Source organism: Eretmochelys imbricata, chromosome 6, assembly GCF_965152235.1.
Source record: "Eretmochelys imbricata isolate rEreImb1 chromosome 6, rEreImb1.hap1, whole genome shotgun sequence".
NCBI classification, from domain to species: Eukaryota; Metazoa; Chordata; order Testudines; family Cheloniidae; genus Eretmochelys; species Eretmochelys imbricata.
The window spans coordinates 104,288,117-104,432,295 of NC_135577.1; the positions used below are offsets into that span (position 1 = coordinate 104,288,117).

General features: G+C 42.9%; 1 protein-coding gene across 1 annotated transcript; it reads right to left on the minus strand.

Moving 5' to 3' along the window:
• Positions 1 to 3,281: 3,281 nt before the first annotated feature.
• PRIMA1 (proline rich membrane anchor 1) lies at positions 3,282 to 81,628 on the minus strand. Its single transcript, XM_077820413.1, has 4 exons — positions 81,536 to 81,628; positions 69,858 to 70,008; positions 28,891 to 29,020; positions 3,282 to 3,378 (listed from the first exon to the last, which is right to left on the minus strand). Exons 1-4 carry the CDS (start codon positions 81,626 to 81,628, stop codon positions 3,282 to 3,284), a joined length of 471 nt encoding a protein of 156 aa, XP_077676539.1.
• Between the last annotated feature and the right edge of the window lie 62,551 nt (positions 81,629 to 144,179).

Here is a 144,179-nt window from a genome sequence, read left to right on the forward strand (position 1 = left end):
AAACCCTGAACTCATCAGAAAGCTTCAGAAGTTGTCCCCCAAGGCATCACCTCACTGGCCTCTCTTTTCTGAAGATTGGAATCCACTTCCAGTATATTTCTCCCAGTGCCCCTCTCAAGATCCCCTTACATTTTGTGGCAATGTATTCGACTGCAGGTGGGAAAGTCAGGACTCTAAAAGCAGAATTATCCCTGCAGAATTTTCTACCTATTCCAAAAGCAAGATCCGTGAATGTTCAGAGTAAAGTCTCTTTGGTAAAGCAGAGAGGAGAAATTGTTTATTTTAACTGTTGCTGTCCTAATTTGGCCAGCAACCAATGAAAGAATTTTAGATGTGTTTGCTTTTTAAATGCATTGAGGTGCACATTCAGCAATAACGGATCAATATTATGGTGAACAACAATTTACAATTCATGGGCCTTAGTATGCTCATTGAAACTGTCCACAAATCTGGCTACTACTTAGCTCCTATACAGTGCTTGTCATTATATATCTCAAGACACTGTCGTAAGGAAAGCAAGTACCATTATTCCCCCGGGGGAAACTGAGGCACAGAGAGGCAAAGTGACTTGCCAAAAATTACACTGCAGGTCCGCAGCACAACTGACAATAAAACCCAGGTCTCCAGAGTCCCTGTCCAGTGCTCTTTCCATTGAAACATGCTGCCTCTCCATTTTGTGTTCACTGTTCAGGTCACACATTCCACTATAAATAATTTAGGGAGCATGGGTTAAATTTTGATTGTATTTTAGGTCATGGGTCAGATTCTCTTTCCATTGAAATCAATGAGATTAGGATTAAGCCCATATGGCCTGTGCTTAGATTTTTTGCAAAAACATACATTTTAATAGACGTAGTGATCTGCAAACCCCTTTTTTAATCTTGGCCTTACAGAGCATGTCTTTAAAGCTTTACTAGGAAATAAAGAAAATCAGCGAGCATTAAGATAAGGTGCTAATGGGGAGTCTGGACCATGATCATACTATATACTGTCAGCTATGCATGCAACCAGTCTCAAACTATGGCACAGTTATATGAAATTTTTTTAAAAAAATTAAAAAGACAAAACATAATTAACTACACCAAATATTCTTATGCATTGAGAAACCCTGGAAAGACAGTAACATGTTTTTATTATAGTACTTCGGGGGTGATTGCCTTAGGCAATGAATATTTGGGACCATAGATTCAAATTGTAAATTCTGTTATTGTTGTTTCCACCTAAAAATATATCAGTGTATTTTATGCAAGCATACAATATAAATACAGCAGGGAAATATATGATCATATTCTTGGGGTGAAGGATTACTTATTTCTTTTCACTTTTGCATTTGCATTCACTCCACCTCAAGAAAGACTTGACATTTAAAAAATAATATTCATGTACCTAAATTGCTATATAGGGATGACAGGCTGAAAAAATAATCACATAACTCCATAGATTCCTCAGCAACGGTATATAGCAGCGTTTTGTTTCGTCAGTGAAAGGATACATATATTTACATATACCCTATCCATTCAGTAGGTAATAGAAAACTAGAGATGGGTCTGAAACAAAATTCTTGACCTGAGTACCCTGGAACTTTACTGGGGAAGGGCTTCAGAATCCAAATTTCACAGCGTCCCCGAAACCATGAGACATGGAAAAGCCTCAAACAATGGGGTGTTCGAAATCCAGATCCAAGTTTTGCAGCTCAGGCCCATCCTTATGTAAAACTAAAAATATCAACATGTTTCAGTACTGACATATTTTAATGCCAACGTGCAGTTACTTTATTCAATGAGACTGCAATGGCTTGTTTTGAGTTTTTCAAAGACACAGAGACAAAGTATTATTGAAGCTTTGACAGCAAGACGAGAAGCCGGAGTGTGGTATAACTTTCTTTTCACTGCATTGATACTTTCAGCACAGTGATAAATGGAGACATACCAATTGAATGACAAAAATAATATTTCCAAACATCCTATGTCAGAAGGTCGGGGTGGGCAATACTGTAGACAAAACACTGGCCTTTACCCTAGGTGATTACTGATTAAGTCTAACCTGAGATCCTAAGTGAAATGAGTCTGATGGATTCAGCTTCACTTTTAATAATCTGCAATCCATGTCACAAAAAGGTACAACACAAAGCTATCACATAGAATTTGGCACAATTGGCAGTCTCTACTCAGGAAATGCAGAGGACTGAGCTAACAGGGGCACACCGATTTACTAGTCACTAGTAAATAGTCCTCTAAGTCAGGCCTACAAAGTCCTTGGTGGGCCAGCTCAGGAAATGCGAAACCTTCAGGAAATGACACTTGTTTTCTGCCCCAGCAGTTGATCAGCGGATAGATAAGGAGGACTTCAGTTTCCAGTGCTGCTAGTCCTTTCAACATGATCAAGCCCAAATATTCACTCCAAACTGTAAACAAAATCCTTTCTAGAGGGATTCTCTGATGGTTCTGTGTGATGCAAATATAGTAAATGTGCAGAACTTCACAGAGGAGGAGAAATTTAGAACTTGTTTAAAGCTAGGAGATAAAGGATATGTTGGGGAAAATAGAGGCTGATTATGAAGTAACTGTGTTCAAAGCACCTTTTAATATTATCTTATCTTTAATAAGCTATGCTAACTGCCAATTATCATACTTTGACTTCTTTTGTTTGAAAAGTCTTCAGCCATGGAAATTGCATAGTCACCAGACTGCAGCTGTATTTCCTGGGTTAACTCACAAGTTCATGCAATTTTTGGTTGCTCGGTGGATTAACGGAAAACCCTTTCCTTCTAATAACAAAATAATAGTTAATTGAGACTATGAAGCTTCTAGCTTGTAAAAGAAAACACTGCACAAGCTGGAGAAGCACGCAGGTGAAGACTTCCACCCTCTGAATCTCAGACCCATTTATAATAAATTGCTGCCACTCTGACATATCACCTTCACATCAAAGGACCCAATTTAAGCAGCTCTTTGTGGATAATCAAAAATAAAAGGGGGGGGGAACAGAAGCTGGAGGCATCATGATGTTGCTTTCAACAGATGTGGCATGCAGTGATTATGCCTTTGTGAGGTCTTTTTTTCTGGGTAGCCCTGATTGGCAAGTTTATCTTCCCTTTGACAATCAGCAAGGCTGAAGAGCAGTCTGCTTTTCTTCTCTGAATAACTGATACGTGCACTGTTCCTGAAATGAAGTCCATGGCCACAGAGCTTCTTTCATTTCCTTATTTCACCCACCTTGCATACTTTGTGTGTGTGCTTTTAAAGTTTAACACCTCCCATGTCTTGTGGGGGTCCTGGAGATTATACCACTGCATTATCAACTGTTTTGTTGTTCTGGGAGGACGTCATTGCATATTCAGCTCGACTGGTTCCATTCTCTTCTTTTCTCAGTGGTTTCCTTGCGTGATCACAAGTTCAAGGATAAATGGGGAAGGGGAGAAGAAAGGACAGAGAAACATCTTCATTATGAATATAGACTGAAAACAAGGACATTTCAGAAATGTCCTAGGCTAATAATTAGAATGTTTTCTAGACAACAAAATGTTTCATTTTACCCCTTTCTGAATATAGGTCAAATCAGAAATTGTTTTCCTCCAATCTTCTGCTCACCCTAGAACGTGTTGATTCAGTTACTTATGTTATATCATAGGCTCTTTGGCTTTTCAGTCCCAATCAGTATTTAACTATGTGAGCGAATTTGCTTGCTGGAAAGACAGCCTTTGGGAAAAGAATTCATGATTTAGCTAGCAAGCAGATACATCCTGGGCAGGGGCATTGCAAGTTTTCTCAAACCCCCGCCACCACAGTGCTTCAAATTTGTCCTGGAGAGAGTGCATCTTGGGTTGAGAAAGTAGCTCTGTCTCCATGCTTGTTCAATCCTTGGCCTCTCTCTTGAAAGCACCAAGTAATGCAAACTGTGATGATGGAGAAACAGGTCCATGAGGAACTGAGTTTCAACTCATTTAACATAACCCACTGAACAGTCATAATGTGGCAGTTTTCAGTTGGTAACTAAATGGGTTAGATTTGAACCAGCGACTTGAAGGTGAAAAGTTGTGCATACTGTGAGCCGTTCCGTCTGGTCAGGCTCACAGTTGAACCTGCCATTCTTTTTACCACTGTCATTAGCTGGTAACAGTCTACAACCTTCAGCTCTGGTAGTGGCGCACTTCCAGAAATGTGCTGCAGGGGTAGAAATCTCTACCAATAAGTAACTGAAACAACCACAAAGGAAACGCATCACTGTTCTGTCTTTCAGAGGGTCCCTGCAGAGATAGACTTGAGCACAAGTTTCATATCTGAACATTTTCCATCATGTAGGATAACCATCTGTGAGGCATCCTACCTCCCCCACGAATCCTCTCCTCCCAAGTGGTATACCCTTCATGTAAATATGAATGTTAAAGGTACATCATACAGCAAGGGCAAAAGCACTAGTGGTTTTCATAAAGATGTTGGCTTTTAGCTTAAGGCACTTCTACTTGTGTTGTATGGCCAAGAAGACTAGAGGAGCAAACATAATATACCATTAAAGTATCTGGTATTGTTTTGAGATGGTTTTGCACCATCACCTCCCTATTTCTCTCTTCCTCCCTTTTTGCTTTCTGATCTCCTTCACTACCATCTCATGTTCACTATCCCCGCTCTTCCTTATTTTTTTAAGTGTGAAGCCTATATAGAGCTGGCCTATCTATCTTAAAACTTTCAATGGGAAATTCAGAAAGACCTACCTTCCAGTGGGTGAGACCTCTCCAACATCAGTTGAACAGAGAGGTCCACAGAGACACTTGATGACTAGCCCTAATACACACTTAAACGTGTTTCTAAGAGCTTGAAAATAATGGAATGGGATGGCATCAAAGTCATGATGGCTTTCTCCTGTGATGGCATCCTATTTTCCCTCATGACTGCTTTAGGGTTAACATTAGTTAACATTCAATAATTAGCTATATTATTGAATATCAATGATATAGCAATTTGAGGCTTGTATACAATTGTAGTTGATAAAATAATACTTGGTCAGTCATTTTGTTGTGAGAATAATATTTAAAAATAGTAACTGAAACCGTGAATTCACACTACTGTGGGTCTTTTGGGTAATGTTGATTGCTAATTTAGCTCTTGAATCACAGAGGTCTGAGTATCCCTGTGCTATAGCACTATTATTTACACACTGCCACCTCAGTACTACTTTTCACGGGGTAGGTGCTCCAGAATTAGTGAGGGTGTAAGTGGGGAACTTTTCACACCCATGATACTCACTCACTGGCAGGAGAAACAGAAGGTTCTCTAACAAGTGGTTTGCATCTCTTTTAAAGTGCAATTTACTACACACACAACGTTGATGTGTAGCAAATCGATCAGTGTACTCATCATAGGGAACAGTGTCAAATAAAATGTACATGCAGCTCCGCATAGCTTAAAGCAGGTGACTATGGCTCCCAGTACATGCGTGCAATGATGCTTCAAAGTCAGAGTCCATAATAACCTCTCCACCACGTCTGCTTTAATGTGCATATATCCTAAAATTAAGAGAGCATCAGAACAGCCATTTAATGGATACACTTCACATGTTTATAGAATCTAATGTTAAATAAAAGCTTAACATTGAATGGTAAATCATGTTTGTCAGATAAATATACATCCTCTTCTGTGCTAGCTCTCTGCAACACTGAAATGCAGCCACAACAATGCAATGCAAGTGGTATTTTTATGTTCTTTCTTCAGCAAATTTCTTAAAGGAAAAGCATTTGGGACACTTGATCTTAGCTAACCAGTGAAAATAGTTTGCCTGGTTTACAAAACCCCTTAGGCCAGATCCTCAGCTGGTGTGCATTTGGCATAGCTCCACTCACTGTCTTCAGCAGAGCTATCTTGATTTTATACAGTGGATAGTCTGGCCCTATTTATCTCGTTGTGACATGGTTTTGAATGGGTGTGTAAGACCTCCTGGACAAAAAGAATAAAGGATCAGTGGATTATTAATTTAAACAAGAGATTATCATGCCTTGCAATATTTGCCACAAGTAGGTTTATTAAAACTTCAAGAGGATGGGACCACCTAGAAATGGGAATAAAAGTTTAGTTCAGAATAGCAACATGTAATTAATTTACAAATTTAGGGCCCAAACTTGTGAGATGCTCAGCTGCCTGAATTCTCTGTACATTGAAGCACCTTCAGGCCCAGTGCTGAAGAGGCTCTATGTCTGGAATTCATAGCAGCTACAAGGGTCAGGCTCTAAAATTCAATATTTCCCTAATACTTCAAAAAAATTTTTTTACTGTAGAACCACAAAAATGGAGTTTTCAGGGCCTCTGTGATGTGAAAGCAGGTTTTATTTCTATTGAGTTCAGCATACAGGAGTAAAAAAAAAATGCAGTAGTATTTCAGTGTGTCACAATTCCAAAATATGGTTGCTTAAAAAACTATTTAATATGAATAGAAATATTCTCTCTCTCTTTTTTTTTCCCCTTTTTTTGAGAGATGTGGATAAAAGTAAGAGCCAGCATAAGTGGCTTTCTGCTACCTTGCTTCCACCCCTCCACTCAGCCCTGGAGGCAGCTGGGGGGTGACTTCAGGCCATATAACAAATTCAAGCAACCTCAATAATGACCCATTTAGGGTCTGTTCTGTTAGCCCAGGATAGCTGAAGAAAAGCATATTTGAACCCCCATGTGGGCTTTGGGCCAGGAACTGGTGGAGTAAACCTGGCAAGGCTTTCCCTTGCCAGTGGAATCCCAAACTGTCAGCACCATGCCCTTTGTGCTGTTGGTGCTGTACAAAGGGGGCAGAGCGAAGTCGAGGATCAGGACCTTAATGAAAACTGCTGCCATGAGGAGAGAAGGGCAAGGGATTGAACATTCCTCTGCAGTGTTAGAAAACCAAGTATAGATGAGCACTGTGCTAACACATAGCAAGTAAACAGTGAAGTCTATAGACTCCCAAACCAGTCTGCTATCAATGGCCAAAGTGAAGTGAATGGAATGGAAAAAGTAAGCAAACAGCCCCACTAGTGAAAAGTACATATGATTTTTCATTTTCTTTCAATACTAACAATAAAGGTGTTGTAAATAACACAAAAAGAAAAGGAGTACTTGTGGCACCTTAGAGACTAACCAATTTATTTGCGCATGAGCTTTCGTGAGCTACAGCTCACTTCATCGGATGCATACCGTGGAAACTGCAGCAGACTTTATATATACACAGAGAATATGAAACAATACCTCCTCCCACCCCACTGTCCTGCTGGTAATAGCTTATCTAAAGTGATCATCAGGTTAGGCCATTTCCAGCACAAATCCAGGTTTTCTCACCCTCCACCCCCCCACACAAATTCACTCTCCTGCTGGTGATAGCCCATCCAAAGTGACAAAAGAGTTGTCACTTTGGATGGGCTATCACCAGCAGGAGAGTGAATTTGTGTGTGGGGGGGTGGAGGGTGAGAAAACCTGGATTTGTGCTGGAAATGGCCTAACCTGATGATCACTTTAGATAAGCTATTACCAGCAGGACAGTGGGGTGGGAGGAGGTATTGTTTCATATTCTCTGTGTATATATAAAGTCTGCTGCAGTTTCCACGGTATGCATCCGATGAAGTGAGCTGTAGCTCACGAAAGCTCATGCTCAAATAAATTGGTTAGACTCTAAGGTGCCACAAGTACTCCTTTTCTTTTTGCGAATACAGACTAACACGGCTGTTACTCTGAAACCTGTAAATAACACTGTAATGTGCATTGGACTTAATTCTCCTCACAGCAATTTTAGGGTGGAGCTGCTAACTTCAATGAAGATACTAGCGACAGACATTGATATAAAGGAAAGAATCAAGTCTATAATTTGTAATTTTTGCCAGGCCTCTTTAAATAAAATGATATGCCATAGGGGGAAGAAAATGGAGTAGATAAATACAAGCATGAAGAGAACGGTTCTACAGGTAGCCCATATAAACTAGAATTGGAAATCGTAATTCTGGGTTGTCTGTTTCTCCTTTGTTCCTAGTTATACATTTCTTTCTTTCTTTAAGGAATGTGTCTCCACCTTCTCATCAGAATCTCTGTGTTACCTGTCAGGCATCAAATGGAAAAGTAAGGAAAGAGACAGTATCAGGAAATTAAATGATCATTTATATACAAGCACTTCAAAGAATTAAAACTTCCTGCCTGGATCTAGAGAGAGAGAAAAAAAATGACTTTCATAGGAATTATGCAAAATAAAAGCATTCACTACTTTGACTGCTATGCTGCAAGTCTAGAGAAGCTGACAGTTTTGTTATGGGCCTGCTTTAAAAAATCCTGATTTAGCAGAAGCAGGACAGGAACGGAGGAATAAGTATTATACTATTAGTTAATTATGTTACTTTTATTGGACAATCTCTCTCATTTCATATCAGTGACCTGTACATTTATAATAAGTTTAAAGAAAACAAAAGAGAAGCCATCTAAATTTCAACAAAGACAAACAGTTTGAGTGCTGGATGTGAAAGCAATCATCCAATGTGCATGAACTGATAATGACTGATGGTGAGAAGTGAATTTTCATAAAATCATAAAAATGCCCTGTGAATTACAGGACCAGCTGATGAAAGAACTTTACTGACCAAAGACAGTTATTTTCTGTGACAACAGTAAAACCTAGAACCTTTAGCTGCAAAAATCTCAGATCTCTTCCATTACAGCTAAAGGAATTTGTGCCAGCTGTAGTAATATTAGGATGTACATGTAGGGCAACCATATTTCAATTTTTTTTTTAAAAAAAGACACTTTTCTGGCAACATTTTTCAAAATTATTAAATACTCAAGTGATCAGCATTCTGGCTTCTTCTTTTGATCAGTTTCATGGGAGTCAGAAAGCTCCATCTGGAGCAAAAGAGCAGATCCAAAAAAGACTGACCTCAGCTTCTGCATCCACACTGCACTTTCTCTCTATGCTTCTGATGACAGAGAACTGGCAAGTACCTGCTCTCTATCTCCCCCACACCCCCAGGGGCTAGAGCAGGAGGTTTGCACTGACTTGGCTGGCTCACTAACTCACCACACTCATATTGCAATGTGTGAGCTTAGGCCTTGAATAATGGTTAGTGTGAAACACACACTTGCTATGTGATGAGCGTAAAAGAGGCTGCACAAAACATTTTATATCAGTACTATCATTCATTTGTAGATTATAAAAAAATCTGAACATTCTGATTGAAGAAATTAAAAAAAACCCAGGATATTTTAGAAATTCTTGGGCCATGATATGGAAACCTGGGACTGTGGAGTAACACTGGAAGGTATGGTCTTTTTACTTACTTGCTTTTTAGGCCTCCAGCCACTAGAGGAAAACCGCCACATATATTAGAGCTGGTTTGAACTTCCTTCCAGTGGAGGGCAGTGTTGATACACAAAAGCCCATACCTTACTTTTATTGAGAACTTCATAGATTCCAAGGCCAGAAGGGACCAGTGTGATAATCTAGTCTGACCTCCAATATAACACAGGCCAGGGACCCTCCCACAACTAACTCCTTTTGTAATAGAGCATATCTTTTTCTAAAAAGACAAATCCAATACCCATTTAAATATTGCCAGAGATGGAGAATCCACCATGATTCTCGGTAAATTATCTCATTCACTTCAGGATTTGGCTCTCTTATTTGTATGTTTGGTAGCTTAGAAAGCTTTGGGAAGTCAGATTTCATCTGTGCTGCTGGAATTTCTTTTACAATATATGTCTTGATCTTGGGGCTTCAGGCATTCACTGGCATTACAGGGAGTTTCTCTTCGGAGCAGCTGATGCCAAGGAATGAGAAGGGCAGATGTACTATAATTTTACCACCTCTCTGGTGACTCTAAGACATCTTCAATGCTTCAGGCTCTGTAGAACAATCCTGGAGGTGTTATACTAGGTCTTATGCCAAAAACTTGTGATTAGGTAGATGTGGCAAGGGGATAGGGTGTTTCATGCAGAGAATTATACGTTAGTGAGACAGATGCACACACACAAGTCTTCCACTAATGCAGCATTTGTAAAATGCTGGAACATGAACAGTTCCACCATGTAAAAATACTGCACTGTATATACACAGGGTTGTGTTACATGAAACTGCAGACTTTGTGAAGGTCTTTGGAGAGAAATCGAGCCAAGTGTGAAGGAGATTTTATGAAACACTAACGTCTTTTTATTAAATGTTATAGTTAATGACCACTTAGGTGTCAGCAATATGCACCCACAGATCAACAACTGAGGTCTTAAGGTGTAACAGTCATACTATTAATTACGCTTAGGAAGTGGTTACCGGCTTTATCACCTCCCACTTTCAAAGAAAATGCTCTACAATTGCCATAAAAAGTACCTGCAGCTGTGCAAGTTTCAGAAGCACGCTCAGTACTGTTCAATTTTTTGTCAATGCCCAATCTTCTGAATTTCCCAAGGCTTTTGTACATATTCCAAGCAGTTCACTTGCCCAATTAGGCAAGCCAAGATGTTCTAGAGATTTAGGATTCTGTACCTAAAAAATAATGTTGTTGTCCCAGTATTTATCATTGCAATATATCACCCTGTTAGTTTACTCTCAAATTAGAATGAAAATAGAAAAAAAAATGGATGATCTATGAGGAAAGATTGAAAAAAATGGCTTTGTTTAGTCTGGAGAAGAGAAGACTGAGGGGGACATGAGAACAGTTTTCAAGTACATACAAGGTTGTTACAAGGAGGAGTTAGAAAAGTTGTTCTTGTTAACCTCTGAGGATAGGACAAGAAGCAATGGGCGTCAATTGCAGCAAGGGAGGTTTAGGTTGGACATTAAGAAAAACTTCCTAACTCGCCGGGTAGTTAAGAACTGGAACAAATTGCCTAGGGAGCTTGTGGAAACTCCATAACTGGAGATTTTAAACAGCTGGTTAGACTCACACCTGTCAAGAATGGTCTAGTTATTACATAGTCCTGCCTAGAGTGTAGGGGACTGGACTAGATGACCTACTGAGCTCCTTTCCAGTCCTACAACTTCTATGATTCTATGACATTACCTGTATGATTTAGATGGGTGTACATTTCAGCTACATTCTGTTTTGGACCATGTGGCTTGAGTTCTGAGTTACTTACATTAAGGCCCCTTTACACACTCTGGCAGTGTAAAAGGGGCTTTCAAATGGGCATAAAAGTAATATACACCCACTTTAAAGCACCTTTAAACTGCCAGAATAGGGAAAAGGGGTCTTTGTGTGTAAGAGAATTTGTTTATAATTTTATAAATTTTATCTTGTTTAAATCTGATTTCAGACGTCACCACACTTGAGTCATTAATGACGATACATTTGGCCTGATCCTCTGGTGTAATATCAGTGGAAATCAGGAGTGACTTTACTAAAGTCAGTAGAGTTACACTGGTGTAAGAGGAGAATCAGTTCCATCAATGCAATCTTAAGGAAGATGATCACATTCTCACCCTAACTAGTAAAAATCTATTACCAAAATTTGTATATGCGGTATATTCCAGCAGATAGTTTGTAGGTAATATTTACACTGATTCTCATCTCAATTTTACAGTGTACAGTAACACCCCCATTTTACAAACTAATTGGGGATGAAGGAATTCATAAAACTGAATATCTCATAATGATGATAGGTAGGATGCATAAATTACAGTATGGTACACTGCATCACTTAATTTTTGCTCAAACCATGGCAAATCAATTTCTAATGCATCAAAGACATCAGAATGTGAAAGGATGTTGACTTGTTCTTCGCCATCACTTTTCCTATGTGACATTTTGTTCCCTCCTAAAATGTTTCATATAACTGATTGTTCGTAAGATTGATGTTTGTAAAATTGAGGTTCTGAGGACCTTCAGAATTGCATGCCCCTATTCTATTAGGCTGTGAGGAAACACATTTTCATACCATTGCAAGTCACGTTGGTATCAATGGGTTTTGGATTAGGCCCCACCTGTCTTATTTCTCTTATTCTGTTCTACTCTGTTTGAACCCTAGAGCCTTCACACATTTTCAAATCGCCAGCATTTCACACTGACCTCTGCCCTCTCTGAAGGATGTTCTTAGATGGCCAATTTCTTGGGTAAATTTTAGCAGGCCCTGAAGGCTTCTGGGCTATTTCCACTTTTGGAGGCATCACACTCTTCAGAAGTGGCCAAATCTCCCCTTCCTGTGCAAAGACTGAATATGCACCCAGAGGCTCTCTCAGGGAACAAAATACTCTTAGCTGAGCTGAGCTGCTCTTCAGCTGTTCATCAGCATTTACAAGTTCCCTGACCTTGTGTTCAAAGGTGTCAGAGAGTATAAAATGTGATTGTCTAAGCTCTTCCTTTACAGATCTACCTAGTCCAGTCCACTGAAATCAATGGGTGTGCCTGAAGGGAAGTTCTGGCCTGTTTAAATTACAAATAACATTCTGAAACCTAAAATAAATTAAAGGGATGGGGATCTTATTCTCACTCCATTGTAAATCCAGAGTAACTCCACAGACTTCAATGGAGTTGATCAGAATGTAGTGTGGTGTGACAGCACAATCTCGACCAGCCAGCCAGAGATAATTCAATCATATTCCCTACTACCACTAAGTATTCTCCCTTTAAAACTAGTGATTTAACTTCTGTTCCTTGCTTACTGTCCACAGGATACCAGCCTTTAGAAAGAAAGGAGGCATTATCATAATACTGGATTACTTAATAAAGCCAATTTCATTACAAAAATACTCATAGCAACCCAACCTAATCCGATCCCACTCCTTTCACCTCCTAATTAAAAAAAAGCCCCTCTAAAGAGAACTCAGAAAGGAATTTCTGACTAGAGAGATTTGATATACAGCATTATACCTCAGTTGTTTTCGGTGAAGAACACATCTTTGATAGATTTTTATGACAGTAGAGACTAACTGAATGGGCCTAAGCTAAAAAATGAACTCTGTTTGTTGACCATTCCACATGGTAAAAAGTCACTAAATAAAAAAATCAGAAGTCTCTACTAAGGGAATCTGAATGAAATAAGCTTGAGCAGTGAATTATGCTACATTATGTGCCTAAGGAAGGGCAGCCTCTCTGGAACAGAAATGAAACATAAGCTTCACAAACAACACTGAAATCTAAAGGGATCCCACATTGCAATTTTATTTATCTTTTTGGAAAAGGCTGGGCAAAACCACCACTCATCACTGGGAAGAAAGATGATCTTGTGACTAGGGCACAGGATACTTGGATTCTATTCCCAGCTCTGCTAGAGACTTCTGATGTGACCATGGGCAAGTCATTATTATCACTGTATGGTAGCACCTGAACAATCTATCAATTCAAATAGACAATTCAAATAGACAAGACAGACCAAGAATGCGGGAAAGTGTCCCAAATTTAACAAAGAAGGGACCGAGAGATTAAGGTACTTGCCCCAGGGTAGATAGGATACGTGTGGTAAAGCAAAGAATTCAACCCAAATCTCCTGTGTCTCAGTGCAGTGCCTTAACCACAAGCTCATCCTTCTTTCTCAAATCCTTTACTCTGTCAGTTTCTTCAACTATTAATTAGTGATGATGGTTTTCATTCATGCTGGTGCAACATAGCTTGTGGCAAGTCTGACTGGAGCAGGAATGTAGTGAAGAAAACTCCCTGTAGCATCTTAACCTCAGTCTTACTGAAGCTGAGTATCAGCTACCTAGGTCTCATCCGACCCCTAATCTCAGCCAGACATTGGATGAATCACTCAACTGCACCATCTGGATCTTACGAAATAGAGATGACTGACGTCTGCATACTGAAGGCACCATCTCCCCAATGGTCTTGCATACATGTTGAACAGGTAGCAGAAAAGAGTTTTTGGTGTTCCCCATGTGCGAGATCCCATGGGGTCGACAAGCACAAATTTGGTGTTTCATCTGCAATACTGGAGGCAGCATTGACAGCTGGGCTCACTAAAGTCGGAGCCATGGTGTGCATGTAGTGGTGGAAGAGGCTTTATGAGAAAACAAGCCCAACCCCAGATTCTGATTGTGTGTACTCACTGTTTTGGACCAGGCAAGACTAGTGGCCAGTATCCCCGAGCCCAGGAAGGTCTCACTGCCATGCCCAAGCCTGTTGCTGGACACGGTTTGATTCTTCAAATATAAAACTTAGGCGAAACATCAAAATAAAAGCAGTTCCTCTGCCAATCTTGTTCTACAACTCCCAGAGGCTTTTCCCCTTGCTTATCTCAGTGCTGGAATGAGGACACACCAGCCTTGCTCCAGGGTATCCTGCTGGAACCTATCTCTCTCCTGCAGCTCTGCTCACTGGGCTCTTGTACCCCTTAATAGGGATCACCTTACCCCTTCTTAGCTGGGGCTGATAACTGAACAGGGATGGCTGGCCCCAGACTTCCTGCCCCTTGAAGGGCAGACCACCCTGTTACACATACTCACACAACCATAGCAGGTTCCTGACTCCCTGATCTCTGCAGGCAAATGTCGGTTTTGTGGGTGCAATCAGTTGTATGCACAACAATAGGTGCACATACACACACAAGCCAACTTGAAGGTACTGACAGTTTTGCCCTACGTGTCAGTAATATGGAAACTCCATTACATTATGCGTTACAGTGCAAGTGCAAAAATGTGGCTAGAAGTCAAAAATGAGAACCCTTCTCATTCTGTTCCTGTAACATTTTCAGCCCCTTCCCTCCCGTGGTATAGATTGAACAATGGCTACTGTTATTTATTATTTAGTAATTATACAGTGCTTTTCATCTTCAAAGAGCTTTACAAACATTTACTAATTACATCTGAAAAATAAGCTTTACACAGACCATTACAACTTACCAGTATTAATTGGTGCTTTGCTCATTTCTTGGATTTATGTGGGTGGGGCACATGAAAATGTGGGTTGTACAAGCTCGGAGAACGGGCTTTTTCTGCTCAGTGAAAGTAAGCACAGTAAAGGCTATTTATAAGCACTTTGTTGTTCTTTTCTTTTTCAAAAAGGTGATTTATTTTTATTTTTGCAAGGGTGGAAACTACAGGGAATTGTGGTCACTCTGTACAGAAAATAGTCATTAGTATTTAAGTTCCGGAGCTTTGCTCCTCTTTATGGACCAAACACATCAATTAGCTTATTGCCTATGTTTCCCAGGCCCTGGTCCCTTCTCAGTGGGCAATGGAATGCCATGGGAGTTACATATGTGCATCCAGAGGCCTAGATCTCTCAGAAATACAGAACTAACTGATACCTCAAGGATCACAGTTGTGCTGGGAATGGGAACAAAGTACAGTGACCAAATGGCATTGTCTGGAAGCACTATGCCTGCCTATGCTGGAAGCACTATGCCTGTGCTGCATTCCACAATCTCAGTTAGGATTGAGCTAAGGATCAGACCTTACTGTATCTTAAAAAGTATAGCACTCTGCCTTCCCCAGTTGCTGCCATCCCAGTGCTGTCTACAGGGGCAGACTCCTTCTATATCCCCATGGCCATTCAGGACTGATGGCAATGCTATGACAACGGCCGAAATCCTGAAGCCCTTATTCAGGGTTTACTCAGTCCTTCTTCAAGCAAAAATTCCCTCTGAAGTCAATAGTTTTCTTCAGGAAGGATTTAGTACAAACCAGTGCCAATCTGCAAGGAAACTAAAAACAAAAACATGGAAGGAGAAAATTTAAGCTTGTTAAATAACTCAGCCTTTCTGACCAGGAGGAATACTTGGCATTTTGGGAGCAAACTCACTCTTACACCAGCTTTACAACAGTGGAACTCCATTGACTTCCATGGAGTTAGAATCATAGAACCATAGGGTTAGAAGGGACCCGTAAGGGTCATCTAGTCTAACCCCTTGCCAAGATGCAGAATTTGTTGTATCTAAACCATCCAAGACAACTGGCTATCCAGCCTCCTTTTGAAAACCTCCAGTGAAGGAGCTTCCACAACCTCCCTAGGCAGTCTGATATAAATGAGTTACTTCTCATTTACATCAGTATAGGAAGAGAACTGGGCCCATGAATCTAGAGCCTGCTCTCACCTAGTCTGGTGTAAATCTGAAGTAACTCCTTTGGAGCCAGTGGTGTAACTGAGGATTTACATCACTGTGACTGGGTGCAAAATGTAGCCTGTAGTGTAGAAAGGTTATGGGGAGTTCAAAGGATTAACAGCTAGACAATCTGTGAACTTCTAGGTTACTGGTCTGAATCCAGCCCAGGTGGGTATCAAGAGTTTGGGGCTGGCAGTCTGGCAGTTGTTTGGGGGTCTGTATAAATGAGTTGCCTTTTCAGTGCTTATACATCTACCTCAAATCTTTTCTCTCTACTTAGAGACCCAGCTGAGCAGAGAGGCAGAGGACTGAATAAACACGGAGGTTTTGCTTCCATCTCACATACAGAGTTGGTTCTTTCAGATCAGGAGTAAAACACTTTGGCCGGGGGTAATGTGGTGAACCCTGCAGTTCCAATGCCCATTATTATTATTATTATTATTAATTATTTGTATAGTGTAGCATGTAGGAGCTCCAGTGTGCTAAGCACTGTACTAACACATAACAAAAACAGTCGTGGCCCCAAAGAATTTATAATCTGCCATGTTGTTTCTCTGGTTGGAGAGAGCTTCAGTCTTTAAGGGATTTCAGACCAGCATTTTTCAACAGCACAAAACCCACTTAAAATGTTTATAGACAAGCATAGTAGACAATGTGTGTGGAAGAATTTGGTTGCACTCAATCATGATGCTGTTAGAATAGATACAACTGGGGAGGGGCACAGGGTTCTTCATGTCACAGCAAATGAACAGCAAACTGGGCTTAGCTTTTTGTTATTGTTCCCTAAGAAAATGGCCATCCTTCATACCGCTGCCTCAAAAAGCAGACATCAAAGAGGGGAACTCCATTATTTCACTATCAGAGCCACTTCACATGATTAGTTTATTGCAAAGGCCCAGAATGGGAAATGACCTTTTCCCCATTCTTGCCTTTTTCTGGCTAACACACAGTTGGTTCCAGAGTCTTTACTCCTTTTGTTAGCACTTTACCACATCACAGGGATTTAGCGTGAAGTGTGGCTGTTGTGTGATATAAGGACAGTGAAGCTCCACAAATGCTTTTTGACATGGCCATTTAATACTCTTCAGAGCCATTCAAAATGGAGCTGATTCTCCAGTTGAATATACCAATGTAAATCGGGAATAAATATATGTAACTCAGTGGAGTGATACTAGTCTAAAACTGATATAAGTGTATGGAGAATCACAGCAAATGTTAGCATACTTAAGCTCCCTCCATCGCAACTCTGCCAATACAGCATGTCTACTCGTCTTCTCCAGGATCGCTATCAGCTGTTAGCAATACACTGTAACACTGTAAAACAGTTAGCAGTACATACTGTAGAGGGGAAGGAAGATGGGGTAACAAAAATAAGATCATGTGGCTACGTAGGTACCTACTGTACAATTTGATGGTTGTTGTGGGTTCCAAATCATCGTAATTCCACAACCCATATAATGGCCAGGCAGAACTGCAGCCTTTGTGCTTGGGGAATCACATGGGCTCCTTTTCTCTTGGTGCTCTCAAAGGAACAGTGGGCGTGAGGTGACACTCTGGCTTCACACACCTTATGCACTGGCCAGTATAACCAGTCAGCAGCGTAGGGGGGGAGTAAAGTAAGTTGATCCTATAAAGGGATGTAATAGCAGACCTGCAGAGGCTGTGTTCCCCGTGGGGCAGTATGGCTCCATACCACCCATTACTAGGGACTATCTCTAAACAATGCCATTGGGGTCTTTATCAGCACATTTTGGTTTAAACTGGGATATGTGTAAATTAAGAGGATCCTAGTGTCCTTGCAAATATGACTCTATTCCTGCCCTTGTAAAAAGCACAGGACCTGACTGTAGTTAATAGACCTGCGCAGATGTAAAAGCAGCATCACTGAGAGGAAATTCAGGCCCATGGTATTCCACAGCGTGGTCCTGATTTTCAGACCTTCTAAGCATCCACATCTTCAGTTGAAATCAGTGGGAGCTGCAGTTGCTCAGGCCCTTGAGAAATCAGGCCCCAGTGGCTTCATTCCAGATGTTCTGTACCTCTTCAGTGGCAAAAAAACCCAGCTATTAAACCAGCTTAAGTGGCTCTCTCAAGATTCCTCTGTGTAAGGGGAATCCCTGGGTGGTGGAAAACCAAAGTGGTCATTCTGTGTCATGCTCTTCCCATCTCAAGGAGTATTCCTGGGAGAAAGAAAGTATGTCTAGAATATCCCAGCACCTCAATGATCATTGACTGCTGGAGCAGGATCCTGCCTGTAATGAAGAGTAGCTCTGAATCTGCTGTAATTATACCAGGGACTGGACTGAATCCAGGATCAGGGAAAGATCAGGCTAAACACCATCTTGGCTCTTCCTACAAACAGTGCTGAGTGCTCAACTGTGCCAGTACTCTCAACCCCAAGTGTTCAAAAATCATTGGGGCCTCAAAACGCCTGAGATTGGCTTAAAAACGAGATTATTACAAAAATAAGATACTGGGGTCTTATTTGCCTTCTGATTTTGGAGTCTTTAGGGTACACTCATGTCATGATATCAAGGTTTCTCCACAATCATGAGGGCTACAAACTTACTTTAAAAAAAAAAAAAAAGAAAGACCCTATTCTCATATATTAACATGACTCCTGGAGAAACACCATTTGTGGTCCCTAGGTAAAATTATGAGAGTTGGCAACACTCCCTATTATCCTCAAAACATTACTATGATCCCGAGTCTCCACTTAACTACAGTGGTGCAAACTGGGAATACAGTGGATACCACTTAATAGCAACCCTGATATTAACAGCTTCCAATTAATAGCAACGTTTTGCATGGACCCAATCCCATCCCATTGTCCTGAATGTTCATGGGATTTTGATATTGGCATCGGCATGTGGCTTATTGAAAACTTTTGTTTAGAAAAAAGGCCGCGGCTGCAGGCAAGTTTGCAGGGCTTCAGCCAGAGAAGGACGCGCTGGAATGTAAGTGCTTGGCAGCGCTTCCTGCTATTGATGCAGCTCTGCAAATTTTCTGCACCTGGGGACCACACAGGAGGTAAGGGTCTGGTGGCTCATATCACCGCCTCACTGGGGAGCCCCAGCTGGCATCCCAACTCCGCCGGCTGGGAAGGGAGGCTGCGGTCAGGGCTGCAGGTGGGATGCCAGGGCTTTCCATGGCAAGCAAGGGTGCTCCCGGAGCCGCACGGTACCTCTTCTCACTGCTGCCCCACCCACAGTCTCCCCTCCCAGCTTGTAGGGAGCAGTACCAGGCAGCTTCGCAGGCTCCCAGTCCCTACTGCCCCCCTTCCCACAGCCTCCCCTCCCTGTGAAAAGCCCTGGCATCTGGGCTGCGGCCCCACTCCCCACTGCTGCCCTGACTGCAGGCAGGTTTGTGAGGTGCAGAGAAGCCATGTCCCAGCACTTCCTTCCCTGGCTGCAGCCCCACAAACCTGCCTTCTGCTTATCGGCAGCTGCTGGATAATAGCAACTTTTTGCTGGCAACTGCGGCATTCATAATAAGTGGAATCTACTGTGATTCCAGTGAAGCCAACATAATTACACCAGCATAGAACTAGCATAAATTGAGCATCACATCCTCATCTTGCAGTATTGGTCCTTCTGCATTTGGTCCAAGTACCATCGAGTCCTGCAGCATTTTTTATAAGGATGCTGGGTGGACACAGCGTTCTGCACATGCCTGTATTCTCATCTAATGTACAACTGCACAGTACAGTGAAAAATGTCATATTCTTTAGTGCTAATGGCACAAAGTTAATGAGCCACAGAACTGACCATAATGGTCTATAGATTTCTATTGGCTTCTCAGTCAATACGCTGTAAATTAGAAGTCAACAACTGAACAACATTTTAATGGAAAATCAATTGTGCGATATGTGGGGCATTCCTCTGATGTTACAAAAAACGGGAAAGGCTTTCTGTAATTTGCTGTCATTCTGGGTTATGGGGAAACAAAGTGACATTTTCCTTTTTATGGCAGCACTCTTTCTCCTCAACCGGATGTTTGTGTAAATTTGTGTAATCTTAAAGGAGACAAATAGAAGATGGAACCTACTCCCCCCGCCCCCTTTACAGCTGTGCAGAAATGCAGTGTTTATACAAGTTCCAGACTGACAGTCCTGGAGGACAGAGTCCAGTGCTGATCCACAGAACAAATACTGTGTGGGCAGCAGCAGAGCCAACTTTCCCACACAGGACTGCTGATGTGCTTCAAACTCTACCATCTGTAGGGGTGAAAGGATTTTTCATTTCCTATGCCTATTCAATCCTTAATCTGTCCAATGAAACTGCTAACAAGTGGTAGCAGTGATTTTTGATGAGACAGTCACTTATCCACTGGGACTCAAACTCATGTCACATAGACCATTAAACAGCCATCAGATGGTACCAACTCTCAGTACGTGCAGACTAACACCCCGTTGTGCCACTGAAGTCAATAGAATGGGTCTCATGGAGTCCAGTAGGATTTGGATTAAGCCTTTAGTGCTCAGTTATGCAACACTTACTCTCGCAAGTAATCCCATGGAAGTCATTGCACAGTAGAGCCCACAGGCTGGACCTGAACTTAAAAGTTAAGAGCTAAGAAGTATTTATACCATTACCCAATGCCCTGAGATATCCAGACCCCCTCACACACAGCTTTTATGTAAATTAAGGGTTGGATTCTGCCACTCTTATTCACAGTGGAATTAATGTGTCTACATGTGAAATATGATAAACGTAGGTTAGCTTAGCAAAGATGTGGGTCCGACGTGTTTTAATAGCCAAATTTCATGGATTGCTGGAAGTAAGGATAATTTTCTTTTTAGACAATACTCAATTTTAATTCAATTTGGTTAAATTCAGGTTCAGTAAATTTTGGTCAAAATGAAATAACACAACAAGAAGTGACCCGGGGAAGAGCTCTGAGTAGCTTGAAAGCTTGTCCCTTCTGCCAGTAGAAGTTGGTCCAATAAAAGATATTACCAAAATTACCTTGTCTTTCTCACATTTCTTCACAGGTAAAAATGACACTGCATGAGGTTTCAAGCCGAGAGTAAGACTGTTGTCCAGTTGTTCAGAATATTTAGTATGTGATCAGTGGGTCCGCCACAAACCTCACTCCCAGGCGCAAGAGGAGACTAAATCCATAGTGAAGTGCTTAGAAATACAAGCCAAGCAACACATGCCTTGTCCTTTTTGCTGTGAATAAAGATGGCAGAGCACTCAGCCAATCCATTTATGATGCCCATAAAATTATAGATGAACTTTGTGTGGAAAACCCTGAGGTACTCAGGCTATAATATGTTTTCTAGCACTTACTGGTTTTTTAATTTTCTGGCCACTTCCAAATCCTTCCAAATTCCTTTTCCACTCCCTTTTCCTTCCAAATCCATCTCTGAGTCAAAGCATTACTCCCTGACGAACTGTATTTTCTATGGGCTGACTCCCTTCCATGTTGGAGGGACCTAGTTTTGGGTCCTGGAAATGGGGTTCTGGGTGGCAGAGTACATTGAAACTGCTTTCATAAAGGGTTTGTCTTCTGTTTGTACAATCTCCATCATCACAGTCCTATGTCCCAGTCTTCTAGCTAGATGAGTTAGCTTGAGCTTTTTCCACAGCTTGACTAATGATATTCCTGCATTGGCCACATTGTTGATTAATTGTAACCCTCTCATCAACCTACTAAAAGCTATTCTAATAGATGATACATATTTTTCCATTGCACTTTAGAATACATTCTGCCTCCAGTCTATGTCATTTACTCAGTCCAACCCATAATAAGCCGTGCTTTTCCTTTGAGTACCACTGGTTCATTTAGCTAAATGTAGAAAGGCAATTCAAGGTTCCCTTGATTATTTAGTACATCCTGAAGCCACCCTGTTAGGCCTGGGTACTGCAGCATGTAAGGTATTAAATGTCATATGTTGGATATTAGACCCTCTGGAATACCTAATTTATGAATTTTCTTGTTTGTCAGTTTAAATCTGACCAGTCACTTTATTTCAACATAGTGTTTTCCTATATTAGAATATGATTTGAAGGTGAATGTGCCAGTTATTTAAGGAAATGCATATGTAAGTATTTACAGTATCTTTCCCCGTGCTATGGAGAGTATATGTAACTGTTGTAGCTTAGCAAAGTTACAAGAATGAGCACAACAGCTGTTATGTGAATTTGTTAACCAACATGGGCCTGCTTTTTCCTGCTGACTTAGCAAGAGTATTTTTTGTCCGCAAACCCTTTGATATACAATTGAGATCAGAGTTATTCATCCTACCACAAATCCAGCAGACCCGAGAAGTCACTTCCCTGGGCAAAATGGGCTGCTGAAAGGTCATCTCAGAGAGTGAGGTTGTGCTGTAGATTTTTAATACAGACTTTTCACATGCAGAAAAATAATCTGAAACATCTTCTAGAAAGTCCAATACCGGGAGCATCCAATGGCACAGAGACTTGGGATGTTCAGGTTGGCTATTCCCTTCATGTCTCAGGAGACAGCTGCTGTCTCTTAACTTTACATAAGAAGTCAACAGTACTTTTAAAAAAATTTATATAAATATCTTAGTCCTCTTATAGTGAGACAATGCCATACTAGTGAGTTACAGAATAGGATTATGTAATGCATCACCCTCCCTCCCTCATCTCATCTATTTACTTACCAAACAATATTTAATCCTCCTTACTTGTCTATTTCCCCTTTCCCCCCGCAATCTTTCTGTTGTACTATGGGCTAGGTGCTTACATTGCAAGGGAACGTAGAAATGATCTTAAGACTCAACAAGATCCTCAGATGATTTAAATGGGCATAGTTCCACTGGGTTCATTGAAGTTACATTGATTTACACCAACTGAGGATGTGGGCCACATAGTACTGCTTAGACAACAAGCTCACATTGAATATCTTGAGTTCAACCAGCAATTAGAGTAATACCAGGAGGGTCAAATGTCCATTGTCCCTCTCCCTGCATGCTAAGCTATTCACTGATTTTTCTTGGCTCATCTGCATTTACTAAACAGGATGCACCCATTCAAGGAAAAGGGAAAGAGTTACAGGACTTCCCAGAGACATACTAGAAAAATAACTACAAATGTTTTTGAATTTGAACTGTTCATTTTCTCAGATATGCTGGTACAGCTATTATAATACATTACTAATAATAACTGGCTGTGTGACTAGCTAGTCTCTTAAACGCTCTGTGCCTCAGTTTCCCCATCAGCAAAACGCATAGAATAACATCTATTACATGTATTGTTCTGAGTTCTAACTAGTGTTCTGTACATTTTTTAGAAATTCCTGGATGAAAGATGTTACAGGTTATGGCTGCTCTTGGTATGTGAGGGCCAGTCCTTAAATTTGGCCAGTTCTTAAATAATTTTCATGTGCCATTGAATAATTTCAGATGATAAATATCCTTCATTAAACAAAATATCTACCGCTCTATCACCAAGAATATAAAAAGAAACTAATAGCAACATAACATTCCTGAGGTGTCCTTTCTGTCCAAAATATGACGGTGCTGCCACAAAATATATAACCGCATTACAAGCACGACACATCAGTGGTGCTCAGTGCATGCCAACAATACGTGCATATACAGATAGCGTACTGACAGCCAGTCATTAGGTGTTGAACATCATAATTTGCATGCACAGATATTATTTGCATGCACAAATATAAATTTTTCAGGTGCACAACTAGGTTGTGAAAAACTCTGTGCAAGAAATCCAATCTGCACTCACAATTTTTGAGGCTGTTTTGAGGCCCCTTTGGAAATCTGTCGCATATATGTCCTTCTAAGCATATAATTTATCTGGCACATCTCGGTGGTGTTCTAAGCATTAAAGCTGATTGATAGATTTTGCCATTAGATCACATATGGAAATGAAAACAGAGGAACTGATTACAATCTCTGTTACGTCAAGTTTACACCGGTGTAACTCCACTGATTTTAACGGAAGCCAAGAGAGTGAGACAGCAACGTGCAGATTTGGCTCTGGCAATAAGTTTTCACATGAAAAGCACTAATACACTGTATTGTATGTTGTGAATTAAAAAGTTAAAACTGATGCTCTCATGAACTTCCAGCATTAAAAATAAACAAAACCAAAAGATGCAGTTTTGATCCATATTCAGTAAAAATGTTGTTGAGTTACTGCTGCACGGAGAATGGTCACTCCCCCACTTCTCCTCTCAAACACATGCAGACACCAGGCTGAGTTTGATTGAATCTGGCCCTTTGAAACTACCAAATGAGATTTAAGTCGCAATACAACAGGATTTTTCTTCTTTTTTCTGCTTTAAATATGATTCTTATGAAAGTGAGGGACTAATACAGTAGAACCAAGCGCTGTGCAAATAAATCTCTGTCCAAGCTTTCCTGCATATAACTTTTAACTCTTACTGCACCTGAGACCCATCTGACTCCTGTTATTTCATTGCTCAGCTTCCTCTTAGCACCAATACTGCTAACCATGTCAAACTGCATGGTACAGACAAACACGACATAGCAACCATTGATGGTGAAGGCTGTACAACTCACTTCACTTGTGGGCCCAACCAAATGTAAACCCAAGATTCCAGAAGGTTCTTGCAGTAAGATTACTTGGAACAATGTCCACTGGCACTGCGACACTTGTGGGTCTGCCACTGACTTTTCCCTTTTTCACACTTTGAGAGAAATATAAATCTGTATTTTTAATTCATATTGGGCAGCACTGTGGCGACTGATCTCATGCCAGATAGGCTTTTTTATTAAGGAATCAGAGGTTAAATTGCTGTGGATGTTTTTTATGTGGACTTTTCTTTTTTTAACCTGTAACTGATGGGCTAGCTAGAATTTTTTAATTTTGTGTTAATTGCACAAAACAAGGAACATATGGTGATGTTGTAACCCACACACCTCCTGGGTGTGGTGTTCTGTCCCATCTAGTGGCACTGAGACCACTTAGAAAGAGAGAGAGTTAAATGAGTCTGCTGTACAGCCTTAGCTAACAGGAAGCTGGCTTTTAGCTCATGCTGTAGAGGCTTATGCACTAAGCTCCAGAGGTCCCCGGTTCAGTCCTCCCTGCTGACGACAGGCGTCTGTTGCCCTTACAATGGTAAGACTTATTAGTGTTTAATAGTAGTAGTAGTCCATATTTATATTGCCGTAATACCTAGATGCCCCAATCAGGACCAAGATTCTACTCTTCCTGGTGTTGTACAAACATGAAGACATGACCCGTCTCCCAAAGAGCTAACAATCTAGGAATGCTAGAGTGCCATAAGCATGTGCAAGATTTTAAAGAACATATGAAATGATAATAATACTTGACACTTGTACCCTTCAAATACTTTAATAAGCATCAGGTAATGCATCCCCATGACACCCCTGGGAAGTAGGTAAATTTTCTTATGCCTGTTCTACAGATGAGGAAATTGAGATGTTAAAGGCCAGATTGTTCCTAGTCCCAGTCCGAGTGCACAAGGAGAAGCAGTACAAGGAGCCTCTGCTCTTCCCAACTTAACTGTAGAGGGATCAGCTGTGACAGGGAACAAAGGCCATGCTCTCTCTTAGTGCTAGTACAGGCTCTAGTTGCCTGAACTGGCATGAGGAGGGAAGCCCATAACGAGGGTCACACCGACATGCGCTGCTTAGGGTAACTTCTCCCCGTGTGCCTGGCTGCAGTGCATCCACTGCACAGCTACTCCCGTTCAACTCAGAGAGCCGACGGCTCACCCAAGCCTACAGAGAAAGTCAGTGTCAGAGCAAGGATTGGAACTTGAGTGGTTCTGACTTCTGTGCCTCTATCTGAAGAGAGCAGGTTCATACCCCAATGAATTCACAATCTAATTTAGCCACAGAAATATAGGATACATTGGTCAAATGAGAAAGGAAGCCATGCTGCACTACTGTTGGAAGGCTTCCTGAAGACAGGTGTGTATGGGAATGAGACTGGTTGGTGCACAAGAAGTGGGCTTCAGTTCCAGGTGTAGGCTGTGATGTTGAAGAAGGTGCCAAGTGAAGAGTAATGGAAGATGAATAATGATATATAGTGAGGAGGAAGGCTTGGAGGGACTAGCAGGTTTTGAAAGGCAAGTAGCATGTTTTTCATAACACAAAGACCAAGACAAAGCACATTTACAAAGTGTTACTAAGGGCTGAAAAGACACTGCTAGGAACAGAGAACATATTAGAATGGAACCTGCCTCAGAGGGCCACCTAGGTTCATTCCCTTAAATTCCTTTTGCGTACCCAAAAATATTGTGTTTCTCCTATCTTTCTCTGGACAGATGAGAGTAACTGAAACAGGAACAGGAAATACAGTTGGGGATTTCTCAGACTTTCCAAAAAACAAGCTGTTCAATCATAACAGATGAGTCTGCATGTTGAAAGTAATATCTTTTATTGGACCAACTTCTGTTGGTGGAAGGGACAAGCTTTCGAGCGCCACAGAGCTCTTCTTCAGCTCATATTTTCTCTCATTTCCTAGGGCTTACCAATAAATATTCCTGAAAAAGGATCAAGGCAACAACTATTGGGGAATATTGCCAACAGTTCTAGGTCATCCATTCAACATAATTTTTACTGAAAGGATTCATTACAGATGACAAATGCTCTAGTTACTCTGAAAAATACCCAATTTCGGTTAATGAGCTTCCCTTTTATAGACCTTCATCTCCCCTTTGAGCAGTTCTCAGCTTAGTGTTTGTCAATAATGTGATCATTAACATAAGACTCAGCAGCTAAACTAGCATTTGGCTCAGAGAAATGAAAACACCTGTCAGATCTTCCTGCAACAAGATGCACCATAGGCTTTCCACTGACTTCTGGAGGCATGCAGCAGCTCTGAACTCAGGCTTGGTCTACACTACCAACTTATGTCAGTATAACTATGTCGCTCAGGGGTGTGGGTATGTCATCCCTGAGTGATGCAGTTATACTGACCTAACTCCCGGTGTAGATAGTGTTATGTTGATGGGAGGGCTTCTCCCGTTGACATAGCTATTGCCTCTCGGGGAGGTGGAGTACCTACGCTGATGGAGAAGCTCTACAGTTGACGTAGGTAGCATCTTCACTAAGCACTACAGAGGTGTGGCTGCACCAGAACAGCACTGTAAGTGTAGCTAAGCCTTCAGTTCCGTGAACATCTTTTCTATACCCTCCCATCCACCAAGAGATAACTGCTCTGAAGAGAGATCCCTTGCTTGGTGAATGTAGAATTGGGGAGTTGCTTCTGCCTTGAGTGTATTTTACAACCGCAGCGTTTCTGCCAGTAATCATTCACAGAATATTTAGCATTATCTAGCCCAATTAAATGGGTGTTTGTGTGACACGGACACCTTATCCACTAAAATTGGACTGAGACCACCAATGCTTTTCAAATGAAGCCACTGAGCAGTCATGAGAGACCTAATAACTTTTAATCTATTGAGGTTGGGTTAGAACGATGCAAAACTTTTTACCAATTATCAATTCCATTAGCCATCCAGTCCTCTGCAAATTCTCATTTTAAAACAGTTCAGCTATTTAAACTGGAAGTTTTAAAAGTCCTTGAAATTGATAAATATACAGGTTTTGGCTAAACTATAAAAAGAAAAGTTGATTTCTGTATACTCACTAATAAAGTAAGTTAGCTACAGAACAATCCATTCTGCCCCCTGAATCCTCCCTTTGGCTGCAAGTTGTTACGTTATTCTTCATTTCCTATCCTGATCTGCTGGATAGGTTTTTGTGGATGCTCTTAAAACTTGTACAACGTTCCAACACTGAGATGTCTGTACTTGGGCTGATTTTCCATCTGTTTTTGATGGAAGATTGGGTTTCTGACTAAATGAAATATCTCACAAAAGTATCTTCTTTCTGCAGAAAACTTCTGTTTTTCTCAAAAAAACCCACCACCCACACACCTGAAAACTGATTTTTTTTTCAGTTTCCATCCAAAAAAACAAAAAATTCCCATTCAGAAATGCTGCTGTAATGCTTCATGCTCCCATTATTCTCTACGGGCTGGGTCTCCCAGCCAGATCATATGTCTATGGCCAGTGACTCCACTGAGGCACTGTGATAGCTCAGTAAGAGGGAAGACTGTGGTTTTCCATGGGAGACATAATCCAGCCTGGGAGTCTAGCCCATAGAGGAAAGCAGGAGCAGGAAGAGGAAGCACCATGAAGGCATTTCTGAATCTAAATTTTTGGTTTTAAACTGGAAGGTTTTGGCCAAAAATGTTCAACTTTTGATTTTTCACCAAAAACTCCACATTTTCCTTGGAAAATGAGACAAAAGTGATTTTTTGGGGGGTGGGTGAGGAGTGTTTTTTTTGTTTTCTAACTAGATCTAGTCTGTACCAGTGGCAGCTGGCATGGTAGAGACAGGTTGTACCAGTAGCAACTGAAATGATTGCTGCATACAGTGTGTACATGGAATTAAATTAGGATACCCAGTTCTGCATTTGGGTCCCAAAGTGACAATTTGGAACCTAGAATTAGGGATAGTTTAAGAGCCCCAAATGAAGTATCTTAGGGTTTGAGTTGAAGGGTACTGTATCTGTCTAAGGGATTATTATTATTAGTGTTGGACAGTAACCTCAAATCTGAACACCTTTGAATTCTGGGGAAAATCTGAACAGGACTTGGATCCAGATTTGAACATGACAGCTGGCTCCTACCTCTGTGCTGGGCCAGACCAAAACCTAGATACATATCCCAGCACTCAAACTATGGACAAAGTTCCCATTCAAATCTGAACTTCACAGATTTTAATCATCCTCAGGACTGAATAGTTGTGCTTTGAACTTCATCGGTTACATAGGAAAAGAGTCAGGTTATAAAAACTTTATAATGAAAACACAGGCTATTAACGGCAGTGATGTTACAGGATGAATTAGGGAAAGAAAACCAGGACGCAAGATGGCAGCCAAATATCTAAAAGCACTTTGAGGAATAGGCTCAATCAGGGTGCTCACAGTCTTACCTTTTTATGGCTTTGTAGCAAATGATGACAACTACAAAGAGGAACACTAGTGTGGTGCAGCATACTGCAATGATTATAACCAGGCCTGGCCACCAGGTTTCTTCAGTGGGGCAAAAGGTAGACTTGGGAGCTGTAAAAGATAATGTGAAAAACATACATGAGTTCCCCCGATAAGTAGTTTGTAATCAGATAGGCTTCATTCACCCTGAATATATAACTGCACCAGGACCTGAGACATGTACATAGAGGTTATTTCACATCTGGGACCAGTTTTCTGAGCAGTAAACTCTACTTGCTGTGTACTGGATGAATATTGCTTGAGAACCACATGGTGCAGCAAGTCATCAAGTGCTGGCCACAGTTCTTTGTGTTGCTCCATCATCCACCACATAGCATTCAGATACAAGGGGAAAGGCACAGCTCTGCTGCCAGAGAGCAATGTCTTTTCTCTTGGTGATTGCCCATCTATGGCAGGATCAGTTTTAGTTTTATAGGGAAACATCATGCTGATAAGTTCAGGCTTTTAAACAAAATTAGAAAAGGTTTATCTGGGAGAAGTAGCAATACCTACAATCAGGGATGGAGCTGCTATCATATTAACCTTGGATAGAGGATGGTGAATTCGTTTAAAAGAACGCAGGAATTGTATTACAGTTACTAATAACTTTTGGAGGACTTTACTCAATTTTTTTTCTACTGTACTGTCACTTTTTTAACACATTTAATTAATATCCATTAATTGATGTAGTGCTTATGAAAATGTAAATTAAAAGAAGAAAAGTGTATTGATTTCCAAGGGCTAGATTGTGCCCGTAGGCACTGCCCACAGCAAGGAGTAAACTGCACCAGGAGTAATCATGGGAGACATTTAACTCAGAGATAAAGCTCTGCGGTACATTCATTTCCCTTGTGGCTGGAGAGGATAGCAACATGCTGAAGGTCTATAGATGGGCTTGGCAGAATTTGATTTTTTTTTAAAAATAATTTTGTCAGACATCAGTGTTTATTTTTAAGCATTTTTTTTCAATTTTTATCAATGTAAATTTTCACAATGGCACAAAATTGTGGGTTTTAATCATTGTTTCTGATTTTTATCAATTTAAATTGTTCACAGTTATGGGAAATTATGGGCATGTTAGACAATAACTGTTTAATTATAGTAGATGTTGAGATTCAAAAAATCAAAACATTGTGGTCATTAAAACACAAATTGTCAACATCACATGTCAAAATATCCAAGTAAATATCCTTAAAACAAACTCTAAATTCCCAAATAGCCTTTTTCTTATTTTTCCAATCTGAAAATTTCAACCATTATCAATGGAAATATTTTTCCGACGGTTGGTGATATGGTGAAATCTGTTTTTACTGACATCTACTGATAAAAGTGTAATCCTTCAAACTATCTATAGGGCAGCAAATTATGAAATTAGGATTGGATATTTTTCTAAACGATCTGCTCTAGAAATTATTTTGGGGAAGTTTTATGGCTTGTGCTAGACAGGAGGTCAGACAAGATGTTCACAGTTGTCCTTTCTGGCTTTGGAAGCTATGTATCTATGACATCACCTGTGCCAACACAGCTGGGACTAGGAAGAGACCAGTGAACTCCTTGCACTTGTGACCTGACCAAGATTATAATTCATTTGTCCATAAATAAATATTAGCAGTGCATCAGTCAATGGGAACATCTAGGTTTCCGTTGTTCAGTTAAATAACAAAACGTAGCACCAGACACTTCTTAATGTCTTTTGAACATGCTGATTTGATCTGGTGCATTTCACTCTCTGAGCCTAATATTATATCAGCCACTGACATTTTACAAATGTGACTCAAACTCTTCCCTCAAAACTTTTGTGATCAGATTCTTTTGTAATGACATGATCTGTAGGACAGCTGGGCACATTCATCCTAAGAGGGCTGCAGAGAGATTCGTAAGAAAGCCACTATGTGTAACAGAGAAATCAAAATGATAAAGTCAGCCTGGAAATCAAAGAAATGGTAAATCAAAGAAATCAAAATAATAAAGTCAGGCTGGTAACTCTACTGGTCAGTTCATCAACTGGTGCCACTGAGGAAGTGCTACCCTTACCACAGACAACAGATCTCCATTAATATTAATGCATAAAATTAATGGAGATCTGTTGTCTGTGGTAAGGGTAGCACTTCCTCAGTGGCATCAGTTGATGAAATACTTCACAAACATTAACTGTGAGATAAGTGAATATCATCTCTGTTTAACAGAAGAGAAAACTCAGATTTTTCTCCTCAGTTTAAGAAACTTGAAGAGCCCAGGGTTCCCAGCTCCCAGCCCAGCACTGAGTCTACTATATCATGCATCTTTCAATTTATGTCCTCAGCAGTTGAATTTCTATTTTATTACCATAAATTCTATGGAACTAGTTCTCACTAAGCAGTGAACATGGGAGTTGTTTGTGTCATGAGATGGGGTGGAAGTAAGCTTAAAATATTTTAAAACTATTTTTAATATTATTTATTATTTTATTGCACCCCAAAGTGGACTGGGCATTTCAAAGGAGACATTGCAAGGTCTCAGCCTGAAGGAGCTTACAATCTAAGGGCCCCATTCTGCCACCACTGTGCAGTGCTTGCTGACGTGAGTAGCCCCACAAAACTCAGTAAATGCTACACAACATGAAAAAGGGGGGCAGGATTTGGTTTTTAGACGTGACATGATGAGTGAGAGTAACAAATAATATGGAGAGGGGATCCAGCAATATGAAAATGTGGTAACAAGGCTTAGCCAAGTGCCCATCCAACACACACATCTTGGTGGTTCCACTCTAGTATTATTAATATAGAAAAATACAGAAGATGAAATGAGATAGTGAATATTACTGCCAACACTGTGAATCATCATCTTCATATATTTATCAATGATAAGAACCATAGGAATTGCCATAATGGAGAAGACCGCTGGTTCATCTAGTCAGATTCCCTTTCTATGACAGTGGCCAGCCCCAGATGATTCAGAGCAACATGCAAGAAACCCTGCAGGACATCCACAAAAGAAAGCTTCTTCCTAGTCTCTATTAGTTAGAGGTCAATTTATGCCCTGAGGCATGAGAGTTTATATCCCTTCCAAAATTCTTTGGATTTTATTTTTTTAATCCTTACTATTACAATTCTGTTTCTCTTTAGAAATGACCAATCTTTTTCTGCTAAGCTCTTGGCCACAATGGTATTGTCTGTCTAGATTAGGTATTTATATGACTCCTGTTACTGTAGCATCTAAGCACCTCACAATCTTTAATGTATTTATCCTCACTACAACCTTGTAAGGTAGAGCAGTACTCTGATCCCCAAGTAACTTGCCCAAGATCACACAAAGTCTCTGGTGGAGCAGGGAATTGAATCCAGGTCTCCAGGGTCCAAGACTAGTGTCCTACTCATCATTCCTCAGGCTGTCACAGGCTAACTGCATGTTGTTGTGTGAAAAAGTATTTAATCAGTTTTGAATTTGCCACCTTTCAATTTCATTGAATGTCTCATTCCCTTCTCTTATTATGAGGAATGCTGAATAGAAATTCCTGATCTACCTTCTCACCTAAGTTTCCTCCAGGCGATCAAAGGCTGTGCAGATGAGGAGAGGCGCCTCTCCCTCAGCCCCAGTTCTAGCTCTGGAGCTGCGGCGGCCTGAGAGAGGCATCTCTCCCCCGGCCCTGGGCTGCTGCTGTGAGACACGGCTGGCAGGAGTCTTCTCTCCCTGCTGCAGCCCTGGGGCAGCCTGCACCCCAAACCTCTCATCCCCAGCCCCACCCCAGAGCCCACACCTCCTCCCGCACCCCAACCCCTCATTCCTGGCCCCACCCCAGAACCTGCACCCCCAGCCAGAGCCCTCACCCCCCTCACCTCAACCCACTGCCTAGCCCTGAGCCCCATCCCACACTCCCAACCCCTTGGCCCCACCCCCACCCCAAATCACCTGCATATTGGTGCACATAACAAAATTCATTCTGCACATGGATGTAAAAAATGAGAGAGAACATTCATTATTTTGTATCTCTTTATCATGGCGCCCTCTTATTTGTCTCCTTCCTAAGGTAAGCAGTCCCAATCTTTACAGTGTCTCTTCATGACAGAGTTATTTTCCATGTCTCTAATCATTCTCATTGTTCATTTCTGAATGGCCTTTGCTGTTTGTGCTATATCCTTTTTGAGATGGGGTGAACAGAACTGAACGCAGCATTCCAGATGAGAACATGCTTATTGATTCATGTAATTACACTGTACTGTTTTCACTATTATTCTGCATCTCATTCCTTATGTGTTTGAGGTTTTTGTTTGAGGAAAGGTCTTCATTGAGCAAAGGTCTTTTTTCTGAGCTGTTACAGTTAGTTTAGAACCCAGTAAGGTATATGATTACTTCAAATTATTGCTACCTAATTCCTACCAGCACTTTCAAATTAATCATAAAAATAAGCAATGGCTATTATTTGAACTCACATATGTTTTATTTTGTCATTAAAAGAATCAGTGAGCCAGATGCTGTTCTCACACTGGTGCATGTGTGAAAAGACTCCGTGGGACTCAGTACAGTCTCTTCACATTTACACCGCTCTAACTGGGAGCTGAATCTGGCCAAATATTAGAGGTAGTCTGAACAAAAACTTGGAGCCGAATACCCTAAAACTGCGAGAAAGGTGCCTGAGTAGGATCCCATAGGGCACGTCTACACAGTGAGCTGCAGCCCGCAGCAGTGAGTCTTGGAGCCCGGGTCAACAGACTTGGGCTTCTGCTACCACGCTAACAATAGCTGCAAAGATGTTGAGGCTCTGGCTGGAGCTCAGGCAGTGAAACCGAGGGAGAGGGGTGAACTCCAGCCTGAGTTGCAGCACCTACACAGCTATCTTTAGTGCAGCAGCTTGAGCCCCCATGAGCCCAAGTTGGGCCGCCTGGACTCTGTGACTTGCTGCCATGGCTTGACACTCGTTGTGTAGACGTACCCATATTGGTCTCACGCTGATGGAACCCCATTAACTACAGGAGAATTTATGGGCCTGATTCTCCTCTCATATCATTTTACATTAAATCAGAATCAGGATCCTAACTTTGTTGGTCCCAAAAGCTCAGGTCCAAAGACCTGAAAGTTTGGAACTGAATCTGCATCTGGACTTTGTGGCTCAGGCTCATCTCTAATTAATATTACACTCAAAATCTCCGCAGTATCCTTGACTCTTAAGTGGACAGAGAATCACTTTCAATTATATAAAGTGGCTCAGTCCTATTATCCAGAATTAGCTAAAACACACATTGCTGTAGGTCTTGCCATTCACCAATGCAAAATAAGTCAAGAAACTTGTGATACTCTCCCAAGTTGTATTCTATCATTCTGCACATTGGACCTGATTCTCCTCATAGTCCCAACAGTGTGAATTAGTCATTGGAGTCATACCGGTGTGAAAGAGGAACCAGACCCATCATCTGTGGGTTGGATCATCAGCTGTGAATGACAACTGCCTTAGTCATTCAAACCACAAATCATCAGTTGGAAAGTGCCCACCCAGCACTCTGGGGTGGGGTGGGGTGCTGCATGCTGTGCACCTGGCACTATGGGGTTGCGGGGGGTGGGGGAGGGGTGTGCACTGCCCGCTCAGGGCTGTGAGGCTGGAGGTGCTCAGGCAGCCCAGGTTTGGGGGGAGGGGGACCTCTGGGCTTCGGCGGGGGAGGGAAGAGGGAGGGGAGGGGCCTCAGGTGGAAGTGGCGGGCTGGGCCGGGGGCTAGCCTCCCCGTGCCCGTGGTTCACCCAGGGGTACAGGCAAACAAGTTGTGTTTCAATATAGTCAATTGTAAAGTCACACATCTAGGAACAAAGAATATAAGTCATACCTACAGGATGGCGGGCTCTACCTTGGGAAGCAGTGACTACAAGAAGGATGTGGAGAAATTGGAAAGAGTCCAGCGGAGGGCAACAAAAATGATTAGGGGACTGGAACACATGACTTATGAGGAGAGGCTGAGGGAGCTGGGATTGTTTAGTCTGCAGAAGAGAAGAATGAGGGGGGATTTGATAGCTGCTTTCAACTACCTGAAAGGGGGTTCCAAAGAGGATGGCTCTAGACTGTTCTCAGTGGTAGCAGATGACAGAACAAGGAGTAATGGTCTCAAGTTGCAGTGGGGGAGGTTTAGGTTGGATATTAGGAAAACCTTTTTCACTAGGAGGGTGGTGAAACACTGGAATGAGTTACCTAGGGAGGTGGTGGAATCTCCTTCCCTAGAAGTTTTTAAGGTCAGGCTTGCCAAAGCCCTGGCTGGGATGATTTAGTGGGGATTGGTCCTGCTTGGAGCAGGGGGCTGGACTAAATGAGCTCCTGAGGTCCCTTCCAACCCTGATATTCTATGATTCTACGATTCTATGACTCTTGACTTGGGGGTCATGATGGATAATCATCTGAACATGAGATCCCAGTGCAAAGCTGTGGCTAAAAGGGTTAACATGATCCCTAGATGGATAAACAGGAATATCGAGTAGGAGTAGGGAGGTTATATTACCTCTGTATCTGGCACGGATGTAATGGCTACTGGAATACTATGTCCAGTTGCGTGACCACAATTCAAGAAAGATATTGAAAACTTAGAGAGGGTTCAGAGAAGAGTCTTGAGAATTATTAAAGGAATAGAAAACATGCCTTATAGGGAGAGATTCAAGGAATTCCATCTGTTTAGCTTAGCAAAGAGAAGATTAAGGAGTAATTTGATCACAGTCTATAAGTACCTACATTGGAACAAGACATTTTTAAGAGGACGTGTCCAATTTATCAGATGAAGGTATAATAAAATCCAGTGGGTGGAAGGTGAAGCTAGATGAACTCAGACTAGAAATAAGACAGAAATGTTTAACAGTGAGGGTAGTTAACCTTTGGAACAACTTGCCATGGCTTCTCCATCACTGGAAATTTTTAAACCAAGATTGGGTGTTTTTCTAAAATATATGCTTTAGTTCAACCATAGCTATAGGACTTGAAGCAGGAATTAATTCAATGAAGTCCTGTGGCCTGTGGTCACACTAGCTCAAGGGTGGGCAAACTTTTTGGCCCGAGAGCCACATCTGGGTATGGAAATTGTATGGTGGGCCATGAATGCTCATGAAATTGGGGTTTGGGGGGGGGCGGGAGGGCTCCAGCTGGGGGGGCAGCCTCTGGGGTGGGCCTGGGGATGAGGGTTTGGGAGTGCAGGAGGGTGCTCCGGGCTGGGACCAAAGGGTTCGGAGGGGAGGGGGGGATCAGGGCTGGGGCAGGGAGTTGGGGCATGGGAGGGGGTCAGGCTCCAGGTGGCACTTATCTTAAGCAGCTCCCAGAAACAGTGGCATGTGCCCCAACTCCAGCTCCTACATGGAGGTGCGGCCAGGCGGGTCTGCGCACTGCCCTGTCCGTAGGCACCACCCCTGCGGTTCCCAGCCAATGGGAGCTGTGGAGGGCGGCGCTTGGGGTGGGGGCAGCATGTAGAGCCCCCTGGCCGCCCCTATGCATAGGAGCCGGAGGAGGCGATGTGCTGCTGCTTCCAGGAGCCATGCGGAGTGGGGCAAGACCCCGACCCAACTCCCCGGCTGGAGCGGGGCCAACCCCAGACCCTGCTTCCTGGTGGGAGCTTGAGAGCCAGATTAAAATGTCTGGAGGGCCGGATGTGGCCCTTGGGCCATAGTTTGCCAACCTCTTCACTAGATGATAACAAAGGTCCCTTATGGCTTTAAAATCTATGAATCTATGAAATACAAAGTATTATTAGGTTTATTCTTCATGGCCAAATTCTGTTCTCAGTTACAGCAGCATAAATCCAAAGTAAACACACTGACTCAGTGGTATTACCTCAGATTTACATTGGTGTAACTGGATCGGGCCTTATGAAAACAAGCTTATAAAAATAAGTACAATTAGATCAAAGGAACTGTGCAAAATAGTTCACTGTCAGAAAAAGCACACACAAGTTCTTTGCTTGATCAAATTATCCTTGCAACTCCTTTTGTAGATCACTGCAAGGAAACGTTCCAAGCCTCAGCTCCAGTTCTAATTTTATACTCCCAGCCAGTGAGTATTTGTATTCATTTGGCTGCCACCAAAAATTAACACACCATGGAAGAATAACCCAGCTACAAAATGTTAGTATGAATGGTCAGTCTCAAACTCTTCTATGATTATTAGAAGTTGCAGGTTGTCTTTGGAAAGGAAATTTCCACAGAATCACCATGAAGTTTCAATTTTTACTTAACAAACCTCAGAGTTGATTTATGACCTCAAATCCTTCCTAAACAGCTAGGACCAGAAAGTCCCACCACAGCATTGGAACAGTTTGTAGACGTGTCTTCTGGGTCAGAGTTAAAGTCATAGTGTATGAGGTAAATTGTTACATGCCAATACTGTCCCTAATGGAATGTAGGTAGTTGTGAGGCTAACGGAATATTTATAAAAATTACCCTGACTGGTCATTACTATGCTTTATAATGCTTAGATTTTGTAACTCTAATGCTCCTGTTATTTGTTTTGCATGAGGGTTACTATAAGCTAATTATGTTTGAGTGTGGGAATGTACACTAAATGTGAATGTAATGTAATCAAACTTTATGGAGAGAAGGAATACTATGTTCCCTGCGATGCAGAGGAGTACATGACTTTGAAGCTGTGCTCCATTCCAGGACTGCACAACTGTCATCAGTCTACTCATATACTAGACTAATGGAGGCAGTCACAGAATCAGAACACTGCTTATTCTCTGCCTGTCCGTTCTATTGCTCATGTTCTGAGGACACACCTATCCCAATAAAACAAAAGATGGGTCTGATCCTGAAAACAGATCCACATACCCAAACATCATGCCCACACAGAGTCCCATGAGATGCTCTCAGGACTACAGGTGTGAGCATATGGATCTTTTTACAGGATCAGACCCAAACAACTGGCAGGTGTGCACTGACATGATGTATAAAGGATGAATGTAGCCTCTTTTACCTCTTTACAACAAAAATGACTCCATGCCTTAAAGAGGAAGAATGCTTTCAGTGTAAATCAGAACTGATTGTTGTTTTAGTCTTGCTTTTATTTTGCTCTCACAGAAAAGTCAAGAGTGCTAGAATAGTCATCTCCAAGGAATATTTGCATATTTTTAGCAGTGTACATTCACTATGGGCTGAATCATACAGTCTTTATGCCTGCAGAACTCCTATTGCCTGAGTAAGGATGGCCAGGTTTGGTCATATGCTTTCAATTAATATGCTTTGAATTATACTATGTATATTTTGTTTAAAAGGCACTTTCATTTGCCTCTAAGGAACTGGAACATTTTCTTAGGCAAGTTGGAACTGAAAGGACCTGGTGTGGGATGATTTAGTTGGGGATTGGTCCTGCTTTGAGCAGGGGGTTGGACTAGATGACCTCCTGAGGTCCCTTCCAACCCTGATATTCTATGATATTCTATGATTCTATGATTTCCCCATTGCCAATACAGAGCAGGGGTTTGAAATCCCTTGTTGGTTTTTCTGCCGTATTGCCAAATAGCCTTGGTCAATTCACATAATCTGTCTGTTCCTTGGTATCCCTGTCTGTGAAGTGGGGATAAACAGTACCTTACAACAGGGATTGTCTGAATGTGATGGACTGAAGGTCAGATAACTGATGAATGCGATAATTGAGGGAGTTTTAAATATGATTGACAGATCCTGACGTGTCAGAATCTATGAGCCTGAGTCAAATCACAGGGATGTTAGGAGAAGTGATGTACAGAAAGGTGGATTTTGAACACTGAAATTCGGGACTGTTCTGAGTGGGGGGGGAAGGGAGTTGGTTCATCTCATGATAGTGAAATGGAACAACTGTGAAAGTGGAATCCTGGTTTGAATTCAGAACGCCCTTTCCCAACCTAAAATTTGGGGAGGGGAAGGGAGTTTGTGTCCTTAGATTTAGCTCTGGCTCGTCATACCCCCATCTTGTATTCCACAGGGGTGTTCGAACTAAAGATATGACAGAGCCACAACATTCAGATCTGATGTTTGGGGAAGTTTAAGAGGTCAGGGACAAAGGGTCCAGGGTTCTAGTTTAGACTTCTCTCTAATTGTGAGGGTTATTTATAAAGCACAACTTCGATTCTGACAAAATGAGCCATATGAGTGCAAAATAACGTGTATAAATACATAGACACCAACAACAATACCCGTCCCTTGAAATACAATGATGAGTTTAGCCCATACTGTACATGGTCAAAGCCTTAAACTCTGTATCATCTTGACCTCAGATTTACTAATGGATATGCATTGTGGTTCCATCACTAATGCAGCTCTCTACATAATTTACAAAATATTGGCAGGCTGACACTGCTGCTCAGTAAGAACAATTTAGAATCCTAGTGAGTGTCCATATCTTCTCAAGTCTGAATTACTGTCATTTTTTTACTTTGTGTATCTTCTGATCATATTAGCTCAAGGATTCTGTTTATCTAGAATGTCACAATTCATATCTTTACAGGTGTGCCAGGCTGGCTCAGTGAATCAGTCTCTCTCTAAACTCCTTACACTGGCTTCCTATAAAGTTTAGTCTTGAACAGGTTGGAAGAACTTCCACTGACTTTCAGATCCTTGAATAGACATAGGCCAGCATATATAAATGATGCCTTCTCATCATACACTCTTATGTACTCAGTAAAACTATGGTCAATTGGTTATTTAATCTGACCAGATTATAATCTCATGACAGTGGATGCCATACTTCTCTGTTAAATTGCTCTTTGTTGCACTTTTCTGTTAATTTGCACTTCCTATTACCTTTCAAAATGTTCAAGCCATGCTGGCATTTAAAACTAGTTTAAAGGAACAACATTTGCTAATGTTTATACCTGTTTAATTGCTGATCATTTTATAGGGTTGCACTCTTAACCAGCTGCATGGTGATTGGGTGGTCCCATTTGTATATGTGCAGCAGACTGCACCAACCAGATGTGTGCACACCATTTTGCATGTGTGCAAATCCCACATATCTGCATACAAATTGTTCATTTGTCTACCCAGCTGTCCTGTTGGCAGAGGTATGAAAGTTGCATACACAAAACTGGTCTCATGAAATCAGAAACCAGAGCAGCAAATGTCAGCCTTAGTGTTTATCCTATGGTTTCCTGACACACTTTCCAAATTTCTGCTCCCAGTTTGTTTGTTTTTCGCTACATTGCACATCTGCTGTAATTCCGTATATGTGAATGGGATTACTCTGATGTATGCTGATGTGAATGAATACCGAACTTGCCCTGGTGGTGTTATATTTAATAAAACTGGGGTGAGATCAGGATTAAATTGTAAGAGCCTGAACCATGGAGTGCAATGGAAAGACTCCCATTGATTTAAGTGGGCTTTGGGATCTAGGTCCTATAAATGTAATTTGTTGATGTAAGAAAGCACAAAAGAGAAGGAGAACTGCCCTGGGTAAGTGTTTACAATTCAAATTCTGCTGTTAAAAAAGCTGAATTCAGGACCAAGTCCGATTCTCATTTATACTTATGGTATAAAGTGATACAGAGGCACTGTTTCCAGGGGCAACACATGGGGCGGGCATGCAGGGTCACGTGGCTCCCCAGATTTCTGCCAGGGTTTGCCGGCTGGGCTCCCTCCCTATGTGGTAGCTCCTGGAGCTGGCAAGCTGCATGCTGTGGTGGTGGGGAGAGGCAGCAGCAAACAGCTGGGAGCTGCAGGGAGGGGCTACTGAGGGTAAGGGGAAGGGCATTCCTGGGGTGTGTGATTCAAGCTGTTGGGGGGCAAACCTTTAAATCGTGCCCCACCACTATCAGCAGGTACCAGTCATCTCTGGCTGCTGCTCCAGTGCAGCTGTGCTGCAGTAGCGTTTCCCTGTAGACACTCCCTATGCCAAAAGGAGGGGTTCTCCTGTTGGTGTTGATAATCTACCTCCCTGAGAGGTGGTAGCTAGCACTGTCTACATTGTGGTTAGATTGGTATAGCTATGTCTCTCGCTCCCCTGAGAGAAGTAGTTATACTGATGTAAATTCCTAGTGTCGACGAGGCCTTAGACTGCTGCATACCACTCGAGCAGTATAAAATAGCCTTAAGTAGGCCTCGGTAAATTAGCCTAGGTATAAATGAGAGTTAGGCCCCGAGTGTCTAAGAATAAAAGGCCTGATCCTCAGCTGGTGTAAACTGGCATAGCTCCATTAAGCCATACTGACTTATATCAGCTGAGGATCAGACCCAGAATATTTCATATTTCCATCTGTGGTGTATAAACATTTGCAGAACTGGTTCCAAGGTGCAAAGTTCAGCTCTGGATCTAAACCTGAACTTCCTCGAAGTTCTGGGCTGTTCAGATTCAGGTTTTTTATTTGGATTTATTTAACCTCTTGTAATAATGGCAATGTTATAATATATTCTGTGACTCAATGTTAGCTCAAGAGTCCTTGAGTTGTTTATTGTATTTTGTTATATGGAAACATTTAGAAATGTGGTTGGAAAGTTAATGTAATAAGAATATGTAGTATGTATCCAGATTTGCTGTTACAGAGAAAGTCAGCCAACACGGGGGAAAAAAAAGTTTCACAAAGTGCACTGGAATGAAATTTGTTGCAATTATAGATCTTCAAGTGTTACTTTTTAAAATAATGTGTGACAGCAGGAATATTACCCATGTTTTGCTTTAGAACCCATGAGCCTAAACTGTTTAGTTCATAAAATCTCACATTCCTTTCAAAGAAGGATTATACTGGGCTAAATCAAAGCTCAAGTAAACATTCACTTCCAAACCGAAAGCAGGCCATGGAAAACAATGCTAAAACTTTTCAAAATATACATATATATCTATATGTTTTAAGGCTAACCTCCTCCAAACACACACAAACAGAGTGGACTCCATTGTTCCTTCAACAAACAAATAAAAAGCCTATTAAACTTAGAGTTAAGTGTGCTCATTGAGGGGAACACCCCCCCCCCCCATTGTGTGTGTGTGTATCCAACTACTGTCAATAGTTTTGTAGCTTCTGTGTCATTCTGAATGACTCCAGAGTATTTAGTAAGGTTTTGTCCTACCTACAGTACATTTGAGAGGTACTTTCTCTTTCTCCTTTTTTTAATTTTTCTTTTCTTGCCAAAAGTGTTTTTATGTGGGCTGAAAAGTTGAAGAAAAATATTTCAAATATAAGCATTTAAATATACGTTTAAGATTATCCATTTTTAAGATACGAGTAATAAAATATTAATGGTTGTGCTTCAGGGTCTCTCTGGCAGGTCCAGGATGTCACCTCATCAACTTCGCTTCACAGTTCTTTCCCCCTTAGAATTCATCAGGCGACACTTGATCTGCTGAGAGAGACATGCAGAATCACCTCAGACTGAATACTAAAGGTGATGCTGATAATGGCACAAAGTTCTCAGCCAGGTTTGTTAGATTCCAATCCTCTTCACAGCCTGGCAGGTGACTGCCCTTGGATACAATTTGCAAATGGCAATAATAACCCATAGTATTTCTCTTCAAACCATTTTGAAAACACTGGCTAATTAATCCTAATGATATTAGTATGAGGCAGATAGTATCAATCCCCATTTTACATATGGGGAAACTGAGGGAAGAGATATTTAAATGACAAGTCTGAGTTCAAAAGGGGAGTGAGTGGAAGTCAGGACTATGGGGTGTCAAGAGTCAGGATTAGATCTCTTCTGTTCCTAGTGTTCAGCTTACCGTTCTCACTCTAAGAAACAGAATCATAGCAAAAGACAGCTCTGAATACTACAATAATATTAAAGGATGCCTCAAGGGCAATGGGCTCAATAAAATATGAAATTTTTGAAAGACCTTTGACTGCAAGAGAATCTGCTCCCCTGAATCAAATGATAAAATATCCCCAATACAGAGAGATTGGCAAGTTGTGCAGACAAAAGACAGAATTCAAACAAAAAGCCATTCTTGAGTGTCTGTCATTATTAACATGAAGGACTGATTTGATGCGCCTGGCACAGGAATATAAAGTAGGTTTGGATGTAAGGGTGAATAAAAGACAATAAAATAAAAGTCCACACCAGACAGGTTCATATACACTGAACCATGTCCAAACATCATGGCAAGGATTTCGGCAATTGTGAATCCTCAACATCATAGTGTCATAACTCTTCTCCACTTGAGCCCACTCCCCAAGATTATATGATCAAGAACGTAGCAGTTGGGGAAGCAGCCAGCCCAGAGGAATCCTGCAAACCAGAAATATCACCATGCCATCAACATCCTGCCAGCTGTGCTCATCTCTGGGGTATGGATGCTACTGGGTGAGCTTAGCAAGAAACAGGTTCAGATAAAATAAGAAGCAAACTACACTTGTCCCAAAATTAGAACCCAACCAAAACCAAACTGTTGTGAGATTCAAAAAAGTTCATTTTTCTTTCTTTACTTTATCACACACCTCTGAACTTTCTGTAGATTTGGACTGAAGCCAAATCAGAAATCCCATGAGATAGACTATTCATACTATATATCCAACCCAACCATAGCCAGGAAGTAGCGGCAAGTTCACCAGAAAGTCTGCCCTGGTGAGATTTACAGCCTGATTTCTTGACCAGGAAATGTCCTGGTAATGCTTGTTTAAATACAACTGGTGGAAATTTGCAGGAGATACTTCTGTTTGTTACACTGTGCTTAGAGTTGCCACTTTTCTAATTGCTGGTAACTGGACGCCCAATGCCCTGCCCTTTCCCCGCCTCTTCCCCCAAGGGCCTTGCCCCTGTCCCATCTCTTTCCATAAGGCCCCCGCTCCACCTTTTCCCTTGAGGCTCTCCCACTCCTCTGCCTCTTCCCCCAGTCCCTGCCCCATTCCCCGCCTCTTCCCCCAAGGGCCTTGCCCCTGTCCCATCTCTTTCCATAAGGCCCCCGCTCCACCTTTTCCCTTGAGGCTCTCCCACTCCTCTGCCTCTTCCCCCAGTCCCTGCCCCATTCCCCGCCTCTTCCCCCAAGGGCCTTGCCCCTGTCCCATCTCTTTCCGTAAGGCCCCCGCTCCACCTTTTCCCTTGAGGCTCTCCCACTCCTCTGCCTCTTCCCCCAGTCCCTGCCCCATTCTCCACCTCTTCCCCCAAGATCCCACCCAAGTCGCTTGCTCCTCTCCCCCCTTCCCTGTTGCTTGCTGGACTGCCTTAAGGAGCCTGCCTGCAGGTAGGAGGCATCCCTGGATGAGCAGGGGCCAGCGTGGGTTAGTGACCCGGTGCCTCCACCCACCCAGCGGTAACCAGACTTTTGGTTTGGGTGCCATTTAGGGTTGCCAGGTTCCCTTTTAGACTGGACTTTCTGGTAAAAAACAGGCACTTGGCAACCCTAAATGGCACCCAGACACAGAAGCCAAAAACGAGACTGTCTGGGTAAAACCCTGATGGGTGGCAACCCTAACTGTGCTGTAGAGACCTCTATACCCTGCAAGTGCTGCTACTGTTTTAAAGAGATACTGCAATCACTAAGCAGTGGGATCTTCTGCTGTAATGAAAACATGTATGGGATGATGCTTGAGAAAGTCCTGTCCCCAGACTTTGAACTGTAGATGTTTTTCTACATGGTCCATTTTCCCTTTTTTCTTTTTCTTTTATTTTTCCTTTCTAAAAGTATGTTCAGGTGAGGAACATGCTTGGAGCTTGCAAGCGGGGTCTGAAAGGAGTGGTTCTGCAGGAGTATTGCAAACAGCAAGGAAGGGGGTGAATGGTTCAGCATAAGATTGGAAGAAGTGGGACTGTAAGTGTTGGGTGAAGAGTGGCAGATGCATGTAGTAGCTGGAATGTGGGGAGTGCAGACATGGAAACTAGTAAAAACTGTATTCTAGAGGTTGACGAATCCCAAAGATGTTTGGGTTCAGGTTTAACCACAAATTTCAGTAAACCCTCATTATGCTGTGATATATGGTTAGCTCTTGTATAGCGCTTTTCATCTGTAGATCTGAAAGCCCTCTACAAACGAAGGTTAAGGATTATTAGCCCCATTTTACAGAGGAGATAACTGAGGCACAGAGAGGTGAAGTGACTTGCCCAAAGTCATACAGCAGGTTAGAAGCAAAACAAGGAAACAGATCCAATGTCTTCTGACTCACAGCCAGTGTCCTATATTCTGAACCTCGCTGCATCCCCTTGTCATTGAGATGCAAACATTGTATTTATCCATAATTACATTACAGGAGTGGAGGCAGAAAACTTCTACTGACCTGGGGCTTAGATGCCAGGTTTCTGATCCAAATAGGGACTCTGATACCATGACAGTGATCACAATATAAATGCCTAGACCAGACAGAAAGAAATAATGTGTTGTCTTGCCTCGTGCAGGGTGGGTCTCGTGCTAGGCAATTATGGTGACTATTTAATCTGGTTTAGAATTACTGGAGAGTTTTATTTCAGTTCAGATTATTTTTTGTCCTTAACTTTAGCCCCCAAGTTTGAAAATGCAAATTTTAATCTCTCTTTACTTAGGCAGCATGGCCTAGTGGATAGAGTACTGGACTCAAGTTACCTGAGTTCTATTTCCAGTGCTGCCTCTCTGTGTCTCAGTTTCCCCATCTGTAAAATGGAGATAATGATACTTATCTCTGCTGTAGACTGCTTTGAGAGCTACTGATCAAAGGTACGATAGACAAGGTAGGTATTGTTATTATTTTCCTCATTTGTAAAATGAGGATAAATGATGTTCACCCCATTGTGTAAGTGTTTTCTATTGATCTATGTACCTGCCTCGGTTAAGTATTATTACTCTTAATAAACTCTTTTTTCCTTATTTTTCTGACTTTTCTGGCACTTAACTATTAGGTAAACACAACAGTTGGGTAACAGTATTAATGCAGAAGAACAGTTACACACTGCTGACCCAGGGACAGTAATTCTCAGTGCTTTAGAACAGTAAAGCAGCTGAGATGTAGTTCATGAGGTAGCACATACAGTGCCATCCACTTCATTGCACGCATACACATTCTCACATTTAAATGGCAAGTCACATACCAGGAAAATGCATATACCCCTCTTCACAACTGAGAATCAATGGATGGTATTATCCTGTGATCCCATCAAACTATGGGCATTGTTCATGCCACAGAAGTGAGAAGAGCATACTGAAAAAGAGCCATTAAGACACAAGACCTTCTAACTAAGCATGCTATTGTAATTTTGTCTCTTTGCTTCCTAAAAATGTATTAAACATGTTACCAGAAGTCACTGTTCAGCAAACAGTTGCATTTCTATATTTTCCCAGTTCTATTTTTGTCAGCACAAGTCCCCTAGGCAGGATCTAAAAATAAACACAACGATACACGGAGGTGCACTCACAATTTTTTAAAGGATGAATTTAATGCATGTGAAAGGTGCCAGACTGAGAGCCTGGGAGGCTGATCCTCACTGTTCACAGAACCAGTACTGCATGGGTAGCTGTAGTTCAAGTTTCCTACGTTGTCCTGACAGTGCACTCCAGCTCTGCCTGGGGATCACCTCTGTGAGAGGATAGTTCAATCTCCCTGCTATTTCAGTCCTTGGCTTCTCTGGTGAGACTAACAAGGGTAAAAATTAGTGCCAGCTGTTTTGGTCGTTTCCACGGCATGCCGCCTGCTCACTGTGAATTGAACTGAGACCTCACACAACTCATTATAGACAGGAACAATTTTAAGACAGGAAGTGGCTTTTTAGAAGTAGGCTTACGGAAACAAATCAATTGTGTGGAGACATATTTTTAGACTGCAGGTAAGCTCCTTGGGGAAGGGTCTCTGTCTTCTGCACAGCACTAGACACAGTGGCACTTAACAAATATGAAAGAATAAGAACAAGGATGGAAGAGACAGAGCTCTATCTCCAAATTAGAGATCACTGCTGCTCTGAAAGCTGACACGAAAGGTGCTTTCCTAGAGATCTTTCCCACTTCAGCACGTATCCGTATTACCCCCCACATATCCATTTACATCTATACATAGACTAGAGATTAGACCTCTGGAAGTTTTTAAAGACCTGCATCACTTGCTGTAATTCAATGATGTCTTTGTTTTTCTTACACTGTATAGCGGTACCAGAAATCAGCACTCTACACTACAGACCCAATTCAGTGCCCAATTATGATGCAAAAGCAATTGCATAACCAGGACGCTGGGGCTTTGTGTACAATTTACTGTAGCAAAACAGCAGGAAGGTCTGAAGTGGAGCTCTGCATTCCCTCTTCAGGGGCAACTGAGCTTTGCTGTGCAGATAGCAAAAGGCCTGGGTGAAGATAGTAGGCCTCTTGCTCCCGGTATCATGCAATCAGGTGTTCACAATGGCTACTCTAGCCCAGAACACTTACTTCAGACTCTGCATTGCAGTAACAGGCATTGCTCAGTAATGAACAACCTCCAAAACACATTGCTGTATTCAAGTGGTTTACACGCTAGCCTGGGACTTCGAAAACCCAGGTCTCTGTGTTGCCACAGACCTCCTGTATGACCTTGGACAAATCTTGTAGGGCCAGCTTTTAAGTTTATTAGTTGCCTAAAGATTCACTTAGGCACTTAGTGTGATTTTCAGAAGCATCTGAGGTCCTCACTCCCATTGGTTTCAAAATCCCTTTGAAAAGCCCACTATCTGCATTGTTAGGTGTCTAAATACCTTTAAAAGTTGGCCTTAGTCTCTCTATGCCTCAATTCCCTATCTATAAAATGGGGAGAATAGCACTTTCCTACCTCACAGGCTTGTTGTAAGGATAAATACCAGATGCCCCCCGATGTACATTAAAGATTATGAGGTGCTCAAATACTATGGTAATTGGGGCTATATAAGTATCTTAGATAAATACAGTGACATCCCTTCCAGTCTTCTAATCCCCATGCCCTCTGATGCACGCTCCTCTCCCTGCCAGGTGCTATGGGAAGATGTGACCTCCGGTTGCCTTGACACTACACATCATTATTGCAATTGTCTGTACAAAGTGTTCCTGTACAAACTACCAGCAGGTGATTGGCTGTCTCTGCATCGTATGTAGAAGGAACTGACCATAACCACAAGCTGAAGGTCTCCTTCCCCAGGAAGTCCAAATGCCACATCCTCTTTCTTGCTACATGTCTATGTGACCTGCATTTTGATACTAAATATTAGTCTGAATAGTCAGTGCATTGTGTGCCAGCTACTCCTTGTTTTTGGCAAAAGCGCCGGATTGAGCCCTATAATACCAATCTTTAGTCCTTGTCATCCATATGTCTCAGAACAAAAGTGGATAAATATCCCTGTTTTACAGATGGGAAAGCAGTCACAGAGAGGTTAAATAACTTGCCCAGGATCACACAGCAAGGCAGTGGCAGAACCAAATACAGGACCCAAGTCTCCTGACTCCTAGTGTACTACACTGCCTCTCCTTTATATGAGTCATCATAAATCACAGTGAATTATTTAGAAAGCCTATCAGTCTTTGGGCTCTGGCTCAGAACTGTAGAGAAGTCAATAGCCTTTCAAAAGAGGGATGACATAAGCTGAAAGGGAAACAACTAAAAATGACATTGTGAGCCCCTATACCCATCCTCTGATGTTCAGAACTTTTCGCACTGAATGATTAATTAACCCCTCCTAAGGGGAGTTTAGCCTTGTTGAATCAGACATCTCTGTATTTTGTTGGGATAGTTTTCAATATAAAGAACACTGAGGGCCCAATTCAGCAACCCATACTCAGGTTGAGTAACATTCACATGTATTGTTTCATCAAAGTCACTGGGACTACTGAATGTAAGGATTTCAGGGATTTCAATGATACTAACCTGATTAAGATGTTACCTCTGAAATATTAAACAACTTCTTTTGGGAACATACAGAATCCCCAGCTACTACCAAAGATGAGCCAAGCTTCAAAGTTTGAAATAAAATTTTTCTCAAAAGTCAGGTGCTCAGCGGTGTTCAGATCTGGGACTTGGTTCAGCCAATTTTAAACTAAGAACTAAGAAGCTCATAACTTTCTAACATTTGGGAATACTTGGATCTGGGATTTTGGTTTGGGTGCATCTCTAGCAAAGGAATTGTTTATATTATGGGGCATTTAGAGACTATGGGTGATGATGGGCTTAGTATAAAATAGCAGATGGATTAGATTGATAATCACAGGCAATTTTAAAGTGTTAATTTTAGAAAGAAAAACCTGGAAATCTATTTACTTAAAATTGCTTAGCAAAAATTGACACACAATATATCAGGAAATATGTCTGTAATTCACAATATTGCCAGTTAACGGTGTAGCATCTATCTCTGTTAGTTTACAGCAACTACATAAAATAATCCTTTTTAATAGTATTTATCATTATCCTCTAAAAATATAATAGGTCAATATTTGCTGAAAGTAAGACCTCCATTTGTCATCTTAAAAGTATCTCTAAAACTGGCCAATTCACAACGCCAATGCATAGCACATTCAAGATACTTTTTTAAAGTGCATTCAGGTACCAACTAAAGTAATTTTTCTATACCTTAGCTACAGAAGAGAAGTACAGCTAAATGAGAAACCAGCTGCAGTGAAATGTAGGTGAAACCTGAAATGTTCAGTGAACCAGAGATGTAATTAAGCCTAATAGTATTACATTGTATTTCCATGGCACTGTCTACTAAAGGTTTCATATGCAAAGTCCATAAAACCCAGTATAGTTAAAACAGCAATTGAATCATATTAAAATATCAAGCTGTTGCACCAGGCCAAAAGCCCCGATATAAAGTCTTTATTCTCCATTTAAAAGTAGCTACCTTCATGAACATTTTAAGGTTGAGAAACTGAATACTGCATAGCCCCAGGGTTGCCGAAGAAAGAATATAGGCAGTGACTGCTCTATCTCTGCATACCCCCAGGACTCCCACCAACCATTCTTATCTAAAAACCAGAGCATCTTCAAGCATCTGAGAGCTTTCTTAGAGGTGCTGGTCACCCTTACCTCCCACTGAAATCAATAGGAATTGAAGAGAATCAGCACATTGCAGGATCAAGCCCTAAAAGGCTGAGCTATTGTACAGTGTCCAAAGCCTGCCAAGATAAACTAAGAGTCTGACCTTTGCTTTGCTCCACTGATAAAGTCATTTCCTTAAATATGGGCTATAAAATAAGATTAAATATTGCTTCTGGACTGAAAGGAAGGTGTCCAATGTAACCCCAGTGGCAGTACAATAGAATTTACTCCACTGACTCCCTGGTAAATGCCCTGCTTAATAGCGGTGTTTTCTAAGGAATAGATTCAGTGTAAAGCATTTCTAACCCATGGATTGATGAAACACTAGTTCATTTTAAAGCTGCACTTCAGAGATGGTAAAATACTGCACTGTTTAATGGCTCATTATTACTTGCCAGGATTTATATTTAATTATAACGTGATATTTACTAGTATAAATACTAAGTTAATAGTGACAGCAATAATTGTAACTGTCATAAATTATTGTTATTGGATATATTGTTATTGGAGATATTAAGTTGATATTATTATTAGAGCTTCCCTGCTCTACGATAGCTGCTTAAAAATTACCCTTATCTAGTTATTTTAAATACATGCTCTTTAGCATTTTTTAAAAAAATAATGCTTTCCTGAGGGCGGTGGTCCTGTGAACAGAACAGTTGCTTCTTTTCTTTTTCCACAGGGGTTGGTGCCAATTAAGAAGTGTCTCATGAATTGTCGAAATGAGGCACTCCATTGCTGGCCTTGTTAGATAACCTAGGGATTACTCATCAATAACTTCACTGAAGAGTTTTAATTTCTTAATCAGTAGAGTGAAATATGTGCACAAATGGACTGTCATTCATACAGGGGAACAAACAGCTTCCGCTTAGCTAGCTTTAATAAAAAGAGAGGCATTCGATCCAAGCCACTGAAATATATACCTCAAAGCAGAAAGAGGAGTGTTCCAGTATAGAATCAGTTTAATACGTGAGATGCCCTCTGTCAGAGTTATTCAATCTCAAAATGGTGTAAGACTGCACCTTCTGCCATTGATAAGAGAACTCCCATTGACCTTAGTGGTGCACAATCAGGCCCTATGTTCTTACCTCCAAAATAAAGTAAAATTTATAAAAAGCTGCATTTTCAAGATAAAAGAAATTTTAAGAATGTGGATTTAGCAGCTACCAAAGATTTTAAAAAATCATCTGTAAGATCCTGATAACTGTAATGGAGGGGGCAACTTATCACTTGACTAATTGTAAACTGGACTGGACAAAACACTTCAAAATCTACTGTACCAAACAATCCTGAACAGGGAAGGTGATGGGCAACATGACCTAACAAGGCTTTTAGACAGATAGACAGTTAGATAGGATTACACACACCCCATAAATGTGGAAATGTTTGCCACATGATCAATTGCAGAACCACATGATAAATGTATTGTCATGTACCTTTCATGGCCTCATCTGCTGCCTGCCCACTAATCCATCTCCCTAGGGTTCAGTAGACAATCCCAAACTCCTGAACAGTTCAAGCTGCTGCCTTTTATTCTGAATCCACCTGCCTGAGAAATCTTTCCTCTTTCCCCACCAACTATGGAATTTCCTCCTGCTGTGGTGAGGATTAGTCGCATTCAGTCCTGGGCCTGACCACTGTTCTATACATAAAATGTCATGATTTTTAAAGTCTAATATCTTATAGCCCTGCAAGGATAGAAAGGGAGCCTTACGCTACGGAGGGGAAAACTTTGCATCTTCCAAATGAGACCCAACTTCTAGCCCTGGAAGATCCTCACATAAAGGACTTTGAATTCATGGCATTTTTATGTATAAAAAAGCCGTTATGGGTCAACTTGAGAGGTTTTTATAACTTCTTCTGTGTTCTATACAATTGGACTCACAACTAAGGCACCTGCCTTTACAGGTGGAAGGATACCAAAGTCTGATGCTAATAACATTTTTTAAAACTCTAAAACACTTGTAAAATAGTTTTTTTCTGTAATACATGAGACCCAAATACATGGTGGTGCTCAGGTTTTATTTAAAATGCCATTTTTGGTTGACATTCTCAGGCCTCTGTACCAGACTTTCCATAGACTGATCTGTATCACTGCCTGTTTGCATAAAGAGCAACCTTCAGCCTAGTAAAAAGAAAAGGAGTACTTGTGGCACCTTAGAGACTAACCAATTTATTTGAGCATGAGCTTTCGTGAGCTACAGCTCACTTCATCGGATGCATACCGTGGAAACTGCAGCAGACTTTATATACACACAGAGATCATGAAACAATACCTCCTCCCACCCCACTGTCCTGCTGGTAATAGCTTATCTAAAGTGATCATCAAGTTGGGCCATTTCCAGCACAAATCCAGGTTTTCTCACCCTCCACCCCCCCCCCCCCCACAAACTCACTCTCCTGCTGGTAATAGCCCATCCAAAGTGACAACTCTCTACACAATGTGCATGATAATCAAGTTGGGCCATTTCCTGCACAAATCCAGGTTCTCTCACCCCCTCACCCCCCTCCAAAAAACACACACACAAACTCACTATCCTATCAATTTATTTGAGCACGAGCTTTCGGAGCTACAGCTCACTTCATCGGATGCATACCAATTTATTTGAGCATGAGCTTTCGTGAGCAGTGTTTCCAGTTTTAGGCTGAACCCAAAGAAAAGCCTGAAGACAAAAGTTTCCACTCTGTTTATACCAGTGTAAATCCACACCAAATCTACTCCAACTTCAGTGATGTGATTCTGAGTGTATTCCAGTACGAGATATTCTGCATTCACACCCCTGTAAGTGAGAGAAGAATTTGAATCTGAACATTCTGAGGGCTTTTTGTATGGAAAAAGAATTCCCACTATCCTTTGCTATTTTAAAGGCACACTCCATATTTTTAATACTGTTCACCTGGGATTTTTTCAAATTATATAGTTGTATTCTCTGCTTTTTCTATCATCCACCATGCTCCTAAGATCAATAACGCTGTAAATAATGATGTTTTTTTCACCCAAGTAAAAAAATTGACAAGTTTTTGACCCAGGGCTTGTCTATATGAACAAGTAATACATGGGAAACTGGGATATAAACCTACCCTGTGCTAGCCTACTGTACACTAACTGTCCATGTGGATCCTGCTGCCACGCACTAGAAGGTCCCCTGGTGTGCTTTGATCTATGCTGCTTTGAAACAGAAGTAGATCAAGGCATACTAGGGAACCTTCAGTGCATTGCAGCAGGATCCACACAGGCAGTTAGTGTGTGACAGGCTAGTACAAGGTGGACTTATACCCCAGTTTGTCGCGCACTAATTGTTCACCTAGACAAACTCACAACTGAATCTAAAGCTGAACCGTAACATGTGTCAACCAAACTTCAATCACTAGCCTAAACCTGAACCAGATCTAGAACCAGATGCCAATGCAATCACCTAGGACCATCTCTAGCTATAAGTATAATTTGCAAAAGACAATATTCAGTGTTAAGTGAATTTAGTGCTGGTGGAAGCGGACAGGTTGAAAGCCCTAGAGACCAAAGTATTCCACACTCATAACAGTTATAGCGTGCAAGTTGCCTCACAAAGTGCCTGGTCAGTATGTCCTGGAGAGATCATCTCTAGGAAGTCAGAGACTAGGGGCCAGACTTCATGGGAGTTATGCACCTAACCTGCTTAGGTGCTTTTGAAAATCTCACTGCATGCCTATTTTCATCTTTCAGGATCTAAATTAGCTTTACAAATCTGGCCCTAGGACCTTCACAGGGAGAAAGGCTCCCCTGTTGTGGCATCCTCATGTCAGGTGCTTGAACCCTTCATGACGGTGCAAAGAAATAACTGCTGAATTACACTAGCAGCTGGCTCTTATTTGCTCCAACCAGGATATCAGCAGGCCTAGAGCCTCTCTCTCTCTCTCTCTCTGTAGGAAGAGAAAAGTAGGGTCTGGGACAGAGAGGTCTCATACAGAAAACCACAGAAAAAAACCCCCAAGTTTAGGAATAAATCTTAACGTGAAGCTTATGTTTGGTTGTAATCTGAATTTCCAATAATACCAAACATCAGGAAGGGGGTCAGTCTGGGCTAAATACTGGGGGGTTAGAATCTGTTTAGAATTGGGATAGAACCACACATGGTTACAAGGAGTTTGGCCTCTTTTGCCTATTCAATCTTTATCATCTCTGCTGGCTTTGCCAGCAAGGGCAGAACTTAGTGCCAATGGACATGGTGGTTTCTGTCATATGGAAACCTGGTCCACGGCTCCTGGTTTAAGGTCACCAAGCTAATTGCACCATATTCTGTGAGTGCTGTTTCCTGGGCTGGGTTTTAGCTAGATGTTAAAGTCTCTGAATCCTGTTACCATTTCCTGGAGCTGTCAATCCCCAGAATAAAGAAAATATATTCTGGAGAAAATAGGATGTTAATTTTGTTTTGTAAAATACAAACACCACTCATCAACACAAGTCTATAATTCACAGCTGTGTTACCCAAAGTGAAATGGCTTTTTGAGTTCAGCATTCTGCTTGTACTTAAAAATCTTAATAATCTTCTCGTTAGAGCAGCCTTTGGCAAAATATATTCTGTCAATTTAATTATCCCTACCAGGACTTTCTAGTGGCATGAGTTTATGTTGACCCACCCATCCTTCCTGCTATGCCACAGTTCTCCACCATGAAGTCTCACTTCAGAAGTCTTATCAGATGGTAGATGTGTTCATCCCTGCAATGCCGGGCGCAAGGTGAAAGAATAACATCATCATCCCTCTATTAAAGTAACAATGTATTTGCTTGAAATTCTTGTGGAGGTCAGTCTCTGCTAAAATGTAAATCTGAGATTTCCCTGATACATGCTCTTATATCAAATTAGCCTCTAGCTCAAAACTGCTTAAAATTGTTCATTAAAATCCGAATTTTGCTGGGCAAGGTTTCCTATTTTAATGACACTACTCAAAACAATATCGTTATGGTCAGAATAGCTATGGAGTCAGATTCACCCAAGCTGCGTAGGGAGATGCAATTCCCTTACATCCCAGAGGGATTCTCCCTAGGAGATGATGGACAGTGGGATCTTGGTGTTTTACTGGGCAAAGGAAGCTTTAGTTGAAAGTCAAGGCTCTGTAGGTGGCTGCTCAGGGCATATGCTGGAGCATTATTTACTTGACTGCCTAAGCAGGCTTTTTCACTCCGCAGCCAGAGGTGGCAGGTTTGGATAATTTTTGGTGGTGCCCAGAATGGGTTCAAGTCCTGTCCCCCTGTGACGCAGCAGGGAGGGGGGAGTGTTGAGCTGGGAATGTGGCAGGGGAGTTTCAATGGGAGACCTGAGAGCCTGTAACCTGAGCCAGGAGGGGGAGGGAGAGGTGACACCTCTGCCCAGGAATGTGAACAGAGGCTGCAGAAGGGAGCCTGCAGGGGAGGGTTTAGTTTCAGTTTTGGGCTGGGTGGTGGAACGCAGGGAACCCCAAGGCTGGGGTCTAAGCTCCCTGCTCCCCCGGAAGCACTTGACTGAGGGGTTCTGGTTGTACCCACAAGCTCTGTTTGAGACTGTGTTCCTGTGGTCCAATAAACCTTCCATTTTACTGGCTGGCTGAGAGTCTCAGTGAATCCCAGGAAGAGGGGTGAAGGGCCTGGACTCCCCCACACTCCGTGACACCCCCCCCCACATCCCGTCTAAGGCTCTGGGAGGGTGTTTGGATGCGGGAGAGGGTTTGAGCTCTGGGAGGGAGTTAGGGTGCTAGGTGCAGGCTCTGGGCTGGGGCAGGGGTTTGGGGTACGGGGGGGGGTGCGGGCTCTGGGAGGGAGTTTGGGTGCAGGAGGGGTGAGGGGTTGGGCTCTGGGAGGGAGTTTGGGTGTGGGGTGCGGGCTCTGGGATGAGGCGGGGGCTGGGGTGCAAGAGGGGGTTGGCGGGGTCGGTGCTTACCTCAGGTGGTGCCAGCTTCCGAAAGTGACCCGCACACCCCTCTGGCAACTGCTCGGTGCTCGGGCAGTGCATGGAGGCACCCCCCCGGGGCCGCAGGGACGTGCCAGCTGCTTCTTGGAGCGGCGTGGAGCGGGCGAGCAGGAAGCCGCCCTAGGCTGTGTCTACACTGCCACTTTCAGCCCTAAAACTGTAGTCATTGGGGGGGTGTGAAAAACACCTCCCTGAGCAACAAAAGTTTTAGCGCTGAAAAGCGCCAGGATAGGCAGCGCTTTATCGCCGGGCGCGCAGCTACCACTCCTCGTTTGGGGTGGTTATTTTTTATCGCCGGGAGAGCTCTCCCACAGCGATAAAGCGTGACTACACTGCCCACGTTACAGTGCTGCTGCGGCCATGCTGTAACGGGGGCAGTCCCACTGCGCTGCTGGTGGTGGCAGTTGCGGGCCCCCGGGCCCTTTCAAATAGCCCAGGGGCAGCAGGAGGGGCCAGGAACACGTGGGGGTGGCAGGCAGAGCTGGGGGAGGGACCCGGCCCGAAACATTGGTGTAGCTGGGCCCCCGGACCCTGAATATTCATGAAGCCCAGGCACCACCAGCCCATACAACTCGCTGCCCTGGTCCACAGCACCTCCTGCTTTGTAGATGGAGGAGTCCACACTGGGTCCTCCAGCAGGGAGGAGATTGAACTTGTTTCTGCAGCTGCAATATCCCTCCCACCGCACAGAGGACTATCTCCTATCAGAGGCCTTTGCGAGGACTTAGGTAGGTGGAAAAGCATAAACCCAAACTGTTCCTCAGTCTTTTGCCTCACAGTAATTTAGATATCATCTTGCAGTTTTTTTCTACAGGAAAAGACTAGTAAGAAGGATTATCCTATAAATGACTGAACAGCCCAAACGACAACATTTAGCTGTAGCTCTGAATTGAAACTTCCCCCCACGCTGGAGGGGGTTCAGCCTGAGTTGCCCTTCAGATCCACCTTGGCTACAAATCCATACTGTGACAATCTATACTGATGTGGCCAAATCTATTTAGCCTTCCCAAAGGCCCACTGAACAAACCATGCAAGCTTTCACAAACTGAACTATACGTTCAGCCTGACACACATGCGAAAATGCTGCTCCATTTCTAGAAGGGTTTGTGGTTGGTTTGGGGTTTTTTTTTTAGCATTTTCACTAGCTCAGCTCATTAGTAAATTAGTCCCATTACTGTGGCCGAAATTCAACTCCAGGAGTTTCAGAGAGAAAGGAAAAGATTTCCTGTTGAAAAACAAAATAGTGCAATTATAGCCTAGAGATGTGGAGTCCCCTGCAATGATGTAATTCATTTTGGCTTTGCACTGAATTGATGGTATTGTTATCTCAACTGAGAGCTTGGGACAGACTTTTCATGAGTTGTAAAGAGCTAACCATTTATGCACATGCAAGTGTCAACAAATCAATCGCTGGTATACATGGCTTCAGTTCACACACTAGCAATTATTTCAGCTAATTGTAAACTAGTGGGTGTTTAACTAACTGAACGTCAGCCAAACCAATACACTCCCCTATAGGGCCGTCTGGCTCTACTGCTGGGGCAGGTGTGGTGGTGATACCATGCCAGGCCTTTTGGGAGTAGCTAGAGGAGAGACAGCAGATGTTGCTGATGCTGAATAAGGGGTGCAAGCAGAACAAACAGCCTTTTTGCCCCCTTTCTCCTCCTTGCACGCTCTTGCAGGAGTCAATCACAATGTGAACCTTGCTTTTTAGAGAAACAAGGTGGGTGAGGTAATATCTTTTATTGGACCAACTTCTGTTGTGAGAGAAACAAGCTTCCAAGCTACACAGAGCTCTTCTCCAAACATGAACACAAGCTCTGTGTAAGCTCGAAAGCTTATCTCTCTCACCAACAGAAGTTGGTCCAATAAAAGATATCTCTCTCATCCACCTTGTCTCCCTAATATCCTGGGACCACCCTGACTACTACAACAACCTTGTTTTTTAGTCAGTTTTACTCAAGAAAAACTCCCATTGACTTCACTGAGCATATTGTAGCAGCTGGGACTTAAAGCCTTGATTCCCGATTTCTGAATTCTTCCCCCAGCATCTCAAATGAAGTGTTATCTTTGCAGCAATGCATCACTGAGAATCTTCCATGCTCCCACAATATTCAAGGACTGCCGAAAGGTGTGTTTTAGTTTCTGCTCAGTGAACATTATCTGAATTATCTTAACTCTTTGGGTCTGTAAAGCTGTGCTAGAAACCTTGCCCTGATTTTCTGTAGAGGGAATTAGCTGATCATTACTCCATCAGAGAAAATACAACATTTGCCTGTAATTATGTCTGACATGTGGTCACTACGTTTAACTATAGGTTTTGTGCAGTCGATTTGTAATGTAATTATTCAATAAGAAAATAGTAGATGGAGCTCAACATTTGCCACATTGATCTGATACCCAAATGTCTCAACAGACACTAAATGCAATCTAATGCTCACATCATCCCCTCAAATACTCCTATTATTAACCATAATAAGGACATTCAAGGCCCACAATAACTAGATGTACAAAGAACTTAGTACTTACTGAACTTTCACAATTAGTCTCAAACCACAACAGCAATTTTGGAATGATCTGGGAGTTATTTAAACCTCTAGCAACTAATAGTTCTACAGCAAAGTGCTTTTAAGAATTGTATCTAGCAGTTTGTGGCCTTTGCTTGGGAAGCTTGACAAAGAGTTTTGAGAATCAGGACTTAAATCTTTTCAAAGTGCCTCAGGGTTCAGACTCGTTATCTTGTAAACATAAAGATCTTGTAATCTCCCTAGGCTGATGCTTCTTGCTGAGGCCTCTCTAGTCTTTCAACTTTAATGATTTCACAGTGATTGCACAGTGTGCAATTCTAGCATCAACCATTTAATAACAACCTGTCCTGTCCCTACACTGGCCTCTCCCCCTGAATGCTGTTTAGAGGAAATATCCATAACACGGATATTTAACAAGAATATTTGCACACTGTTGCAGAAGAGGGATTGCTGGAAACTCACATTAATTCGTGGCACTTACGGTTTTGCTAGTCTAAAATTTACTAGGGAATGGGACGTGCAATTTATTTTTTTGATACATTTAAAACACAATAACTTGTTAAAAAATTAGTCATTTGGGGTTAGGTCACTTGGTTGTGTAAGGCTGGACTAGAATCTTGCCATCCAGTCTGAGTAAGGCTATCCCAGCAGCAGGCCTGGGAGTCACAATTTGTTTTAAGAACAGGAGTGTTTGTGGCACCTTAGAGACTAACAAATTTATTTGAGCATAAGCTTTCATGGGCTACAGCCCACTTCATCGGATGCATAGAATGGAACATATAGTAAGATAGATAGATATATATATACATACAGATAAGTTGGAAGTTGCCATACAATCTGTGAGAGGCTAATTAATTAAGATGAGCTATTATCAGCAGGAGAAAAAAACTTTTGTAGTGATAATCAAGATGACCCATTTAGATAGTTGACAAGAAGGTGAGAGGATACTTAACATAGGGAAATATATTCAATATGTGTAATGACCCAGCCACACCCAGTCTCTATTCAAACCCAAGTTAATGGTATCTAGTTTGCATATTAATTCAAGATCAGCAGTTTCTCTGTGGAGTTTGTTTCTGAAGGACTTTTCTGTTGCAAAATTGCCACCCTTAAATCTTTTACTGAGTGGCCAGAGAGGTTTAAATGTTCTTCTACTGGTTTTTGAATAAAGAAAAGGAGTACTTGTGGTACCTTAGAGACTAACCAATTTATTTGAGCATAAGCTTTCGTGAGCTACAGCTCACTTCATCGGATGTAGCTCCCGAAAGCTTATGCTCAAATAAATTGGTTAGTCTCTAAGGTGCCACAAGTACTCCTTTTCTTTTTGCGAATACAGACTAACACGGCTGTTACTCTGAAACCTGGTTTTTGAATGTTATGTCAGATTTGTGTCCATTTATTCTTTTGCGTAGTCACTGTCCGGTTTGGCCAATGTGCATGGCAGAGGGGCATATATCTGGCTGGTAGCTGGCACATGATGGCATATATCACATTGGTAGATGTGCAGGTGAACGAGCCCCTGCTGGCATGGCTAATGTGATTAGGTCCTATGATGGTGTCACTTGAATAAATATGTGGACAATTTGTTTTCTGCTTCCCCCTTGTAATCTGTACCAGCCTCTTTCCTGGCACAGTTCAGTCCCACTTTGCACCAGCTCAGCTGTATTGGCCAATATGTTGACAGGTGGAACCACAATTCCACCTACTCCCACCCACCCGTGTGGGAAGGGGCGTAGCAACACAACAGCAGCTGTTTGCTCTCCTGTGCAGTTTGGCAATGCAGGTAGCCCACACAGGAGAGCTCCTTACATCCCTCCCTCCTTTGTGCAAGTATGCAGCCAGGCTCATGGTTGAGGCCTTGGTGTACAAACCTATCAGGTCAGGGTTCAAATCTCAATTAAGGTCACAACATGATCAAAAATGAGTTTGCTCGTATGATTCTCCTCTGAAGAGATCACCACCAACCACCTCCATCTCTCTTCAAGAGAGGCCTGAGAGTAGAAAGTAGGGTTGCTACAAGTCAGGAATGAGGTACAGTTTACAAAGCTGTGTGGGGAGGCTCACTTGGCTCTACCATGTGTTTATCCCTCTTTTTCAAGAGCACCAAGTTCATCAACACAATTTAATATAAAGAAATTTAAACGTGTGCTTTAGCGTGTTACACCAGCAATGCTCTGGACTAGTAGTTCTGTGGCATAATATATTGTGCTTAAAGGTCCTTATTCCTATACCATTGATGCACAACAATCTTATTAACTTCAATGAAATGATTCATGTGAGTGAAGACTACTGATGTGATTAGGTGCAAAGTTAGTAGCTCAGGTATAAGAAAAGGGAAGGCTGAGCGAAGTGATGTACTTTGTCTTTTGGGGTGGGGGTGGGGAATCAGGGGAAACAGGCTCAATATAAATGTACGCAATGTCTTCTCAAATGCTGAAAAAGATTTTTCCTTATATTTAAGACCTTGATGTCCTTTTTTCAAGTTGTCTGTACAAAGTATATTTTCCAAGGGTTCAAAGCACTATTATTTTGTTGCCTTAGATTTGTGTGGCATTGCAGAGAGACAAGACACTCTCCTAGCTGAAGATACACTGGAAAATTCTGTTCCTTTTCTCCTCTGTAGTACTAAACTTATGAAGGACCCTTTTTCACATGTTCAGTGAATGCCTCCTCACCCCCAAGTGCACGACTTTGTCTTCTTTGCATTAGAAGAGGGATTTGGGAAGTAAGGCACCATTAGAACTTGCACCTTTGGGGACTGATAAATTGAGTAATAAATAGTCAAGAGATGCTACAAAATGGTTACATTTCCCTGCAGATAATAACTTGAAGGGTAATAGATGTGCATTGCAACACTGACCTCCCAGGGAGTTTACGAAAGGCAATGGTAGGAATTAATAGTGCAGGTTGCCTTTTTGGAGAGACTAATTTTCAAAAATATAGGCAAATTAGATAGATACTCTGGAATACAGAACTCCTTTCTGAAGGAACTAGAAACATCTAGGAGGAGAATCTAAACATTGCTACAAAGGCCCTAAAACAGCCCTTATGTGGGGAAAGCCCATGAAGGATCCTGGGGATGCAACAAGGGATTTTCCTCCACATTCACCTAGGCCAGCCCATGTAGTGCTTGTTTTGTAGGGCTAACCCTGCCTCCACCTTCCAAGGGAACTACACTGCAAGGGGAGTCTGCTTCTGGGTACTGCCTCGGAACTCCTTGGTGTCAGAAACTGAGACATGGATGGTCAGGCCTAGTGGTTGGACCAGAGCCAGGGGCAGAGCAGGAATCAGGAACCAATAATGGGGTTGGAACAGGCTGGAGCAGGAAGCAGCTGGGACTGGAACAGGAGCAGTCTGTCAGAACCACCAAGCAGCAGGGGATACTCCTGGTGAGGTAGCAACATTGAGCAGACTGGAGTGTCTGCTCTTATGTGGAGCCTATATCCCTGGCCTTGGGGTCACCTGGATAGACCTTTGCCTGTGGTTTGGCTGAGCCCTAGTTGATTGATGTGGAGCCCTGAGGTAATCATACTCAGGGATGGTTCATCAGGCAAAGGCTCAGAGAGCACTCGTTAGGCTCAAAAATGACTCATTAAATTACCCCCTCTTCAAAAGATGCCTACCAGGTGTCTTTGGGCCAAGTTTATCAGGGTGTGATCAATGGAATTCTTGAAGCAGGTCAGGTGCATGTATATTTTTGGCTGGCTCCCGTGAACGACCATAACCCTCCCAACCAACAGAGTACTTGAGCTTTCCTCAAGAGAATTTTGGAGTCCAAGATCTGCTTCACTAGATATTCCTCAGGCCCTTGGACTATGATGGGTGGAGATGGCAGTTGTTCTCATCCGAGGAAGGAGTTGTCAGTGTAATTTTTCCGCAAGTAGATGTAGTATACTGGGTGCATTTTCATCGCTCTAGGCAGTTGGAGTTTGAAGGCCACAGGGCTGATCGGCTGGATCAGCCAGAATTGGACAAGATATCGATAATCTAACTTCCTTGAAGGCTGGGTAGAGTCAAGGTATTGTGCTGGAGCCATACTTTATTTCCAACTGCAATTTGAGGGGTTGCCCACTGATGAAGTTCACTGTAATGCTTGTAATCTCTTTTGGCTGACTCTAGGTAGGTTTTTGGTTCTTCCTGGATGCAGTGAAGGTGTTTGAGAAGGTTGGAAACTGCAAGTACATAGGAGGCTTATGGCATGGATGGGTGAAACCAAGGGTGGAAACTGTATTTGTCATAAAAAGGACTCTGGCAGGTTGATCAATGGTCAAAATTATTGTGTGTGAATTTGGTGAAGGGATGGAGGGCATCGGCAGTGGAATCAGAGCACCAACAGGTTAGTGTGGGGGAATCTTCATCTGAGCAAAAAATCAATGTAGGACTTAATGTACACATGTAGTTTTGGCCACCAGAAATATCGAGAGAACAGCCTCAATATTTTCCAATGGTTAGCCAGGGGCAAATTGTAGCAGAGCTGGAGTATTGCTGAACGTGGTTCATCATCAGGGACATAGATCCAGTCCCTAAACATGAGAAACCCATTCTTGGCAGAGAATTTTGAGTCAGGAGCTAAGTCTTTACAGGTTGACATAAAAGATTGACATTTACTACAAATGGATCATGAGCTAGGAAGGGCTTCACAAGAGAAAGCAAGTCAATGTTCACCATCACATGGGTGAAATGGCAGGGTTTCAGTACTCTGGCAGGTTCAGAACCCTTATTTTTCTTGTCCAAGTACTCACCCTTTCAGGACAAGCAGCAAAGAGTCCTGTGGCACCTTATAGACTAACAGACATATTGGAGCATAAGCTTTTGTGGGTGAATACCCACTTAGTCGGATGCATGTTGTGGAAGTTCCCAGAGGCAGGTATAAATATGCAAGCAAGAATCAGGCTAGGGATAATGAGGTTAGTTCAATCAGGGAGGATGAGGCCCTTTTCTAGCAGTTGAGCTGTGAACACCAAGGGAGGAGAAACTGCTTTTGTAGTTGGCTAGCCTTTCACAGTCTTTGTTTAATCCTTTCAGGACAGTTTATCTGGTTTACCATTCTGGGTATATGGGTGACAGGTCAGGGTTAATCTGAACCTGAATTAAAAAAAGGAACCATTGGATGCTGGTTGAGAGCCCTTGAAGTTCACGGGTACTCCAAGTTCTTGTGGTCTGTATATATCTGGACCAGGAAATGTGAATCTTCCAGGTGGTGATGCCATTCCTCAAAAGCAACCTTGATGGCCACTAGTTCTTTGTCACAGAATTCATAGTTTTCTTCCATGGCCATCAGTTTCTGGGAATAAAATGCACAAGAGAGGAGCACACTCTGGTGCCTGTGCTGTTGTGACAACACTGCTCTGATCACGTAATCGGAGGTGTCTGCTTCAACAATGAAGGGTTTTGCCAGGTCCAAATGTACCAAGATTAGTGCTGATGTAAATGCTTCCTTTGATCTATTAAAGGCAAATTGGGCTTCATGAATCCAAGTAAATGAGGTATTCTTCTGGAGCAGCAGGGTAATTGGGGTCACCGCCTTCAAAATGTCCTTGATAACTTTTTGGTAAAAATTGGCAAACCCCAGGAAGCACAGGACGTCACAGACATTCCTTGGGGCTGCCCAATCCACAATTGTGAACATGTGGCAGGGATCCATACCTATTCCATCAGAGGAAATTACATAGCCTAAGAAGTCAAGAGAAGAGCTGTCCAACTCACACTTCTTGGGTTTTCCATGCAGGCTGTACACTTGTTGTTGGTCATGAAGGGTTTGACTTTCCAAGAAGATGAAGAAGTCATTTAGGTAGATCCCACGGTCTAAAACATTCCTGAAAATATCATTGACAAAGTGCAGGAATGTGGCTAGGGTATTGGAGAGACCGAAAGGCATAACTAGATATTCAAAATGACCATCATGGGTGCGAAATGCTGTTTTTCATTTGTTGCTCTCCCAGATATAGACTAGGCTGTAAACCCATGAAGAGTGAGTTTGTTAAATATCTTGGTGGAACTGATCCTTTCTAACAGCTCGTTGATGAATGGTAAAGCCTACTTGTTCAAGTCATGATAGTCCACATAAAGGTACAAGGAGCCATCCTTTTTCACAAACAAAACTGGGGCCTCAGCAGGAGATGTGGTTGGACAGATGAAATTCTTTACAGAATTCTTGTCAAGGTATTCTCATAGGGCCCTGAGTTCTGGTTCTGATAAGGAGTAAATCCAGCCAAATGGAATTTTAGCCCCTCGGTGGAGATAGTTGGGACGATCGTAGGGTGTGGGCAGGGCCAAAATATCAGCATTCCTTGAATCAAATATGTCAGCAAACTCTTGATATTTCACAGGGATTAATGAGCTGTTGGTTCCTTGAATCTGCTGGGCACAGAAGGCAGTTGGCTTCTCAGCACTTGTTCTTGTTTCATTGGCCCCTGACTCACCTAGACATGATTGTCCACAGTAGCTCAACTCAACTCATATCTTAAGCTTCTTCCATGAGATGAGTGGATCATGCACTGAGAACTAAGGAATACTAACCATGATCAGAAAGCATGGTGACATAATTAAATTGAACTGCAGAATCTCTTCGTGATCTCAGATTTCAACCTAGATCCAGAGTGGGCTGAGCCACACAGAAATTTGAAGTTATGTATGTTTCTGGTGATTCCATTTCCCTCTGCCACTGTTCTCTCACGAACAGTTCCTGTCAAGGCATTATCCTCCATAATGGCAACTATGGCATCATCTATCTTCCCAATTTGGTGTTTGATAGGTTTTATCGCCTCCACTTGACTTTCCCATCGTGTGGCACTCAGTGGTTTCAGTGTCAGAGAGGATGTTCTCAGATGTTCCTTCAAAATTTGCCATCGATGAGTTGATGCAGAAAAAAAAAAACAGATGCTTTGAATTACATAAAAAAATGTAAGCAGCCTCACTAGAAGCTGATGCTGCATCACTGACCACCAAGTTCAGTGAATGAGAACTGCATGGGACAAAAAAAGCTTGAGGGTTTAACTCTTGGATCCGTGTCTGCACTCCTCTGCTCTTTTCTCTCATGTCGGCGCCATTATGGTAGCCCTGACCTCTCATGTCATCTATCGCAATTCCCATATCTTCCAGCTTTTTAAGAAGCACATTTGTCATGCCAGCTCCTGTAGTAAAATCAATGTCAATAAATTCTAGAAAATGCTCTCTGACAGTCACCATTAAAGAGACATTTTCACTAGGTTCTGTTGTTGTTACAAAATACACTTTTAAAGTCATTTGTTCCATGTGGCTAATGTCAGGTGTGCAGTCCAGAATAACAGAGTAATATCTTGCTGACTTCAGATCTGCCACATCTTCCACTTCACATCTGCCACAAACAAATCTTCTGTTTGACTTTTGTTGCCAGTAACTGCATGATCTCATTTTGACTTGTTTTTCCAAGGTAGCGGTGTGTGTACAGTTCTTTGGTGGTGACTCTTCTTAGATGCTCCTGCAGTACAGCATCAAACTCAGCCATCAGCTCTGCAATTTTAAGGATGTTTCCATTGTTTGGCACATACAGCTGATCTGAAGTGCCATGCAGTGCTAGCTTTTGGGTAGCAAGCATTCTCACAATGGCAATGAGCCTTTTCAGAACATTTTGCCAGTAAAGAGACTCTGATGCAATCTTCTCTTGATGCTGATCATCTATGGTGGCCTTTAACCTTAGTCTCATCTCAAGCTCTTTCCACCTATGGAATGCTCTCTGGTGATTTGCTGCCTTCTCATGGCATGCCAGATTTCTAGCCAGATTTTTTCAGTCCTTTGTTCCTGTAGAACCCAATGTGGCTGGAACATTAGACTGGAAGAGCTGGCAACAAAAACAGTATGCAGCATTCTGGGTTTTTGAGTACATAAGCCATGGCCTCTTCACTTTGTCACCACTGGGGATTTCACGCCAGTAATGTGTTGGATAGAAACTTCTATTTTCATTGTCTTTGGGGAACATGAAGTTTTTCACTTGCAGTGGCCCATGCAGTACAAGGAAGTCCCTCAGGCTACTGCTCAAGTGGGTCCACAGTCCTGGATCATCTAGATTTAAGGAACTAAACTCAGCAGCAGCTGTTTCTTGCGCCTCCACCACACTCTTCTCTGATCTACACTTTTCTTCAGGAATGTGCATGGTTACATCCATTTGAGATGAGATACGGATGCTGCAGTAGTTGCCAGGTCACCTGCACACTAACTGGAAGATCAGGCATCTCCTCACCACTCCATCCTCACTGGGGCCAGAAGGCTCACTGTGAACATTTGTGTCTATGTATTTCAGGAGAGCTCCTTCCTGCTTAGATAGAAAAACTTCCTTTGCTTTCTTTTTTCCCTGAATGCTGCCCCAGAGGGGCGTTTTCTTCTTTCACTCATGACTGCTGCTCTGTGCCAGCGATAGTGGATCTCAACACTCAGTTGAAGGGGACAAATAAGCAGGCTGGTAGCAGGGCCTGAGTGAGGGAAGATACCAGCGTCTTAAGGGCCTAACTGGTTCCTACTACTTCAGTTGACAGCCTGTTCTCCTCAAGTGGGTTCAGGGAAGCAGCAGGAAACAGGAAGCTCCCTGCGAAGCTGGTGTTAATCAGTCCAGGCTCCTGGGGGTGCTAGAGAGGTACATAAGAGGCTCCTCCTTGTCTCTCTCCCTGCAGCTCCTGCTGCTTTCTGTTATTCCCTCTCACCTTTTCTCCTGCCTGCCTGTTATGTCTCTTGTGCCCTCCTTTCTCCAGCATAGCACTCCACCATCTCTGTGCATCTAGAGCAGAGAGAATACATATGCACCAGCAGCGGACACAATTTTGTACACTCTGGGTCCTGGTTGTGCTCTACCCACAGTCTGGCACCTTAGGCAGCCGCCTCAGTTCACCTCATGGTAAGGCCAGTCCTGAGGGCTTCAGCAGTCAATAAACTGATAATAAGCCCCAGCTTGGTCTGATCATCGGGATAGATTGCAGGATGCATCAGGAACAAAAGGCAGAACTGGTTCTGAAAACCACAGAACTTTTGGTGGTTCCAGTCAAATCTTTCTGGCAGTGGAACCTTCAGGTACCATAGCTGGCTGTACTAGGGTTACTGTGGCTGCCAGGATCTGTGAACAGAGGGAGGCATTCTCCAGATGCAACTGGGCAACTTGACCCCGAAGGCTCTGGACCAACTCTGTCATCTCTGGAGCATTGTCAGCAGGTGGAGGGAAGTGATTATTCCCCTCTATTCTGCACTGGTGAGGCTGCATCTGGAGTATTGTGTCCAGTTTTGGGCCCTCCACTATAGAAAGGATGTGGACAAAATGGAGAAAGTCCAGCAGAGGGCAGTGAAAATTATTAGAGTGCTGGGGCACATGACTTACAATGAGAGGCTGAGGGAACTGGGGTTATTTAGTCTGCAGAAGAGAAGAGTGAGGGGAGATTTGATAGCAGCCTTCAACTACCTGAAGGGGGGCTCCAAAGAGGGTGGAGCTTGGCTGTTCTCAGTAGTGGCAGATGACAGAACAAGGAGCAATGGTCTCAAATTGCAGGGGGAAGGTCTAGGTTGGATATTAGGAAAAAACTGTTTTACTAGGAGGGTGGTAAAGCACTGGAATGGGTTACCTAGGGAGGTGGTGGAAACTCCATCCTTAGAGGTTTTTATGGTCCACTTGACAAAGCCCTGGCTGGGATGATTTAGTTGGAGTTGGTCCTGCTTTGAGCAGGGGGTTGGACTAGATGACCTCCTGAGGTCTCTTCCAACCCTAATCTTCTATGATTCTATCTCAGTGATGAGCATTCCAGGGGTCTCCATCTCAGCTTCTGGAGGCAGGCACAAAAGGAAGCAGTCTGCACAAACTGTCAGAAACTGAGAAGTGGATGGTTATGTCTAGTGGTTGAGGCAACAGTGATCAGGTCTAGTGGTTGGAGCAGCAGCTGTCAGGCCTAGTGGTCAGGCTCTGGACTGGAGCCAAGGGTCAGAGCAGAAATCAAGAACCAAGAGATGGGTTGCAACAAGGCTGGAGCAGGAGCAGACACAGGCTGGGACTGAGCCACACTGTCAGAACCACCAAGCAGCTGCTCAATGGTAGCGACGTTGAGCAGACTTGGAATGGCTTCTCTCATTGGAAGCCTGTATCCCTAGCCTTGAGATCACCAGGTTAGACCTTCATCTATTGGCTGAGCTCTGGTTGATTGATGTGGAGCCCTCAAGTAATCAGGCTGAGGGATGACTCGTTACATGAGGGTGTGTGAGGGGAGTTCCGCAGCACAGAAATGATTCATCCAAAAATTAAACTCAGTTAAAAGTTAGATTCAGTTCCTATTAAATATTATTGTGGAACCTTTGCAGGGTTTGTAGAGGTGCCCCAGCCTTAGGTATGCCATCACCTGCCCTACCCTCTCGCTCAACCTCATGTTGTCTGGAGATCAGGAGTTCACAGAGGCAGCACTCTCCATTTTCACACCTCCTGGCTGGGGATCCACATTGTTTTCATTCCCTCTGCCTGACCACCTTATTCCTGGCAATGTAAGACTCCCAAAACAGTGGAAACAACATATTTCTACTGTCCTATGGCGCAAGCTGTAGAGACCATTTCAGAGATTCACACTCCATACTCTAGAAAAATCTCTTTGTGGGAGTGCAGAAGCAATTTGGTATGGGTGGGCTGAGCTATTGTGTTCTTTCATGGTATGGGCCCAGCGGTCCACAAACCTGTATGTGATGGGAGAAGTGGCCTCCAACTACTACCCCTGCCTAAAGCTTGTGATAGCAATGGCATAATGGGCGTGCATGAGCAAAATTTCACTGGGCCTAGGGCAAACTCATAACACAAACCTCCATCCCAGCCCACACAGATAGAAAAAAAGGTACAAACATACTCACCGAGATTATATAAATAACATTTAGTCCAAAACATCCAAAATTTAGCCTGATTTTTCCCCTCTCACAGTGATAGCCTTGTGACTGGGGCCTGGTAAATTGTACCCATTTCCCCCCATTTACTTGGAGTTTGTGTGCACCAGTTGGGTGGTGTTGGGAATATGCATTTTGTGCCTCCACGCTTCATATATATATGGCTGAAAGCACAGTCTGCTTGCTTGGGCTTTTCACTCCTGATATGTCTCTCACCGTTACTGTACTTTTAAATAATCAAGTTACAAATAACAGACCAGGCCGACAACTGGCATAGCTCTATTGACTTCAACTGAGCAAAAACTAACTCCAGTCATATTGTTTATCTTTTAGGTTATTCATGGAGACTGGTTTGTTTGTGGTGTACATAAGGGAAGGTACATAAAGATCTCTAAGCTCCAGTAACGAGTGAGTCATAAAATATTTTAAAATGATCAAGCAAATCAGGGAAAAATATAGAAGACAAGGTGGGGAATACATTCCCTGAGGCTAGGTCATTAGTGAGTCATTTAGCGCAAGGGAACACAAAGCTTAATGAGGGGAAGGATTTCCTCTGGCTCCTCTACAAAAACAGAACATTATTAATTGATCAGCAAATATGTTTCTACCTTTACCAAGAACTTTTTTTCCCCATTCACTAAGTGAAAAATTACAACCAAGTTTAATTGTGCCCTCTCTTGCACTTTTTCACTTTCCATCTGTCCAAATGCCCCCTGTTGTCCACCCCTCCCTCTGATATATGGCAGTAGTACCAATCTTTACTTACTTGGGACCACAAGCAACCTAGGAGGTGGTGGGGGTGGTGGAGGTGGGGGTAATGGAGGAGGTGGTCTACACTGGCAGATTTGCTGGCAACTCTCCGTAACCTTCTCTGCTACAGACTTGGAACATGACTTCTGGGGTTCACCTTGAATGATCTGTAAAGAAAAATATGAATTATTTCCTAGAAACTTATCTCAAATTAAAGAGAGCTAATAAACATTACAAGATGCTTAGGGCCAAATTCTGCCCTCAGGTACACACATACAACCCCATTAACTTCTGTGGGGAGAATTAGGGTCCTTTTCCTTACGGCAGAAGTAGGTAAAAAAAAGTACAAGCAAATTTGTGAGATCTGATGAGGTGACTTAGCATCTGTGGGAAGAGAATGTCATTGATAGAAGAGCTCTGTAATGGAACGGAAAACTGCATTCAAGTTAATTGCATGCACATTGCATGGTTTCCTATCTCCTCGGGAGTTCGGCAAGGCTGCAGTCTGTCACCATTGTTGTTCAATATCGATACCGAGTGATTGATGGAAAGCTTCAGATGACAGCTGTCTGTGGCATTGAGCTGAACGCCATTCTGCTTCAATTGTCTTGTTGGTTTAGTTTGGTGAGATCACCGCAGCTGATGGCTGATCTGGTTGGTTATTAATCCAGATAAAACTAAGTCCCTGGCTATTACCATCAAGAAGCCTATATCTCCATTACAATCACCTCAGTATTAACCTGTTCGGCTGGGACTTTGAACAGATGTCAACTGTCAAATATTTGGGCAGCATCACAGACAGTGCTAGAGAATGCTTGAAATATTTGGACACTTGTATATCAGCAGCTGCCGCCATGTGTAAGCGGGGGAATAGTCCCGCTATTGTGGGGAACTTTCCTGGCTTCTGCACTACCCCGGTGAAGTGGGCTAGCAAAAGGATCTGAGTCCTCGCTCCCACTTTTCCTTTACCCAGTGGCCTCCCTGCCCTTGAGGACTCCCCTTCCACTCTCCTGTCTGGCAGAGTCCTCGTAACCCCAACAAGGCTGGGCCCAGGATTCCTGGGAGGCTCGACCCCCAACCCTGCTGTGGTCACCTAGGACAGGGGCTAGGGTGTCCCCATTCCAGGGTACTCTCTCTGCACTGGGCGCTTCTCTGACCCACTGGCCATTACATACAATTTAAAGCAAATGCAAGTTATTTAATCAACAATTAATTTTAAAAACAATAAGGAAAATGGGAAAGGTTAAAGGACACACATCAACCCACTCTGAGGCAGGGAACATCACAAACAGTGTCTCTGGAATGTCAGGGCAGTTCACAGTCTGTTCATTGTAAGTCCCAGGCCTCCTTCTCAGGCTCTGGCTGTGCTGCAGGGATGCTGTGGGTTGGACACTTGCTCTGGTGGTGACCACACGCTTTCAGACTCAAAGTGGTAGGACCTTTCTTCCCAGTGTTGGCCCCGCCCTGTCAGGGTTATGATCCAAGTCTGGCCTACAGAGCCTCTTGGCTGAGGTGTCTCCCTGTGCTAGGCCAGCTGCCCAGGGTCCCCCTCGCTCTCCCCAGCTGCTCATCACACCCAGCTCCGGACTGCTCCAGCCCCAGCTCCACCACTCTGACTCTGCTGCTCTGCCTCCAGCTCCCTGGGCTGCTTCTTTGGCCCCTCTGCCTCTGGTTGCTACAGCTCTGCTCCCAGGACAGGTCTGCTCTGCAGGCTGCTTCTCTGACTCTGCTCCCAATACTGACCAGCTTTGTGGGCTGCTTTTCTGGCCCCTCTGGCTCTGGTTGCTGCAGCTCTCCTCCCAGGGCAAGTCTGCTCTCTCTGGATCTGGCACAGCTCTGCTCCCCAGCTCAGCTTGGGCCCCTGCTTTCTCCCTAGCTGGGCCCCACTCTGTCTGACCCAGGCAATTCCAGCTCACATGGAGGATGGGACCTCCCTGGCCTCCTGACTCCCTGATTAGCCTGCCCACCCTGTCATGCAGGCTGACCTGGAGCATTGGCCTCTCCCCATTGTTGCTGGGGACTGTCAGTCTCAGGGTCCTGATTCCCCATCGACCCTTCCGCCTTTTTATTACTGGGAGCTAATACATCCCCACCGAATGTTAGTAAGGGGGCAACAGTCCCCGCATACATGTTTTGGGCCCTTCTGCGTTCTCTGTGGGTACATCATGATAGCAAGCTGGCTATGGTGCTGCGGACCTATAGAACCACAGTTATAACAACTCTATTGTAGAGAAGTGAAATATGGGTGCTGAAGAAGGCTGAAGAACAATGGTTTGAGGTTTTCTATTCTCATTGTCTTTGTCAGCTGCATCGTATCAAGTTGCTGGACAAGATCAGAAATGAGGCTATTCCAAGCCAAACCCAGCAACTGCCTCCATCAGCACTGTTTCAGTTTTGGCAGCTTTCTTGGTATGGGCATATTATAAGAATGGAAAACCAAAGCATTCCTAAGTGTGTATACCAAGGAACGCTGCTACTCAGCCAGCAAACACATGGGCATCTAAAGCTTTGGTGGCATGACAAGATATTGCCAGTGGTGGACATAGCAGGTAATTTGAATATACAATCACACCACCTTAGGCACCTTGCCAGAGATTGATCCAGATGGTGGTCAATTTGCCAGGAGGCCAAGTCCCGTTGGGATTTGCCAGGATGGTGATGATGGTGATTTATGGGAGAACTGAGGGCCAAATTAGATCTCTTTTCTATACTATGAAAACTACCTTTTCTTTATGTCCAGAATCTATTGAGTGATCCCTTTCACTTCTGGCTATTGTAAACATAAGACAAAAGGGCCCAAACTTTGTCCATCTGAGGACCACATGAATCACACACTCATTTCAATCAAGGTGGAATACCACATGCTGTGACCTATAGCCTGTGTGACATGCACTCTGTGCTAATGATAAAGGTGGCTATGGGCCTTTGTAGGATCCTGTAGGCACCATTTGCCTCATGTTTTTAATTTGGTGACTGCTGGTATAAAATATACTCAGCATCTTCATACAGTCAGGACAACTAGTTCTTACTCACATTTTTTAGCATTACAATAGGAGTATAATATTTACACAATTATCAACTTTAAAAATATCGAAGAACCCTAAAATGACTCACCTGAGACCACAGAAAATGTAGAAAGATTAAGCAAGAGAGGTGAACCTCTGGGAAAAGTGAAATTATGCAAGCATCCCAATAGCTTTCAATGAGTATTTAGTTCTAGAGGTCAACTTCTTTTGCAATTAATTTAAACTCATATTTAAAATAAGAATCTATGCAAGTTCCTATTTTGAGGAGATAAGACTCAGAAATTAAGAAAAAGAATGTCTAACATGCATTTTTAGACCTTGATTTGGGAGAGCACTTAAGTACATACTCAAGTCCCTGTGAAGTAAATGGGACGTAAGCATGTACATAAGTGTAGTCTTGAATAGGAGTGCTTTATTTAACCGGGGCTTTATAGAGGATACTGTGTGGCAGTAATATTAGTCTATCTAGTAATTTAGTAATTTAGAAATTAGTCTATCTAGTAATTTTTGATTAACGGTCATTTGATTATAATAAAATGCATTGATCCTTCCAAAGGGAAAGTGTAGTTTATGCCATCTTCTGGCCATATTAAAGTTACATTATATTCACATATTTCTGGCCAAATAAAAAACTGCAGTTTTAACAAATGTACCACTGGTGCACCCAGTACAGTTCACATGCATTGTATACCTTGGATTTAAACTTGGAGAGTGGTCAGTTTGGATGAGCTATTACCAGCAAGAGAGTGAGTTTGTGTGTGTATGGGGGTGGGTTTTTGGAGGGGGGTGAGGGAGTGAGAGAACCTGGATTTGTGCAGGAAATGGCCCAATTTGATTATCATGCACATTGTGTAAAGAGTTGTCACTTTGGATGGGCTATCACCAGCAGGAGAGTGAATTTGTGTGGGGGGGCGGAGGGTGAGAAAACCTGGATTTGTGCTGGAAATGGCCTAACCTGATGATCACTTTAGATAAGCTATTACCAGCAGGACAGTGGGGTGGGAGAGGTATTGTTTCATATTCTCTGTGTATATATAAAGTCTGCTGCAGTTTCCACGGTATGCATCTGATGAAGTGAGCTGTAGCTCACGAAAGCTCATGCTCAAATAAATTGGTTAGTCTCTAAGGTGCCACAAGTACTCCTTTTCTTTTTGCGAATACAGACTAACACGGCTGTTACTCTAAATACACCTTGTGGCTTTGGTTGTTTGGAAATAGTATTTTGTAGCTCAAACAGCAGAGAGTGCAATGGCGAAAAGAAAAAGTGATGAGTTGGAGAGAGGCTCCAAACAGCATGCCTCAGAAGATTCAGTATCTTAAACAGTTTATCAAAATCTATTACCAAATATAGGAAAACCCAAATTTAATCACAAATACTTTCCAACTGTCTCCCTTACAATCAGGTAATAATGAACAGACTATAGACCATCCCAAAAAGTTTCCAGGAACTTACATGGACTCTTTGAATACTCTAATGAATCAAAAAGAAAAGGATGAAGTGAGCTGTAGCTCACGAAAGCTCATGCTCAAATAAATTGGTTAGTCTCTAAGGTGCCACAAGGACTCCTTTTCTTTTTGCGAATACAGACTAACACGGCTGTTACTCTGAAACCTAATGAATCAAAGTGACTCAACTGTATAATCCTCCAGAGCTGCTGATAAATCTGATTGATAAGCAGGCTTCTTTTTCTCTTTAAATTGAGCTCCCAGAGCTCACAAGCCTCAGAAGAATCTATATGTCATGTTCATTATTCTTACACTGCTTATATATAGTGTGACAAAGCTCTGTCCTTGCCTCCGTGGGTCCCAGTTTCCTGGCAGATTTCACTAGCCTCAGAGGCTCACTGTGGCCCTCCACGTAACCTTTCTCTCTCTAGAGACAAGGGTCACAGTCTACTGAGCCATTTTCATCATAAGCCAGCAAGGGAGGTGAGGAGAAATTATCCTTCCTTGCACAGTCTCTGTTGTCTCCCAGTCTCAGTGATTAATCAGGGAGCAAAGGTGGGGGTGGGCCCACCCTCTACTCCAGGCTCCAGCCCAGGGACCCTAATAGTATCAGCTATGGTAGCTGACCTTTTAGAAACATGACATGTACAATTCCCTGGGCTGCTTCCCACACAGCAGCCCTCACTTCCCCAAGCTCCACTTCACCCTTACCTCAGGGTCTTCTTCCTTGTGCCTGATATGGTGTGTACTACTCAGCCTCTCCAACAGCACAACTTCCTCCCACAACTCCTGACATGCACACCCACCTGACTGACTGGGAGGCTTTTAACTAGTTTCAGCCAGTCCCTGATTGGCTTCAGGTGTCCCAATCAACCTAGCATTCTCCCTGCCTTCTGGAAAGTTCTTAATTGGCCCCAGGTGTCTTAATTGACCTGGAGCAGCTTCCATTTCACTTAACCTGGTACCAGAGATTTGTTTAGCCTGGAGCTAATATATCTATCTCCCACTACTTTTCTATAGCCATCTGGCCTTGCCCCGTCACAATAGTATTGTTGTGTTAATGATTGTTTCAGTGATAGCTCAATAGTTAAAACACTAGCTTGCTATAATGCTGAACTCTAGTGACCTGTGCTGGGCTGTGACCTGGGGTCTTTCATGGCTTTGGTTGGTAGTGATAAAATTTATACTCATCACGGTGGTTGTGGGGCAATATCATTCCAATGCACACTGGCAACTAACTAAGGAAGCTATCAACTCATAGCTTGTCCTGGTATTCAATTTGGTGGTTACTTTAGGTCACTAAAATTACTTGGGAGCCAGGGAAAATGGAGGTGACTAGTCATGGGATGGAATAACACTGGAGGGATTTGGAGCAAACTCTTCATTTACAGCCTAGAATAAGTTTTGTGTATAAACATACAATGATAGTGATGGTATGGGAAGGCTAGATTGACTTATTACTCTAATTTAATATCAGCCAAGGCCAAAAGGCTCTGTCTATTTTTAGAACTATTGACTGCCTTTTAAATCCTCAGAGGCTGTCTTACCGTGGACTGGTAATAGCATGTCCTCAGAATCCAGTGGACATTTTTCTCAATTATTTTGCAGACAAGATTAACCCTATATGTGTCCAGCCATACTCCAGTGGTGCATCCTATTTGTGTTTTGTTTTGGGGTTATTTTTTTGATGCCTTAGTCCACATTGGCAATATTTCCTCACACTGATTTATTCTCAGCAAATGGCTGAGATTCAAAACTGTGGGCTTTCACTCCCTTGCCTGCTTTGTCACACAGCAGAGCATCTGGACATTTTCAGTAATTATGAACATTGTAGATTTCATCCTTACTCAAGGGGTTGTCTTAAAGGGAAAGATTTTTAAAAACACTAAAGATGTATAGGTTAACTGAAAGAGGACTAACGTGGGACTGGAATGAAGGCCTCATAGAGGGAGAGGATTAGTTAAATATTGTTACAAGGGGATTAACTAGGAGTAATGAGATAGAATTAGGAAAAGGAATATGAAAAATGTTGGCTTATTCTCAGGAAAATCTTTCCTTCTGATGATGTCTATTAGTCTTCTGATGAAAGGCCATTACTTGAGTCTTTTAAACCTAAATGTACTGTAGGGAGCAATCCTGCACTGGCAGAGACTGATGAAACACATGACTTAATAGATCTTTTTCTATATCTAATGTGTATAATTCAAGGTCAGCTGCCTTTACAGAAGATGACAGGAGTGAAAGGTATGTTGAAAAAGTCTAGACCTTTTATGGAAGATTACTGCTAATTATGGACCTGTCTCAAACTTTACTGTTTGTTCATTTTGTCAAATGTTAACTTAGCTACAGAAAAACTTCAGAAGCACTTCATAAACAAGGAATTATCAGACTATATCAGTATGGCTTCCATTCAGTTTATTGCCCAAAGATTGTCTTTGCAAGGGGTCACTAGTGATCTGTAGATAACTTTTGACCAGGATTTGTTTCCTTGTCTTTTGAGCTTTCAGTGACACTTTCTATTGTTGGACATGGCTGTGAAGTTTTGTCTCATTGGCCCGCCTAAAAAAATTAACTCTTTGTTTTGAATCTGGTTTTCTCAATACATTCAGTAATTTGTCAGGTCAGCCTCTCAGGTTGCCTGGACTTAGAGCTAGGTGAACTATCAGTAGCAAAGAATTTATCCTTTTCTCTGTTCTCAAATTACCTATGGACAGAGCTGATTTTTATTAATGTTTTCATTATTCATAATTGTTTGAACAATTTATGTGAATGTCTTTTGCATAAAGGTCAGACATTTCCTAATACTCAGGCAAAGAAAAATCTGTTTGCACAAACGTTCATAGAAAAGCAAACAAAAAGTGGTATAAATATATTCGAATTGGAAAGCAATCGCTTGCTTGTGTAGTCAGTTATATAAAGTCCATGTCTGTGAGGTTGTTTCTTTTTAATCAAGGATTTTCTACAGAAAGTCTGTCCGAAGTCCTCCATTACATAGCACGTGGGTGCAAAGGTGCACCTGTGCAGAGCCCCACTGACTTCAGTGGGACAACACGTGATCGCAGCAGTTCATCTGCATGCTACATGACACAGGATGGATTCCACGTTTGAGAATAGAGGATTACATGCAGTCCCCAATTGATGGTCTCTATGAGACAGTCTGAATCAAGTGCAAGGATGATAGTGTGACCAAAAAAAAAAAGGGCTATCGACTAATAGAGAATCAAGAACTCTTACTGCCTACTTGATGTGACAATAACTTTCTGTCATGACAGTTGTCTAGCGGTCTGATATCATTTCCATTGGTGTAAATCCAAAATAACTCCACTGAAGTCACAACAGAGTCACTCCAGATTTACATCAGTGAAACTGAGATAAGATTTCCCCCCCATTAATTTATGATGCCATTTATTATTTTTAATTATTTGTATATGGTGGCCCTCAAAGGCCTCAAGCAGAACTGGGGCCCAATGGCGCTAGGTTCTATACAAATACATAGAACAATATGGTCACTGCCCTGAAAAGCTTATAATCTGATTTAAGACCAGTCCCAACAATTGAGCAAAGCGAACAACAGGAAGCTAAGGGGAGAGAGGACGAGTGCAGCAGTAATAATTAATGCAAATAGATGGGCCAGCAAAGTGTACAGCTTGATGCTTCCAAATCATTTAATAGTATTGTGAGGTTTGGTGGTTTTTGTTTTATTTTGTTTTTTAAAATAAGTTAACATCAACTGCTCCTCACCTAGCCACCCTTATCTGGCTCATTTCTTGAAATAGGTCTTGGGGAGGGAATGAGAAGAGGTAATACCCTGACAGATTAGTTTAGGTAAAGTAGTCCAGGTGCAAGGAGCAGCATGCAAGGAAGAGCAAAGAGAGTGGTGGGAACAGAAGATAAATGAGAAAGTCAGGTGGGTATCATTTACAGAACGGAGAGGGTAAGGGGGCACGACAGTGAGAGAATAGTGGTTAAGTAGGGTGAGAGATAGCTTTGAAGGGCCTTGAAGATAAGGACAAGGAGTTTGAACCTGATGTGATGGAAAAAGAGACAATGAAGAGATTCAGATTCAAAGGTGACGCAGTTACAGAGACAGGCAAGGAAGTTCATTTTAGCAGCTGTGTTTTACATGGCTCTGAGGAGGGCAATGTGGGGGTCAGGAAGGCCAGAGAGGTGGACGATACAGTAATCAGCATAGGACCTGGTGAGGGCCTGGAAAAGATTTTTAGCTGTGTAGACTGCATAAAAAGGTTAAGTTTGGAAAATGCTATAGGGGAAAAAGAAGCTGCATTTGGACTTGGACTGGACCTGAACCACTGCAATTCACTATTTCTGGCAACTCTGCCACTTTCCTCAGTTGTGGGTAACCTAACTGGAACAGTATTGACAAATGCTCATGGAACCCAGGGTCTCTGGGCATGTCCTACTTTTTTCCCTGAGAGTGCGTCATAAACTTCCTGAGAAACAGAAAAGTCGCTAGAGAATTATTCTGGTTAGTCTGGGCAAAGTTATGAGGCTTGGCTTATTTAGCTAAAGATTATGGATCAAATTCATCCCTTCTTAGTAAATGAAGTTACAGCAGGGTTGAATATAACCCAAAATCTTGGCCCATTTACTTCTAAGAACTTGCACCTGGGATGATTTTCCCTTTGAGTCTAATCTGTGATGGAAGGGAATTCTTATTTGTAACAGAGCTAGGATCATATATGGATAAATGCCACGGCTCAGTTTAAGGTTTAATACAAAGAATGTTCAAACTTCATGCCTCATTAAGGACACTCTTGGCTATTCCACACATGACCTTTGCATTATTATATGCATATGCGATCCGTATATTTTTATCATGGGGCAGGGAGGACAAATAAAAACTCTAATATGAGCAGATTGATTGACCGGACTCACACAAGACACTAAAAATGTTGCAGTTATAAATCAAGAATCAGGAGAACTTCTAAACTATTGCAGAGGGAGGCTGAGCAACTCTGGTTTGCCTTTTTCACAACCTATTTAAATTATTATTGATTTATTTTTAATTAAATCATTTGAGTGACTTGTGTGAAGGGTGCTTATGCAAATTTTGTCGACTGCCTGATCTTTTGAAGGAGATGGTTTTCAAAATGTTGCTCTTTTCACATCATTGCATTTTCCTTAAAGGTGCACGCTTTCACTTACAGAAACTAGTTTAGCCATCTCAATTCTAGAGCAGGACAGTCAGCAGAATGAATACATGATTTATTGCAGTTGGAGAGCTCACAAATCTTATAAGAGACGTTAAATGTTAAAACAAATAAAAAAATCTCAGTGTAATCTTTCGGAGTCCACTAAGTTTAGAACAGAGAGTAAAGGACATTAAGTCTTTGCTATGTTTTCTCCAAAAAAGAAACTGCAGTTGCTCTGTGCTGAAACAGTACTCAACTAGCTCATCAATTACTGCTTTGAAGACATATATTATAAATAAAGTGTAAAATATCAAAGGGATGTATTTTAGTTAGCTTTGCTGGTTTCCTGGTTGCCTGAATTGGAAGATCACTGTCCATTTTAGTCTGCTGTTTTTTCCGAGTCCATCTGCAGAAAGGTCACTGGTCACCCCACATTACAATCAAGGTCACACCACATAACAGTCAGAGGCTGAGAGTGGACAAAGCTGATTCAGCTTTTATTCAGTGAATTCTCAGTTCAGAGACACTTCAGACACCATGCCAAAACGTTACCAGAATGAGGCTTTCAGCACTTCCCCAATGTGTTCCTTGTTTTGTACATATTGCCACCTATAATAATTACACTCTAAACCCTCTCACTGTCAACATGTTTAAAAAGGTCAACCACATCTTGCTCAGAAAGAACAACTTGAGTTCTACAGACACAAGGCTCACTAGGGTGTTGATCACTTAGACTCCCTAGAAAAGCCTCTATGTCTCTGTAATCAGCAGTAATCAAAAGGAATTGAAATTATATCTAGGCAAGCAAAAGCTACATATATTGGGCTATTCCTCCCTGCTTCATGGACAACTGTCAGTTTTCAAAGTCAACAATTTGCAAAAATTAAAATCTGAACAATTCTCTGTGTGTACATACCTAGTCTATTTTATACACACAGAAATCCTGGCCCCGTGGAAATGAGTGTGAGTTGTTCCCATTGACTTAACTGGGGCCAGGATTTCACCCATCATATAAAATACATGCACATGTGCATTTTAGCGCTCTCTCTCTATATATATATGTATATCATTTTAATATTTATTATTAAGATAGCTCCAACAGTGTGATAGTTTCTTTGCAGACAGAGATGGACCCAAGGTATGTCCCTGGATGAGTTTACACATCGCAGTAAGTAACGAATGACAGTATTGGTTTTTGCAGTGTTGTTGTAGCCGTGTTGGTCCCAGGGTATTAGAGAGACAAGGTGGGTGAGGCAATATCTTGTACTGGAGCAACTTCTGTCTGTGAGGTGAGCTGAAGAGCTCTGTGTAAGCTCAAAAGCATGTCTCTTTCAACAACAGAAGTTGATCCAATAAAAGATATTACCTCACCACCTTGTCTCTCTAGTATTGTTATTTAACATTTGTACATATCACCATGTGCATGCTGTGCAAGTCCATCTGAACTGTTTGAGAGGTCACTGAAGTTCTCTGTAGCACATTCAAATATTCAGAAGTATATGAAAATAAGGAAACAATATAAAAGTGGGTACCTCTGAGATGCCGAAAATATAAAAAGCCATTTAAAACCACACACTTTGGAGTCAAACCCATGCAATTAGAAGTTGTTCTAAATGCACCATTTTGATCTGTAAACTAAAAACCATCTTCAGCAGTGATGACAGACTTTAAAGGTGTCAGGAGTGCAGCATTCGGAGATCTAAATGGCACTCTGGATTTCACAGGAAGTCTCAGAGTCTCTTTCTCGGGCTCTGTGTGACAGTGATCTCCAATTTCATCTTTTTTCACTGTAAAGGAATATGTATCTGTCTCTAAACACTCTCCTAAGCCAGGAGATGAAGCTATCAAATGCCACTTCTTCCCACACCCCACCAGGAGAGTATGGGGCAGGAAGCCCCAGGACCCCAACCAGCAATGATTATTTTCAGCTCAAGAGAGTCCTCTCCCTTCTCCCACTCCAGGCTAGGGCCACAGGGCATCAGTAACTGAGGCCAGATGTTCATTTGTGCTGCCTGCCCCCTCCGACCCAACTTCCGAGTTAGAAGTGCCTGGGGCAAGGTTGGGGTTACCTGAATGAAGCCCCAGAGGGGGTGGAGGGCACAGGGCAGCAGCAGGGAAGGCCAGCAGCAGGGGAGGAGCAGCAGCAGCTCTCTGATCAGCATCACTCCTCTGGGCCAAGGGGCTCGTCAGCTCACGACCTGTGTACCTGAACGGGGAGAGCGCACAGCAAAGGCGTTTGATCGCACTCCCATCCCCAAAGCGCGGTGCCTCCCCTCCCCGAGATCTTCCCAACTTTATTTCTGAAGGGGTGGGTGGGGAAGGGGCTTTTGGAAAGCTTCGCAGCTACAGGCAAGTCCTGGCTTCCCCGGTCACCAACTCCGCGCCGCCCCCCGGCCCTCCCGCCCTCGCTTCCCCTTCTCCCCTCCCCTTCGGACATGCCAGCGGCGGGGACCCCCCTCCCCAAGAGTACGGGGGTTGGTGATGCTCTTAGCGCAGCTCCTGCCATTCAGGGCAAGCACCCAGATCGCTCGCTGTTGTTTTCCTTCTTACCCTGGGGGCGGGCGGGGGGCTGGGCTCTGGGTCTCAGGTGAAGCAGGACGCTGCTGGCGCTTCCTTTACATGCTCTGGCGGGGCACTGGGTGCGGGTAGAAAAGTTTGCAGCAGGATCAGTAGCAGCTGCTGCACCGCCTGGCTCCCCCTTGGCTTTGCCTCCGCTCGCTGCTGAGCCGGATCCCTGGCGCCCAGCAGCCTCTCATCGGGGGGACGCGGGGGGAGGAGGTGAGGGGCTCCTTGCTCAGAACAGGAGCTTGCCCAGCAAAAAAAAAGAAAGAAAAAAAGAAAAAAAGAAAACGCCCGGCCAGTCCTGTGTGTGTCTCTCGGGCTCCGAGGAGGGAGGGCAAGGGAGGAAATAAAACAACCCACCCCACACCCCAGAGGTCCAGGCTGCAAAATGCCACTTGCTCTCAATGGCTGTAGGTAGGATGCGAAGCCCCAGAGGATAGTCCAAGTCTCGGAGCAATCCCTCCCTCTTTCTCTCTGCAGTTGCAACCGAACCGCAGGCTCCCCCAAGAAAAAGTGCCAGACAAGGTGCCCAGGAGCCCCAGCGAAATCAGCTGTGAAATCCGCTCCCCTCAGTCCCTCTGCTCTCCAAAAGCGAAGAGATCAGCTGCTCCCGTCCGCACAGCGCTCCCTTCCTGCAAGTAGCAGGCTTGGTGTCTAGTGCCTTGCCAGTTCCTTTGGGTACCAGATCCTCAGCTGTCCATCATCAGAGCCCCAAGAACCAGCAGAACAGAGAGAGAGAGAGAGGTGGGCTATGCGGAGCCCATGGGGAGGGAGCAGGGAGGACAACAGGGCTAGAGAGGCGCTGCACATGCAAAAAGGAAGGGTGTGTGTGTGTGTGTGGAGAATATGAGAGCAAAGCCAGAGGCTCCTGGCTCGCCTGTGAATTTAATCTCTCCCCTGCCTGCTGCTGCTGCAGTGATTTTTCATGCCCATCTAGCGAGCCCATTGTGTGTCTGGCACTTGGCTCGGTGCTTTTTCTTCCCTCCCTGATGACACTCGATCGGGGATTTCTTCTTGGGAGGCTCAGGGGTTTTCTCCCACACTCATTAAAAGATCATTGCAGGTTGGAAACTGACAAGCTTCCCCTCTCCTCCCTCCCCCCTCCCGCCCCCATTGCTGCTCGAGACGAGTGTGGTTTTGCAAAGAAACCCCCCCCTCCCTCCCATGGGGCACCTCAGTGGAATAAGTGAAGCCCAGGAACACTTGCAGGTTTAATTGTTTTACTCATTTCTATGCAAGTGGCTACTATGGGAGACACAGTTATAGAAAATACAATCAATTAGTATGAATGTTTCTACAGCACCTACCATCTGAGGATCTCAAAGCACTTTATTAATGGATTTAGCCCCAGCAGGGTCAGGAAAGTATCATCATCCCTGTTTTAAAGAGAGGGAAACAGGACGAGAGAGGTTTATGGCCTGATTTTCAAAGGCGCTAAGCACTTGCTGCTCCTGTTGCAATCAAAGGGAGCTATTGGGTGCTCAGCATATCTGAAAGTCAGGCCCTAAGTGACATGTTGATGGTCCCACAGCAAGCGTGTGACAACTGTGGTTGTAGAACCCCAGGTTTCCTGACTCCCAGGGCTGGGCCTTCCCTATCAGAGATTAAAGCACATTAATAAAACCAAATATCGTAACAAAGACAACCAAGAGGGATAAAAAAAAGCCACTCAAACCTTAAACATAGTCAGCGGGCCTCAATGCGTGCCCTCATGACCATGCGACTTGGAGCCCTGAAGGTTTGATGGGCCACAAAGGGTACAAATGTCAGTCAGATGCCTTCTGCTGGGAAGCGACATTTCTTTCAACCTGGCATGTGGGATTATCCTGTCATGTGAGTGAATTATTTGCTGTATGGGTTTTTTTTTTTTTTTTGGTGTTTCGTGAGATGTAATAATGAAAGACGCTTTGAGACATTCATTTCTATTGTGTTTCTATGTGATAATGAAGCACATTGGAACATTTAAGAGCGCGTGCAGGGAAGTGAATAAAGATTCCTTTATTGTAAGGGTGGCACAGTCTTGCCTCTTTACAAAGAAGAAATAGAGTGGAAAGATCAAAAAGCAAAATGGGTTTAGTTTTTTAGTGAGCCTGTTAATGAGCAAAGCTGTGGGAGGGCCTGTGAATAGTGGCTGTTTCTGTAAGTTAGATTTATCATATGTCAACATGCTAATAAATATTTTTGCTGCGTCGAGAGCTTGAGTCAATTTTTAGTGTTACACTCTGTTTCTAATTATGCAGAGAGATGGGCCTAAATCAAAATGTCTTATCTGAACACCTCCCAGACTGTGGGGGTGTTTGAAATCCAAATCTGGATCCAGAGCCAAATTTTGCAAATGGTCATTGTCTTTTGAAGGGACAAAGCAAAATCCTGGAGCTGAACATCTCAAATATTGCAGTGTTTGGGCTCCAGATGTGAAGTCTTAAGCCCAGCTCGAGTTATATATTTTATATACAGGTTTGAATGAGGGAGCGCGGAGATGCTAGATTAATTTTTTTCTCTATGTTTCTGGCACAAATTCAGCCTAGTTAAGCAAAATTACTGTTTCATGACTCTGCTTTGAGAAGCAAGGATAAAAATATGTCAACGTGTTGCAAATAAGGGCTAGAATTTTTCTGTTACACCACTATTACATTGATGTAACGCCGCTGACTTCAGTGAACTTACCCCTGATTTACACTAGTGTAAGTGTGAAGGGAATCAAGCTCAGCAGTGTCTTATAAATGTAAACAATCCAGGTGAACTTAGTGGACCAGGATGAATTTGTTCCAATAGAACTATGTATTTATTTGTAAATGTGTGTGTGTGTGTGAGAGAGAGAGAGAGAGAGAGGGCAGAATAGAGAGCGATGCATAGCTGATGACCTTGGATGCAGTCAGTAATTGTACAATAAATATATTTTCTGTAATGATGCTGAAAAAGCTGCACTCCTTTTCCATAGGTCTACTGTGTAACATACAGTGCTTAATATATTGTCCTTGTTCAATTACAGTTTTACCGAACTGGAGTCTCAAGAGACTGCAAGCTTTTCAGGCTTTCTTGGTGATTTCCTGAAGGTATTTCAGCACTTGATCGCAGTACAGAAGATAATAAATTGCATCATCTGTATACATAGTTCTTGGTTCCTGACAGAATGAGAGATAAGGCTTAAGGCATTGTAAGCCAAAAAATACAACACAGATTTCTTTTCTTTCCGTGTTTACAGTGACTTAATGTCAAAAGAACTGTGGATTCTCCTGCCCTTAGCAATTCTTCAAGTACGAGCTCTAAGTGTTGTTCCTTTGCCCCAAAGACACACCAGGGAACTAAGGGCACAGTGGACCAAACTCTACTCCCAGTTCCGTGAGAGCAGCCACAGCTGGTGTTGCAGCACTGGTGTAACTAAGAGCCAACTTTGGCCTACCTGACTGGCACCTTTTCTGCTTTGGGGTGGTAATTTGGCATTAATGAAACCACTGGACTGTAAATATTTTAAATCAAATGTTGAACTGTGGGTCAAATCCTGCAGTCTATATTCAGGCAAATCTCCCATTAAAGAGAAAGGGAGTTTAGCATGTGTAAGTGCTGAGTATGGACCCTTTGCTCCTCCACATATGATACCAGTGTCCTCCATTAACTCCAGGGGGATTTACTGGTTCTCTACAGAGGGAGAATAGGGCCCCAGAATTTTAATCTCTGTGAGAAAGATAAATGATATGATTGGGTCATTAAATAATTATAGGCCCTGATTTAGCAGAGCTTAAGAAAATGCTTAACTGTAAGTGTGTAAAGTTAAGTACATGCTTAAGTGCTTTTCTGAATTGTGACCTCATCAAAGGACAAAAGCACATGTTTAAAGTTAAGTTAAATTAATTTTAAGCACATGCTTAAACCCTTTTGTTTAATGTTAAGCACATATTTAAGTGTTTTGTTGAATCAGAGCCAAAATTAAAAAGGACCGCATGATTTTCTGTGGTAGAGATACTATACGTATACTGAGAGACAGGCATAGCTGAGTGGTTTGATCCCAGGACCAGTAACCCAAGAATTCTTGAATTGTAATCTCAGTTCTAACAATGACATCTTCTGTGCCCTTGGTCAAATAAATTAAACTCCCTGCCTCAGTCTTCTTATCTGTTAAATGGCGGTGTAAAAACCCAGCTACCTGAGAGTGGTGTTTTGAGGTTGAATTAGTTAATGAGTCCTGTCCTGCAAGGTGTGCTTAGCACAGTGCAATGTTGGGCATTATGAACCTATAAAACAACATTGCTCCAGATTCTGGCTCGGTGTTGGCAAAATGAGCCTGAAAAGTGCCATGGAAATGCGGTTTGAATTCTAAACAAGATTTGTTTGAAAAAAGTTTAATCTCTTTCAGGAAAATGCTGTTTGCACTGTATTACTCAAATGATCTAGCAAAAGTAACACACAAACCAACACCAATATTTTACTCTTGGGGTACACCCAAGTAAATTGGCAATAACTTCAGGTAAACAGTTACTCCATATTTACACCAGAGTAAGAGAAGAATGTGACCCTGAATGGCTGTTTTGTGGGATATTTACTTAGGTCCTTGGTTTGATTAGCATTGATCAGACTAGTTTATCTTGTTGGGGTTTTTTAAACATTTAGTGATAAACAATACAGTCATGATAACATTCTGCTTTTCTGACTATTCAGGGAACATTACAATAACTGGAACACTGATTAGCAATAAGAATAATGATTGCTATTCTTATATTCCAGGTAGCCATTCTGGTTATGATTATCCATAAGAATACATTTATTTTTTCAGTATAGACTGATTTTATGATATTATTAAAGTGCTTTGGAGACTTGGACCAAGAGTCTTGTTCACAGTTGCAATGCTCTAAATCTGGAGTAATATCATGGAAATCATGAAAGTTACTATGGATTTACCCCCATGTGACTTTGTCCCCACCTCTTCTGACATAGCAAGCAGGCTTTTAGCTGGAGTGAAGACTGAATCAAAGAAAATGAAGGTTACCACATCTCAAGGAAGGGCTTTGTGGTCAGTCAAGGCTTGGAAGCTGCCATTTAACATTCTACTGTTTGCTAATGATATTTCTGGACATATGCCAATGAACTTAAGAAGAATTTAGTTAGCTTCTTCCTGAACCAACTGAGATACCTAATCTTCTACCTGGGGAAAAAAATTAAAGAATACACAAGCAAACAAAGAAAATTATGATTGATATTTCAAAGCCTTGTCATACCCAATAGCATATTCTCTCCATCAGTCTTACTTTGTCTTCTCCTTTTTCAAGAATATCGTTGCCTCCTTTCAAGCCGAGAAGCTAGTTCTGCACTCATGGGAGGTACACAAAGGGGGGCACTAGCTAAAGGGGGGACATGTGACCTCCCCACGTGATCTCCCATGTGACTCCTCCCCACCCCATCCCCAGCCTGGGGCCCACATGTTCTCCCCATTCTCTTCCCATGATCTATCCCACACTACCTGAGGGGCGGAGGCTTTGTTCTCCTCCCGCTGTGCCGGAGGCTTCTGAACTACAGGGCTCTCCAGAACCACCTCGGCAAAAGAGCAGAACATGAGGCCGCGAGGTGGCCCCACCCTGGCAGCTCCTCTGGCACAGCTGTATTGCCACCAGCCCTGTCCCGTCCTCCGGCGGGGCTGCTGTACACATCCGAGGCAGGAGATGCAGCTGCGTGGAAGGGCTAGAGACAGGGCTGGGGGTGATGCAACTGCACCGGAGGAGCTGCCAGCGTGGGGCCACCCAGCGGCCCCATGTTCTGCTCCTCCTGTGTCTTTCTGGCATGGAGTACCGGCGATAAATATCTTACCGGTACGACGTACCGGATTGTCCTACCATACTTACACCACTACCTCTCTCAAACACACACACCTCAATACTCAGCAAAAGCCTCCATCCACTCTGTCCAAACGCCTGTGAGGGTACACAACTGCTTTTGTCTTAGGTGGACTTTCACCTAGAGGATCCCAAAGTATTTTACTGCCTGTGTCCAAAAATATAGATAAAAGGACGCCTAAAGTTAGACTCCTGAGTCATATTTAGGCAGCTAAATAAATGGCCTGTTTTTTTCAAAAGTTCTGAGCATTCAGTAGCTCCCCTTGGCTCAGATATATAGGGATAAGATCCCCAAAGTTGTAAGGATCTTTATTAAAATTTTAAAACAGCTGATTGTTGTATTTTCATAGTTTTAAATTAATAGTTAATGGAATATTTGAACTGGAGTTTGATTTTTAACACAAGGGGTTTCAATTAAATCTCTCATGGGTTTCCCCCTACATAAGTCCTGGGGCATCATGATGTTAATGGAAATCAAAGAAGCTACACTGGTTTGAGTCAGAATAAAAACAGGACCTATGTATGAAGCTACATGACATAATCTATAGCTCGTGTTCATATGTGTGTTCTTTTCTGTGTGGGTATGTTAAATCAAAGACACTGCAAGTGTATGTTCACGGTGAAAAATGTACTGTACGATGACTACACTGCATGTAAGTGTGGGCTTGCATTTTCAGATTTCTTGTTTTGAAATGCTGCTTGGTTAAGTGCAAAAACACGCATCCTGCTTGTCCTCTTTCTGTAGTTTGTCATGATTTGTTGTCTTCAGCAAATGGATCCGATCAGAGCATCATTGCTCTTTATTTATTAAAGGGAAAATATTGTGCCATTAATTATTAAAAGCACCCAAAGAAGTCCCGATATCTTGAATTACTTCCAAACCAGAGGAAAATGTATAGTGCAATACTGTCTTTCTTTTCTGTGTGTTAGTTACTACCCAACTTGTGCCTGTTTTTACTTTCTAGGATTTAATACCCTCCATTTGCACTTGTAAACGATTGTACACATACACTGCTTACACACATCACACTCTCTATCTGCAGTTCCCTTGCTAAGATCTGACTTCAGATAAAAGTAACATAGGGCTAGACCATGTCATTAATTTTCAGGCAGAACTCCTAATCAATTACATTGCAGACTTCTGCTTTAAAAATTGATAGTACATAATGGCCCGTACATATTCCTCTGGGCTATGAACATTCTGTAATTAGCAGATAACTTACTAAACATCAGTTAGCTAAATCTTTCCCAACCCTAAGTAAAAATACCTATTTTTTTATTTTGCATCACGCTGTTAAAGCTTTCATTTGTCTATTATATTTAAGGCTTTTATAAGTGAAAAATAAAAATAGGATGGTTATTGGCTATATTATTATTGAAACTGATAGGGTCTAAGATTGAGTGAGCTTAATCATGTGACAGTGCTAATAGAACTGTCCAAACATTGAGCATGAACAGGGAATCACCTTTCCCAGAGGAATGGATAATGATCTATGCGGCTCCTTTTTGAGAGACAAAGTGGGTGAGGTCATATCTTTTATTGGACCAACTTCTGTTGGTGAGAGAGAGAGAAGCTTTCAAGCTACACTGAGCTCTTCCTCAGGTCTGGGAAAGGTTCGACCTTGTATTTAGCTGTGATGCTCTGAGTACCTTTCGCAGACCCGAGGAAGAGCTGTGTGTAGCTCGAAAGCTTGTCTCTCTCACCAACAGCAGTTGGTCCAATAAAAGATATGACCTCACCCACCTTGTCTCTTTAGGGACCGACACAGCCCAGCAACACTGGCTCCTTTTTATTTGGTTTCACTTGCACGCATCACGTATGAAGCTCTGCACATTTGATTGAGGATGCTGCAGGTGTAGAACTCGTTAAAAGGAAATGAAAATCTCTAGTTTTACTTTTCAATAAAATCCTTTTCCTGGCTGTCTCTTCAATGAACCCCTAGGAGTCAGAATCCTCTCTGAAACAAGCCAGGGGGATTTCTATCAACAGCATGTATATGATTGAGCTACTTGAGATGGTTCCTTTCATATTGCTATGAGTGGTTTTTCTAGAATCTAGTGGAGAATTCAGCCTAAAGGCTGTTAATGTGACATGACAGCAGCACTGAGGGCCTAATCCAATTCTTATTGAAGGAATGTGGCTCAGGCCCTAAATTCTTAGGATCTAACTCTCTCAACTGGAGCTCAACATGCATTGGATGAAAAAAGTGAAAGTGATGCCCTGTCCTCTCAAAAGACAGCAAATTACCTGGTACTCTATGTTCCTGCCATTAGCTAGAGGGGAGATTACTTGGCTTGATCACTTTTCAGCTGTGTTGCAGAAATAATGGCCATGGCCTTTGAAAAAGTAGGAGTAGCAAGGCCAAAGCCCTCCTCCCATGATGAGCTGCCCTCTAAAGACAATGGAGGAACCAAAAGGGGAACAAGTTAAACATATCTGTCCCTTGCACATTCATATACTTCCAGGAAATAGAACAACATTTCCTCATTACTATGTTTTAAAGACAATCCATTTCATAATTCAGTTCTTTCCCTTTCTGTCCATGTCTTCTTTACACGTTACTTCTATTTTTATTAGACCTGGGGCCCAACCTGTAAAGTTAGAACCCAGATTTTAAATATCCTACCCTTCTGCAAAGCTCAGGGATAAATAGTTCAGCCCATCATTGTGATTGGGGCCAGCTAAACATCTGGATTCATAGCCAGATTCCAAAATGTATTGGGGTATTTGGCTCTGGGTGCTCAGATAAAACGATGAGGGTCCTGGAATAAAATCCTGTAAAGATACAGAGAGAGAGAGTGAGGAGGGGTTTTGTTTGTATCTATGTATGTCTGATTTATACTGCATTTTATTATATAGCATTCTCCTGCTAAGCAAAGTTAGGAGAACTATTGGGAATAACCCAGGAAGAGTTGTTCAGACAGGAGTGGGCCAAACACAAATAAACAAGAAAAATAATAGCCAGTGAAATAGAGGTTAAACACACAAAAGAAAGACTCCCTTTCTGCCTACATACATCCATACCATTTATAGAGGTGGCAGGAACACACTGTGGTGGCTGATTGATTCCAGGTTTGGGTTTTTTTTGATGATACCATAAACTATAGGAAAAGCTTGAATAATGTATGAAATTATTCAATAATTAATAAAAGTAATCAGAAACACTCAACTGAAAGGCAGCTTTGCAAATTATTTCTCACCATTCTTCGTTTGTTTCATTTCACAGCATATGCTTGAAACCAGGGGACAGCAATCCTTGCATTTTGATACCTAGTTCTGTGTATCTCTGTGTGTTAGAGAAGAGATGGGAGGACTCCACTTATTGCTGGGGAATTGTTACTTCTGTTACAGGTGCGCAGAAAGCAGCTGAAATCTATTCCAGAAAACCAAACAGACTGCTTCGAGAGGAAGTAATTTGCTACAGGATGGAAGAAGGAAAGGACTATTGTGTTCCGTAAGGCTCTGGCTACACTAGAGAGCTTACAGCGGCACAGCTGCATTGGTGCACTTAAATTGGCATAAATTATGTGGCGCAAGGTGGTGGCTAATTTATACCTCTGAGGGACATCATATATGTCGACTTAAGCTGTAGTGTAGCCTAAGACAGTGGTCCCCAAACTTTTCATGATCGCAACCCCCTTACCCATGTCCGCGCCCCTCCCCTGTGGGAATTGGGGGCTGGGAGCTGGGGCCATGGCTGGGGGCAGGGGCTGGAGCAGAACTGGGGCGGAGTGGGGCTGGGTGGTGTTCCCACCCTGCCCCCAGTGGGGACTGGCCTGGGTCCTGCTATGCCCCGCTGCACGTTCCTCCGCGCCCCAGCAGTGTTGTTTCCTCGAACACATTCTTGTGTGCTGTGTCCCACTTAGTTCTAAAAGTCTCAAGTGAAGGATTCTGGCTATTAGAGCTCACAGCCAAGATGTTTGCCCTGCCATTAACTCTAGTTTTTACTTTTCTGACTCTCATCCCATTACTGCACTCCTTGTTACTACCCAAAACTGACTCTTTCTTCTTACGACTCAGTTTTACCATTCTTCCTCCTACTGAGTAGTATCTTGTGAAACAATTCTTCCCACTGACTTCACTAGAGCTGGATATGGAGGAAGGTGCTATGCAGGGAGATTAGGACTGTAGCCTTTTCTATACAGGGAATTTTATCAAATAGTTCCCCCTGTTGTTAATACCAGCCTACTGTAGACATGGCTTTTGTGTCTACTCTACTTTAGGCAACTATCACGTCTCCATCACTTCCTCATTTGTCACTTAGCCCAGATGTACACATCAAAGGCCAAATTCTGCCACTCTTACCCACACTGAGTAGTATCTTGCTTTGTGACTATCCTCACTGATTCCAATGGGACTACTCATGGAGTAAGGTACTATTCACTGTGAGAAAGGGTGGCAGAATCAAGCCCTAAGTTAGTCTCTCTTCATATAGCCACAGAATCCACAGTGTATTTTTGTTTAGACAGTGGCATCAGCTCCCATTATGTTGCTTCCATTATGACCAACCAAAATTACATCTGATGTAGTCAGTGATGACATTATATACAGCTTGATATTAGTTAATGGCAGAAAAATAAATACAAGTTTGATCCTGTCTCCGAGCTAGAACTATGGTTAATACTTTACATGGATCAAAGGTGAGAGTTAAGAGCTACATATCCAAGCGGCTGGAGTCATATGTCATTACAAGCTTATAAAAGGCTATTGATCTGTTATTACTGCATAGCTAACAGGAAGATATTACAAAGCTAATGCTAGGCCACTGTTGGCAGCACAGCTCATTACCAAGCCATGCTGCAAGGGGGTAGAGGTGGGAGAAGTGTGGAGGAGACCAGCACAATATTTGGAATTCCAAGATCCTAAGCAACTGTCCTGTGTATTTTTGGTCTGTATGTGGTTAGCAGGCCAAAGACACAAACCTACCTACTGCTCTGTTCCCTCCATCCACATGGCTGCTAGTCCCTTCCTCAAGGAGATAAATGCATCAGGAACCACACTGAGTTTACTGAGTCACTTTTCCCCCTTCCACAAATTTTGGCATGGAAGGGGATATTTCTCTATAATCTGATATCATCAATCTCTTAGCACCAAATTCAGCTCTATGTAACCAGACACAACTTCCACTGATTTCAGAGGCAATTGTGCCAACTTGCTGTAGCCAGGCTGCATTTGGTCCTTAGAGCTGGCATTCCCTTTGTCTTTTGTCTCAGAAATATCTAGCACTTCTGTTCCATTCAGAAAATATATTACAGCTCTGGCTGCATTCTGGAAGGGAGACCCATCTGTTTTCCAGCTGTTAGTAATGGAAGCTGTCACAAGGTGTTACCTCTCTATAAGTCATTACATGATATATGATTGAAGGTGCTGATGTCAACACAACAGAATGTTTTTCAATACAGTTGGCCACTATCAACATTTCAAGGGTATTTTCTCAGAGTCTGTGTGTTTATCTCAAGAGAAAGGAGAGAGATACCAAAGATTTTCCAGCACACAGAAGGCTATATTTGGCCATATCTCAGTGTTTCCCTTTTGTCCTGCCCCTTCTCTCAGTATATAAACTATCTTTCATGCCTGTCTAATCTGTTACATTTCTGTTAGTAGCGAGAACCCAATCACTACTGCTTCACTCAGGGGAAGTCATGCCAGTAGCATTTCAGAAATAAAATTCTTTATGGACTAATCTGACTTTTATAAAATCATGCGGATGCACACACTGAGTCACCTGACCTCTTTCTCCACGTTTCTCTGTCTGTGACATGGATCTAAATAATTACCTACCTCAGGCGTGATTTCCTTCATCAGTGTTTGTAAAGCACTTTGAGGTCCCTGGATGAAAGCTGCTACAGAAGTTCAAAGCATTGTTATGTTATAAAATATTATAAATATTTAACTAGTGGTGGAGAAGTCAAAGGTTCTTTCTCCCACTGCCAAATGCCTGAGCAATCTGGGTCCCCAGACCTGATCCAAAGCCCATTGAATGTATGTGAGTTCTATGCTTACTCTAACAGATGGGCACAGAGGCTGAAAGTTAAGACAAACAGCCAGCCTTATATAAGGATTCCATTGCTTTTGTTATTTTTGTTCAAGCCAGATGTTTCATATAGTTTTTAGGTTCACCTCTCACCCGTCAGATAAATTGCACTTGCACTCCCCAGTGCATGTACACATGATACAGTGTGCCCATCACCAATTACGTTCTCGACTAGGCTTGACGACAGTGTGTTTGGAAATGTAGAAGTGTAAGAAAAAAAGCAAAGATACTGAAATGCTTTACACTGGGTCCCTGTTACGGATGTTCTCATGCACCAAGACATAAATTACACAGACTGAAACATCATTTGTATCACACGTTGTCACAGTATCTCAAAATCACTTTCAGGACTGTACCTCATGGAAGTAGGTATGTAAATAGTAGGATCTTCCCACTTCAAGTCTCTCTCCATCAATGAGAATTCATCATCCCACAGTTTTGACACACCATTGGCTTTGATCCCTGCACCAGCCATTGGAGTCGTCTGCATGTTAAAAATATGTCTTCTGCTAGAAGAAGCTAAGCCTCCAATCTTCAACGTTTTAAAGCAGTTCAGTTCAATCTGCTCCCTATTGTGGTATTAATTTTTTGAACGTTCAGATCCTGCTCTGTTCCTTTCCCTGTGTTATCTTAACAAATTAGTATGTTTGGCGGAAGAGAGTAACAACTTATATAGGGATAGACTGAGCTTTTTGGATAAGCCCTGAATAGGTAATTGTGTGTAACAGCTCCACCCCAGGACCAGACACCTCAGAGAATCACAGTTCCTCCTTATACACTGTGAGAAAGAGGGGAAGGCAAATACTGCAGCTCTTAAAAGGGTGCAGCTTCCTTCTCTCGTCACACATGGGCATCTTCACCCACACTACCCCCTACCTGCCCACTTGCTCAGAGTGGTGAGTATGCAGAGATTCAGGGCTGTGCTTTGCTATAGTCTCGGACTGAAGATGTGGGTAGGCGGAGCAACGGGATTACCTGTGGAGTAAGGTACTCACTCCTCAGTGTGAGTGAAGGTGTCAGAATCTAGCTCTTACATTGTAAGATCTTTGGGCAGGGATTGTCTTTTACTCGGGGCAAGATTGTGCACCCCTTATTCACAGGGCTGAGCATCACAGAAATAGTCACAAGTGAGGTCAGCAGGACTACCCATAGGAATAACTGCTCATCAGTGTAAAAGGTTCACAGTCCAGCTCAATGTGTTTGTACAATGCCTAACTCTAGGGGTTACTGTGATACAAATACATAAAATAAAATAATAATAATTAATAAGGGTAAAGGTAGCAGAATCTGGTCCTATAATTACTCAGGGATTAAGGTGCTACTAAATGAGAGTAAAAGCAGCAGCATCTGGGCCTTATTAAGGAGAATCTATTATATTTTACATATGCCACCCAAAAACACACAAACTTTGAAGTGTAATCTTGGAATGTTCTCTAGCACAGAGATAATGATCTAGCGGATTGCTCATCTTTATATTGCTTACTTTCCCTCACAGAGAGTTTAAACTGTTCCCATCTTTCAAAATCCAATTTTATTTTATTGATCACCAGACCTAGCTTTACTTTTATCATGCCCCTTAGATTATTTCTTCTTTTAATTCCCAGATGCGTCACCCAACCCTCAGCTGCCGATTTGAGGTTGATGCTGTACAATACACCTTGAAGCACCCTTCTGAAACTGCCATTATTCTGAATTCATCCCAGTATGTGCTAAGCACTTGGAGAGCCTCTGATGAAAAGGTGTTAAATAAATGCAAAGCATTATATTGTCAGCACTTTAAATCATGACAGATTTATCAGGTTTGGAATGTGAATACATGTTTTTGTGACTCAGCCATGAATAATCTACATTTGCATATAATATTTCTCTGTAGTCAACACACCTTCCTTCTGGTTTAATCCTTTTGACTTTTGCTGCTGTAATGGAATCTAAAACTAAATTATAGAAGTGATTATGGACTAGTTTGCTGAGTACTTGGTGAGGATATACATGGATTCATCTATAGACATGGATGCATACCCTTGGGATATACATGGATGCATCTATAGACATGGATGGCCCCTAGTCATTTTTAGCAAGTTGGCACAAAAACCATTCACCAAAGCTAATCTTTCCCCCATCTACAAACAGATGCTTCCAATTTGCTTTCTCGGAATCCAGAGTTAACATGGCAACTTTATGAGCCCTTCTAATATTGTTAATTACGTTTATTACAATAGTGCTGAGGGACCAACCAAGATTGGAGCCTCATTCTGCTTGGCACTGTACAAACAGAAAATAATAGATAGTCTCTGCCCCAAGAGCCTACAGTCTAAACAAACAAGACAGACAATAGGAGAGGAAAGGGATATAACATGCCAGCAGTAATTAGTATTAATAAGACCTATAAGTTGTCATAAATATAAAGGGAAGGGTAAACACCTTTAAAATCCCTCCTGGCCAGAGGAAAAACCCTTTCACCTGTAAAGGGTTAAGAAGCTAGGATAACCTCGCTGGCACCTGACCAAAATGACCAATGAGGAGACAAGATACTTTCAAAAGCTGGGGGGAGGGAGAAACAAAGCCTCTCTCTTGGTCTTTGTGATGCTTTTGCCGGGGACAGAACAGGAATAGAGTCTTAGAATTTAGTAAGTAATCTAGCTAGATATGCGTTAGATTCTGATTCCTTTAAATGGCTGAGAAAATAAGCTGTGCTGAATGGAATGTGGATTCCTGTTTTTGTGTCTTTTTGTAACTTAAGGTTTTGCCTAGAGGGATTCTCTATGTTTTGAATCTAATTACCCTGTAAGGTATTTACCATCCTGATTTTACAGAGGTGATTCTTTTTACTTTTTCTTCTATTAAAATTCTTCTTTTAAGAATCTGAATGCTTTTTTCATTGTTCTTAAGATCCAAGGGTTTGGGTCTGTGTTCACCTATGCAAATTGGTGAGGATTTTTATCAAACCTTCCCCAGGAAACGGGGTGTAACGTTCGGGAGAATTTTGAGGGGAAAGACGTTTCCAAACGGACTCTTTCCCAGTAATATACTGGTTAGACGTTTGGTGGTGGCAGCGATAAAGTCCCAGGGCAAAAGGTAAAATAGTTGTACCTTGGGGAAGTTTCAACCTAAGCTGGTAAAAGTAAGCTTAGGAGGTTTTCATGCAAGTCTCCACATCTGTACCCTAGAGTTCAGGGTGGGGAAGGAACCTTGACATAAGTAATCTTATGTCAGAATAGCTTTCCTTGGAAAAGTCAGCCTAATTTGGCTCGGAGATTATGCTGCTTGTCTAGACGTCACCTGAGCAATTATTTTACAGTTCACATTAAGTAAACAGAATGATAATGACAGCAGCACAGCATCTAGGTTTTGAAATGACTGACATAAATGTATTTCTTTATGCCTATAGAAACTTTATTGAGTATATTAGAAATCCTGGGCTTGATTCTCCACTGTTGCACCAGTTTTTCAACAGGATGAATCCATTATTGTAAATCTGGCATAGCGGAGTGGAGACAACTGGTTCCCTGAATGCCTTTTTAAACTAGATCTGTGAACCTGACCATAGCTGGGACCTGATATTGGAATGAACTCTCCCAAGGCAGACCCCTGCACACAAGCACAGTCCCATTTCTTTCAGTGGGACTCCATGGAAGCACTTGGGGCTGCCACATTGAGCTGTTTGCAGGGTCTCTTCCCTTTGGGAGGGTATCTTAGACTAATAGCCATTCTAGTGCACAGTGTTCCCTGTGCTTCATTTTCATTGTGGGAGGTCTTAGTCACACAAAGAGTGGTTAATTTCCTGCTTTGTGGGTGATTACTTTCAGAGCATATAACTGAATAGAATAATCACAATAACTCAGAGATGTCCTTACCAGAACACCAATGTCCTTACCGTATCCTGATCCTGCACTTGAATACTGTAAATGCTGTTTTTGTGTTGTTTTGAGTTGGCAAAACTTCTCAGTAAATCTGCTCAGAAACTCAGAGGAAACTAATGTTCAGAATGCATGTTACTCCTGCCCAACCATATCATGTTAATACTACACTTTCCTATATGTCCTGGAGAAGAAGTGGACAGAGAGAGAGCTGCACTGTTTTCTGTATATAAAGATCTTGTTCTTTCATTTTATACTTTTGAACCATGATTACAGATCAGATAAATTTAGCCACTAAAGTCCTCAACCCTCGCCGCTCTTCAAAAGTATTTTAATGATCATGATTCACTGGTTTCAATGAGGCAATTCATGTGTGATAGGTTACATTTATGTATAGGTGTTTGCAGGACGCAGTGTTTTCGCTTTCCCTTAATGATTAATTTAAGCAGTTCATCACATTTTAAACTCATTTCTATAACCACCTAAAAATTGACTCAACATATACCAGTTTTACACTCATGTGACTTCGCTGACTTCAATTAAATTGCTCCACATTTACACCAATGTGAAAGGAGATCTCCATCATTGTGACATGAGGTCCTATACTCTATCATTTGTATAGCACAGATCTTTTCTGTCAGTAATTTGAATTTCATCCAATCTTCCAGACAGGCGGAACTTTTGTGTTTAAAACCCATCTCCCATTCCTCTGTAATAATATGCTTTAATGCACATTTCTTATATCAACCTGCACCACTGTAAGATCTCTTGTGTAGCTGCTCTATGCCAATGGGAGAGAGCTCTCCCATCAACATAATTAATCCATCCCAACGAGGGGCAGTAGCTATAGCGGCAGGAGAAGCTCTCCCACCAACATGGCGCTGTCCACACCGGTGCTTGTGTCAGTGTAATTTATGTCACTCAGAGGGGTGCAAAGGATCGGTTCCCACAACCACCAATAAAAATGAATAGCCCACTGAATTTGGCCACACCTGATTTGATTGTGTTGGCCTTGTTCCTTTGTCTGTAGAAAATCTGCTTATCAACGTCCCCTGACATGCCTGGTTTAAACACATTTTAGTTATAATTTCAGCACAACTGCATACTCCTTTGTGGGTTGTCCGTACATCCATCACACCATAATTTTTCCTATGACACCTTTTTGACACATATGTGATGGAGTAGGGAGTTTTAACCTGGTAATCTTGCATGGGAGTTTTACTAGTTTACTGTCTGCATTGATACTAGATGGTTATGGGAAATAAGGGTGTGACTTCACTGGGGGATGACACTTGATGGCCAGCACATAAAGGATTGCAGCTGCCCTTCGTAACCTAGGCCCAGGAGGGAGTTGGGGCCAGGTGACACCTTCTGCCTGGGAAACTGGACAAAGGCTGGAGGAAGAGCTGGGGGGTGTGGCTAGATGAGGCTGCTGGAGGGAGTTTCAGTTTGGAGCTCGCTGGGGAGACCGGGGAGAAGGGGGCAGAACCTGGGTCTGGGCTCCCCACCCCCCAGGAGGGACCTGACTTGAGGGGTCCTGTTTTCCGTACCTACAAGCTCTGTTTTAGACTGTGTTCCTGTTGTCTAATAAACCTTCTGTTTTACTGGCTGGCTGAGAGTCACAGTGAATTGCAGGAAGTGGGGCGTGCAGGGCCCTGACTCCCTCACACTCCTTGACAACAGATTACAACAATAGTGAGTTGGGGTACACTGAGCGGGTCAGGCTAGCCCAAACTCACTGCTACATACCAGGGACCCCCTTGTCTTCTGGCATAGGGATGCTCTTAGGGTCATAACATGCTTATGTACTTTGCTGAAAGGGGGACTCATTCAATAAATACTTTTGAGTTAAGTACAGCAAGGTGATGTCACCATGTTTTATAATCTAATATAAAAATAATTACTAAAGAGCTCTAGAATATCAGTGTATTCTCCATTCCTTCTCCTTCCTATCTTTGCCTCCCCCCCTTCCCAATCTTAGAGCTAAATTGGGCTTTTGCTTATACCAATGCAAATCCATCAACAAACTGGGGTTGTGCTGGTTTTAAAGAAAGTCAGATTTAGCCCTACCCGTCTAGCTATGCTGGAGGTTCTTTGGGCTAAACAGAAGATTCATCGTCAGCAGAACAATATTGACCTTTTACCCAAAGGAGGAGACTTAGTGCCAGTTATTTATAGAAGACTTAAATCATGTAATTCTCCCAAAAGGCTGGCTGCATAAAGCTAGAGCTAGCATAACTCATACATACCATAAACATATCCATGACTCATTACAGCAGACAGTGGATGAACTTACTGGGTTTTATTGAACTGTAAGGACTTAGAGTAAATCCACTGCTCCTTTCTCCATGTTCCACTTCCCTCCCTGCAGTGACTTACTTTTTTGCCCCACGGTGACAAAAGGGTTGAGTTTTACTACAGATCTCCTCAGAGTGGAAGATGTTGATAGTTATTCTCCACAGTTGCTTCCCAGCAGGCACTGCCAGCAGAACCCTGAAGTTTTATGTCGTACCAGTTAAATGTGACCTAACTGAGAATATTCTCCAGGGCTTTTTAATTTCTGAACATGAACAATGTTGTGACAGTTGGCCAAGTGCATGTCCTTTGTGATGGAGTGGTTGTTTTCAAAGTCTCTCAGCTCTGATTCACTTTTGTTCAATTTATTGTTGTCTCTAGTAGTTGAGATTAATGTGGATTTTATTTTATAAGTGAATATGAAGTTCATTTGCAGTTCATATCTCTAGCAACACAGCAGAGATAAATCTTTTAGAAACAAAATGTCCTACTGCTTGCTCTGGGTTCATTAAGTTTGTCTAAACACTTAAGAAGTTCACTTTTAGTCTCTGCCTAGCATCAATTCCCGTGAAGTTAGGACTTAAAAAGTAAAGTGCATTGAGCACAGTATGTTGAGATGTGATATCCCCAGAAACCTGGTCATGTAGTCTCCTCACCTATTATTAACAAAAGAAGCTTGTATCTGTGCAGGGCCTTGTGCACTTTTTCATTCAATACCACCAACATTTTAGGTGGAAGGGTAGGTATATGTAAGCAGGTACTTTTCCCAACATGCTCTGCAACCATTTTCACAATATGTCAAGTTCAAAATCACTGAGGTTATTTTCCTGAGGTTTGACATTATTACAAAGAATAACAACAATAAAATAATATAAGAAACAGTTTAAAGTTCTCCCCAAGACTGGTTGCTCCTACAGGTCCTCCTTTAGGAGTGCTCACCCCACACCTAAAATCTTCTCACCACTGAAAGCCACTTCACCTCCCCTATATCAAGATATGGTAATGAATCACTTATGCCAGTGAGTCAGCAGAAACAACTTAACCCTTTCCCCGCAGGATCAACAGGGTAAACACAGAATGGCTACAGTTCTCTAGTGTAAGAAACTTGGAATGCTGGTCACACTGCTCTAAGAGTGATCTTCCATATGTCTGTGTCTGATACATTAGGGCCAATTTTTTCAAAAGCAACTAGTGATTTGGGGTTCCTCCATTTTCGAGTGCCCAACCGGAGACAACTTAAAAGTGCCTGATTTTCAGAAAGTGCGGAGAACCTGCCCTCTGAAAATTAGGCTCAGGTTGAAAACCCAAAAATGGAGGAACTAGTCACTTGGGAAAATCTTAGCCTATCTGTATAGAATTTTACTTGACATTTTATGTCCTGTGTGTAATCTGCAGAGTTGAAACTAGAAAGATAATTCTGAACATATAACTAGACCTACAGCACAGTCATGCCAGTTTCAAAATGCCATGTGACCGGGGGCTATCTATAACACCCAGGTCACTGAGGTTGCTGCAGCACTGGGAGATTTGCAGGTTTAACTGAAGTCAATTAATCAGTTTCTGTTGGGATCACTGATACTTGGGTGGCAATTGCTGGGCTAATGAGGCAATTGGCTCAATAATTGGGAGGAACTGGGAGGTAAAGAGTGGTCTTAGAGAGAGAACGGGGAAGAGGAGAGAGAGAGTTGTGTGGAAGTCTCTGTCTGCTGTATACCTAGGGTTCCTTCTTTACAGTGTTGTAGCCGTGTTGGTCCCAGGATATTAGAGAGACAAGGTGGGTGTGGTTCTTTCTTTTGTGCTTGGAAACCGAAGATTAAAAGCACACTTTATGAAAGGGAAATGGCCTGTGTGTGTTGGTGGCTAGGAGACCACAAGAACAGGCTAGTCAGCGGCCCTATGGCATGCAAATATTTAGGACTATCTTTATTTTTCATTAGTAATAATATATTTGTTCTGAGGCTCCTGAAATTTTACCTTGTGCCATTGTGTTCTCACAAAACACAAGCTCTTGGAGTATGTAGTTTTATAAAAGACTTTAATACAAATACTTAGGCCTTGTCTACACTATGGGGGGAGATTGATCTAAGTTACGCAACTTCAGCTATGTGAATAATGTAGCTGAATTTAACGTACTTAGATCTACTTACCGCAGGGTCCACACTATGCTATGTTGATGGGAGATGCTCTCCCACCATCTCCCCTTGTGCTTCCCATGCAGGTGGAGTACAGGAGTCAACAGGAGAGTGATCTGCGGTTGATTTAGTGGGTCTTCACTAGACCCGCTAAATCGACCACCAATGCATCAATTGCCACAAATCGTTCCCCCGGTAAGTGTAGACAAGCCCTTATTTTTAAGTTAATAAATTATTCGCTTTAACTCTACAGTATGAGAGATGCTCAGGCACTCAGGTTCTATGTGGATGGGTGTGGTAAAACACCACCACCACCCTACTGGCTATATGTCTTAATGTATAGATAATATTTAAGGTCCCAATCCTGAAAAGACACATGCTTAATTTGATGCATTATGAGTAGTCTCATTGAAGTTAATGGGATCTATATCAGGGTGAGGTATTATCCTTAATGCATCTTATTCCATTAAACCCTACATAAAGTTATTTTAGGATATCCTTTATGTCCTGTTTAGTAGACAAGTTATACACCTGTTTGATCATGTGCATTTGCAGACTTTTCTGTAACCCAAGCACATATGGAGCTTCCCATTCCACCATTTCACTGTGTGCTGTGTGGTATCTGTCCTTAAACACACATGCCAGTCTGGCTTTGCTACATGAATAATCTTAATATTTTTTACTTTACTATTAGACAGTCACTAATAGTATTGCATATGTTTATTACGGTTATGTTACACTCACCTCTAGTATCTGTTTTGAAATTCACTCTGTGCTAACTTATTTCTATTGCCACAAACTAATCTGTTGTGGAAACTGCATTCTCATCAGAGTTTTGTCCTCTAGCTGCATGTTTATGAATGTATTTTGCTTTTGCATTTTTTTCTGGTTTGAACAGCTAGGGACTTGCTTTTGCAAAATGGCTGCTTTTAGTGTATGTGTGACATTCACCAACTCCAGGGGCTGCTGTTATATCTAATGTGCAAGTCTTTCTACCAGTGGTTCTTAACCTGTGGTCTGTGGGCCACTTGCAGCCCATTCAGCACAGAGCTGCAGCCCATGTGACATCCTCCGGGCCTTAAATGTGGACTGCATCCAATAGTATTGGATGCAGTCCACAATGGTAAATAGGTTGAGAACCACTGCTTTAAGAACATAAGAATGGCCATACTGGGTAAGACCAAAGATCCATCTAACCCAGTATCCTGTCTTCCCACAGTGGCCAATGCCAGGTGCCCCAGAGGGAATGAACAGAACAGGTAATCATCAAGTGATCCATCCCCTGTCGCTCATTCCCAGCTTCTGGCAAACAGAGGCTAGGGACACCATCCCTGCCCATCCTGGCTAATAGCCATTGATGTGCCTATCCGCCATGAATTTATCTAGTTCTTTTTGAACCCTGTTGTAATCTTTACACAAAAGCTGAAGGGATCAAAGGGATCTGCAGCTTTTGAATATACTATGTTGCTTCCTATTAGACTGCTACATATAAACAAGTTTTCAATACAACTTAACTGATCACTTCCACTTGGAGGCAGGATATGATGGAAACCTGCTGGCTTGTAACTTCCTAAACTTGTCATGTCTCCCGTCTTGAATATTGAAATACTGAAGACATATTGGTTTTATCCTTAGACATACATTTTATTCAACTGCTTTTGATGAATATTCCAAAATGGTATGTTTCATTTTGTTTTAAGACACTTACATAGAAAGCTGTCTAGTCCTGGAGACCTGTTGGGATTAAGTTAATTAGCCATTACATGAAAGATTTGTTTCACTGCAAGTTAGCAAATCTTCTCTTCTCTTGCAGAGACTCCTCTTGCAGCTTGTCAGGAAAGAATTAGTCTGTGTGCTAGGGTTGTGTGTACGTGTACATATACACAGGGGTGCTGAAACAGTTTTTATAGTGGGGTTGCTGAGAGCCATTGAACCAAACTGTAAACCCTGTATATAATGGAAACCATGTCAAGACAGTGGGTGCAGCAGCATTCCCAGCACCCCTAGTTCCAGCACTTATGCATATACATATTATACACACAGAGAGAATAGGAGCCTGTAGCCTTAGTTGTTCATCACCTAAGTATTTGTGATTTCAGCTCATTTTTGTTCAGCAGAATGATTGGAAATGTCTCCTGGATCATCAGATGGCAAAAAGACACTGATAAACATATGATCTGATAAACATGGGTTCAGGTTGGTTCCAGCTCCAAGATGTGCTTAGGGTAAAAGCAAGAAGATAAAGGCCTCCCTCTAAAATAAAACTACCAGGAAAACAGAATAAGCATGAGCTGAAGTGATAAATTATAGAGGATGTCATGTGGCGAAATCAAATAAATCTCTCCAAATATTTTTAGCTTGCTCAGTTTCCATTAGCTCAACAGGAGGTTCTGCAGTCTCACCTGGCAGCTTATTAATACTCTACTGATTGGTAAAAATGTAGGAAGTTAACTACATGGGCATTTTGGTTAATCAGATCCTTTAGAAAGTTATGAAAAGTGACACAGGAGACACTACATGAAATTGGGGTTTATATACTGCTACAAAATAGGATCTCTTTTTTCAGGCTCAGTAGTCTGAAAGACTAGGGGACCATAAATCCAGCACTGTTACATGAGAAGAGAGTCCGCTCACAAAGGGTTCCAATGATACACATTGTATTTCCGCATCTAGGTTCACATTACAAATCACCCTTGCTGCAAAAGGAAAGATGGACTCTTTCCTGTACTCGAGTGTATGGGGTTGGGGAGGTGTTGTTTTTTGTTTTTTTGAGAAAATCTTGTCTTGCTTTCATTTCATTAATGACTCTTACCTGAACTTTTGTTTGGATCCAACTATTTTAGAAGAATATTTTTGATCAATATTATCTTTTTCAACTTTTAGCATTTTCTTGACTTTTGAACAAAAAGTCTATTTCATATGTAACTCCCATGGCAAATTTCTTTTTAGTGAACAATTTGGATTTTTCTTTGCTGATGGTACTTTATTTTTCCTTTCCAATTCTCTTTAAACTGTTGACACTAATGCTCTATAAAACTTGTTGAAGGCCCTGCTCTATGTCTAGTATATATTCAGGATTAGGGAGAATTTATTACCATGTGGCAGGAAAGCAGCTTTCTTATTAATCTTGAGTGTACTATCTAATCAGGTGAGCTCTGACTATATATCATAGGCAAAAAAAAAAAAAGTTAAAATAGAACTAAGGATGGAAAAAAGGCCATCACTCTGTATATACTCTTAAAAGAACTCTGTAGCTCTTTTCAAAAGCACAAATATTGGCCTGCACATCCAAAGTGGAATCTTAACTGAAAGGGCCCAATTGTCTGTTATGTTATGGCAGTGGAAAGGGGCTGTATTCTGGCAAACTTGGCCACCAGTGAATGCTTCTGTCATAGAAGGTAGCACAGAGCTGACATAATTCGTGTATGCCATCATACCTTTCATGGCACCTTGTGGGCAGTGTGACTACAGTAAAAGGTATGTGTCCAGACTGGTCCCTTGGAACCATAAACAATCAAGTTTTAAGAGAAATCAGACCTGAGGCTGCTGTAATTTATGCTAGATGCCAGATCTAGACTAGGAAATGCACAAAGGTGATAAACGTCCCTCTGCAACACCCTCCCCCCACCCCCAAGATCCTATGCTGTGTTTAGTTTGGATGGAACTGAGAGTTGAGCCCAAGTTCATCTTAACAGCCTTATCTCTGTGCCCATGTCACCTCCCAGCTAGCCGCAAAGCATGAAGGGACACTGGAATCTTCTAAGAACACACAATGTTAATGATTCAAATAATGGAAAGATCTCTTAGTTATACAGTGAACATATACACAGTTTGCCGCAGTGTCATCTTCTGCTGTGATGTGATCCTTGTATACCTCACAGATTAAGCAGGGATGCAAGGTTGGGCTTTGTTAGTATTTGGATGAACGACCTGCCTGGAAAAACCAGGCTGCTGCAGAAAATGCTCCTGGTATTCAATAGGTAACTCTCTTCCCCCTGAATCATCTGAGGACCAATGCCCCAGGAAATCAGTAGGGGAGCTGGAGGTTTAACAACTCTCAGATACATGTAAATCTAAATACTATCCGTCACCAGAGTTTAGGGGTGTTCAATCTGGTGTTTTGGTTCAGTTCAAGATAAGAAGGAAAGAGACGTGATATTTAGGTCAGGATCCAGATTCCTATTCTTGAATCCCACACAGTTCAGGAGTGTTTGGTTCTGGGGTTTCAGTTCAGGCCCAGCTCTAGTCTGAGTGTGAGTGTATTTTTATAACTTCTACACAGTGTATATGCAGACTGTCCACATAAATACATACATTATAATTGGAGAGCCCAACTTGTTGAGCACCCATTCTCTGAAAATCAGACCCCTCTAAGGCACCAACAAGTGAGGCACCCAGAATTACTTATCAAATCTTGGCCATGGAATTTGTGCTGTTTCCAGAAGAAGGATTACAGAAGAGAACTCCCCTGATACTAAGGGGTCTTTCAACCGTACAGTTAAAGTGATTTCAAAATCATTCTTTTCAGAAAATGAATACACCAGTTACACAATCTCTTAATGAGCTATAAAATATGTGTGCCATGAAGGCTGAATCTCACAGATTAAAGTGGCAGGGTCCTGGGAACAGATAAATTCATTACCAGTAAAAAACAGAAGGATCATCCTAAGTATTGACATTTTGAAATTGGTATGGCTGTGCTGAAGGTCTAGCTATTTGTTCAGAATTTATAACCTGTATAACTCCAATGCCAGCAAAATGTATGTAAGTAGATCAATTTTTTTAATATGTGTAACTGCAAATCTGACAGAGAGAAACGCTCCGATGAATCACAGGTTAAACCTCTTGTTTGATGTTGGCAGTCATTTAATTAGATTTGACTTTGAAAAAAATCTCGCAATGACGTAACATTATAAATTATGAACTCCCATTTAAATTTCTCACTGAAAACATGTAATTAAATACAAGAGCAGTCAGATGCATATGGCCTGTATATTTTACAAGTTACACTGGATTACCAAGAGATGCTTTCATACTGGGAAATATCACAATTACATGTTGGTGTGATCTAGTGGTTAAAGCAGGAGATAGAACCTAGGAGTAACCACTCATTCCAAAGCCTGGATGGTTGGACACTGAGCAAAACAAAGTCTTTGCTTTGTTTCTTCCCTTATAAAATGGGGTTAATACTTAGTCATCATCTCTCTTATGGGGGTTGAATTTATTAAAGTTTGCAAAGCACTTTGACAGCCTCAGATGAATAGGTGCCAGAGAAGTGTGAAGTGTTATTACTTTACAGATGTTCTTTGCAATTCTCTTTAAAATAAGGGCCCAGAGCCACAGCCTAGATGCGGTCCTTTTGTGCTACTTCTGTGGTGCAAAAGGACTATAAATCTGCCCTTCTAGGCCAGCTTGGAGGAATTCTTGTGCAGTGTAAAGCTGACAATTTTTTCTGTTTGTTTCTGCTCCCGTCAGGTCCACACAGACATATTCAACTCACTTTTTTCCCTTAAACTTCAGAAGAAGAGACATGTAACGAAAGGAGTTAAGAATAAAACAGCAGTAGGAAAACTACTGTCTCACCTTCCTTGTATAAATCAACCTCCATGTGTATCATCACACTAACTGTTTTAACCAACACTTTGTCAGTAGCTTGGCTCACTCCTATTCCATTATGAAAGCACAGACTTGTTAATTTTCTGGGTGCTTTCTTAAGTCTTTGAATTTAGTAACTGGCATTAATGACTCTGCCACTGGCTGTCTTGTTAGCTGACTTTCACTTTCTGCTTATGCTGACAACCTTGAAAAGCATTTCAACGTTTTTAACATGTTCCCCCTTCCCAGCCTTTCAGACACCAGCTGTAATTCCCTTTCCTGATTGTGCTCAGCAAAATTTCCACCTTAAATGTTGTTTCTCTGAAGCCAAATTGCTGTAGATGTCATCTGCTGGCAGTGGAAAGCCTTGTGTAGTATTTAGCTTCACTTAAAAAAAAATTAGCATTGGGTTATCTTTGCACATCTCTAAACATGAGGCTCAGAGTACCAACCTGCAAACACTTGCTACCAGACGTGCTTATTATCCAGATTAGTCTCACTGACAGTACTGGGCTTACTCACAGCTCTATGCCTGGCAGTAAATCTTTGCACAATGCATAGGGCTGGATTCACCACTGACTTATATATAGTTATATTGGAGTAAAATCATGGTGGGTCAAGCCTATTGATTTCAATGGACTCTTCAAGGTAGGAAGAGTTTGGGGATTAGGCCCTTAATTTGTACATCTTTGAGTTCATTAGAGAGAAGTTGTTTTTAAAGAGGGATGGGTCCGGTCGTACAGGCAAGCATATATGATTTTTAAATAACAGGTACTTGATTCTGCTCTCACCCATGTACACTGGTGAAAATCCAGAGTAGCTCTACTGTTATAAATGGAGTTTAAAACTCATACAAGTGAGTGACAGGACAGTCCAGACTCAGGTGTGCCTCTCTCATGCAACCCAGCTTGCATTCCTCTGGAAAAGAGTCACAATAAACATTAGCATAGCCTGCTAATACAGGTTTCACTGTGGGTTTGGTTTTTAGATCCCTGGGTTGGTCTTTGCAAGTGCTTCAGGGTAACGGACTATTGCAATCACAGTGGCATTTCCACATGTATGTATGACAGCTGACTCATCCTTTTCACCCCCCAGTCCCATTTCTATATCCAGTTATGTTCCGAGGAAGGTTCATGTCTCTGGGAAGCAGTCTTTCTCCTTCGCAGGCCTCAGAGAACTCGAACCTCTGTAATGGGAGCTTAGACTCCTGTTTTAGTGTTGACAAGGAAGAGATCAAATCAGTCTTAGGAAGCTTGGTGCTCCCAGACATTCCGTGGTAGATTCATTGTGACTTCAGGCACGTCCCTGAGAAAGGGGTGGTTCAATTGCATTGGGGGCATTGTGACAGAGTCATAATCCTTGCCCTGATTCCTCCTTGCTTCAGGTAAGAGGCTGGGGTGTGGGTGGGCAGGGTGGGGGAGGGAAGAATTAGTAATTTTCTGCTGGTGTATACCAGCAAAAAAATTACAACACCCCCTCACACCGGCTCATTTGTACTGGCCAGGGAATAGGGAGATGATGCCAAGGCTCCGTCCATTCCCTTCCCCTCCCTGCCCACCTGCTTCAGAGGTGGGAGCAGGGAATGTAAGCGTGTATGCAGCTATTGTTTACCCCTGGGCTCCCAGGCCCAAGGTCTGGCTGGCCCATGTGAAGGGGGAGTTCTCAGTCCTTACTTCCTTGTGTGATCCAAGTTTCACTCTAGTCCTTTGAACTTTGCTAGGTTTCAGGAAACTTTTTGCACTATCTATAGCCTGTACTTTATCATTTATTTTTTTCAGAGAATTAGCAGCACGTTATAAATAAGAAATCCTGCTGTGCTTAGTCAGTGCTGACCTTAATGAAGCAATCTGGTAGGTCTTATGCTTTCATTCTGTCACCTCTTTTCTTTTTCCAATCATAAAAGACCTTTCAGCAAGGAAAAATTAATGGCAAGTCATCGCTGAAATGTAGGCTAACTCCCATTACATAATTGTAACCTCTATCTCAGGGAGTTATTAGCTGCGATGACACGCTTTGCATTTATTTATCTTTCCAGTGGCAGCTAGAACTTCAAAGAGCACAGATCCTTATGGGACCACCCTATCTAATTCCTAATTGGTGTAGTTATTAGTTGCTTCCACAGGCCTCTTACTGAGCCTCTTACTCACAGGCTGACTGTAAAAATGTGCCTTGTTTAGTGTGATTCTGGAATTCAGCAAAGTGACTGGCAAAAACTTATCTTTAACTCATTGTCCCAAGGGTTCTGGGATAAGATATATAACATAAACATGGCTTAGTACCCACTCTAACCACCTCTTACAGAGCTGCAATGCCAATAAGGCCTAGGATCTGGATCTAAGTGTTAGATTAGGATGAAGTTTTGTATTGTATATACAAAAGAGCAACCAAAATTAGGTCTCCTCTTATAGAAATGAATGCTCCTTCTTCCACTCTTGCTTGAGACATACTGTCAGCACGTTCTGTGGATCTATTTCAGCATAATCCTGCATGGAAAATATCTATGACAGAAATCTCTTACCAAAATACGATGTGTCTCTAGGGGTTTTCATCACTCTTGCAATGAAACAAGTCATGCTTTGTAGCCTCTGAGCTTCAGGCTCGCTCTCATTTCAATGAACTGTCAGACTCTTAGCAATGTAAATACATTCTCTGAGCAGAATGTGGTGTCTGCATTTGAGATGGTGGCTTTATAGTCTAAGGTTAAAAACATGTCTGAAGAAAGTGGAGAGAAAGGGTCCAAATTCTTTGAACTCCTCCAAACACTACTGAAGACAGGAACAAATATTGCCCATTGAATATCTAAGACTTTTAAAAGATCAAAGTGAACAAGGCTTTCATCATAAGTTCCAGATGCTTTTATTGAAAGGTGACCTGCAGCGGGAATAAAAACATTGGGCTTGTGCTCTTTTTTCCTTCTTTATGCTCTAGGAAGGGGTTTTATTTTTATTATTTCTAATTATAAAAAAAGCTTTATTTCTTGTTGCACCACTGTGATTATGAAACATTCTCCATGCAGGTTAATATGTGGAGTGATCGGCTGAGACATTAAAGTCCGCACACAGCTAGGGTGAGCATATTTCCCAAAGGGAAAACAGGATACTGTGTGGGGCTAGCCCGAGTCCCCCCTTCCGCCACTTGCAGGCCTAGCGTCTCTGCTTGCCTGAGCCTTGCCTGCCCCCTGCGCAAGGCTGGAGCTGGTATCGCTGCTCGCCCGAGCCCTGCCTCCCCCTGCGTGGGGCTGGCGTTGCCGCTCGCCCCCCAAAACGTTCTTCTGCATCCCACTGTTTTGACAAAAGTGGCATTTGTTCCATTTGCCCCAAATGTTCAAGTTGACAAGAGCAAACGGGACAAATGCCCACGTTTGCCAAAAAAGTTGGGACGGCCAGGACCGGGCTTAAAAAAGGGACTGTCTGGGCCAAAACGGGATGTATGGTCACCCTACACACAGAAGAAAGATTTTTTAAAGTATCCATCACATTTTGTGAAAAATGCCTGTGTCCTTACCCAAAGTTGCCCCTCTGCAACATGCTGTGTGTTGGCTGATAGCTGGACCCCGGTGGTCCCTGCATTTCAACAGCCTTGTATTATTGCAACTAAAGTGCTCTGGGAAAAGCAATGTACAAATATAAGGAACTGCTATTAAAAATATCGGGGGTGATCCCAGGTTGCTTTAAATATACTAGCTTTGTATTGTTCTGTTTCTCTTTTCAATGATGCTTATGTCCACGTCTTCATCCCTTCTCCTTCCCTGATCTCTACAAGAGCCACAGTTGAGGTGTTAAGTATTCTAACTGGTCACTTTCATCTCAGGTCGCTGTTCTGTCCTCTCCTAGATGCCATGCCAGGTTTTCCTAGAGTGCAACTGAAATCTGAGCCCAGATCAGAGACAATTTAATGAAACAATGAGGTCAGGTGGGAAGTCCAAGTTAATAATTTTAAAAGAAAAATATGTGCAGCATTAACAGTATAACAAGCCTCACTGTCTCCGTGCTGTTGATTGTCTGAGGGAAGGAGAGCAAATTAAGGGCTAAATCCTGACGGCAACAGGCAAGAAATCCCCATAAGGCTGTGTAAATCAGCTGCACATTGACCCAAAGATAGCTAAACTGAAGCCATGATTCAAACCACATTGAAGTCAATGGGAGTTCTTCTATTAACTTCAACTGGCTTTGGATTGGGTCCTAAATATGAAAGAAGGAGCTGAGACCCATGCTTCTCTGGAGCTGCTCAGGTGCCACAAGTACTCCTTTTCTTTTTGCGGATACAGACTAACACGGCTGCTACTCTGAAACCTGTCAGATGGTAGGAAATTCATAAATGAGCTCACTTAAGCATCCCTGCATGCACCCTCTCTCTGCAGCCTCTGCTGAGCTCACAGAAGAGTTACTGCATGCCTGCTGTTTTCTGTATCACCTTGTCTATTGTGACATTACCCAGGGGACAATCTGGACCACTGAACAGCTGTGACCTGTCCGTTCTCCATCCTGGGGTACCTTTTACACTGCTTTGCTGTGAGAGCTACCACTCCTGGTCTGCTCTCACACAGCCTCCAGCATGTAAGTTACTCCCCGTTATATTGTACGAGTCCTGTAGCCAGCCACTCATGAATTGCGCTGCAGAGTAACACCAGCAAATTCCCAGTCCCAGACTTTCCCCAAGAAAATGTATGTCTTGTACTACCCGGCTCTCTCCTGGACAATACAAGCTCATATGAAGTTTGTCATTTTATTAATAGAAAATGATATGCACAAATCCTGTTATCTCAAATGGAGTTCCCCAAACACTTCAGTCCAAACACACTGTTTTAGATAAAACAATAAACAAGTTTATTAACTATGGAAGGATAGGTTTTTTTTTAAGTCACTACAAGTAATGAGACATAAGAATCCAAATTGGTTACAAGAAAATAAAAATAAAATGCAACTAATGCCTATCTTAACCACCTAAGTGAAATCAAAGCGAAGGTCTCTCTCACCACGTTACAGGCAATCATATTGGCTGAATTTCTTTCAGTCAGGATCCCTCCCCTAGTCTAAAAATGCTTCCTTTGTTCATCAAGTGTTGATGCCATGAGTAGAGAGAAAGGGGGAGATAATTTGGGAGTCTGCTTCCCCTTTTTGTAGTTAATCTCAAAGAAGAGAAAGCATCTCCAGCTGAGGTTCAGGAGACAAAGTCTGTGTGGACTGGAACCCCGAGCTGTATTTCTCAATATGTGCATTTATCCCTCACACCCTCTTTCCTGCCAAAGAATGGCCACTTAACCAGATGATGGTCTATTTGATTTTGTTGACACCTGGCTGAGGCGTTGGCTAGCCTTTTGTCCTGGGAACTGGTTTGTGACTGCTCCCCAGATTTGGAACATGTCTTAGGCTATGGCTCCACTTGCAGCTGTAGAGCGCTTTGGGTTAAACCAGCCTTCGGAGAGCGCACTAGGGAAAGCGCTGCCGTCTGTCCACACTGACAGCTTCAAGCGCACTGACGTGGCCACATTTGCAGCACTTGCAGTGGCATTGGGAATGGTGCATTATGGGCAGCTAGCCCAGTGTTCAAGTGGCTGCAACGTGCTTTTCAAATGAGGGAGGTGGGGTGGAGTGTGTTGTGTGTATGTGGGGGGGCGGGAGACAGTGGGTTTTTGGGGTGCTGAGAGTGTGTCAGCACGGTGTCTGTTAAGTTCAGATCCCCCAATCCCCTCTGCCTCTCACTCACTCACTCACTCACTCAAAGCAAACAGTAAATGTTTGTCCGATCAGATAAGCAGATAAGCAGCCGCTGTCTGAAACAGAGCTTTGAAATGCAATTCTGCATTTCTGCAGTGATTTCACAACAAAGGGAAGAGTGACCACTTGTCTTAAGGGGATTATGGGATGTTTCCGGAGATCAATCACAGCTCAGTAACTTAACTCCTCGTTCACACTGACCCTGGGGCGTCTCAGCCAATACGCAACAGCCGTTATCCCTCTCGCCAAGGTGGAGTACCAGGAGCGCTCCAGCCAGGGAGTCAGAGCATTCTACGGGCCTTGCCTGTGTGGACGGGGAGTAAGGTAGAGCGCTCTGGGCAGCTTTATTGTGGTATAACGTACAAGTGTAGCCAAGCCTCAAGTAACATCATAGAGTGGAATCTTATAACTTTACACACAATGATGCCACACATTTTACCAGGACAATAATGATCAGCAAGTTATGAGTTTTCAGATGATCCCTCACAAGGCATATTTTGTATGAAATTTATCATAGTCCTGTAAAAGGGATGAACATAGGGGTACAGGCAGTCACATATGTAATCATCCTTTCTTGAGCAGGAGAATAAGGTGAAGCAGCCTCAGTGCTAATTAGCATTCTCTGTGTCCCACAATCCCTTCAGCCTGGCTTTAGATCTGGGTGTAGCCAGATCAATGATCCCTCTGACAATGGACAAAGATCAAGTGTCCATATTGATTCTTCTACATGTATCAGCTGCCTTTGGTGCTTTACCCTTTGAGGTGGGTCTGATAAAGTTTTGGACTCTTACAGAGATAGATATTTGAAATGGGTCCACTGATTTCTCTCTGTAAACACTCAGAATGGCAGAAAAAGGATGATTGCTCATCTGTCCAGAATGCTCTATCACTTGTCATTATTATTAAGACTGCAGTAGCACCCTCAGTGGGGTCGTGCAGAGTTCTTCTGTCACTCCTCAATGCCTCTGTGACATGGCTAGAGGAGATAGTGAGATGTCTTGGGGGGTACAGAGCTACCAGTATGCTGATAACACTCAGCTCTACATCAATCCCTGACCATGTGTCTGGCATGCTTTCTCAGTGTTAGGCTAAGATCAGGATTTGCATGGGAATGGCCAAATTGGTCCATCCAGCCCAGTATCCTGTCTTTTGACAGTGACCAGTGCCAAATACTTCAGAGGGAATGAATAGAAAGGGCAATTAATGAGTGATGCATCCCTGTTCTTCAGTCCCAGCTTCTGGTATTTGACAATTCAGGGACACCCAGAGCAAAGGGTTGCATCCCTGACCATCTTGGCTAATAGCCATTGATGGTCTGATCCTCCATGGACTTATATGGATTTTTCTTGGAACTCAGTTGTACTGTTGGCCTTCACAACATCCCATGGCAATGAGTTCCACAGATTGACTGTGCATTGTGTGAAGATATACTTCCCTATGTATGTTTTAAACCTGCTGTCTAATTTAATTGGGTGACCCTTCATTCTTGTCTTATGTAAAGAGATAAATAACACTTCCCTATTCACTTTCTCCACACCATTCATGATTTTTATAAACCTCTGTCATATCCCCCCCATCTCTTTTCTAAGCTGAAAAGTCCCAGTCTTTTTCATCCCTCCTTATATTCAAGCCATTCCATAGCCCTTTCCCTTCTCTGCACATTTTCCAATTCAAATACATCTTTTTTCAACCACAACTGCACAAAGTATTTAAGGTGAGGGCCTACCATGGATTTATATAGAAGCATTATGATATTTTCTGTTTTATTATCTATCCCTTTCCTAATAGTTCCTACCATTCTGTTTGCTTTTTTGACTGCCGCTGCTATTGAGTGGATATTTTCAGAGAACTATGACTCCAACTATGATCTTTCTTGAGTGGTAACAACTAATTTAGACCTCATGATTGTGTATGTATAGATGGGATTATGTTTTCCCGTGTGTATTACTTTGCACTTATCAACTTTGACTTTCATCTACCACTCTGTCACCCAGTCACCCAGTTTAATGAGATCCTTTTGCAACTCTTCACAGTCAGCTTTGGACTTAACTATCTGGAGTAATGTTGTATAGTTGGCAAATTTTTGCCTCCTTGCTGTTCACCCCCTTTTCCAGACAATTTATCAATATATTGGACAACACAGGTCCCAGTACAGATCCTGGGGAGGGGGAGGGATTCCTGCTATTTACCCTTCTTTTGTGAAAACCGACCATTTCTTCCTACCCTTTGTTTCCTAACCTCTAACCAGTTACTGATCCATGAGAGGACCTTCCCTCTTATCCCATGACTGCTTAGTTTGCTTAAGATTCTTTGAGGGACCTTGTGAAATGCTTTCTGAAAGTCCAAGTACACTGATGACTGAATCACCCTTGTTCACATGTATATTGACCCCCTCAAAGAATTCTAATAGATTATTGAAGCATGATTTCCCTTTACAAAAGCTGTGTTGACTCTCCCTAAAATATCATGTTCATCTATGTTTCTGATAACTTGCTTCTTTACTTTAAACCAATTTACCTGGTACTGAAATTAGGCTTACTGTCCGTAATTGCCAGGATCACCTTTAGAACCTTTTTAAAAGAGTCGTTACAACAGCTGTCCTCCAGTCATCTGGTACAGAGGCTGATTTAAGTGATAGGTTACATACCACAGTTAGTAATTCTGCTGTTTCATATCTGAGTTCCTTCAGAACTCTTGGGTGAATACCATCTGTCCTGGGGACTTACTACCAGGGGGCGGAGAGAGGCACAAGTGGCGGGTGGGGAGGTTCCTTGTGGGAGGGGGAGAGAAGTGCAAGCGGTGAGTTGGGGGCCCCTTTGAAAGAGGCGGGAGACAGGCACGGGTGAGCAGAGGGGCTCCCTGGGGGGCCAAGTGGGACCAGGGCCTGAGGGCAGAGTGGGGGTGGAGTATGGTTGTGGCCTTGGGGGAGGAGGCTGCGCGTGGGCAGGTGTTGGAGTGGAGCAGGGGGTGGGGCCATGGTCCAGGCACAGCTGCCCCCTCCCACTTCTAGAGAGCTTCTGACACTCAGGCCCAGCCTCCCCAAATGTGGGAGACACGCGACACTCCTGGGCACCACTGATTGATTGCTTGGCAGGCGTCCTGCTTCTAATGTAATTAAAAAAAAGTCTTGTCTTTTTTGCTAGTTGCTTTTCAAATTCTTTCTTAAATAAGCTCTCACTGGCTGAGGTTTAACCCGGACACACTACTTCCTTTCCCCCAAATGATCTCTACTCTATCTGGTGTGTCCACCTTTTGATGAGAAAGTTTGCAATCTAGGGGTCACGTTAGATCCATGACACCTTCTTGCTGCCCTAACAGCAGCAGTAGCCAAGAGTGCTTTTTTCCATCTCCACCTGGCTGGGAGGTTGCAGCTGTTCTCTGTGAGGCAGACCTAGCCTTTGTCACCTCTAGATTAGATCACAGCTCTGCACTCTGCTTGGAACTGCATTTGAATACCTTCCAGAAACCTCCACATAGGATAAAATGTCCACAGCTGCCCACTTACTTAGGAGGGTCCCAAACATGGGGTAAGCCTTCTGTTTTAATCAGATGACCCCTATATGTTACCATCCCTGACCATTTCTAAAAAGTGGTGCCACATTTTTCTGTGTGTTTTGATTTGTTTTGTTGTTTAACTGAAATGTATTCTGCATTGCTGTGGAGCACCACCAGGGCTAGCCAGTGGTGATGGGGAGTTACTTTTTAATGATGAAGATGATTATTAAATGTCACATTGTACAACAATAGCCCTTTAATTTGACTTCATTAAGCATCCTGTATTATAAATCTTTAATTCATTAACCTCAGCATTGTCAGCATGTTGCCAATCAGATTCAAAGTGTTCTGAAATGATAGATAAGGACACACTTCACACTGGGTTGTCTTCTAATGCACCTTTTAACCGCCTGTTAAATGCAATAACCTGCTTTTCCAAATCTTATTTAGCAAAGAAAGGACACTTCACATGCTGAAAAAAGAAACACATACATGTGTAAATACAAAATACATTGCACACTGCTCCTGATCCTGCAAGGCGCTCTGGATGGGTGAAAGGAAGCCAACTGCATGAAGCCCACTGCACATTCAGGCCTAATACAGATAACTGTGCATACATTATTGTGTGCTTAAAAAGATGAGGAGCAGTGTTAACCCTGGACTGTTATCAATAATTCATTGTCTATCTGTGGACTAATCTAATGCCCTTTGAAGTCAGTGGAAAGCCTCCCATTAACTTCTTTGGGCTTTGGATCAAGCCAACACTCTTAGAGGAAGGAAGATTTGATTTTCTTAAAGGTCCATTTCATCTCTAGCTACTATGATCCTATTTTCTCAGAAGAGGAGATAATTTATAACCCCGTTTGTTACAAGCCCTACTGTACTCTTCAAACTCAAACTTTTCAAATAATTATTGGACAATGAAAAGAGGTATAAATAGCATCAGAACAGGAATCCATAAAGCCTCTTACGTTTCTTAGGTAGCACATTTTAGCCCTTTGATATGTAAAAGTTCCAACTACTTCAGGGCAACAAAAGAAAACAAAGGAATGAATTCTGCATTGTGGACAAATTTTGGCAAAGTTTGTCAGTAACATAACTCAGATACCCATTGCCATCATCATTCTTGACCCTCTAAAGAGTAGCCAACCCAAAGAGATCCCTGTGACACGGAGTGTGGCATGCTATGGAAGCTAGCTGCCAGGAGAACAGCTGCCCAAGAAATGAGGAGGGAGTCAAAATAATTACAGCAACCAAACATGCTTCCTCGCACTACAAAGGGAAAGTGGGGGATTAAGGGTGTCTTTGGTGAATTTACAGTATTTTCAAACAGGGTAATAGAAAAGGAATGAGTTATCCAGACCTCCTCTTAGCAAGCTGCCTTTGTTTATAATGCATGTATTACTTACAACAAGCAGGCCTGATGCTAGTGTAACCCTTCTGCCCGTCAGAGTTGGCAGCAACAAGGGCTGGGTTCAGTATCTTGGGGTTCCATTCCAATAACACAATGCAAAACCGGCTCGAGCCCCCACTCAGTGACCTGGGACAAATATATACCACCCCCGCTGGGCGCCTCCAAGAGGCAATACTTCCCCTCCCGCAAGCACAGAGTTTAAGTGTAGCAAAAAGCCTTTTAATAAAAGAGAGAAACAATGTGGCTGTAAAATGACCGTGCCTAATAGGGTACAGAATGTGAGCGAGGCCAAAGAGCAAAAATTAAGATGTTTGTACACCAATGCGAGGAGCCTAGGTAACAAAATGGAGGAACTAGAGCTACTGGTGCAGGAAGTGAAACCAGATATTATAGGGATAACAGAAACATGGTGGAATAGTAGTCATGACTGGACTACAGGTATTGAAGGGTCTGTGCTGTTTAGGAAAGATAGAAATAAAGGTAAAGGTGGTGGAGTAGCGTTGTATATCAATGATGAGGTAGAATGTAAAGAAATAAGAAGCGATGGAATGGATAAGACAGAGTCCGTCTGGGCAAAAATTATATTGGGGAAGAAAACTAATTGAGCCTCCCCTGTGATAGTGCTTGGGGTGTGCTAGAGACCGCCAGGATCTAATTTGGATATGGATAGAGCCCTCTTTAATGTTTTTAATAAAGTAAATACTAATGGAAACTGTGTGATCATGGGACACTTTAACTTCCCAGATATAGACTGGAGGACGAGTGCTAGTAATAATAATAGGGCTCAGATTTTCCTAGATGTGATAGTTGATGGATTCCTTCATCAAGTAGTTGCTGAACCAACTAGAGGGGATGCCATTTTAGATTTGGTTTTGGTGAGTAGTGAGGACCTCATAGAAGAAATGGCTGAAGGGGATAATCTTGGTTCCAGTGATCATGAGCTAATTCAGTTCAAACTGAATGGAAGGATAAACAAAAATAAATCTGCAACTAGGGTTTTTGATTTCAAAAGGGCTGACTTTCAAAAATTAAGGAAATTAGTTAGGGAAGTGGATTGGACTGAAGAATTTATGGATCTAAAGGCAGAGGAGGCCTGGGATTATTTTAAATCAAAGCTGCAGAAGCTATCGGAAGCCTGCATCCCAAGAAAGGGGAAAAAATTCATAGGCAGGAGTTGTAGACCAAGCTGGATGAGCAGGCATCTCAGAGAGGTGATTAAGAAAAAGCAGAAAGCATACAGGGAGTGGAAGATGGGAGGGATCAGCAAGGAAAGCTACCTTATTGAGGTCAGAACATGTAGGGATAAAGTGAGACAGGCTAAAAGCCAAGTAGAGTTGGACCTTGCAAAGAGAATTAAAACCAATAGTAAAAGGTTCTATAGCCATATAAATAAGAAGAAAACAAAGAAAGAAGTGGGACCGCTAAACACTGAGGATGGAGTGGAGGTCAAGGATAATCTAGGCATGGCCCAATATCTAAACAAATACTTTGCCTCAGTCTTTAATAAGGCTAATGAGGATTTTAGGCATAATGGTAGCATGACGAATGGGAATGAGGATATGGAGGTAGATATTACCATATCTGAGGTAGAAGCGAAACTCAAACAGCTTAATGGCACTAAATTGGGGGGTCCAGATAATTTTTATCCAAGAATATTAAAGGAATTGGCACCTGAAATTGCAAGCCCATTAGCAAGAATTTTTAATGAATCTGTAAACTCAGGGGTTGTATCGTGTGATTGGAGAATTGCTAACATAGTTCCTATTTTTAAGAAAGGGAAAAAGTGTGATCTGGGTAACTACAGGCCTGTTAGTTTGACATCTGAAGTATGCAAGGTCTTGGAAAAAATTTTGAAGGAGAAAGTAGTTAAGGACATTGAGGTCAATGGTAAATGGGACAAAATACAACAAGGTTTTACAAAAGGTAGATCGTGCCAAACCAACCTGATCTCCTTCTTTGAGAAAGTAACAGATTTTTTAGACAAAGGAGACACAGTGGATCTAATTTACCTAGATTTCAGTAAGGCATTTGATACCGTGCCACATGGGGAATTATTAGTTAAATTGGAAAAGATGGGGATCAATATGAAAATTGAAAGGTGGATAAGGAATTGGTTAAAGGGGAGACTACAACGGGTCCTACTGAAATGTGAACTGTCAGGCTGGAGGGAGGTTACCAGTGGAGTTCCTCGAGGATTGCTTTTGGGACCAATCTTATTTAATCTTTTTATTACTGACCTCAGCACAAAAAGTGGGAGTGTGTTAATAAAGTTTGCGGATGATACAAAGCTGGGAGGTATTGCCAATTTAGAGAAGGACAGGGATATCATACAGGAGGATCTGGATGACCTTGTAAACTGGAGTAATAGTAATAGGATGAAATTTAATAGTGGGAAGTGTAAGGTCATGCTTTTAGGGATTAATAACAAGAATTTTAGTTATAAACTGGGGACGAATCAATTAGAAGTAACGGAGGAGGAGAAGGACTTTGGAGTATTGGTTGATCACAGGATCACAGGATGACTATGAGCTGTCAATGTGATATGGCCATGAAAAAAGCTAATGCGGTCTTGGGATGCATCAGACGAGGTATTTCCAGTAGAGATAAGGAGGTTTTAGTACCGTTATACAAGACACTGGTGAGACCTCACCTGGAATACTGTGTGCAGTTCTGGTCTCCCATGTTTAAGAAGGATGAATTCAAACTGGAACAGGTACAGAGAAGGGCTACTAGGATGCTCCGAGGAATGGAAAACTTGTCTTATGAAAGGAGACTCAAGGAGCTTGGCTTGTTTAGCCTAACTAAAAGATGGTTGAGGGGAGATATGATTGCTCTCTATAAATATATCAGAGGGATAAATATTGGAGTCGGAAGGAATTATTTAAGCTCAGTACCAATGTGGACACAAGAACAAATGGATATAAACTGGCCACCAGGAAGTTTAGACTTGAAATTAGATGAAGGTTTCTAACCATCAGAGGAGTGAAGTTTTGCAATAGCCTTCCAAGGGAAGCAGTGGGGGCAAAAGATCTATCTGGCTTTAAGATTAAACTCGATAAGTTTATGGAGGAGATGGTATGATGGGATAACATGGTTTTGATAATTAAATATTCATGGTAAATAGGCCTAATGGCCTGTGATGGGATGTTAGATGGGGTGGGATCTGAGTTACCCAAGAAAGAATTTTCTGTAGCATCTGGCTGGCGAATCTTGCTCATATGTTCAGGGTTTAGCTGATCGCCATATTTGGGGTTGGGAAGGAATTTTCCTCCAGGGCAGATTGGAAGAGGCCCTGGAGGTTTTTTGCCTTCCTCTGTAGCCTGGGGCGCGGGTCACTTGCTGGAGAATTCTCTGCTCCTTGAAGTCTTTAAACCACGATTTGAGGACTTCAATAGCTCAGACAGAGGTGAGAGGTTTTTCGCAGGAGTGGATGGGTGAAATTCTGTGGCCTGCGTTGTGCAGGAGGTCAGACTAGATGATCATAATGGTCCCTTCTGACCTTAGTATCTATGAATCTATGTTGGGGAAACACCACCAACAGGATTCATAACTCAACCCATGAGCAAAAAACCCACCCCAAGCAAATTGGGGCATGTCCTTTCCCTTTGGTTCTTCAGTCCAGCAACCCAAAATCACCCAAAGTCCCAAAAGTCCAATGACCCAAAAGTCTCTGTCTCTGGTCAGGGCAGCCCCAGAGTTCAAAAGTTCATCTGCAGAGTTTTACCTCCCAATCTGGGTGGAGATGGGGGGGAGGTTTAAGGGGCACCTTACATGGTCCAAAGCTGATTGCCCCACCTCTCTATGGGGCTCCGCTCTGCCAGCCACCCCCATGAGCTGTTCCAGGCATCCCACAAGCCACTCTGCTCTGCCAGCCGTCCCACAAATTGCTCTGCTCCACCAGCTGCTCTGCCAGCCATCCCGCAAACCGCTCCGCAATAGATCTTCAGCCTCCCCCACTACTTAACACAACACTCAGTGATTTCAGCTCTTAGTAAGTTTAGCTCTTTTGTGATTTCAGCTTGTAGTAGGGGAGTCCCATTAGCCCAAAGTGAATTCAGCTTAGCAGCCTGTAACTAGACTCCTAATAGAATCAAAATTAGCTCTGATATTCAACACTGGAGAGAGGAGGAAGTGCAATTAGCATGTAAGCCCCTCACCAGGGGGCCCATGCCACCAAGTATTAATACCTATCCCCAGCCTCTCTCTATTCACTGGGTTTTGGAACCCATGACCCTTGCCTAGCGAATGTTGCTTAGCTGATGGTGAGTCCCTCCATCATAACAAAAGGCCAAGTACAGTTCCACTGTCCTTGATTCACATAATCAGGGTAATAACAGTTTATTCCTGCCCCAATAACAGAGAAACTGGGGCTCCTACGCAGCCAAAGTGACAATCTAGGCAGGAAGAACTTGTGGCACCTTAGAGACTAACAATGAAATAAGCTGTAGCTCACGAAAGCTTATGCTCAAATAAATTTGTTAGTCTCTAAGGTGCCACAAGTCCTCCTTTTCTTTTTGCGAATACAGACTAACATGGTTGCTACTCTGAAACCTGTCATCTAGGCAGGGTGGGTGTGCCTATGCAAATGAGATCAGCCGCTGAAGTTCTTTTCCACAACCCACCATGACTTGCCACCAGATGTCAGGGTAGAGCTCATCCTGACTCTGCTTACACTAGTAGAAGATGAGCACCAGCCATTCCCATTGCACTCAGTAAGAGCTGTGAGTCCTTGGTGCCTCTCATGATGAGGCTCAATTAAATGTCCCATGACAATTTAGCAGTGATCATGTTTTACATGTTACGTTGTGTGTTTCTTTAGGTACTTCTCCATTCATGTCAGGGGGATTGAGTGTGTGGTTCTGTGTGATTGAGTGTGTGGTTCCAGGTCACATCAGTTTGAATCTGATAGCAGTACATCTTTTATGAAGGTGTATGCTGGGGTCATACCTGATTTTTCTACCAGCTTTGGGCTAAGTGAACACAAGGTGTCACAGTGTTCAGTGTTAATCAATCTCTCTTGACAGCCAATACCTTCCGTGCAGGTGGGAACACTGCATGCTTGGGAGCATGTCAGAGTGGGGTGGAACTACTCTAAGTGGAAACAGCCTGGTCTTGTCTATAGGTTGGGATGTACCAATGAGAGAAAAAACGGGGAGTCCTTGTGGCACCTTAGAGACTAACACATTTATTTGGGCATAAGATTTCGTGGGCTAGAACCCACTTCATTGGCTGAGAGAGAAAGTCAGTTACAACCTGGGCATGTGAAGGCGAGAAAAGGCTGTGAATAATATTCTGCACTTGCACCCCCATGCATTTTGTGGGTGTGATTTCAGCCCCTTTCACCCCACCGCCTGACAAGCCAAGAAGGGTAAGCGGAGCAGGTCGATGCTTAAAGAGCTGCAGTGGTGCAGCTGTGCTGTTGTAGTGTTTCAGTGAAGACACGACTATGCCCACGGGAGAGCTTCTCCGAGAGCCCTCCCTTTGACCTAGTGCTGTCTACACTGGGTGACGGGCTGGATTTTCCCCACCTCTGAGTGAGTTACAGATGTAGGTTTGTAGTGTACACCTGGCCTTAGTTTATGCCTTTACTGACAGGGGATTAATTGTGTTTAATTAGTAAAAAGGTTTGTATTTGGTTTCAGAAGTCCTTGCCTCTCCAGAAGTGATGATTTTTGTCAGCAGTACGTAACAGACATGAAGACATCAGTACCCCCCACACCCACCCACACTTACATTTTGATCCCAAAACTGTTCTCTATCCAAGATACACACAGAGAAATGAATAACTGCCTGTTGACAATATCATGTTAAAAGAGGATCAACAAGTTAAAAAAACAATGACTTTACTGGTTGGTGCTAAGAGGCATCCATTGGGATGCCCACTCAACAGATTTCATTAACTCTAATCACTGCCAGGCAAGAAATGTGTGAAGGGCCCTCCTTCTAAGTATGCATTAACTCTTAATTCTAATTTAAAATTATGCCCTATTGCAGCTATCAAGGTATTAAATGATGGTCTAACGATTTAATATAAATTTGCACAATATGAATTATAAAACTGTAACATATCAATGATAAACAGCTCAAGTATTGGGCCAATAGAGGATTGGGCCAAAAGAAATCTGATGAGATTCAACAAGGACAAGTGCAGAGTCCTGCACTTAGGACGGAAGAACCCAATGCACCGCTACAGACTAGGTACTGAATGGCTAGGCAGCAGTCTTGCAGAAAAGGACCGAGGGGTTACAGTGGACGAGAAGCTGGATCTGAGTCAGCAGTGTGCCCTTGTTGCCAAGAAGGCTAACGGCATTTTGGGCTGCATAAGTAGGGGCATTGCCAGCAGATCAAGGATGATCATTCCCCTCTATTCGACATTGGTGAGGCCTCATCTGGAGTACTGCGTCCAGTTTTGGGGCCCACACTACAAGAAAGATGTGGAAAAATTGGAAAGACTCCAGCGGAGGGCAACAAAAATGATTAGGGGACTGGAACACATGACTTATGAGGAGAGGCTGAGGGAGCTGGGATTGTTTAGTCTGCAGAAGAGAAGAATGAGGGGGGATTTGATAGCTGCTTTCAACTACCTGAAAGGGGGTTCCAAAGAAGATGGATCTAGATTGTTCTCAGTAGTGGCAGATGACAGAACAAGGAGTAATGGTCTCAAGTTGCAGTGGGGGAGGTTTAGGTTGGATATTAGGAAAAACTTTTTCACTAGGAGGGTGGTGAAGCACTGGAATGCATTACCTAGGGAGGTGGTGGAATCTCCTTCCTTTGAGGTTTTTAAGGTCAGGCTTGACAAAGCCCTGGCTGGGATGATTCAGTTGGGGATTGGTCCTGCTTTGAGCAGGGGGTTGGACTAGATGACCTCCTGAGGTCCCTTCCAACCCTGATATTCTATGATTCTATGATTCTATCAAGTATTTACAGCTATCAGTAATGCGCCTGACTCTGACCTTACTCCCTTTAGTATAACTCCGCTGGCTTAAGCAGAATAACTCTAGAATATATAAGATCAGAACCACACACTCAATCCCCCTGCACCACTTACCTACAGCCCCATTGATTGACTCCAGGTTAAATCAGCTGAAGCTCTGGCTTAAGTGTTTTTTAGGTGAATAAAAGGTTGCCCCTGCTCCCCTGAAATCACTAGCAAAACACTCATTAAATCAATGGGAACAGGATTAGGCCATTTGGGGACTCTCTAGTTATACAGGGCCTGATTCTTTTCTCCCTTACTCCAGTTTTACACCAACATAGCACATTTAGTTAAAAAAAGTCACTTCAAATTTACAACCACGTAAACAAGAGGAAAACCAGACTCTAGAGTAGGAAGTAGAGGGTTACTGAGGGGGTTTCTTTGAGGAAGGGTATGGAAGGCAGAGAGCTTTCTAAGGTGACAAGTTTTTATTCTAATCCTTGTTTGGCAGCTTCACATCTCAGCTTCTCATCAGCTTCTTCCCTGGTGTTTAAATATACCTCTTTCTAATATTCCTAATACCAGTAAAAACAAACAAAAACCCCTCAAGCTAAAGCCCAAGATAAATAGCAAATACACAAGGGCATCTTGGGAAGAATGAATGATGTGAGCAGAGCCATCGTGAATGGGACTATGGGAGACAATAGGAGACGGAGTAATGAGTGCTACATGCAACTCAACCAGTATTGGAGGTGGGCTCTGTTGCTATTGCCAACAACTAGACCTAGCAATCCCAGAAAGAATATCTAACCTTTTCCTTATTTTTCCCACAAACAGATGACATTGGTCTTGATAAATCTGTTTTCCTCTAAAATGTATCAAGCCAAAAATGTATCCCCGGTTGTAATAGACTCTATGCCAGTGGTTCTCAACCCATGTCCCATGGGCCGCTTGTGGCCCAATCAGCACACAGCTGCAGCCCATGTGACATCCTCAGGGCCATATGGGTAGCATATATATTGTGTGGATGCAGCCCATATAACACACAGAGAGCTGCATATGCAGCCAATAATGGTAAATAGTTTGAGAGCCACTGCCTCTATACTGTGGCATCCTCAGTAACTCCTTTTTTAAACTGGCTCATCTGACATATATCCTCAAAATCCATTTCCCACAACAATTGTAAAAAATTTCTATATAGCTATAGAAAACACTTATTACTGAGAGTGTTTATGAACAAGTGATTAGGATTGTATAACCTAAGGCATCAAATGCTTTGTTTCAAACAAACAGAATAACACTGTTGCAAAAAAAGCAAACATTTCCTGGGATGTATTAGCAGGAGTGTTGTAAGCAAGACACGAGAAGTAATTCTTCCACTCTACTCTGCAGTGATTAGGCCTCAACTGGAGAATTGTGTCCAGTTCTGGGTGCCACATTTCAGGAAGGATGTGGACAAATTGGAGAAAGTCCAGAGAAGAGCAACAAAAACGATTAAAGGTCTAGACCTGTGCTTCTCAAGCTTTCTGATGTGGGGGACTGGCAATTTTTTTTCCAATGTGCGTGCAGACCGGCAGCCAATGGCTTGTGGACTGGCACTGGTCCGCGGACCACCACTTTGAGTAGCACTGGTCTAGAAAACATGACCTATGAGGGAAGATTGAAAAAATTGGCTTTGTTTAGCCTGGAGAAGAGAAGACTGAGGGGGGACATGATAACAGTTTTCAAGTACATAAAAGGTTGTTACAGGGAGAAGGGAGAAAAACTTGTTCTCCTTAACCTCTGAGGAAAGGACAAGAAGCAATGAGCTTATATTATACCAAGGGCAGTTTAGGTTGGACATGAGGAAAAAATTCCTAACCGTTCAGGGTAGTTAAGCACTGGAATAAATTGCCTAGGGAGGTTGTGGAATCTCCATCATTGGATATTTTTAAAAGCAGATTAGACGAACACCTGTCAGGGATGGTCTAGATAATACTTAGTCCTGCCATGAGTGCAGGGGCCTGGACTAGATGAGCTCTGGAGGTCCCTTCCAGTCTGACAATTCTATGATACAAACAGCCTTGTATAGGAAGAACTGTAGGGAGAAAGCATAGACTAGTGGTTGTGGCAAGACTGGTAACCATGTGGTTTGATATGTTTGTTGCTCTTCCATACACTAATTGTGGTACCTTGTGCTAATTACTTCTTTCTGTGCCCCAGTCTTCCCATCTGCACAATATGGATACTAATACATGCAGAAGAAGCCATTAAAAAGTCAGCACTTGGCAGCCAATATCCCCTGTTATTAACATAGCAATAACACTGCATGGAAATTGTTGACAAATGTTTACTCCCTAATAGGGACGACTGTACCTAGTTCACAGGGGTGTTGAGTCTGGATCTGTTAAATGTCAAAGCACTAGGCCGACATTTCATCTGGAAAGTGCTTCTGAAATGGAGAGTACTGGTATTTTTTAGCAATTCAGCTCATGTGCCTTGGCGTCTTTTTGCTGACTTAGCTCTCATGAAACATTACAATCTGATTTCAATCTAGGGTTCTGGGTAGTGTATGTTGAATTATCTTGATGGAGCTCTGAGGCATGTGCTTTTAGTTCTTCTAACAAAATTTATTTTTCTTGCATTAGCTCTGTTATTGATAATATTGGATCAGACGTTCAGCTGTTGTAAATCAGTGAGGTGCCATTGGCTTCAATGGAGCTATGCCAATTTACACCAGCCACCTAATTACCATAATAAAATGTGTAACATAATAAGCAAAGTGTTTAGAAACCATATGAGTTAAACCAGTGTGAGAGGAGAATGAGGTCTCCTACTGCTCAACAATGCTTGGTATCTAGCTCAGCAATTCCCCAGCCACATCTGCAGCTGTGAGCTTGTTCTGAGGATTGAGTATTGCAGATGTTCTCCGAAAATCTCATAAATGAGACTTCTGCATGACTTTGAAAAAGGAAGCTTGTATTATGGTCTGCATCTGTTTCTGCTGATAGGCTCTGTGGATTCAAAGGGCCTGATTCTCCCCTGTGGTGCATTTTGGGTAGTCATTTACATCTGTGGAAAGGGAGTGCCAAGTGGCTGGAAATCACTAAAAAATCAGAGTGGTTGCATTTTACATCTAATTTGCACAGGTGTGACTCCAGAAAATGCAAAGCAGTGAAGAATCAGGTCCAAGATACCTTTCTAGTGTCTTCTCTCCCACCATCCCCCTCCTGAGAGGTTATGGTATCAAGACGACTGGTGCATCCCCATACTGGGGGAGCACATGCTAAAGGGGAGGACATGTGACCTCCCCACCGTCTCTCCACCCCAGATTACCTGTGTGGGATGGGGCTCTATTCTCCTGCTGCACTGCCCCTCCCCCACCCCCTCCCCGGCACATTCGGCTGCTCTCCCTGGCAGCCAGCTGCATTGGAGAGAGCCTGATTGGGGAGGGGCAGCCAGTGGCAGGGGGAGGGAGGGCTCTGACTCGCTTGGCTACTGTCCCTGGAAGCCAAGCCTGGGCAGGAGTCAGCCCACTGCTGCAGCAACCAGGCTCTCTCCTAGGCAGCTGCTGCACTGGACTGAGCAGCATCACAGCCGGTGAAAGAGGATCTGGCCCTGTCCCTTATGCTTGACTCTGGCTATGCCTCTTCTGCTCCCTGGCTGCTGGGAGGGGCATTTGTCCCTGCATGCCCTCCCCCCTGCAATGCGTTGCCATACTATCATAGAATCATAGAAGATTAGGGTTGGAAGAGACCTCAGGAGGTCATCTAGTCCAACCCCCTGCTCAAAGCAGGACCAATCCCCAACTAAATCATCCCAGCCAGGGCTTTGTCATGCCTGGCCTTAAAAACCTCTAAGGATGGAAATCCCACCACTTCCCTAGGTAACCCATTCCAGTACTTCACCACCCTCCTAGTGAAATAGTTTTTCCTAATATCCAACCTAGACCTTCCCCCTGCAATTTGAGACCATTGCTCCTTGTTCTGTCATCTGCCACTACTGAGAACAGCCAAGCTCCACCCTCTTTGGAGCCCCCCTTCAGGTAGTTGAAGGCTGCTATCAAATCTCCCCTCACTCTTCTCTTCTGCAGACTAAATAACCCCAGTTCCCTCAGCCTCTCATTGTAAGTCATGTGCCCCAGCCCCCTAATCAATTTTGTTGCTCTCTGCTGGACTCCCTTCAATTTGTCCACAATCCTTTCTGTAGTGGGGGCCCCAAAACTGGAGGCAATACTCCAGATGTGGCCTCACCAGTGCTAAATAGAGGGGAATAATCACTTTCCTCGATCTGCTGGCAATGCTCCTACTAATGCAGCCCAATATGCCGTTAGCCTTCTTGGCAACAAGGGCAAACTGCTGACTCATATCCAGCTTATCATCCACTGTAATCCTCAGGTCCTTTTCTGCAGAACTGCAGTTTAGCCAGTCAGTCCCCAGCAGGTAGCGGTGCATGAGATTCTTCTGTCCTAAGTGCAGGACTCTGTACTTGTCCTTGTTGAATCTCATCAGATTTCTTTTGGCCCAATCCTCCAATTTGTCTAGGTCACTCTGGACCCTATTCCTACCCTCCAGCATATCTACCTCTCCCCCGAGCTTTGTGTCATCTGCAAATTTACTGAGGGTGCAATCCATCCCATCATCCAGATCATTAATGAAGATGTGGAACAAAATAGGCCCCAGGACCGACCCTTGGGGCACTCCACTTGATACCAGCTGCCAACTAGACATTGAGCCGTTGACCACTACATGTTGAGCCTGATGATCTAGCCAGCTTTCTGTCCACCTTATAGTCCATGCATCCAATCCATATTTTTTTAACTTGCTGGCAACAATACTGTAGGAGACCATATCTAAAGGTTTGCTAAAGTCAAGATATATCATGTCCACCTCTTTCCCCATATCCACAGAGCCCGTTATCTCATCATAGAAAGCAATTAGGTTGGTCAGGCATGACTTTTCCTTGGTGAATCCATGTTGACTGTTCCTGATCACCTTCCTCTCCTCCAAGTACTTCAAAATGGATTCCTTGAGGACCTGCTCCATGATTTTTCCAGGGACTGAGTTGAGGCTGACTGGTCTGTAGTTCCCCGGATTCTCCTTCTTCCCTTTTTAAAAGATGGGCACTATATTTGCCTTTTTCCAGTTGTCTGGGGCCTCCCCTGATCACCACAAGTTTTCAAAGATAATGGCCAATGGCTCTGCACTCACATCAGCCAACTCCCTCAGCACCCTCAGATGCATTGCATCCAGCCCCATGGACTTGTGCATGTCCAGCTTTTGTAAATAGTCCTTACCCTGTTCTTTCACCACTGAGGGCTTCTCACCTCCTCTCTATACTGTGCTGCCCAGTACAGCAGTCTAGGAGCTGACCTTGTCTGTGAAGACCAAGGCAAAAAAAGCATTGAGTACTTCAGCTTTTTCCACATCATCTGTCACTAGGTTGCCTCCCCCATTCAGTAAGGATCCCACACTTTCCCTGACCTTCTTGTTGTTGATAACATACCTGTAGAAACCCTTCTTGTTACACTTCACATCCCTTGCTAGCTGCAGCTTCAATTGTGCTTTGGCCTTCCTAATTACACCCCTGCATGCTTGAGCAATATTTTTATACTCCTTCCTAGTCATCCGTCCAAGTTTCCACTCCTTGTAAGCTTTCTTTGTGTTTAAGCTCACTGAAGATTTCTCTGTTAAGCCAAGTTGGTCACCTGCCATATTTGCTATTCTTTCTCCACATCAGGATGGTTTGTTCCTGCATCATCAATAAGGCTTCTTTAAAATACAGCCAGCTATCCTAGACTCCTTTCCTCCTGATGTTCACCTCCCAGGGGATCCAGCCCATCAGTTCCCTGAGGGAGTCAAAGTCTGCTTTTCTTAAGTCCAGGGTCTGTATTCTGCTGCTCTCCTTTCTTCCTTTTGTCAGGATCCTGAACTCAACCATCTCATGGTCACTGCTTCCCAGGTTGCCACCCACTTCTACTTCCTCTACCAATTCTTCCCTAACTCTTCTAACATGTTGTTCTGCTGATTGTTAATCCACACCCAGTGCAGTTGGCCAAATACACCCAGTTACACCAATTGGCAGAAATTGGCCCTGTGTGTTTAACCATTTAGTGGTGGCTGTACATTGCATTGTACTCTGGTTGCAAACACAGTCCTATTAATAATTATGTAAAATGGCTGAACAAAGTTAAATAAGCACACTCCATATTAAGTAGTGCAACTCTTAAGAATTCTCTAAACAACTGTGCTAAAAATAGCTTAAACAAGCTTCCTTTGCCCTACGCAATGTATTTATTATTATAATAGTATCAGATGTATACTAGGCACTTCACAGATGAGGTCTGTTCTGAGTAGGTTACAGTGTAAGACCCCACTTCCTGCAACTGGATCCTCACAAGTTGACCCTTGTACCTAGAACTGGTTGGAAACTGAGCCAGAATTCTTTTTCATTGAAAAATGCAACTTGTAAAAGCCAAAACCTTTTGTGAAAACATATTGATTTTGACAAATCAGTCAACAGGAAGGATTTTCATGTTCAGGGTGGACTGTCAGAGCGGGCGCAAAAACCTGAGCTTTCTGATCCAAAAGGGGATGTTTGGCACAATTCAGTTTCATGAAAATATTCTGATGTGGAACAAAAACATTTCATTACCTCAAAAGTGGTCACGCAATGGAATTGTTGTTCTCCAGCCAGCTCTACTTGTACCCACATAGAGCCTCACTGATCCAATCTGGGACCTTGTTTGGGGGGGGCGGGGGGCGTGTAGTTCAAATCTGGCTACACTGCCCAGTGGCAAGTCAACAGCAATGTTGCCCAGTGGTGAGGGACAATGGTTGAGGGTAGGGGAACCCAGGCCCTCCCTGCTCCGCCGAATTCCAAACCAGGGCCCTGTGAGTAATAGTTCAACAGTGCAGCCAGGGAGAGGGTGCCCCTACGCCAGCTGCCTGGGCCACGTTCTATCCCAGCTTCAGTTTCTACACTGGCACCACTGGTCTGCATCTGGATTCCCCCTGGAATCCCATGATCATGCTCCAGAGGGTTTTCCTCTCTGTTGTGGCTCGTTGCTCCCAGCCCCCATGGGTGAAGAGCCTGTGGTGGCATTGTGGTGGGGCCTGTTCCGGCCACATGAAGCCTCAGTGGTTTCTCTACGAGAGCTTGCAGCACGTGACTGCTCCCCTGCTCGGTCCACTTAGACTTCGCTGAGCTGCTGCGTTTTGAACTCAGCCTCCACTGTGAGCATGCCCAGCAGGTGTGGCATGCTTTCTGGGCCCAGAGCTGCTCACTGACCCTTAGTTCACCAGTGTGGGGCTTGTGCACCCCATCATACCTTCCCCCTCAGGCTAGGACCTGGCAGTGCCTCTTCCTCCTGCTCTCCTTCTCCAACCTGAGGGGGAAAAGTTGGTGTTTACCTGTGCCCTTCCTGGGGGTACCTGGAAGTCGAAAGGCTGCAGGGAGAGGTTCCATTTCATGATCCAGGCATTGGTGTCCTTCATAGAGTTTAGCCAATGAAGGGGGGGGCATGGTCTGTGATGAGTAAGAAGGAGTTGTCTGTTAGACAATAGTGTAGGGCCTCTATGCCCCATTTTATAGCCAGGGCTGCCTCCTCTATTGTTGAGTAATTCACCTCCCATGGGAACAGCTTTCTACTCAGAAAATATCAGATGTTCCTCACCTTCTACCTCTTGGGATAACGTGGTCTTGAGACCCACTGTTCCAACACGTTTGTCTGAAGAATGAAAGGCTTTGAAAAGTCAGAGTGGAAGAGAACTGACCCAACTTAGCTGGTTCTTCAGTGTTCTGAAGGCCTTGTCACTTGCCTTAGCCCTTTGCACCTTCCTGGGACAAGTGCCTTTCTCCAGGTTGGTAAGGTGGGATGGCTATTGTGACAGTCAGGTACAAACTGCCTGTCATAGCTGGCAAGTCCCAGGGAACATAGCAGCTACTTCTTGGTTGATGGGATCGGGCAATTGATTAGTGCCTGGACCTTATCCACAAGGGGGTGTAGTTGGCCTAGTCCTATGTGTACTCAAGGTACATCACTTCTCTCTGCCCAAAGTGGCAGTTGGCAGGATTTCCGGTAAGCCCCTCCTCCTCCTCTTGGATTTGGACAACTGTGGTGACATGCTGTATATGGTCTTCGCAGCTGTGGCTATAGATGATTGTCATCAATGTCAGTGGCTCCATACTGGTTGTCAAGGTTCCTCCCCCACTCTGAACTCTAGGGTACAGATGTGGGGACCTGCATGAAAAACCTCCTAAGCTTATCTTTACCAGCTTAGGTCAAAACTTCCCCAAGGTACAAAATATTCCACCCGTTGTCCTTGGATTGGCCGCTACCACCACCAAACTAATACTGGTTACGGGGGAAGAGCTGTTTGGACGCGTCTTTCCCCCCAAAATACTTCCCAAAACCTTGCACCCCACTTCCTGGACAAGGTTTGGTAAAAAGCCTCACCAATTTGCCTAGGTGACTACAGACCCAGACCCTTGGATCTTAAGAACAATGAACAATCCTCCCAACACTTGGACCCTCCCTTTCCTGGGAAATGTTGGATAAAAAGCCTCACCAATTTGCATAGGTGACCACAGACCCAAACCCTTGGATCCGAGAACAATGAAAAAGCATTCAGTTTTCTTACAAGAAGACTTTTAATAAAAATAGAAGTAAATAGAAATAAAGAAATCCCCCCTGTAAAATCAGGATGGTAGATATCTTACAGGGTAATTAGATTCAAAACATAGAGAACCCCTCTAGGCAAAACCTTAAGTTACAAAAAAGATACACAGACAGAAATAGTTATTCTATTCAGCACAATTCTTTTCTCAGCCATTTAAAGAAATCATAATCTAACACATACCTAGCTAGATTACTTACTAAAAGTTCTAAGACTCCAGTCCTGGTCTATCCCCGGCAGAAACCAGCATATAGACAGACCCACAGACCCTTTGTTTCTCTCCCTCCTCCCAGCTTTTGAAAGTATCTTGTCTCCTCATTGGTCATTTTGGTCAGGTGCCAGCGAGGTTACCTTTAGCTTCTTAACCCTTTACAGGTGAGAGGAGCTTTCCCCTGGCCAGGAGGGATTTCAAAGGGGTTTACCCTTCCCTTTATATTTATGACACTGGTCATGGGGCTGCAGCTACTGCTCCATCACTTGCTGAAAGGTGGGCCCATGTAGGCTGACAGGCATGGTTACAAACTAAAAGGCTGAAAAAGTAGGGAAGGTTGTCTTTTCCCAGGATACCCTCGTCAGGGTGATTTGCCAGTATTCTTTGGTTAAATCCAGTATGGAAATATACTCAGTGTTCCCTAGTCTCTCTAATAGCTCATCCACCCAGGGCATCGGGTATGTGTTGAACCTCAACATAGTGTTGACCCTTCTAAAGTCTATGCAGAACCTCATTGAGCCATCTGTTTTTGTCACCAGCATGATAGGACTCCTCCACTCACTGTGGGACTCTTTGACAACCTCTCCCCTGGTTCAACATAGTTTGGACCATCTCACATGCCTTTTTTTTTTTTGTGGCAGGGTCAGTGATTCTTGTGTATCCTCTGTCCAGGCATCGTTGCAATGTGGTGGTAGGTGAGGTGTGTCCTCTCTGGAAGAGCCAAGAACACTGTGGGGAAGGCTGAGTCAGCTGCAATATTTGAATTTTCTGCATCAGGCTGAGCTCTGACCTCATTGACATGGGGGCCAGGTCCAGAGGTGTCATGCCTTGAGGGTACAGGACGGTCAGAAGGCCCTTCTGAACCTTCTCGGCCTTCAGGAAGTTGACATGACAAATTTGCATCTTCTTTTGTTTCCTGGGCTGAAAGATCTCATACTCAACAGGCCCAACCCTTCTTACCACTTCAAACAGCACCTGCCACCAGGCCAATAGTTTTGACTTGGACATCAGGAGTAATGGCAACATCCAGTCACCTGGTTCAAAAGTTTGCAACAGTACCCCTTTGCTGTGCATATGTTCTTGGACTTGCTGGGCTTTCAAAAGGTTTTCCTTAGCTAAACCCCTAGCGTTTTCAGCCGTTCCCATAGTTGGAGAACATAGGGCACTGAGCCTATGAGCTGGGGTTCCTGAAATATCCAGAAAGCCTGGGAAGAGGTTTGAAATTCCCTGGGGCTGTCTCCCATATAGAAGCTCAAAGCTGAGAACCCTGTGGAGGCTTCAGGGACCTCCAGTATAGTGAATAGCAATGATAGCAGCACTTGGTCCCAAAGCTGTGGGTCTGTGTTGATAAGTTTCCTCAGCACGGCCTTCAGGGTCCCATTGAACCACTCCACCAATACCTCTGTCAATGGATGGTAAATGGGGGTCTTGAGGGCTTTGATCATCAGCAATTTGCAAAATTCTTGCATTAGTTTGGATGAGAACTTGGATCTCCAGTCTGTCAGTATTTCTCTTGGTATTCTGACCCCTGCAAAGACCTTCATGAGTTCATTGCTATGGTGGGTGCATTTGTTATGCACAGCAGGATGGCTTTGGGGTACCATGTGGCATATTTCACTGTCACCAATATGTGATGGTACTCCAATGCGCTCTTCTTGAGGGGCCCCACTAGATCCATTCCTCCCTGTTCTACAGGTTTGCCCACCACTGGGAGTGGAAGCAGGGGGGCCTTTGGCATCCCTTTGGGCCCTGCTAACTGGCATTCTGGGCAAGAGGCACAGAAATCACACACCTATTTGTGGTTCCCTGGCCAAAAGAACTTTTCCAGCATCTTTTCTTTCCCCAAGTGCCTGGCATTTAGCACCAAGTGGGCTCGGTGGAGAAGCCTCCAATGGAACTTTCTTGGACTTGGAGTCAAGGCACCTGGGGTTCTGTTCTTAGCTCTGCTGCAGACTTCCTGTGTGACTTTTGTCAAGTCACATAATCACTCTGTGCTTCATTTTCCCATCTTTATATTGCGATAATTGTTGAATATTTGCCTTGATTTCAATACAATTACTCCTGATGGACACTAGAATAAATAAGGGGAAGGACACTCAAGCTCATAAAGCCTCCAGGAGAGACCATCGTGTCTGTACACAGGAAAATCGTATAGCTACATACACCACATTTTTGAAACTGGGAGTGAATCTGCAATGAGGGAGGACTAGAAAGGGACGTCCTTCTCAAACTTTGGATCCAGTCTTAGAAATGAACTTTCCCAAAGTTCAAGGGTGTTTGGATTCAATGTTGAATGCATCTGTATCAGAACTCCTCCACAGTTTAGGGGTTGAATCCATTGTTCCAGACTGGAACAAAACTCTAAGCCTAATAAAAGGGTGAGCAAGTCTCCAAGAACAGCAAACCAAAATGGCAGGATACTTGCAGCATTTTCTAATGCAGATTTGAGTACAGGAAATGTTAAATTTCTCACTTAGGGTCTACTCAATTGCATAATTGAGCTCTGCTGGTTTTGAGCCAGCCTTTAATTCACCGTGGTCTTGTTTAAAACTGACAACATTTTACTGAGAATGGATAAGCCAGACATTTTTATAGGTATTTGAAAGCCATTGAATTGGTTATGCTGGTTGCAAAATGGCTCTTCACTACGTTATAGAGCAAGATATATTTTTGTAAATGCTCAGTACTTGCTGCTGCTGTTTCTGAAAGCCTTATGGTTCAGCAAGACTAATGCCTGATAAATACATTGTCCCTAAACTTTGGCCAGACCCCAAAGATCTCTGCACTTGAAGGCTTTTAATGCAGTTTTCTCCAGATCTTGATCACTTTACTTTCCACTGTCTAGTATTCTTGGACTTGTTCCCCCTGCAGTTCATTCTGGCATTGAAATTCTCCCATGCGGGGTTTTTTGTTTTTTGTTTTTTGTTTTTTTCCAAGCAGTAATGCTTAAAAATCATGGCAAGGAGTGTGATCAAGAGGTAATCACCCCCCTGTGGAGATATGAAATACAAGGTGCAGATGAATATCTCAGATTCCTGGCGTGGTGTTATCCGGCAATAACCACTCTCCCGGAGACATCTCAGAGTTATTGTGAAATGTCTTATTTAGAAAAATAAATTACCATGACGGCTGGAAACCACCAGTTGATTTTCTGTATCACTTAAATGAATGGTACAGGGAGAGCGAGAGCATTTCAGCATTTCCCATCAAGCCATGTTCCATTAGTGTGGGCTGATATAAAATTGTATTAATTATATGAAGGATTTTTTTGTTGGGGAGGGGCAAGGATTGAGAAAAGGACATTGAAATCCTTAGAGCAGGGCCAGAGTTATCCCAAGTGCCATAGCTAGGCCACTGGACAACAATGCTACCGGCAGCCACATCCTACATACTAAATGCTTTGTCTTGATCGGAGTGTTCTCGGAGATGGGCTGTCACATGCTGGGTTCCAAGGTCCCTGCATTAATGATCATGGTGATGGCAATCTGATCTATTTTTAAGCAATGTGTGTGTAGCCCTCCAACTTCCAGTATATTGGTAATGCAGAACGTTCCCACCCCCACCTCCCCTAGGTGAGAGTTGCCACCACTGTATTTTTAAAATACAGGGCAGACTTCAGAAGTCCCCAAGCTTCTCTCTGTCTCCAGCTCTGAGCACTGCATGCCAGATGGAGCAGTGACCTGGCCAAAGCTGAGTGGTATTGTGACCCAGTGCAAGGAAGAGGGGTGACTGGGCCAAATTTGAATGGTGTTTTGACCCCATGCACCAGGTTGCAATGCCACTTAAATTTGGCCCAGCCACCTCTCTGGCCCAGATGCTCCTCCATTGTGCCAGACAAACTTGAGTGGCATTGTGATGCGTTGGCCAGGCCAAGTGGCCAACCAGTAGCACTTTGTCAAATGAAGTGCTAGAGCACGATTCAGTCCCGGACTTCAGGTGCTGGAGCAATGGTCTGGAAACTCCTGGCCGAAACTAGGCATAAAAGGCAACCCGGACTGATTTAGTGTGGGACTGGGCATTTTTTAATTAAATAAGGACCATCCCTTATAATACTGGACTGTTGGCAACAGATACCTCTGTGGTTGGGCAAAGTTTTAAAGCAGGGGGCCGTTTTAGGTTAAAGAGCCTTTATTGCCAAATTTGGTTGGAATTAAAGGTTTTAGGTTTGTGTTTGTTAGGAGTAGGTTGTAGTATCTCTGTCCGGGCCAGCATTATTTCTTTTGTCAGTCCCTAGCATCGGAGCTTAGAGTCCACATTTAGCTTTGAATAAGAAGCACTGGAGATTGATTTATGACTGATCTCTTTGCCTTTCTGTAAACTTTGTGCTACCAGTCTGTGCACTCCTGTTAGCATTTGTAATGTACAAAAAGAATGTACAAAGTTGACAAAAAGACAGAGAATTATTCTGATACTATTTTAGTTTAAAGAACTGAAAGATTTAAGTCTCATCAGTTGAGGCTGGAGAGAGATTCACTGTGTTTGAGCTCAACTTTTTCTCCAGGTTATTTAGAGATAGGCACAAGTCACAAACGTTGGATATGGTACTGGATTCTGAATGCCTCAGAGTTCAGGGGCGTTTAGAGCTGGGGATTAGATCTAGGCGTATAGTCTCTAATACTAGTACCTAAATATTTAGTACTTATGAACATGACTCATGATTTATGGCTGCTATGAATCATATTTCATTCCATTTTTCTGTAACTGTTATTAGTGGGTCTCTACAAAATCCATGCTTCATTCTTATGAAATAAAGGAGGGATTTATGTAACCAGAAATGCCTCTGGAAAGACAGTGTTGTTAATAAACATTGCAGTGAACCTGCTGGCTCATTCCTGGGCAATCTGTTACCACTCAATATGACATCCATCCAATAGAGGGTGTCAAAAATCCCTTCAGCATAGGAAAGGGAGATACTGCTGGAGACCAGGAGGAATCCTGGCTCAGGCAGGGGTTAAAAAGAGGCTGTGTGTAAGCTGGAGCAGCAGGCTGGAAGCAGCTAGATAGCTGGGGCTACAGGGCCTGAGAGCTCAGCTGAGACATACCTTGTTACAGGCAGGGGACAGCAGTAGCCACAGCAGGAGGACACAGGGCTGCAGCCTATAGGCAGGAGGACAATGCAAAAGGGCCTAATATGCAGTAGAACAGGTTTTATTCTGTTCAGCAGGGTGTAGTGTTACACATTGGCCCACTCATTACAGTACATGAATCTGACAGAATGATTTAATACAAGATATCAAACCAATTTATAGTTATAAGTATCAGTAAGTATCATGAGCTTACCTTATCATGAGTACCTGTGAGCTATTAGCATGTAAAACATCATGGCACTTACCACTGACATGCAGACACCTCTGGGGAGGAACAAAGAAGCTATTTAGCAATGCATAGCAATAGCACCCAAGATTTTGGGGGCAAGAAATAAGGAGGACTGAATCCAGCTAGGAAATAATACTGTGCCGAATAAATTCCTGAATTGGACAAGCCACCAGGGCTAACACACCTGCCCTTGTCAAAAGAGTGTGGGGACCACAAATGAACAGGATGTTTTATTATACACCTCATCGGAAAGAGATCCCTTCCAGCAGCACATTGTTTTCTAACACCCTAGCGAGACGCTGGTAAATTATTGACTCAGAGGGAAGAGTGTCACAGATTAAACTACGAACATTATGCCTGGAACACATACTTGTTTGTCGGCAGTCTCCCACTAAAATGCTAATAAAGCAAAAAGCAAAATTCAAAACAAAGCACAAACTACTATTAGCCACATTTCATAGAATGGCTGTTTTCAAGCCATTAGGAACTTAAGAGTTGCCATGGAAGAGACCAATGGTCCCTTTCATCCTGTAACTTGCCTGTGTGCTGCAGGGGAATAACTACTGCTGGATTTGCTATATTGCCATCTAAATGTCTCACTAAGGAATCTGTAGTCCTGGGGGCTCTTCTAGTTAAATGGGAATTTAGTTATAAAAACTCTTGGTCCGATTCCCTCTTATTTACCCTGCTGTAAATCAAGAGTAACTCCAGGGAGGTCAGTGAAGTTCAGAATCAGGCCCATGATGTTTACACATTGAGCTTGAGATCTAACCAGCTAGTTTTGATGATCCTGGGCTATAAACTGTGCTACAAACTGGCACCTGTGGATATAATTTTCGATTGTCAATGCCTGAGAAACACTGCATTTGTGAACTCAGCAGGATACTAATTTTAAATGATTAGGGTGGTCTTGGTGAGGGGAATTCATTGTTTGTGCCGGGAGCGATCCCCACCCGACTGAACTCTCCTGGAGTGCAAACATGAGTTTTCATAACACGAGCTGATTGAGATTTCATGTTCTGATTCACTGCTCTGGGGGTATAAGGAAGGCTTGTGTTGGACCTGCTGTGGCCACAACCTTCCTGTGTTTGGTTTCCATTTGTAAAGAAAGGAGAGTCAGAAGCAGAGCCTGAATCTCCTCTCACCCCAGTTTTAGGTCCCTTGGCTTGGGTGGCAGAGACTCATGGGTTTGGTAGCTGAAGGTTCAGGTAGTAGCCCCAGTTTTCCAGGGGCAAGTGTAAGTCTTTGTGCCATTAAGAATAATGGTGTTTGTGCTTCGCAGATCACAGTTCTTTACAGAAGGGTGTGTCCACTGAGACTTCAGCTGATTTGAGCCTAAGGGCTGGACCTTGTTCTTGGTAAAAGAAAACCCTTTTTGAGTGACAGATTTTGTTTACTTTTTGTTACGTTAATAAACTATTCTTATTTGAGACCGAACAACTGTGATCTCAGGACTCTGTTAATGACCAGGGCAGTCTACACATGTTCTCCGAGAACCATTCTTTTGTTAGCAAGCTGCCAATTTAGTACTTTAGTACACAGCCACAGATGTTTTTGTTGGGTTTGGATTATGCACTTAGCAAACACCTCTGTGCCTTTTGGCCCTATTACCTTTTCATTGGCAATTAGAACAAAAGGTTATTAGAGCACAGAGAGCCTTATGTACTACAGTGCTCTGGGGAGCATTAAACTGATCCATCAAGCTATAGTCATAGCAGAGGTAACCAGTCTGTTGCCAAAGACTGTGCACAAAGGGAGCACAGATCATACAATACTTACAAATGTGTTCTTATTTGAAATAAGATTTGATGAAGATCTTAAGTTGAGATGTTCAGAAAAGTAAGGGTAAGAGGTGGAGATCCTCTGGTTGTTTACCGGCTGGCTGTTTATATTTCTGTGCGGTAGGAGTTGAGGTTGACCTGTTTTTGGAGGTACTGTGCTTTTGCTAATTGTCATGGTACCCAGAGCTTGGGATATATTTAAAAATCAAAAGAAATAGCAACAGTAAATAAAAATGAATGGAAACAGTCTGCGTATACAGCCTGATTCTCCAGAGGTTCCTGCCATAGTGCTGGCTACAATAGTGCACACATACACTTTTCATACATACTAGTGATAATGTGTGTGTGTGTATACATGCAACATGCAAGTAAAATTCTATTGCCCGTGCATGCGGGTGATGTATGCATATTTCTTTGTGCACCAACAAGGAAAGACCAGGTTGCAGCCCCATGGAAAATCAGGTCCATTGTCCACAACTATCACTGGTGACTGTTTGTTTGTTTTTACATTTCTCATAGCTCAGTGTACCAAAGAAACCTTCCATCCATAGGTGCTGACTCTCTGGGTGCCCCAGGGCTGGAGCACCCCCAGGGAAAAAAATAGTGGGTGCTCAGCACCCACCGGTGGCCCTGCCGATCAGCGCCTCTCCACTCCCCTCAGCGCCTCCCAGAGCGAGGGCAGGGTGTGCTCAGGGGAGGGGTCAGAATGGGGCAGAAAGAGACAGGGTGGGTGGGGGTGGGGCCCTGGGGAAGGGGTGGAGTGGGGGCCGGCCCTGGGGAGGAGTGGGGATCGAGCACCCTCCGGGGAAATTAGAAAGTCGGCGCCATCAGCCAAAGTGAACCATATATTGTTCTGTTCTCGTTCTATGGGGATCCATCGATAGATGGATGAATACATGGATTGAGATGTGGTGCGAAGAAGCCTTTTTTCTCTCCTGTTTTAGAACATACTGTAGATTATCTGGATGGAAAAGCCCCAAGGCTGAAGGAGTGTAAAGGTTGCTTAGTCAGCAGTCTTGCTGAGAGCACAGTTTAGAAGGCCATATCCTTCTGTCCTGCCAAAGACGAGTGAGAAAATTACATTAAAAAAGAGAATGAAAGTGAAAAATAAAATCTTGTTCTCCATTCTGTGTTGCACCTCTTTGTCTGCACACTGTGTTTTTAGACTGGACTAAGTGCTTCAGAGGAGGAAAAACCTACATTATTTGAATTTTATTTTTAATATATTTTGGGTCAAGATTATGCCTTGTTTGATTATCTCACAGGGAATTAAGAGGGCTTAAGGTATCTCCTTTCTCTTCTGCATGGGCTAGGTGCCTGGCAGTCCCAGCATGGGGCAGGTGGAAGCAACCTCTGTGTAGCCCCTACTTCCATTCCTCCACAGATAGGTGGGGAGTGGGCTGGTAGGGGCAAGGAATAGGCAAAGCCTTGGCTACTGCCCAACAATGCACCAGCCTACACAGCTGAGCCAGCCTGGTGGGGATGTAACATTACTGGTATAGAATCATAGAAATGTAGGGCGGAAAAGAACCTAGAAAAGTCAAGTCCAGCCCCCTGCACTGAGGCAGAACAAAATAAGCCTAGATCATCTCTGACAGGTATTTCTCCAACCTGTTCTTAAAAACCATCTTTTTTAACCAGGTAACAAGCCTTGTGGATGGAATGGAAGCAGTAGATGTGATATATCTCAACTTTAGTAAGACATTTGATACTGTCTCATGTGAACTTTTCATAAGCAAACTAGGGAAATATATCCTAGACAAACCTAGTATAAAGTGGGTGAACAACTGTTTGGAAAAGTGTACTCAGTAGTTATCAGTGGCTCACAATCAAGCTGGAAGAGCATATTGAGTGGAGTCCTGCAGAGATCTGTCCTGCATCTGGTTCTATTCTATATATTTCAAAATGATTTGGATAATGGCAGAGAGTACACTTATAAATAAGGCCCTACCAAATTCACAGCTGTGAAATCTGGTCTCACCTATGAAATCTGGCTAGTTTAGGGGAGGAGCAGGCCTGGGGGCTCTTACCATGCACTGGTCTCCAGATGTTCATCCTGGCTGGGCTTGGGAGGGACAGGACTTATTCTTCTCCTGCCGGGGCTGCTTCTGGGGCCAGGTCAGACCCATCTCTAAGAACCTCCCCTGGCTGCAGGTAGCTCCATGGCTGCTGCCTGGGAGCCTAGGTCTGAAGGCAACACAGTAGCCAGCAGCAGCACAGAAGTAAGGGTGGCAATACCACAATCCCCCTACAATAGACTTGTGACATCCCCACAGCCCATTTTTGGGTTGGGACCCCCCACAGTTACAATGTAGTGAAATTTCAGATTTTAATATCTGAAACTGTGAAATTTATGATTTTTAAAATCCTATGACCAAATTGATCAAAATGGACTATGAATTTGGTGGGCCCATACTTATAAAATTTGTAGACAATACCAAGTGCTTTGGAGGACAGGATTAAATTCAAAATGATCTTGGCAAACTGGAGAAATGGTCTGAAATAAACAGGGTGAAATTCAGCAAGGATAAATGAAAAGTACGAAGCAAGAAATAATCAATTGCACATACAAAACGGGAAATGACTGCCTAGGAAAGAGTACTGCAGAAAAGGATCTGGGGGTTTCAGTAGATCACAAAATAAATGTGAGTCAACAATGTAATACTCTTGGGGGTGAGGACAGAAGCAAACATCATTCTGGGATGTATTAGTAGGACTCTTGTAAGGAAGACATGAGAGGTTATTGCGGGCACCATGCTTCAGAAAAGATGTGGACAAATTGAAGAAAGTCCAGAGGAGAGCAACAAAAATGACTGAACGTCTGAAAAACATGACTTATGAGGAAAGATTAAAAAGAAATGGGCACAGTTAGTCTTGAGAAGAGAAAAGGGGGGTGAGGAGGGAC

Excerpts from the sequence above, each read along its gene's own strand:
- PRIMA1 (XM_077820413.1), bottom strand. The coding sequence starts at position 81,628 with ATGCTGATCAGAGAGCTGCTGCTGCTCCTCCCCTGCTGCTGGCCTTCC. Across the intron at positions 70,009-81,535 it reads CCCTCTGGGGCTTCATTCAG|ATCATTCAAGGTGAACCCCA; the intron begins GTAACCCCAACC and ends TTTTCTTTACAG. Across the intron at positions 29,021-69,857 it reads TAGGTTGCTTGTGGTCCCAA|CTCCCAAGTCTACCTTTTGC; the intron begins GTAAGTAAAGAT and ends TATCTTTTACAG.